At 43.9% G+C, this 103,451-nt stretch overlaps 2 protein-coding genes across 25 annotated transcripts; both read left to right on the top strand.

The window, feature by feature from the left end:
* Positions 1–2,607: 2,607 nt before the first annotated feature.
* Positions 2,608–15,566, top strand: LOC137439501 (spartin). The gene is made up of 10 exons (XM_068135299.2): positions 2,608–2,672; positions 6,070–6,180; positions 8,445–8,648; positions 8,945–9,142; positions 9,233–9,433; positions 9,661–9,766; positions 10,396–10,590; positions 12,842–13,000; positions 13,141–13,231; positions 14,781–15,566. Exons 2-10 carry the CDS (start codon positions 6,070–6,072, stop codon positions 15,055–15,057), a joined length of 1,542 nt encoding a protein of 513 aa, XP_067991400.1. The 5' UTR covers positions 2,608–2,672; the 3' UTR covers positions 15,058–15,566.
* A 14,440-nt stretch (positions 15,567–30,006) lies between these two features.
* Positions 30,007–102,667, top strand: LOC137439499 (meso-2,3-butanediol dehydrogenase). 24 transcript variants are annotated; one of them, XM_068135291.2, is made up of 10 exons: positions 30,179–30,251; positions 41,048–41,161; positions 50,236–50,292; positions 53,138–53,320; positions 53,551–53,729; positions 53,923–54,016; positions 63,511–63,580; positions 67,450–67,486; positions 67,621–67,684; positions 99,173–99,714. In XM_068135291.2, the coding sequence occupies exons 1-10, from the start codon at positions 30,222–30,224 to the stop codon at positions 99,329–99,331; spliced, it is 987 nt and encodes a 328-aa protein (XP_067991392.1). In that variant the 5' UTR covers positions 30,179–30,221; the 3' UTR covers positions 99,332–99,714. The 24 variants fall into 24 exon arrangements, 22 of the variants coding, with proteins under 22 accessions (XP_067991396.1, XP_078624287.1, XP_078624286.1 ...); XM_068135289.2 differs by lacking the exon at positions 41,048–41,161 and adding an exon at positions 49,409–49,787 and having other exon boundaries at positions 30,189–30,251; positions 50,233–50,292; XM_068135290.2 differs by having other exon boundaries at positions 30,195–30,251; positions 50,233–50,292.
* The last annotated feature ends 784 nt before the right edge of the window (positions 102,668–103,451 follow it).

The following is a 103,451-nucleotide window of genomic DNA, read 5'->3' as shown; positions in this document are numbered from 1 at the left end:
ACTTCCCATGGCCAGCTGTACGTGGGCTGCTCTAGGGTTGGAAAACCAAGCAATCTTTATGTCTTGGCACCAAGTAAGAAAACCAGAAATGTTGTATACCAAGAGGTTTTGAGAAATTGAAAATTGACAAAACGCCATGTAGGAAATGTACTGTGATATTGCTCTAAAATATACATGTTCTTTTCATCATATATTTGTATTATTCTTATTCAATCCGGGCGAAGCCGGGTACCTCAGCTAGTTACATATATTTGTGGACCACCCCTACTGCGCAGTCAAGTTGGTGTGAGCCAACTCTTCTGTTTTTGAACGTTTCTTTTTTTTTGATCCAATATGGCTGCCAGACCACCTGAGCGATGACGTCATAAATTTTTATTCTCCAAATAATTGTTGCATAGATCATGCTCAATAAATTTCAAACTGATCAGACTAAGTGTTGTTCCTGTCGAATTATGACGTCATAATTATGGCACCAATGACGTCATCGTTAACAACACCTATTCCCCATATGGAGTTGTTTACAATGAGCTACTGTTACGGATTCGTCACTTCCGTTGTTGTGGTTCTCATCCACTGTAAACATTTTTGGTTGCATGTACTATTATTGTTATCGTTTAAGTGAATTGGAAATAACTGTTTTCAAAAGGTAAAAAAAGCTAGTGTTTTAAAAAGAAACCGGAAACCGGATCGGGAACCGGCAAAGAGGAAGAGGAAGAAAAGGAGAAAAAGGAGGCGGAGCAAGTGAGGTCGGAGAAGGAGCCGAGTTGCTTGGAGGTCTGGAGCAAACGCTGGTGAACGAGGGTCACGAGCGAACTTTGGGGTTTCCTGGGAAAGGGATTCCTGCGACAGAGTTGTTATCGCTGTGACAGATAAACCTGCGTGACAGGTTTTGCGGTTGATTCTGAAGAGAATCATTGGACTGCCGTTACGTCTCGAGAACAGACCTTTGGCCATTTGGCCTCGCGCCTGATTTCGCATCGCTCCAGGGTTTTCACCTCGCTTCAACCATTTCAACGGATCCAGCCGTTAACCTGGTGGGTGTGTGTGTAATGTGGATTTTGAGTGGGAAATTGCAGTTCGCCGATTGGGAGCCGTTGAACGTCCATACCCGAAGGTGTGATTTCCCAGCCGCCTCTTGAGGACACTTTTGCCTATCTTTGGCAGTGTGACTGTCAACCGAGCAGGATTCTGGTCTCGATACAACATCGTTCTGACGATCACTGAAGCGTGGATCGACTTTGGCTTGAAGCTGGGACAGAGACATTGGGAATGTTATTTTCGCTCACTTGGAGCACAGTGAGTTACATTGTACGAAACTGATGGTACCATCATAGGAATGATATATTGGTTGTACAATTGATTAATATTGTTATTGTACTGTTATTCTTGTGTGACCTTAATACAATACTTGTTTGTTGGTAACAATTGGTGTGGGTTTCACCATTGATATTTGACACACAGAATAACACATTTTTCTGCCGTGACTCCTCTCGGGGCTCGGAGGTACACCATGACCGGGATTTGGGGAGGAGCACGTAACACTACGTTAAAAAAATTTCCATGGAGCGGTTTTGGAGATATGGAGGTGCAACGTTTTTGGGTTTTTCCAAGATGGCGCCTGTAACACAAGACCTATGACGTCATGTTTATCATTAAAATATTCTAAAGAAGGAGGTGCTCCTATGGTGAAAATTTTGTGTCCATCAGACCAACAGTTGTTGAAAAAAAAGTAATAAAGATCGGATGGATAAGTGTTGTATTTGTCGAATTATGACGTCATAACGAGGGCACCGATGACATCATCATTAACATATCTTATTCTCCATGGGGAGTCGGTGACAATGAGCCAGGTCTCAATTTTTTCGATGGAGTGGTTTCAGAGATATAGAGGTGCGAAATTTTTCCAAGATGGCGCCAGTACCACGTGACCTATGACGTCATAATAGCGTCGGTACTAGTAATCATTGAAATATTCTACAGGAGGGGGCCTCCTATGGTGAAAATTTTGTGTCAGTCGGACCAAGAATTGCAGAGAAAAAAAATTCCTACTGATCGAATCAAGCGTTGTACTTGTTGAATTATAACGTCATAATTAACGTACCGATTACATCATCATTAACATATCTTATTCCCCATGGTGAGTACTTGACAATGAGCCATGTTTCAGTTTTTTTCCATTGAGTGGTTTGGGAGATATAGAGGTGTAACGTTTTTCCAAGTTGGCGCCTGTACCACGTGACATATGACGTCATAATATTCACTAAAATATTCTACAGGAGGAGGCCCTCCTATGGTGAAAATTTCATGTCAATCGGACCAACGGTTGCCGAGAAAATGAATTTTTAAAATGCAGACTCGGCACACACTTTACTTTTACCGAAATGCAGACACGTACGAACCCAAATGAATGCTTAACCTCGCTTTTCGCTTAGCGAGTGCAGGGTAATAATATAAGTCCAAGAAAATATGGGTTTGTGATACGCGATGAAATAATTAATTCCTGATAAAAAATTTTTTTTAAATCAACACCTATGACGTCATCACGTCAGTAACCACAAGCAAGTTTTCTCCAAGCGGCCCCTGAGGCTCCGCCTCATATCACGCCACGCCCCCTCCTGACGGCGTCCAGTGATTCCGGAGAGCGGCGAGAGGACGTCGCGTCATCGTTTGCGGTAAGAAATCGATCCATATTTGTGTTTCTTGGGTCATTTTCCTTATAATCACCATCGTATTTACGATATTTTATTCCCACAACGTTTTCTGAAACTTCTGCACCGTTTACGCCATTCGGCATTATTTAATTAAAGAAACGTTTTATTATACGTACAGTGAGCGTTCAATACATGAGCCTTTAATACGCTTAACCATCCACGATTACTGAGCGATTGTTTTGCTATTCCCTCTTTAATAACCACGTAACCTTTTAAATATTATTTGTTGTCAAGAGATCGATTTCAGCGGTAAAGGTTTGGTGAACATTTCAGGAAACGCCGTGATTGGTTGATCTTCCCTCCTCGGGAGAATTGAGGGGGGGGGGGGGAGGTTCTAGCGTTATTAAATTTGATTAAAGTACCTGTTTTGATGTTTTTATGAATTAATTCCACCAGGTACCGGAGAAAAAGGTAGCGAATATAGAGTATGACGTCATCATAGTGACCACGTGTTGTGAGGATCATCACTCACACCTCACTGATACGAAGAGTCTCAATCGTGCAAATTAAAGGTCACGTGATTTATGTATTCATGACTGATGCTTACACGTCATCAAGACTGCCGGTCATTGTCCTTTCTCTGGCACAACTATAATTTCGTTCAATATGTTATACCTACACATGGTCACAGTTAATATAAATATTGGGTTGTTGTTTGTTGTTGTTGTGCCCAGGACAGTTCTCTCGAACAAGCAGCCACGGCATGGAGACAACCAATCGATCTCACAGGATCGACCCAGAGATCCCCCACATCCAGGATGGTGTACCCCTGCCTTCACGAAGTCAGGGCCACACAACACAGTTAGAGAGAGAGAGAGAGAGAGACAGAGACAGAGAGAGAGACAGAAAGACAGAGAGACAGACAGACAGAGAAAAAAGATACAGACAACAGGGAAAGGGCCAGTCCATGTGGAGCGATCGGCACTGTGACCATGACCGCCCTGCCCTGACGAATCCAGGCAGCAGGGAAGAATGGGGAAGATTTGGCCCCGACTTGCTTTGGGGGTACAAACACCGCGAAGAGGCATCCCCAATAGTTGTATATTGAATGGTAAAAGGAGGTGGTGGTTAGACCATTGGTCATGTGGCTGTGGGTGGAGGGCTATACGGTTGAACCCCTGAACTATTTCCAAATGAAACGATCTTGTGTCATTGGAATGTGGAGAAACAAAGGAGACCTTTGTATATACAATGGCACATCTTTTTGCAAAGTTGATGTCCGTGTCGTGTAAACGAGAGCACATTCACATTGTGGTGTTTTCCACCATATCAGATTAATTTGGCACGTTCGGACATGTGGAAAGAGCAACATCTGAGGGTCACGCTCTCTCGGGTAAAGCTGGTACACACATTGTGGCAGCTGAGCAGTCTCACGCTGATCCTCTTATAATACGCTTAGCCTGACACCTCCTCACAAGGACTGCGGATTTACCTCTCGTCTGTTCGTGAACCGATTGCTTTCGCCTTCTTGTGAGATTCTACCTTGTTGAATAGTTCATTGGTTTTCAAGTTCAAGCACTGAAAAACAGGAATCGGTGCCCACTTGTACCATGAAAACTCCTTGCACAGGACATTGAGGAGACTTAACGTCCACCAACTCATGCTGACAGACCAGATGTGCAATTTAACGTCCAACCGAGAGACGACGTACACACTGATGCCTCGCCCTGCCTGCAAAATACCAGGATGGCAGTTTGTAGCTGGACCTAGATTCAAACCTAAGCGAGCCAGATCTGTGGCGAATGTGCGTATTTCTGCAATCCTGCTAGCGCTAAATAGTTGTGCCGTTACGCTAGCTCTGGTAATACTACATGGCCTTCCAGAACCATCGAACGATCGGTGAAAACCCACTACGTGGCGACCTCCTCGCACCATGCCCTCCCAACCCAGCAAACGCTCTCGTGTGGCTGGCCATGAGAAACGTTTATGACGGGTCACTATTTGCCTTATCTTATTTTGTTAAATCTTTGTCTGGGTCTAGACTCGTGTTGAAATGTTGCAAAACACGTTTTGTCAAGATGACATCGTGTGTCCTGTATATATGTAAATATGGTTCCTTTACGACACAATTTTTGGGATTTCCGCCCCCCCCTCATCCATGCATGTAATGCAAGAAGAAACATCTTGTGATATTTTTATAACTTAAGATTAAGTCTTGCCAAAGGGGGCAGACACCAGATTATTATTGTTATTATTATTATTATTATTATTATTTTTCACCTATTTTCTCTCTCAATACTGTTACGGATTCGTCACTTCTGTTGTTATGGTTTTCATCCACTGTAAACATTGTTGGTTCCATGTACTATTATTGTTATCGTTTAAGTGAAATAGCGATTACTATTTTCAAAAGGTAAAAAAAGCTAGTGTTTTAAATGAAACCGGAACCGGACGACGAGGAAGAGGAGGAGAAAAGGCGGAGCGAGTGAGTTTGACAAGAAAGCCGAGCTGCTTTGAGGTCTTGAGCGAACGTTGGCAAACGAAAGTCACGAGTGAACTTTGGGTTTCCCGGGAAAGGGATTCCTGCGACAAAGTTGTCATCGCTGTGACAGATAAACCTGCGTGACAGGTTTTGCGGTCGATTCCGAAGAGAATCGTTGGAGTGCCATTACGTCTCGAGAACGGGCCGTTGGCCATTTTGACTCCCGCCCGATTTTCGCATCGCTCCAGGTTTTTCACCTCGCTTTAACCATTTTCACCGCATCCAGACGTTAATCTGGTGTGTGTGTGTAACGTGGCTTTTGAGTGGGAAATCTGCGGTTCGCCGATTGGGAGCCGTAGAACGTCCATACCCGAAGGTGTGATTTCCCAGTCGCCTGGAGGGCATCTTTACGCATCTTTGGCAGCGTGACTGTCACTCAACCGAACGGGATTCTGGTTTCGATACGACATCGTTCTGATGATCACTGAAGCGTGGATCGACTTTGGCTTGATGCCGGGATAGAGACATTGGGAATGTTCTTGTTTCACTCACTTGGAGCACAGTGCGTTACCTTGTACGAACTGATGGTACCATCATAGGAAAATGATATATTGGTTGTACAATTGATTAATATTGTTATTGTACTGTTATTCTTGTGTGACCTTAATACAATACTTGTTTGTTGGTAACAATTGGTGTGGTTTCACCATTGATCTTTGACAAACAGAATAACACATTTTTCTGCCTTGACTCCTCTCGGGGCTCGGAGGTACACCGTGACCGGGGTTTGGGGAGGAGCACGTAACAATACTATCACTGTTACATTTTTATTCACCTAAAGTCCCACTTTTAATGGTTGGAAATCACACGCAGCAGGTTCGACTCGCATTCTAAATGCTGACCCAATCTTCCCTTCCATTCCCTTCCTTCCCCCAGATGGATGGTGCTCAGACGGACACGACTGATCTCACAAGCCGACTTGTGTTGGTTCGACGAGAGTACCGAGCAGCTTACGACGCACTGGCTCAGGCCATCACGGCTGAAGAGGTGAGACGGACATATGATAATACCTGCCACATGGCCAAAAATATGTCATTTAGCAAAATTCAAACTAAATTAGCTTTCATTAACAACATCCTGCACTCCTCCACTATTCCACAAATACCACTTCCACTAACATTCCTTCCAAATTTCCAGTTTTTCCTTCCTGAGTTTCCTTCTGCATCTGTCTTGTCCACCCCATGTGCCCTTCCCTACCCCTCATTCTTCCTCATTTGTCTCAGTCTCCCTCTATTTTTTCTCTCAACCCTGCTTGCCGTTGGTGTTTTCTCTCTTTCTGCCGTCCTAATCAATTCTGTGTCTTTGCTCCTCCACGAGCCTTAACTTTTTTTTTATACAAAAAAACCATGATTGACATGGGATTTTGGAAAGAGCAATCCTTATACACACATCTGCTATAAAACTCCAGTAAAGGAAGATGATCTGAAGGTCACCTGATTGAGTAAAATTGGGTACTGTACTCGGTAATTGGATAACCGTTTTATGGGATTTGGTTATTTATTTATTTTTAGGATTGTTTGGTAATTTTCTGAGGATTTAAAATGTTGTCATTTGTGCCACCCACTCTGATGACATGACATTAATATATTGATCAATTCGCATGAAATTTACTCTTCAATATGGGTATGACAAAGTTTTAAATTCTTGACATTGTGATTTGATGTTAAAATATGGGATTTTTTGGGCTCTATTTTTATTATTCTCAATGAGAAATGTAAGATTACCTTTGGCAACCGTTTTGTCATCAAGCAACATGGCCTCCAGCTTCATGTCACAGGTTTACTTCTCTGTAAACCTATCTTCTTCCTCTTCCCAAATCCCCTCCCCCTCTCTTGTCCCTGACCTTTAGCTGGAGGATGGCACATTGCAGCGAGATAGGAGTAAACATGGTCTTGGGCTTAAGAAATCATCCCAAATGATGGCAAATAGCAAGAAGATATAAGTTAGGATCCAAAAGAGGGACAACGTCCGACAAAATATTATACTTAGGGGAGTGGGGCGAAGGGGGAGGAGGGGGTTCCTAAAATAATGACAAGTAGCAATTAGAACGGCACTCGGTAGAGCGCATACCTCCGCCAGGCTGAACAGTTTACGTTCTGTATCCCAATGATAGGCTGGATCTGAATTCGGACCTGAACCAAAATCGAATCGGCTTGTTCTTGTCACCAAACGAACTCATCCCCCAAGTTTAGTCATAACTCGTCTGTAAATTTTTAAAACATCATGTTATATAATCGCTTTTCACCCGATCTCTCAATGGTGAAGAATCACTTAAAATTTAAATAATTCTCGTATCCGAATCTATATTCAGATATTTTGTATACTGAATCGAGGCTCGTGAAAGAGCTAACATTTATTTCACAAACAAATCAACCAGACAAATAAAATATACAAAAAGAGGGAGCGGAAGACAAGATGGGGAGAGAAGGGGAAGCACACAACCACAACATTTGAGAGCAGGGAGAAGTGTGGGAGGGAGAGGGCTTGGAGGGAGGAGGCGTGGGAAGGGGGGGGGGGGGGAGGTATAAAACACAAGGGGACCGAAATTAGCGGGGGTAGAAAAGATTTCACCAAAATCTAATCTAATCGTCCTTGTCACACACCCAATCATTCCACCAAGTTTCGTCCAAATCCATCCACAACTTTTTGAGATATCCTGCTATGTATCGTGTTTGGCCCCATCTCCCAATGGTGAAGAATCACTTATAAACTTCTAGTAGCCGGATCAAAATCCGGATCTTCACCAAAATCTAATCATTTCGTCCTTGTCACATACACTACCTCACTGCCAAATTTCGTCTGAATTCGTCCACAACCTTTTGAGATATCTTGTTGACAGACAGACAAACACAGACAGACATGGATGAAAACATAACCTCCATCCACCTTCAGTGGCGGAGGTAAAAATATACAAATTTGAACTGCATCTATTTTTTCATCATTAAAGTTGTTTGTTATAGCTTTTACGGATTAATTTACTTATCCTGTTCATATTGGGGTTTGATATTTTCATATTTTCTTGATTGAATTGTGATCGAGCTTTGTAATGACATTCTTGGGGAGGCGTGGAATTGCATACCGGGCTCGGTTATCGGTTATTTGATGATGACAAAGTACAAGTGTGGTTGGATTTAAAAAAAAACTTTGTCCCTTATACTCAACTTTGTGATTGTGATGACTCCTGGCTTGGAAAATGAATCGCTACTTTCATGGAGTGACCTTGGTGTGCGCTCCTCCCTCACTCCTCCTAGGCATGGCAGCCACAGGCTGCACTGGACGCATATAATCGTGGACTTGAGAGGCTGCGCAGGGGCTTGGCGATGTCCCACCCCACGCCTCTCGACCATGATCCCGCCTGGGAAGAAGCTGCTGAGATGCAGTGCAAGATGAGGGACATGGAGACGCAAGTGCTGGAGCAGATTGCAGAGCTGGAGATAAAACTGGACACTATGCCGGTAAGCCGGCCGGACCATCGAGGAGGACTTTTAAAAGGCTGGAGATTAACTTGACATCTTTGAGGAATGCTGTGGTTATGCCTTGTGGTGGTTGCAGTCTTGTGCTTGTCAAAAGACATTGGATATAATTAGCCAGTGATGAGTCATATAGGACTAAGTTAACCTTTTACACACATTTGTGAAAACGTGAAGACTTTCTGAAGGTCACCATGATAAACTCGTTTACGAGTGCCATACTTTACGATCATAGAGCTGCTGCGAGTGAAAATCGCTGCAATCATGTTTGTGGTGAGCAGCATGGTGTGGTGCCAAGTCAGAGCATTGTGATACCTCCCATGGAGGCCGAGGAACTGCAGGTCATCGAGAGTGGTGTGCACCTGTTCCGCGCCACGAGAGACGGTAGGGTCTGGACACCGGCTGTGACTGGTGGGCTGCGGGTTATGCGATTTCAGCAGCCCACAGATGACCCGTTGCTGCCTCCAGCCTTTTTGCAGGTAAATTACATCAAGGAACATTGATGAAGGTAAAATATATCGCGTGTCAGGTGTGCTAACCTTTCGTGTACACTGCTCGGCTGTGGACAGGCTTGCGGTTGGGTGTATCCACTACTCCCAGGCCGTTCACCTGTACTGCGTTTCGCTGACGGTGCATACATATTCCCAGATGAGAGGCCAGGCGAGCCGCCCGGGGTCTGTATGGCGGTGGTTCTATCACCAAGCGTCCCTCTTCAGGATCGAGAGCTGCTCAACGATCTCCTGATGGAGCTTGCCAACCTGAGAATGCAGGTAAGCTCAGAATAACCGACGACAAATTTGCCTGTCAGGAATGTGGACTCCAGTATTGGACTTCTGAATAGGGTACAAGTGTATGTGATGGGGTCAGTAAATGCAATGCATGAATACTGGACTACAGTTGATGATATTGACGATGCTGATGTTGAGATGATTATTTGAACCATTGAATGTCAGTGGTTTGAATCCTTCTGAACATGCGCTTTGGTTTGGCTCCGCAGACAGATGCAGCATCTGTGACGCTAGATCCTTGCCGAGTTCACGGTGACACCGCACAACCCTCTATCCCAAACTGGAGCTTAAATGTTGCCCAAGGAATCAATACAGGTACATCTTGTTTGTTTTTTTTGAGTTACCATTTTTTTGGGAAACAGAGTCAAGGGTCGTGCAAGAGCTAGTACACTGAAGCCAGCCATAACAGGATAAAAGGAACAGTAGAGAGTGGGGGGGGGGGGGAGCAACAGCCGAGTTGAAGGACAAGAAAGAGGGAGACTTGGATAAACAATTGATGTTGGGAGGAATGGAGGGGTGGGAGAGGGTAGGAAAGCTAAAGAACACATGCGGTGGATAAGAATGATACAGAAGGAAGGAATCTCAGGAGGGAGATTGAAAAGGATGTGGAAGTTAATTCCACAGGTTGGGAAAAATAGGAACTGGTAACTCGATGTTTTTCTAGTTGGTAGCTAGTTGGTAACTCGAAATGTTTCATTCATACTTTGCATTGAGCTATCATTGAAGAATTTTTAATGATGGTCGTTAAGAATCATTTCCTTAAGGCTTAAAGTATATTCGGTGTCTGGAAAGCAAGTTTTCTTCTGGCCGAAGGACCTTTTGGAGGTCATCCTCGATCTGTGCCTCACGGATGAAAAAAATGATGATTATAAAGATGAATGTTTCTGTGTGGAGCCTGTGGCATGTGATGCAATCAATATTTGAGTGAGGTGTGTGATGTACAGGTGCAGAATGGCTCACCTGGGGCCTAGGATTGGGTGCACAGGCAATGGGAACTGCCGTACGATGGGGAGGAGAGCAAGTGAGAAAGCGTGTTGAGCCTGCCAGTCGGCCGATTTCAGTCGATCCGAGGGTGGCTACCGGGCTCAACGTTACCCGGCAGGCAGCCGGTGGGGTCGTGAAGGTCAGCGAGGTGGTGGGTGAGTTTGGTATGGGGTGTTCTGTGGCTCTTTAGTTTCTGAAGCAGTGCATCAGTTTAGTCCAAGAGATGTTCAGTGAAGCCTCAAAATAACTGCACATGTCCCTTAATGCAGTGGCCTCCAAAAGTATTCACCCCCTTCCAATAATGCCACATTTAGATGCATTTACGAATTGTATTTGAACAATTTTTCCAAATCAAATTTTTATTCATAGCTGAAGGGATCAAACTAAACATTTACAGTTGAAGGAGGTTACATGCAAGGAATACCTGCAAAAAACATGTACAAATCAAAATTGACTGGTTGCAAAAGTATTCAACCCCTTAGGTCAGTACCTGTTGGAAGCACCTTTTGCAGCAATGACTGCTACGAGTCTTTTGGGGGTGGGGAAGGGGGGTTGATCTCTACCAGCTTTGCACAGTGAGATGGTGACATCTTTGCCCATTCTTCACGTAGAAAATTCTCTAGTTCTGCCAAGTTTGATGGGAATCGTCGATGGACTGCAACGTTCACGTCAGGACTCTGACTGGGCGACTCAAAAGCATTTATTGTCTTCTTATTCAGCCACTCCCATGTGGCTTTAGCTTTGGATCATTGTCCTGCTGAGATGTGAATCTCCGACCCAGATACATATTAATGGCCGACTCAAGCAGGTTTTCATCAAGGATTCTACTGTACTTTGCACCGTCCATTGTCCCTTCTATCCTGACAAGCTTTCCAGTCCCTGCTGATGAAAAGCAGCCCCATAACATGATGCTGCCACCACCATGCTTGACAGTAGGGATGGTGTTGCCTAGGTGATGTGCAGTGTTAAGCTTGCACCAGACATAACGCTTTGAATTTAGACCAAAATGTTAAATTTTTGTCTCATCTGACCACCAAAACTTTCTCCACATATCTGCAGTATCTACGAGAACGGCACTCAGTAGAGAGCATACATACCTCCACCTGGTTGGCCATATCACTCAATGGTGAAGAATCACTTTAAAAAAAAAATTCTCATATCCGAATCCATATTCAGATCTTGTCGATCTTGTCGAAACCAAAATCGAATCGATTCTTCCTTGTCACATACACAACCTGTCCACCAAGTTTTGTCCAAATCCATCCATAACTTTTTGAGATATCCCGCAATATATAGTTTTTGGCCCGATCTCCCAATGGTGAAGAATCACTTTAAAATTCTAGTAGCCAGATCCGAATCCGGATCTTCACCAAAATTTAATCATTTCGTCCTTGTGACATACGCTACATCTCTGCCAAATTTTGTCCGAATCCGTCCACAACTTTTTGTGAGGTTTTGTTCACAAACAAACAAACAAACAGGGGTGAAAACATAACTTCCATCCACCTATGGTGGCGGAGGTAATAAGATGCTTTTTTCCCGCAAATTCCATTCAAGCTTTTAGATGCGTCTTTTCAAGTAATGGTTTCTTTCTTGCCGCCTGTCCATAGAGACCAGATGTGTGAAAGGAAAGTGATATTGTTCATTGATGAACACTGACCCCCATCTTGGACAATAGAGCTTTGCAGATATTTCAAAGTTATTGTTGGATTTACAGTGACGTCCCAAATCAATTTTCTACTTGCCCGGCTGCTGAGTTTGGATGGGTGACCTGATCAGGGTAGATAAGAGTCTTGGTGGTATGATACGTCTTCCATCTCTTAATGATGGATCTCACTGTACTCAAAGGGATAATGAGTGACTTTGAAATCTACTTATAACCCTCTCTTGAATGGTGCTTCTCCACCACTTTGTCTGAATTCTTTGGAAAGCTCCTTGGTCTTCATGTTTTCTTTGTTGGTTGACCGAGTTGCACCTTAAAACTCCTGAGATAAGTGTGGGAGCTTATTTTTTTAAATTAAACCACTGATTTACATACAGGTGAAACATATTGCACTTGTTTTGTAACCTTTCAAACAAATAAATTGCTCCTGAATTTATTTAGGGGTCATTAGGCAAAGAGTTTGAACTTATGCAACTGAAATCATGTCATTTTTCTCTGTTAATCAAACCTAATCACATTTTGTCTGCATTTTTAGCTTTCTTTGAAGTAGTTTGTTAAGACTCTGTATATAGTATTAAGTGTGATTTGAAAGTTTCATGAAACAAGCTTTGGTGGCATTAAAATGTGAGAACTTTGGAGGGGATGAGGGGGTGTGAATACTTTTGCAGGCCTGTGTGTGTGTATCCGTGTGTCCGTCCGTCCTGCCTTGTGTGTTTACTGCACATTCTTCTGTACATTTTCAGTGGGTGCTGTGAGCTCTGCGGTTACCAGAATGGGACACATCCTTGCGCCCCACGTCCACCGCTGCGGCTCTCGTCTTCTCCCACAATCAATTCGGCATTCGGACCAGCACGGCTCTACGGTGGATGGAGCGTTTGTGGTCGCTGCTAGTGGTCTAAAAGGTGACCTCCATGCTCCTTGGCTCATATTAGAGTGAAAACCTGTCAGTCGTAGAATGCCATAGTGGTTGCTCTGAGTTCCACATGATTTATTACAAATTCTGTTTCCTATTTTTCTCCCTGTCTTCTCCTCCATTGAAAAGGCATTACAACTGTTTGGTCGGGCCTCGAGCAGGCAGCAAAGACAGTTTCTAATGCAGTCTCAAACACCACTGCGGACACCGTAGAACACAAGTAATATATGCAGGCCATCATTATAATTTTACTGCCGTTTCCATGCTTGCATGTGTAAGCTGTGATTCACCTCATGGCTGCTTTCCAGGCTGCATGATCCGTTGCTAGCCCTCTTGTTATTCCTTTAACTGTGGGATCATCTCTCAGCAACTCATTTCATGTTTTCCTCGGACGGCCTCAAGCTCTCCTTCCATTCACATTCATATTTATACACCTCTTCATCCAGCTCCCATCCTTTCCACGTGTCCGAACCACCTCAACCTACCCCTACGCATAACCTCACTAATGCTCTCTATGCCTAACCTATCTTGTAATTCCACATTTGGAATTATAAAAAATAATTGCCCAGCTTCCTCCTTCACCTCTTTTATCTATTTCAGTATTTTCGTTTGTTTGTGCCTTTGTACATTATTCTTTCACAGCTGAACCATAGCAACTAGAGGCCCAAATTTTGGGTGGCGATACTTCAGAATCTGGGCAAGTTTTTAATCTACTGGACATTGACCTAGACGTCCATTCTGAGGCCATCAAAGGCCGCTATGAAGTGTATATTGGGATGTGGGATCAGGCCGTGCTGCCACCGGGCCACAGGCAGAAGGTAACCACCAGGAGACCAACAACTCAGCTTTACAATGTCCAACATGTCCTGAAACTATCACCGCGAAAAGCTTACACCATGAGGGCAATAACTCTCGACATTGTCGATGCACAGCATGTGCCGGAACCCCTAGGTAGTTCTCACCCGAACCCCCTGTGCAGCACCAGGTAACAACATGATTGTTATTTTAACATGGTATATGAGGAACGTATCTGTTCCTGAGGTCATCACTGCACTAGAGCTTTATCATTGGTTGCAAGTTGATTTGACTGTGATTTGGCAAATTTAGACAATATACTCGTGGCAGCTTTTGCTTTCACTGAAAGTGGGGGACTTTCTTTGTTCCCCATATGATGAGGTTTTGTTTAACTCATGGAGGAGTGAGAACAATAGCAGGGTTGAGAGACAACATAGATTGACTTCTAAGATGAGGAATGTGAGGAAGAATGGACAAGATGGATACAGAAGCAAAATCTGAGGGAGGTGAACAGGAAAGTTGGAAAGAGGTGGGCTTGAGGGAAGTTAACAAGGGTAGAAGAGATCAAGGTTTTTGATGAGGGGTGATCTGAGATGGTGGTCAACAGCTGTCTTGAAGACCTGGAGGAAAGAATGAGATTGAACAGAATGTGGAGGATTGTTCTACGGGTTGGAGACACATTGCAGATGCAAATAAAATTTCAGATTAGGTAGAAAACTGACAGTTGACACAAGTTTTTTTTTTTTTTTTTTTTTTTAACTTCTTGAAACAAACCAAGTGGAGAACGAATCTGCAAACGTTGGACTCCCCGATTGTGGATTCTAGCTTTTGGGATCTGATTGTAAAATGATGATCGGTACAGTAGAGCTCATTACATGTCGCATTTCCTGACAGATTTGTACGTATTTTACATTGATATCTCTGATTCTATTAGCACAGGTCTTGCATGCCTTCCCCCCATATTCGTGTTACAGGTACGGTGAAGAGGCCGGGCAGGCAACCCGTAATGCCATGGATTCGGCCATTGACCTGGGCACAGCAGTGTACAATGTGAGCCATCTAGGTGTCAAGCAATTGATCAAATGCACTGCGAAAGAGACCGGGCGTGCCGTTATCACTCGGTACCCACTGCCCGAGGACATGTCTGGAAGAACTGCTCAGCAGCAAGTACTCGAGGACGTGCCCACCGACCCGACCACTTCTTCCATTCAGCCTAATGCTGGCACAGCCACGAAAAAAGAAACTGAATGAAATGGAAAGCGATTTTGAAGACGACTTTGGTAGTGAAAAGGCAGGAAGAAAATTGTGCAGAAGAAAAAAAATAAATCTGTGTTCTTCGGGTTTGGGCAGGAGGATTGCTCACCCTGATTGGTGAAGTGTTGTGAAACCTATCAGAAACCCTGAACCGGCCTGTTGGGGGTTTTCCTCGGCTGCCTTGGTGCACTGCATATCCAGGTGTATGATGCTCTTTCTATGCAAGGTGGAGAGATCGAGCTTGCTTATTTACCTCGATGGTAATCTTGATACGTAGCAACCTTTCTTCCGGGATGGGAAAAAAAAAATCACTTGCCTTGCGTCGTGGCTTTGAATACAGAGTTCCTTTAATTTGCATCCATGGGAATGCAATAATCTAGAAAGTGATTCCTTGTTGAGGTCTTTCTGGTTTCTATAATATGTTCAGCATTGAGTTTGTATGCAAAGCTTAAATTCCGAGTGACAAGCAGCCCAATCGTGAATTAAAGTTAAACAGATGTGATTTACATGGTATTTTATTTTCATTTTTCTCTTTCTCTCTCGTGTCACGAGGTCACGAAGGGTTCCGACTTCCGGTTCCTCGGGCGAGTGAAGCGTACTTCGAGCTCTCCACGGCATCGAAGTTTTAGTGTTTTCCCATTCTTGTCTTTGTCAAATTTCCATTGGTTATTTTGCTGTGTACGTGTTATTGTGTGTTTCTGGTTGGTGTTGGTTTGTGGTTCGTGCAAACTTGTGTGTAGTTAATCGTTTTCTGGGTCGTACCTCGTGCGCGGCCTGGCAACTTGGGGCTTCCCTCCCCCCGTCGGTGTTTTGTCGGTTTGGGTTATTTCCTTCGCTGTATTGCTTGTTTCTTTTATTTTATTTTCTCCCCCTCACCTCACCTCCCTAGACAAATAATTCTATATTGATTCTTTCTCTCCTCCCGGACACGTGCTTGTTCGCTCTCCTCCTCGTCTCGGCTTGTGCCCCACCCCCTGTATCTCGTTTTTCTTCCGCCTCTTCTCCTTCTTTCTCAAATCCACGTTCTCGCTTGTAGACTTTTCCCAGATTGTTTTTCATGGTTTTCATGGTTCTGTTTGGATATTGTTGGAATATGTTTAAACCGCAGCCGTGATGCTCACGCCGCCCCCCCCCCCCCCCCCCCGAATTTCCATGTTTTAAACGTTTCCCAGTGTGTACCCTGGTCAGAATAGGTACACCGTATCCCTGCGTGTCGTAAGAGACGACTAAGAGGGTTGGCGTCAGGAAGGGCATCCGGCCATAAAAACATTGCCTCAAAAAGAGAACCATGACAATTACAAGTACATATGGGCAGGGTGCAGCCCGAAGTGGAGATCGGTTTCTGAGGTTTGGGGCATGGAATGTAGGGACAATGACAGGGAGATCAGGAGAAGTGGTGGAAGTATTGGTCAGAAGAAGAGTGGACATATGTTGTGTGCAAGAGACGAGATGGAAGGGAAGTGGTGTGAGAATGGTGAAGGGTAGGCAGGGACAGAAATACAAGTTTGTGCGGCAAGGGTGCCCGGAGGGCGTGAATGGTGTTGGTGTCCTGTTTTCTGAGGAGTTTGTAGACAGTGTGGTGAGTGTGACTAGAGTGAGTGATAGGTTGATGATGGTGAAAATGATGATTGGAAAGCTCTTGGTGAACGTCATCTTGGTGACATATGCTCCGCAGGTTGGTCGAAGCAATGAAGAGAAGGACAAGTTCTGGTGTGCGATAGAGAAGCTGATGGAAAACGTGAAAGATGAGGAAGTTGTTGTGGTGGGAGGAGACCTGATTGGACATGTGGGAAGGAGTATGGATGGTTTTGAGGGAGTTCATGGGGGTTACGGATATGGTGTGAGAAATGGAGAAGGTGAAAGTATTTTGGAGTTTGCTGATGGAGCTGATTTGTTGATTTGTAATACTCAGTTCCAGAAAGAGGATAATAAGCTTGTTACATACACGTCAGGTGGGTCGACGACAACCTTTGACTGATGGTGCGTAGGCGAGATAGGGGGCACCTCCGGGACACAAAGGTGATCCCGGGGGAGGAGGCTGTTTCACAGCACCACTTGGTTGTCTGCGACATAAGGGTGAAAGGTGCGAGGAGAGCTCGGTGGGTGAAGTACCAACCAAGAATGAAGGTGTGGAGGTTGAAAGAGGTGACAGTAAGGGAGGCATTAAAAGAGAGGCTGAGTAGGGTAGAGGATGATGTGGTTGAGCTTGAAAGTGGTTGGATGTCAATGAAAGCTAGTCTGTTGGGAGCCGTTGGTGAGGTATGTGGATGGACAAAAGGACCACCGAGGCACTCGGAAACATGGTGGTGGGATGATGAAGTTGGAAAGAGGATTGACGAGAAGAGGAAGAAGTTCAAGGAGTGGCAGAAGGCGAAGGGTACGGGAGCAGAAACAGCAGAGCATGAAAGTTATAAGGCAGCCAGGAAGGCTGCAAAGAAAGAGGTAGCAAAGGCGCAGGAGGCATGGAGGAAAATGTTCGGAGAACGCTTGGATTCGGAAGAGGGTCAGAAAGCAGTATTCAGGATTGCAAAGCACATAGCGAAAGAGAGGTGTGATGTGATGGGGGTGAGTTGCTTGAAGGATGAAGTGGGACAAATCGTTGTCGACCCAGATGGAATTAAAGGAAGATGGAAAAGATATATGGAAATGCTGTTGAATACAGAGAATGAATGGGATGGCAACATAGAGAGTAACCCAGTTTTAGGACCGGCAGAGAAGATAACTGAGAAGGGAGGAAGCGATAAAAGCAATGAAGAGTGGAAAAGCGGGAGGGCCGACGGGAGTTGTGGGAGATATGTTGAAGGCAGCAGGAAGTTGGGGTGTGAAGAGAATGACAGAGATCTGTAATCTGGTGGTGAAAGAAGGCCGCATTCCAGTGGATTGGGAACTGAGTACCCTCGTCCCTCTATACAAGGGGAAAGGTGACCCTCTGGAGTGTGGCTCGTACTGAGCGATAAAGATATTGGAGCATGGAATGAAGGTATTGGAAAGGGTGTTGGAGAGGAGGATAAGAAAGAAAGTGAAGATCGACGAAATGCAGTTTGGATTTATGCCAGGAAGAGGAACGACAGATGCGCTTTTCATTGTGAGGCAGTTGCAGGTGAAGTACATGGAGAAGAGGAAGAAGTTGTTTTTTGGGTTTGTTGATCTGGAGAAAGCATTCGATAGGGTTCCACGCAAAGTATTGACATGGGCATTGAGGAAGTTAGGAGTGGAGGAATGGTTGATCAGAGTAGTGATGGCAATGTACAAAAGAGCGCGCACAGCTGCAAGGACGAAGGACGGGAACAGTGGTGAGTTTGAGGTGAAGGTGGGAGTGCATCAGGGGTCGGTACTAAGTCCACTACTATTTGTAGCTGTGATGGAGGTGCTGGCTCAGAACGTAAAGGAGGGTTTACCGTGGGAGTTGTTGTATGCAGATGATCTGGTGTTGATTGCGGAAAGTATGGATGGACTGAAGGAAAAGATGAACACGTGGAAGGAATGTATGGAGACAAAAGGTCTGAAGGTGAATATCGGAAAGACGAAGGTGATGGCAAGTGGTAAAGCATGTGGTGAGGTGGAAAGAACTGGGAAGTGGCCGTGTGCTGTGTGCAGGAAGGGTGTCTTAGTGAAATCCATTCAATGTACAATGTGCGCTGAGTGGGTTCATCAAAAATGTAGTGGTCTGAGAGGGTCATTTACCAGTGTGGCAGCTACATTCAAATGTAAGGTGTGCACAGAGGGAGCTGCAGATGGAGGAAATGTTGAGCTGGATCTTGGAGACGGCGTGAAGCTGGAAGGTGTGAAAACATTTTGCTACCTTGGAGACATGCTGAATGGAGAAGGTGGATCAGACTCGGCAACGGTTGCTCGAGTGAGATGTGCATGGAAGAAGTTTCGGGAACTGAGGCGTGCTGATGAGGAGGAGAGTGTCGCTGAAGCTGAAGGGAAAGGTGTATGCTGCATGTATGAGAAGTGTTATGATTTATGGGAGCGAGACAAGGGTAATGAACGTAGAGCAGCAACGAAGGCTGGAAAGGGTGGAAATGCGAATGGTTCGATGGATGTGCGGAGTATCGTTGAGAGAGAGAGGAAGACAAATGATGAATTGCGAAAGATGATGGGAATATTGCCTGTGATTGATGCTGTGAAGAGGAACAGGTTGAGATGGTTTGGTCATGTGTTGAGGAAGGATGAAAGTGACTGGTTGAGAAGAGTGATGGAAATGAATGTAGAAGGAAGTAGAGGACGGCGGAAGACCGAGAAAGACTTGGCTAAAGATGGTGGAAGAAGAAATGCGGGCAAGGGGGTTAACAAGGAGAGATGCAGAAAATAGGGCAAAATGGAGAAGATTGTCATGGGGACCGCAAGGCTAACCCCTGCTCTAGCAGGGAAAATGGCCTTAAAATGCATGTTGTTGTGTTGTTGTCTCTCTCTCGTGTCTCTTTTGTCTACATAGTCGATGCTCGTGGAAGAGCAGATCAGGAAGTAACAGACAAAAACAGGATGCAAAACATGTATGTACAGGGTGGACAAAATGGATATAGAGGGAAAATTAGGAGGAGGGATTGGTGGGGGAAATGGGGGGGGGGGGGGGGGGGGGTAACGAGGGTAGAAAATATCATGGATTGCAGCTGGGGTTGATCTGAGATTTTATTTTTATTTTTTTGTATACAAGGTCGAGGCTCATGTAAGAGCTAACATTGATGACAAAAAAGACAAACTGACACATAAAACATATGATAAAGGGAGCAGGAGAACAAGATGGAGAGCAGGGACATCGGGAGATCTGTGGAAGGGAGAGGGCTTGGGGGGGGGGGAGAGGCATGGGAAGGGGAGGGGGGGGCGGTGGGAGAGGTAAAAAAAAGAACACGTGGACATTGATAGGACTTCCAGGAAAGAAGTCGGTATTTCTAAAAAGTGGATCTGTGGTGAATTTGGTGGTGAACAGCTGTCTTGAAGACGTGGAGGGAAGAATGAGATTGAAGAGAATGCGGAAGTTGATTCCACTGGTGGGGGAAAAAAAGAGGAACAATTGAGTGGAAGTGAACAGTGATCCTGGATTTAGGTCGTTTTTACCAGAAGAGGGTTGATGGCGGACCACGTGTGAGCTCTGCAGAAACCTGGGGACATGTGGGGAACAAAGCATGGAAAGAGCAGAGGATTCAATACCAGAAATGAAGCGGTAGGAGACAAAGAAACCACCGACCTGTCTGTGATGGACCCATAGACTCAGCTTCATCATGGGAGATTCCAATGATCTTTTAGGCCTTGGTTTCCATGGCGTCAAGTTTAGCAAAATGTGGGCCAAGGGAGCCAGCTCAGAGAGGGGATCAGTACTCCATCAAGCTGTGGATGAAGGCCTTGTTGGTGGATAGGAGTTCAGGTGTGCCAAGGAAGGACTTTATACGATGGAGGATGCCCAGTCGGCGGTTGGCTTTGAAGGCCAACTTTGATCATGGCTGATGGTGAGACCCAGGAGTTTGAATGAGTGAACTTCCTCACAAGTATTATTAAGAAAGTAGATGGAGGGGTGGGGGGGGGTAAGGAGGGTGGTTGCTGGATGCTCCTTTCGGAGAGAGTGTGAGATTTGTCAGGAGTGAAAGATATTTCCAAGTGTTTGACGAGCTTTTCATTTTTATGCCTCCGTTGACGAAGTCGCCGGAAGCATTGTGTCTTCTATCTCTCTGTCCAACCGACCGTCGTCCGTCCGTCCGTCCGTGATAGGTTTTCGTTACCACGATAACTTGAGAACGGCTAAAGGGATCTTGGTCAAACTTGGCACAGGTATGTATAATGAGGTAAAGATGAACTCTTTATATTTTGGGGTCAAAGGTCAAAGTCTGTAATAGGTCTATAACTTGAGAACGGCTGAAGGGGTCTAATTCAAACTTAGGACAGGTATTATAATGATTAAAAAATTTACTTGTTAGATTTTGGGGTCAAAGGTCGAATCTATTAGGTCTATAATGCTGATTATAGCTGATTATATTATGATGTAAAGATTAACTGATTAGATTTTGGGGGTGCTGAGGTCAAAGGCCAAATGTAAGAGGTCATGTCAAGTTAAAAATGTGAGAACTTAACAGCTGAAGGGATTGAAATTAGAACTTGGTACAGGTACGTTAATGATGTAAACATAAACTGATTAAACTTTGGAGTAAATAGGTCAAAGGTCACAGGTCATGTCAGGTAAAATGTGCTAACGGGCACAGCTGAATGGATTTAAATCAAATGTGATACAAGTATTAAAATGATGTCATAATGTGGGCGGAGGCATATCAGTCAATGTCGTGACGTCAAAGAGTGCCGTTCTGGTTTTTCAAGATCTGAAGAGAGGGATGAGGATGCAGCCTGCCTGACAGAAGGATGATGGATGTCATCGAATTTTATTTTTTTTATTTTATTTTCTATACAGAGTCGAGGCTCGTGAAAGAGCTAACATTTATCAAACAAACAAATCAAACAAACAAGCAAACAAAGTATATAAAAAGGGGAGCGGTCGACAAGATGGGGAGAGAAGGGGAGGAAGCACACAAACACAACATTTGAGAGCAGGGACATCGGGAGATGTGTGGGAGGGAGAGGGCCTGGGGGGAGGCAGGATAGGTATAAAACGCAAGGACACCAAGGACTTCCAGGAAAAGAAGTCGGCACCTCAAAAAAGTGGATTTGGGGTGAAATTAGCGGGGGGTAGAAAAGATCAAGGTTTTGGATTGGGGAAGATAAAAGATGGTGGTGAACAGCCGTTTTAAAGACCTGGAGGGAGGAGTGGGATTGAAGAGAGTGAGGGAGTTTGTTCCAGAGGCGGGAGAAAAGAGGAGTGAAGGTGAGCAGAGAGTCTTGATTTTGGCAGTTTAACCATAAGAGGGTTGCAGGCAGATCTTGTGCGACCTGTAGGAATATTTGGGGGACAGAGCCCAGAGAGAGCTGGGGGGGCAAGGCTGGAGAGGAGTCGGTAGAAGACGGAAAGCCCACCAACCTGCCTGCGGTGAGTAAGTGAAAGGCCCTCGGAGATAGCATCATCGCGGGAGATTCCAATGATTCTGAACGCTTTGGTTTCAACAGCGTGAAGACGAGCTAGGTGTGAGGCAGGAGCACCGGCCCAGAGGGGAGAGCAGTACTCCATTGAGCTGCGGATGAAAGCCTTGTATGTGGTGAGGAGCTCAGGTGTGCCAATGAAGGACTTCGCACGACGGAGGATGCCCAGTCGGCGACTGGCTTTGCAGGCCAGCTTGGAAATGTGGTTTTCCCAGGAAAGATCATGGCAGATGGTGAGACCCAAAAGCTTGAGTGACAGAAGTTCTTGGAGAGGATTATTCAGCAAGTAGATGGGAAGGTTGTCCAGTCGGTCTTTTCGGAGAGACATCGTAAGAGTGTGAGATTTGTCAGGATTTAAAGACATGTTCCACTTGTTTGCCCAGTCTGTGATTTTGTCCAGCTCTGCAGAGAGTGAGGAGTCTACAGACTGCCGATCTGAGGGATGAGGAATGGAGCGGCAGAGAGTGGAGTCATCAGCAAAGAGATAGAGAGGATTTTCAAGAGAGTCAGAGAGATCATTGATGAAGACCAGAAAAAGCACAGGGCCCAGAACACTGCCTTGGGGAACTTCAGCCTGAACAGGAAGAGGAGACGAGAGAAACCCATTCAGGGCCACACGTTGACGACGACTAGAGAGGAAGTCGGCCAGCCATGCGTGGAGATTTCCATGGATACCAAAGGAGAAAAGTTTGGTGAGCAGAGCGGGGTGCCAGACCGTATCGAAGGCACGTGATATGTCGAGGGAGACGGCTCTAATTTCCTGTTTGGCATTGAGGACCTCCATCCATTGTTGAGACAGCAGAAGCAGCATGTCCAGAGTAGAGTGACCTGGTCTGAAACCAAATTGATCATCAGCAAAAGCATCATTGCATCAGCAATCATCAGCAAATAGATAAAGTGGAGTAATATGCAAATAAGGTGGAGTAATAAGCAAATAAATAAAGTGGAGTCATCAGCAAATATATAAAGTGGAGTCATCAGCAAACAGATAAAGTGGAGTCATCAGCAAATAGATAAAGTGGAGTCATCAGCAAACAGATAAAGTGCAGTCATCAGCAAATAGATTAAGTGGAGTCATCAGCAAATAGATAAAGTGGAGTCATCAGCAAACAGATAAAGTGGAGTCATCAGCAAATAGATAAAGTGGAGTCATCAGCAAACAGATAAAGTGGAGTCATCAGCAAATAGATAAAGTGGAGTCATCAGCAAATAGATAAAGTGGAGTCATCAGCAAACAGATAAAGTGGAGTCATCAGCAAATAGATAAAGTGGAGTCCAGCAAACAGATAAAGTGGAGTCATCAGCAAATAGATAAAGTGGAGTCATCAGCAAATAGATAAAGTGGAGTCATCAGCAAATAGATAAAGTCGTCATCAGCAAATAGATAAAGTGGAGTCTTCAGCAAATAGATAAAGTGGAGTCATCAGCAAATAGACAAAGTGGAGCTTTCAGCAAATAGATAAAGTGGTCATCAGCAAATAGATAAAGTGGAGTCATCAGCAAATAGATACAGTGGAGCCTTCAGCAAATAGATAAAGTGGAGTCATCAGCAAATAGATAAAGTGGAGTGATCAGCAAATAGATAAAGTGCCTGGGACTTCCTGGGAAAACCACATTTCAAATCTGGCCTCCAAAGCCAGTCGCCGACTGGGCATCCTCCGTCGTGCGAAGTCCTTCCTTGGCACACCTGAGCTCCTCACCACATACAAGGCTTTCATCCGCAGCTCCATGGAATACTGCTCTCCCCTCTGGTCTGGTGCTCCTGCCTCACACCTAGCCCGTCTTCACGCTGTTGAAACCAAAGCGTTCAGAATCATTGGAATCTCCCGCGATGAAGCTAACTCCAAGGGCCTTTCACTCACTCACCGCAGGCAGGTTGGTGGTCTTTCCGTCTTCTACCGACTCCTCTCTGGCCTTGCCCCCCCAGCCCTCTCTGGGCTCTGTCCCCCAAATATTCCTACAGGTCGCACAAGATCTGCCTGCAACCCTCTTATGGTTAAACTGCCAAAATCAAGACTTTCCGCTCACCTTCACTCCTTCATTCCTCTTTTCTCCCGCCTCTGGAACAAACTCCCTCACTCTCTTCAATCCCACTCCACCCTCCAGGTCTTTAAAACAGCTGTTCACCACCATCTCTTATCCTCCCCCATCCAAAACCTTGATCTTTTCTACCCCCGCTAATTTCGGTCCCCTTGTGTTTTATACCTCTTCCCCCTCCCACGCCTCCTGCCCCCAAGCCCTCTCCCTCCCACACTTCTCCCTGCTCTCAAACGTTGTGGTTGTGTGCTTCCCCTTCTCTCCCCATCTTGTCTTCCGCTCCCTCTTTTTGTATATTTTGTTTGTCTGGTTGATTTGTTTGTGAAATAAATGTTAGCTCTTTCACGAGCCTCGATTCAGTATACAAAAAAAAAAAAAAGTGGAGTCATCAGCAAATAGATAAAGTGGAGCCTTCAGCAAATAGATAAAGTGGAGTCATCAGCAAATAGATAAAGTGGAGTCATCAGCAAATAGATAAAGTGGAGTCATCAGTAAATAGATAAAGTGGAGCCTTCAGCAAATAAACAAAGTGGTCATCAGCAAATAGATAAAGTGGAGTCATCAGCCAATCGATAAAGTTGAGTCATCAGCAAACAGATAAAGTGGACCTTGGGGGTTCTCCATGCTTGACTGAGAGGAGATGATGAATTGCAAATGAGGATTCATGGAATTTCACAAATTTGTGCTCTTCCCTGACTCACAATGTGAATCTTTGATCGACCCGACCACTTGCCCCGCGAAAGACCTACTCGCCCCGTGATCGACCCACTCGCCCCGTGATCGACCCACTCGCCCCGTGATCGACCCACTCGCCCCGTGATCGACCCACTCGCCCCGTGATCCACCCACTCGCCCCGTGATCGACCCAGTCGCCCCGTGATCGACCCACTCGCCCCGTGATCGACCCACTCGCCCCGTGATAGAACCACTCGCCCCGTGATCGACCCACTCGCCCCGTGATCGACCCACTCGCCCCGTGATCGACCCACTCGCCCCGTGATCGACCCACTCGCCCCGTGATCGACCCTCTCTGTAATTTACTCACGTTGATATAAACGAGATATCAGGCTTTTGTCGGGGTTTTTTTCACACCCAAGGTGAGGTCTCCAGGTGGCGCCTCCACAATGTTTTGAAGTTTTCAATCTGTTTTCGCTTCAGTGAATCCCCGGTGTTTCATTAATCTGTGGCGGACACAAGCAAGAGGACACTAATTCAACGCACCAGCAGGTGGCGCGAACGTCCAGGCGGGGAACTGGAAGGCATGCCCCGCCTATCGACCGATCGGCCACGCCCGGGGACTAGGCGTGGCCCCGGCACATATATGCGGGCTCCAAGCTCGAGCCCGCCCAGTGCTACAGTTTGAGCTTTCCTAATAAAGACTCTTTTGGTTATCCAACGCGTTGTGGCCTACCTTTTTGGCAAGCAAGTTGTGTGCATAGCACCGCACTTCACTGGTGACCCCGATTGGTTCAGCCGTTGCTGTCCACCGAACGCGCCATAGCCAACAACGCCATCACGGTAAAACTCCCGGAGTTTTGGGAAGCACAGGCCGATGTGTGGTTCGTGCAGGCCGAAGCACAATTTCAGCTTCGAGGCATAACGGCGGATGAGACCCGTTACTACCACGTGGTCACCTCCCTTGGGCCCGGCACTGCCGCCCGAGTCATGTCCATCCTGCGGCACCCGCCGGTCGACCACAAGTACGGGGCGCTCAAACGTCTCCTCATCGCCACGTTCGGCCTCACGGAGATCGAACGGGCCGACCGCCTCCTGGACCTTCCGGAACTCGGCGACACACGACCATCCGTGCGGATGGATCATATGCTGTTGTTGCTGGGTGACCAAGCCCCGGATTTCTTATTTCGGGCACTCTTCCTATGCCAGCTACCCGCACAGGTACGCCTCGCGCTGGCCGGTTCCAAAATAAAAGAACCCCGCGCCCTGGCTACAGAGGCCGACAAGTTCTTTGCGGCTTGCGACACGCGGTCGGGTTACGGTGTGGCCGTCGTGGATCCCGAGGCTGATGCTGCTGCGTCCCTCGTGGCCGGTGCCGCGCCCCGCCCAGCACCACCACCGCTGAGAAAACCGCGGCCACCGAAGCCCCCGCCGCCGCAAGCCTGGTGCTCTTACCACGCCAGGTTCGGCCACAAGGCTAGGAAGTGTTGCCCGCCGTGCTCGTTTGACAAGTCGGGAAACTACAAAGCCGGCGCCCTGAGCGTCGGCCATTCCGGCAGCCTCCTCTTTATCACGGACACCTTGTCCGGGCGCCGTTTCCTCTGCGATACAGGAGCGCAGGTAAGCGTCATCCCAGCCTACACGTCCGACAAGTGAACCGCGGGCCGGGGCCCCGCATTGCTTGCCGCCAACGGTACACCCATCCACACATTCGGGAAGCGCTGCCTCTCCCTGCGGTTCAGAGGGCAGCGCTTTCAATGGTCGTTCGTGACCGCCAGCGTGCCGATGGCATTGCTCGGTGCGGACTTCCTATGTGCGAATGGGTTGTTGGTCGACGTAAAGCACAAACAGCTCGTCCAGGCAGAAACCTTTAGCTCGCTCGCTTGTTCGCTGAGCAGCTCATTGAGCGGCTCACTGAGCGGCTCACCGAGCGGCTTGCCAAGCGGCTTGCTGGAGGGTTCCGTCCCGGCGAGTTTAGTTTGCACGCTTCCGGCAGCGGACGACTTTACCCACCTCCTCGCTAGTTTCCCGGCCCTCATGCGGCCCACCTTTTCAGCGGTGGCCGTGAAACATGGGGTGGAGCATCACATCCCCATGGTCGGGCCGCCGGTCTATGCCCGGGCACGCCGACTCGAGCCCACGAAGCTCGCCGTGGCGAAAACGGAGTTCGCCACGCTGGAGCGGCTGGGGATCGTACGGCGCTCCAACAGTGCTTGGGCTTCCCCGCTGCACATCGTGCCAAAGCCCGGCGGGGGATGGCGGCCGTGCAGGGACTAACGCTGGCTCAACGATGCCACCACCCCCGACCGCGACCCGGTCCCGCACATTCAGGACTTTTCCGCCCGGTTGGGCCAACACGACCGTGTTTTCGAAGGTGGACCTCATCCGGGGCTACCATCAGGTCCCCGTCCAACTGGTCGACGTCCCGAAGACGGCCGTCATCACTCCTTTCGGCCTCTTAGAATTTCTGAGGATGCCCTTCGGGTTGAAGAATGCGGCTCAGGTGTTCCAGCGGCTTATGGATAGCGTCTTGCGCGACTTACCTTTCCTGTTCGTCTACTTGGACGACATCCTAGTCGCGAGTGCGTCCCGGGAAGACCACCTGCTCCACCTCCACACGCTGTTCGAACGCCTGGGCCAGCATGGCCTAATCATCAACCCTGCCAAGTGCCGTTTCGGTGTCACAACCATCGACTTCTTGGGGCACCGCATCACCAAGCACGGGGCCGTCCCGCTACCGGCCAAGGTGGAGGCGGTCAGGGATTTCCCGCAGCCCCGCACGGTCAAGGGGCTCCAGGAGTTCCTGGGCATGGTGAACTTTTACCACCGTTTCGTGCCCCACGTCGCCCAGCTCCTCCGCCCCTTGCACGAGGCCCTCCGGGGCAAGCCGGGCAAAGGTGACATCGCATGGTCGGAGCCGATGGCCGCGGCGTTCGCAGGCGCAAAGCTGGCTCTGGCCGATGCCACCATGCTGGTGCACCCGGCGCCCGATGCACCGATCGCCCTCACCACCGACGCGTCGGATTACGCGGTGGGCACGGTGCACGAGCAATGGCTGCGTGGTGCTTGGCAACCGCTGGCGTTTTTCAGCCGGCAGCTTCGCCCGCACGAACGCCGGTACAGCACCTTCGACCGTGAGTTGCTCGGACTCCACCTGGCGGTCCGACACTTCCGCCATCTGCTGGAGGGCCGCCCGTTCACGGCCTTCGTTGACCACAAGGCCCTTGTGTTCGCGATGGCCAAGGTCGCTGAGCCATGGTCGGCACGGCAGCAGCGGCACCTCTCTGCCGTGTCCGAGTACACGACGGACATCCGTCACGTGGCGGGTAAGGACAACCCGGTGGCGGATTGCCTTTCCCGGTCCGCCGTGCACGCTGTCCACCTCGGGGTCGACTATGCCCGGATGGCGGAGGCCCAAACCGCCGACCCTGGCGTCCAGGCCTTGCGGACCGCCGGCACGGGCCTCTGCGTCACCGAGGTGCCGTTCGACGTCGCGGGCACGGCCCTCCGATGCGACGTCTCCCTCAGCCGGCCTCGCCCCATCGTGCCCGCTGGCTGGCAGCGCCCGGTGTTCGACGCCATCCACGGCCTGTCCCACCCTGGCGCGAGGGCATCCCAGAAACTCGTCGGGGCAAAGTTCGTCTAGCATGGCCTCCGGAAGGACGTCCGCGACTGGGCCAGGACGTGCCTCGCGTGCCAGTGCGCAAAGGTCCACCGCCACACTCAGGCACCGTTGGCCCCGTTCACGGTGCCCGAGCGGCGGTTCGACCACGTGCACGTCGACTTGGTGGGACCTCTGCCCCCCTCGCGAGGGTTCACCCACCTCCTCACCATGGTCAACCGCACCACACGGTGGCCGGAGGCCGTCCCATTGGCGGCGACGTCTGCGGCTGAGGTGGCGCAAGCCTTTATTGCCACTTGGGTTGCCCGGTTCGGTGCGCCCTCGGACATCTCGTCCGGCCGCGTCCCCCAGTTCACCTCGGAGCTCTGGGCCGCGGTGGCGCAAGGGCTCGGGGTGAAACTACACCGCACCACGGCCTACCACCCACAGGCCAATGGCCTGTGCGAGCGCTTTCATCGCTCCATGAAGGCCGCGCTCCGGGCCAGCCTCTGCGACGGCGGCTGGGTCGACAGACTCCCCTGGGTCCTGCTGGGCCTCAGGACGGCGCCCAAGGACGACCTGCGCGCATCCTCGGTGGAGCTGGTCTTCGGGCAACCACTGCGGGTACCGGGTGAATTTATCCCCGACTCCACGGCTCCTTGGTCCGCGGCACAACAGCGCTCCGCCCTTCAGGAGACCGCCCGGAGGTTCGCCCCGGTGCCAACGGCACACCACGGTTGCCCGCCTTCCCACGTCACCCCGGGCTTCGCACGGCCAAGTACGTGTTCATCTGGCATGACGCCCACCGGGCACCGCTACGGCCCCCGTACGACGGGCCCTTCCGCGTGTTGGAGACAGGGGACAAATAATTATTCACGGTCGACATCAGCGGTGCCCCGGATCGCATTTCGGTGGACTGCCTCAAGCCGGCCCACCTCGATCCAGACCACCCCCCGCCAGCGGCTCTGCCTCCGCGTCGAGGCCGCCCCCCGGCGGTCGGACCCCCGGCACCCCCGCCAGCAGCTCTTCCTCCGCGTTGAGGCTGCCCCCTGGCGGTCGGACCCCCGGCACCCCCCAGCCCCACCGTCCCGCCACCCCCCAGAACGGCACCCATCGCCAGGGGGCGTTTCGGCCGGGTCATCAGGCTTCCCCGCAAACTCACCCTTCAGGTGCGCGGGAATTCTGGGGGGGCGCGTGTGGCGGACACAAGCAAGAGGACACGAATTCAACGCACCAGCAGGTGGCACGAACGTCCAGGCGGGGAACTGGAAGGCATGCCCCGCCTATCGACCGATCGGCCACGCCCGGGGACGAGGCGTGGCCCCGGCACATAAATGCGGGCTCCAAGCTCGAGCCCGCCCAGTGCTACAGTTTGAGCTTTCCTAATAAAGACTCTTTTGGTTATCCAACGTGTTGTGGCCTACCTCTTTGGCAAGCAAGTTGTGTGTGTAGCACCGCACTTCAAATCTGTAAATTTATTTATTTTAATATCGTTGTTAATTTTGTTATGTATTTATTTGTTGTTATATTTACTTCTTGTATTTCTTGTGTTGTTGTATTTGTTGTTATGTTTCTGTCCGACGGAGTTGACGAATGAGTTAAACTCTCTCGGGGTGAAGAGGAAGGAATCGAGGAATCGAGGAAGCTCTTCAGGTTGTTGTAAGAGGGCGAAGATCTCATTGTAAGAGGGCGAAGATCATTGAAAAAAGCGCCTTTTATTTAAGATGTGAATATTGAAGAGGAAGCTCTGATTCTCGGGAAACGCTTTGTTGTGAATAGGAAGAAGAAGAGTCACCTCAATCGAGGCACTGTAGTCTGTAAACGAATGGCGGTGGTGGGCGCGATGGCTTCTCAGGTTAGTTCAACTGTTTCAGATCCAGTGAACGCGATCTCGTGTTGTTTATTTTTTAAATGATGTAATTCGGTAGTAGCTACTAAGGTTTATTCTAAATAAGGCACTTGACTTTGCAGTCCAGCCATGATTTTTTTTCGCGGTTGTGGGGTGAGGATTCGACGAAGTACGTTTAATTGCTTGAAGAGCTTTAATATATGGGGAAGAATGCACTATGGTGGGGAGAGATGAGAGATCTGGGAGCAGGGGGTAAAATATGATGAGGAGGGAAGATTGATGGGGTGAGGGGAGGCGGTTGCATGGTGGGGGAGGAGGAGGTGGCATGGTGGGGAGGAGGCGGTGGCATGGTGAGGAGGGAGAGGAGGAAGTATGGTGGGGAGGAGGAGGTGATAGTATGGTGGGGAGGAGGCGGTGGCATGGTGAGGAGGGAGAGGAGGAAGTATGGTGCGGAGGAGGAGGTGATAGTATTGTGGGGAGGAGGGGGTGGCATGGTGGGGAGGAGGAGGTGGCATGGTGAGGAGGAGGAGGTGGCATGGTGGGGAGGAGGAGGTCATAGTATGGTGGTGAGGAAGAGGTGGCATGGTGAGGAGGAGGAGGTCATAGTATGGTGGGGAGGAGGAGGTGATAGTATGGTGGTGAGGAGGAGGTGGCATGGTGGGGAGGAGGAGGTGGCATGGTGGGGAGGAGGAGGTCATAGTATGGTGGTGAGGAGGAGGTGGCATGGTGGGGAGGAGGAGGTGGCATGGTGGGGAGGAGGAGGTCATAGTATGGTGGGGAGGAGGAGGTGATGGTATGGTGGTGAGGAGGAGGTGGCATGGTGGGGAGGAGGAGGTGGCATGGTGGGGAGGAGGAGGTGGCATGGTGGGGAGGAGGGGGTGGCATGGTGGGGAGGAGGAGGTGATAGTATGGTGGTGAGGAGGAGGTGGCATGATGGGGAGGAGGAGGTGGCATGGTGGGGAGGAGGAGGTCATAGTATGGTGGGGTGGAGGAGGTGATAGTATGGTTGGGAGGAGGAAGAAGGGAAAGTATGGTGGGGAGGAGGAGTGGGAGTATCGTGGGAAAGAGGGGGAGGGCGAGTATGGTGGAGAGGACAAGGGGGGAATATATGGTGCTGTGGCGGGGGAAATCTGGGAGGAGGAGGAAGGGTAAATGTGGAAGGAGGAAGGAGGAATATGGTGGGGAGGACAAGGGTGGAATATATTGTGGTGAGGACAAGGGGGAATATATTGTGAGGACAAGGGGGAATAAATCGTGCTGAGGAAGGGAAGTGGGTATCTTGGGGGAGGTGGAGGGAGGGTAAATGTGGGAGAAGGAGATAGGGAGGGTAAATTTTATGGGATGAAGGCAAGTCTTGGAGGTAGAGCAGACATGGAGGGTAAGTTTGGGAGGGGGGAGGATAAATCTGGTGATGTACCAAAGTTTTCTCACCAAAGGGGATGTACCAAAGGGGTCTACCGGGAGTCAGTGGGTCCAGGTTTCACCCTTCAAAATAGGTATTTGCTTTCTACTCTAAAACTACACACATGATTTCGATGAATCTTGACCACAACCTTCATTACCTGTGATGGACTAAAGTTTGTTCACAGCATTTTTAAAAATCTGTGGTTTTCCCCCCAAAATAGGTATTTACTTTCTTCTCCCTTACATATTTTGTGGGTCATCCACGCCTACCAGTGTTTCCCTGGTTCTACCAGGTGAGCCCAGAGGGATTTCCCCTATTTTAAAAATTATTTTGGCGAGGGGCCTCAAAAGCTGGAAGTGGCTCAGGCCTTTCTGGACCTCTGAGAGGGCCTGCGCATGACATATTGACATAGAGAGCTTCTTATAAACCTTCACTGGTGCTGCAAATGGGACCCCAAAAAATCATTGAGTGCAACCAGCGATACCAAAAGATGCCACATATATGTTTGTGATCAGTGGGGTCCCAGGAGTGTGAAAATGCATGACGCCACCTGGTATATGATTACATCAATACTAATTTGCATGTATCCAAGATTGACCCAGCGATGTCTGATCTCACTGTGTTCACTATATTTTGACCATAATTCTACTTCTAATGAACATTTTTAGTGATTCCAAAGGCTATGGGGGTTATTTTTGTGTGCTCATTCCGCTGCTGAAATAATAACTCCTCTGGTATTCATTCATATCTGATTACCTCCACCACCAAAGGTGAGCGGAGGTTATATTTTCACCCCTGTCTGTTTGTTTGTCTGCGAACAGGACATCTGAAGAAGTGGATGGATTCAGACGAAATTTGGAGGAGACGTTGGGTATATTTGACAAGGACGAAATGATTCGATTTTGGTGACGATCCGGATCCGGATCCCAGTATTTTTCAAGTGATTTTTCACCATTGAAAGATGTGGCCAAAAACGATATATCGCCCGATATCTCCAAAAGTTGTGTACGAGTTATGACAAAGAATTGTGGTTGAGTTGGTGAGGTGAGAAGAACTAGCCAATTCGATTTTGGTTCAGGTCCGGATACAAAAAGTAAACCGTTCAACCTGGCGGAGGTATGCGCTCTTCCGAGTGCCGTTCTAGTTTACACTGTTATCACCAACAGATGATGTCTTTCTACATCTTGCACCTTCTTTAAAAATCGTCGTTTGGTGTCAAAATGTAATGGTTCTAAAAATGTATTCAACTGAGTATATCAAGTATCGGTTCACATCATATATGTACATAAACTCTCATTTCCATCACTTCAACAACGCATGCGTTAACGCAACGTTCCAAGTCATACATAACTTCCTTTGGAGTACTGATACAGAGTTGGCTTTCGTCATCGGAATCACTTTCCAGGAGGTTTTCAAGTGCAATCAATACGAAGGGATTCACACAACAGTCTTCCATGTCACCTAAGTGTACGGGAAGTACAGCTGCACATTCACAGACTTACATGGATTTATGGCTCTGACATGGACCATTTGTGTCTCGGGTGCTGCAGTCACAGATTAAGCCGTTCGGTAGTTCAACCATCTGGACATTCCATATATCCAAATGGTGTGACTTCATGGATTGGTGTTGGACATTGCCGCCATATCATAATTTGATAAACCGCCTTGATGAGGTGGAGATGGAAACCGTCTTCTGTTGGGGACAATTTATTGGCCTGTACGTTCTTGCTAAGCTTCTCACACCTCAAAGTGTTCACAGTGACTCGGTTTACGCATCCTCGTACATTGTTCCACCAAACCTGGTCCTTTGTCAAGACTCGTGTAGTTCCCAAACTGGAAAGGTCCTGGGCCTTCCGCATCAGTAATCGAAACGCAGTCCGCTTTCCATGTCCAAAGAAGGAGCTTACTGTGTCACATACAGTCATGCAATACACGGAGAGCAATGTGTTTGTTTCTCTGTGTAGTGGTGAGTCTCTTGTATATAGTCGTGTACTCGTATGTACCTAATTCATGTGGTATGTATGTATCGAACTTCATGCCCTGTGAGGAAATATATTTCCTGTGCTGTAATAGCTGACTGATGCTGCACGAAAAATAGGAGAACATCTATGTCGGTAATGCATACCACTATTTTGTCACCACCATGATCTGAGCTGCCAGGGGAATGATGTGGGTATCGGCCTCCTCTTGGTTTGATTGCAAGCTTCGCACTTGTGCAACACAACTTGAAGTGATTCTGATTGTTTTGTAATCTTTTCCACCACTGATGTAGAGTGCTTGCTCTTGGTTTACACTATTGATGTGTTTCCCTCTTTTCCACGATGCTGTCCTTGTTCGGTTATGTTTTAGTCCTCTTTTGGTACCTCTTTTATGAGCCTCGACTTTGTATACAAAAGTAAAAAAAATGTACATTTGGTAATTTGTCAAAAGATAATGTCAAGAAGTTGGAAAGACATAGGAAGACTTTTATATATGATCCACCACGCCGTAACCCGGGTTGCCCCGTGATTTTTAATCATTTTACATAATTAATTAATCTATTTTAGGGGGAGTGTTACCCGGGTTCGTGTGATAGGAAAATCCATTGTGTCACCTTGTTTGATCGGAAAATCCTTTGTGAATGCAAATTTCGCATGTGGAAAAAGTAAGTACACCCTTGGCTCTAATAGGTTGTATTGCCCCCTTTGGCAGAAACAACTTCAAGTAGGCGTTTCTTATAACTGTCTATCAGTCTCTGACATCGACTGGGAGCAATGTTTGCCCACTCCTCCATGCAGAATTCTTTCAGCTGTGCGACGTTTGAGGGGTTTCTTGCATGCACAGCTCGTTTAAAATCCCCCCACAACATCTCGATGGGATTTAGATCCGGGCTTTGACTTGGCCATTCCAGAACCCTCCATTTCTTCCTTTTCCACCATTCCTTGGTGGATTTACTGGTATGTTTAGGGTCATTGTCATGTTGCAAGGTCCACCTTCGATTGAGCTCAAACTTACTGACAGATGGCCTCACATTATCCTCAAGCACCCTCTGGTACAATGACGAATTCATAGTGGATTATATGATGGTGAGCTGGAACAACAACAACAACAACATGCATTTTAAGACCATTTTCCCTGCCAGAACGGGGGTTAGCCTTGCGGTCCCCATGACAATCTTCTCCATCTTGCCCTATTTTCTGCATCTCTCCTTGTTAACCCCCTTGCCCTCATTTCTTCTTCCACCATCTTTAGCCAAGTCTTTCTCGGTCTTCCCCGTCCTCTACTTCCTTCTACATTCATTTCCTTCACTCTTCTCAACCAGTCACTTTCATCCTTCCTCAACACATGACCAAACCATCTCGACCTGTTCCTCTTCACAGCATCAATCACAGGCTCTATTCCCATCATCTTTCGCAATTCATCATTTGTCTTCCTCTCTCTCAACGATACTCCGCACATCCATGGAACCATTCACATTTCCACCCTTTCCAGCCTTCGTTGCTGCTCTACATTCATGACCCATGTCTCGCTCCCATAAATCATAACACTTCTCACACATGCAGCATACACCTTTCCCTTCGGCTTCAACGACACTCCCCACCTCATAAGCACGCCACTCAGTTCCCGAAACTTCTTCCATGCACATCTCTCCAGCAACCGTTGCCGAGTCTGATCCACCTTCTCCATTCAGCATGTCTCTGAGGTAGCAAAATGTTTTCACACCTTCCAGCTTCACTCCGTCTCCAAGATCCAACTCAACATTTCCTCCATCTGCAGCTCCCTCTGTGCACACCTTACATTTGAATGTAGCTGCCACACTGGTTAATGACCCTCTCAGACCGCTACATTTTTGATGAACCCACTCAGCGCACATTGTACATTGAATGGAGTTCACTCCGACACCCTTCCTGCACACAGCACATGGCCACTTCCCAGTTCTTTCCACCTCACCACATACTTTACCACTTGCCATCACCTTCGTCTTTCCTATATTCACTTTCAGACCTTTTGTCTCCATACATTCCTTCCACTTGGTCATCTTTTCCTTCATTCCATCCATACTTTCCGCAATCAACACCAGATCATCTGCATACAACACCTCCCACGGTAAACCCTCCTTTACGTTCTGAGCCAGCACCTCCATCACAGCTACAAATAGTAGTGGACTTAGTACCGACCCCTGATGCACTCCTACCTTCACCTCAAACTCACCACTGTTCCCGTGCTTCGTCCTTACAGCTGTGCGCGCTCTTTTGTACATTGCCATCACTATTCTGATCAACCATTCCTCCACGTCTAACTTCCTCAATGCCCATGTCAATACTTTGCGTGGAACCCTTTCGAATGCTTTCTCCAGATCAACAAACCCAAGAAACAACTTCTTCCTCTTCTCCATGTACTTCTCCTGCAACTGCCTCACAATAAAGAGCGCGTCTGTCGTTTCTCTTCCTGACATAAATCCAAACTGCATTTCGTCGATCTTCACCTTCTTCCTTATCCTCCTCTCCAACACCCTTTCCAATACCTTCATTCCATGCTCCAATAACTTTATCGCTCGGTATGAGCCACACTCCAGAGGATCACCTTTCCCCTTGTATAGAGGGACGAGGGTACTCAGTTCCCAATCCACTGGAATGCGGCCTTCTTTCACCACCAGATTACAGATCTCTGTCATTCTCTTCACACCCCAACTTCCTGCTGCGTTCAACATATCTCCCACAACTCCCGTCGGCCCTCCCGCTTTTCCACTCTTCATTGCTTTTATCGCTTCTTCAACTTCCTTCTCAGTTATCTTCTCTGCCGGTCCTAAAACTGGGTTACTCTCCATGTTGCCATCCCATTCATTCTCTGTATTCAACAGCATTTCCATATATCTTTTCCATCTTCCTTTAATTCCATCTGGGTCCACAACGATTTGTCCCACTTCATCCTTCAAGCAACTCACCCCCATCACATCACACCTCTCTTTCGCTAGCTGCTTTGCAATCCTGAATACCGCTCTCTGATCCTCTTCCGAATCCAAGCGTTCTCCGAACATTTTCCTACATGTCTCCTGCGCCTTTGCTACCTCTTTCTTTGCAGCCTTCTTGGCTGCCTTATAACTTTCATGCTCTGGTTTTTCTGCTCCCGTACCCTTCGCCTTCTGCCACTCCTTGAACTTCTTCCTCTTCTCGTCAATCCTCTTTCCAACTTCATCATCCCACCACCATGTTTCCGAGTGCCTCGGTGGTCCTTTTGTCCATCCACATACCTCACCAACGGCTCCCAACAGACTATCTTTCATTGACATCCAACCACTTTCAAGCTCAACCACATCATCCTCGACCCGACTCAGCCTCTCTTTTAATGCGTCCCTTACTGTCACCTCTTTCAACCTCCACACCTTCATTCTCGGTTGGTTCTTCACCCGCCGAGCTCTCCTCGCACCTTTCACCCTTATGTCGCAGACAACCAAGTGGTGCTGTGAAACAGCCTCCTCCCCCGGGATCACATTTGTGTCCCGGAGGTGCCCCGTATCTCGCCTACGCACCATCAGGTAGTCAACGGTTGTCGTCGACCCACCTGACGTGTATGTAACAAGCTTATTATCCTCTTTCTGGAACTGAGTATTACAAATCAACAAATCAGCTCCATCAGCAAACTCCAAAATCCTTTCACCTTCTCCATTTCTCACACCATATCCGTAACCCCCATGAACTCCCTCAAAACCGTCCATACTCCTTCCCACATGTCCATTTAGGTCTCCTACAACCACAACAACTTCCTCATCTTTCACGTTTTCCATCAGCTTCTCTATCGCACACCAGAACTTGTCCTTCTCTTCATCGCTCCGACCAACCTGCGGAGCATATTCCGAGATGACGTTCACCAAGAGCTTTCCAATTGTCATTTTCACCATCATCAACCTATCACTCACTCTAGTCACACTCACCACACTGTCTACAAACCCCTCAGAAAACAGGACACCAACACCATTCACACCCTCCGGGCACCCTTGCCACACAAACTTGTATTTCTGTCCTGCTTGCCCTTCACCATTCTCACACCACTTCCCTTCCATCTCGTCTCTTGCACACAACATATGTCCACTCTTCTTCTGACCAATACTTCCACCACTTCTCCCTGTCATCTCCCTGTCATCCCTGTCATCAGACCATCTCCCTGTCATTGTCCCTAAATTCCATGTCTCAAACCTCAGAAACCGATCTCCACTTCGGGCTGTACCCTGCCCATATGTAGTTGTAATTGTCATGGTTCTCTTTTTGAGGCAATGTTTTTATGGCCGGATGTCCTTCCTGTCGCCAACCCTCTTTGTCGCCTCTTACGACACAAGTCGGATGCAGCAAAGCTGCCCCAAATCATAATATTTCCACCACCATGCTTTACAGTTGGTTTCAGGTTCTTGTGGTCAAATGCTGTCTTTGGTTTTCGCCAAACATGTCTTCTGGTACTGTGGCCAAACAGCTCTACGTTTGACTCATCTGTCCAGAGCACATTGTTCCAGAAGTGCTGGTCTTTGCCCAGGTGTTCATTGGCAAACTTTAGTCTTGCCCTGATGTTCTTTCTGGACAGCAAAGGTTTCCTCCTGGCACACCTCCCAAGTAGATCAAATTTGTGCAGCCTCTTTCTAATGGTAGACTCGTGCACTTTGACATCAACAGTGACAAGAGCTACCTGTAGGTCCCGTGATGACATTCTGGGGTTCTTCGAGACCTCTTTCAGCATCTTGCGGTCTGCTCTCGGGCTGAACTTGCTGGGGCGGCCTGGCCTGAACAAGTTGGCAGTTGTTTGGCATCTTCTCCACTTGTAGATAATCTTCTGGACAGTCGAATGATTGATTTCACATTGTTTGGGGATCTTTTTAAATCCCTTCCCAGACTCGAAGGCATCTATAACCTTATTTCTGAAGGCCTCAGAGAGCTCTTTTGATCTAGGCATGGTGACGCGGCACACTTCAACAACAAAGAGCACACCAAACTAAATGTCTGAGGTTTAATTCAGACAGGTTCCTCCAAGATCCTCTCTAACGATGTTCTAATCATTTGCACCTGAGCTGGTGCACCTGATTCTAATTTTAGGTATTTGAAGTAGTGATAAATGTAGGGGTGTACTTACTTTTTCCACATGCGAAATTTGCATTTATGTTTATTTAAATTATACAATGGACTACAAAATGTAAATGTTTCATGATATTTGTAATATTATATCACCTTTATCTATCAATATTGTTGAAATGAAGATCAAATAGCTGTATGTTGAAATATGTTGAAAAAGTCAAAACTTTACATGGGGTGTACTTACTTTTTCACATGACTGTATATATATAGATATTTACAGACTTGGCATTTAATATGGAATTTTTTTTGTTCTTGACGGGTTTACTTTCTGAACTCAGTATGTCAATCTGGTGAGTTTCTTTTACCCTTCGGTGATGTCTTTGTTGAAAGAACCATGTCACTGATTGTCTTTTGCAGCAAGAAGTCAATAACAGGATTATATCACAGGTGGCATGACAAAATGTAAGGACATGTACATTTGACGATTGGCTTCACAATCGGGTATATAAGGGTTTTTGCATTCTGTATTAGTGGAAAACAACTGCTGCACGTCTACAAAAGTTATTGCCGCTTCCTCTGGAGATGGTCCGTCAACTTGACAATGCTGTTTGTCATGGAGTGGTGGCTTTATGAAATTCTGGCATGAAACAGCGTGCTATTGCTCGGCAGTATGGCATCACTCAAGGTCAGGTGTCAAAGATCCTGAAACGAAATGCTCAGAGGGGTGTCCCTACTCCAATACCGAGGCCAGGACGTCCACGCAGAACCACAAGGAGGGATAATCACCAGCTGCACCGGTGAGTCTGCAATGGCCGTACCAAGTCAGCTAATCGGCTTAGGGATGAGTGGCAGCAACTGACACATGTGCCTGTATCCAGAAGGCTAGTCAACCAATGACTGGTTCAAGCAGGCTATCGTGCCAGGCGTCCCCTGAGAAAGCCACACCTGACCAGACAACACAGCCAGCGCCGATTGCAGTGGGCCAGAGAGCACCATCAATGGCAGCCAGGACACTGGAATCACGTGACCTTCAGTGACGAGTCTAGATTTCTGGTCTATCGTCAAGATGGCCGCGTCCGAGTGCGCAGACAAGTGCATGAAGCCCACAACGAAGATTGTATAGTGCCAAGAGTCCAAGCTGGAGGTGGTGGGGTGACCGTTTGGGCTGCTTTTCATGCAGGGGGCAAACCTGACCTGGTTGTTCTGAATGGAAACCTGAACCAGTTCAAGTGCAGGGTCATTCTGGAAGAAACATTGCTTCCATTTGCTCGTGCAGCCTTTCGAGGAAACTTTGTCTTCCAAGATGACAATGCACGGCCTCATTGTGCTTGCATGATCCAACACTTTCTTGCTGACCGTGGTGTAGAGCATATGGAGTGGCCTGCCATGTCCCCGGATATGAATCCGATAGAGAACTTGTGGGCAGAATTACCGCGTCAAATTGACAACTTGGACCAGCAGCCTACCTCTGTGCGTGAATTGCAGCAGACTATTGTCACTGCATGGCAAGCGATTCCTGTCCAAACCTTGGCAAATCTTGTGAACAGCATGCCTCGACGTGTACGTGCTCTCCTGAATGCTCTTCGGGGTTACACGAAGTACTGAACTGAAATTTTACTGTCCATAATCCCAATCATAATTTAGCTTTTGTTTTTGTTGAAATTTTTTTTGGCTAATGTGCAAAATAAAGAGATACTTCTGGAAAACGTACAGACGTTTAACACAGTACTGTCCGTGAATTGAGTTCGATATCAGTTTACATCACTTTCAAGGATCAATTTATTTGCTTCGAAATGTCAAATGTGGTTTTTGTTTCTTTTAAAGGTCACATTAACAAAATCTAGAATAATTTCAACGTAATTCCAATGAACTTTTGGTTCTAAGTCATCTTTAAAAGTAAGTTCACCCCCACAAAAAAAATATTCCATATTAAATGCCAAGTCTGTATATATATTTTTTATAGTTGGGCAGGATCTATTTCTGCGTCAATTATATCACCAATCACTAAAACACACAGTCTGGTACAGCATGTTCCGGCTTGTGCAGTTCATGTTTCCTCGTATTTTCAAACGTACAAAGGTAACATTTTAAATGTAGGGGTGTACTTACTTTTCCCACATGCGAAATTTGCATTTATGTTTATTTAAATTATACAATGGACTACAAAATGTAAATGTTTCATGATATTTGTTATATTACATCACCTTTTTCTGTCAATTTTGTTGAAATGAAGATCAAATAGCTGTATGTTGAAATATGTTGAAAAAGTCAAAACTTTACACGGGGTGTACTTACTTTTTCACGTGACTGTATATATATATATATATTTTTTTTTTTTTTTTTCTTTTTTCTTTTTATAGGTGGGCAGGATCTATTTCTGCGTCAATTATCACCAATCACTAAAACACACAGTCTGGTGCAGCATGTTCAGGCTTGTGCAGTTCATGTTTCCTCGTATTTTCAAACGTACAAAGGTAACATTTTCGAGCCGTGGTTCTTACCTTGGGTTCGACCGAACCCCAGGGGTTCAGTGAGCCATTCTCAGGGGTTCGGCGGAGATTCTCCGAAACGCATTGCAATGTTTTTTTGTTTTTTTAAAGTTTTGTATCAATTTTGAATCTATGTGTAATTACGCTTATTAATATTATTATTATTTTGCTATATATGTTACGAACGAATGGAAATGTTATTTGTAATTGTATTCCCATCCCATTCATGGTTTCTCTGGTCTGTGTTTAAGATAAGTTGTTTCACACTGACTGTAGTAAGTTGAATCAATGAGCAACTTGCTAATTATTCTGTTGATGGTGCTTACTTGCTTACTTACTTACTGGATTTTGGACTTTGCAGGTGTTCGAAAATTCCAGTGAATAGCCTCGATTAGCTTGCCGTGTGCCGTGCGTCATTGGTCGCGCCTTACTTTGGAGTTACTGATTAATTGAAAAGTAAGTTGGAAATGTTTGTGGATATGCAGGGCCGGTTCAGAGTTATATTAAAGTCAAAAGTGGATGGTGATTATAAAATATGATTGAATTACTCAGAAAATTAGGTGGAGGTGATATAACTCCTTTGGTTGCAATTCAAAACTAACAATTCACAGTTTCCTATGTAATATTATAATGGGATTTGAGGTGACATAGAGTTGAGTCGATAATAAATCCCGTCATCGTAACTATAAGTTATGTTTTCTTCGTTAAAATTTCTCAGTTTTCAGAGGGGTACTGATTATATTTAAGCATGTTCCTTTTTCAATTTTTGTCATATAATTATTTGCCCGAACTCAATTAAGATCAGTTTGTTGTCCCCCGTCGCACCGTGGAGCGAAAGGGGGACTATGGTTTTCCCGTCCATCCGTGCGGGCGTGCGTGTGTACGTGCATGCGTAAGCGAAGGACCGCATTCGAATTTGGTGTGTGGGTGCAACCCACGTCAAAATCCATGATGGCCACCACCATGTATGTCTGATGCCATGTATGTCTGAACCTTGTGAGCGGAATATCTTGAAAAATAAGCGAAGTACCAACTTCTAATCTGGTGTGTGGGTGTATCTATGCACAAAGAAGAACGCTATTGAAAATTGGGTCGCCACTTCAAAATCCAAGATGGCCGCCACCATATATATGTCTGAACCTTGTGAGCGAAATATCTTGAAAAATAAACGAACTACTAACTTCTAATCTGGTGTGTGGGTGTGTCTAGGCATAAGGAAGAACGCTATTGAAAATTGGGTCGCCACGTCAAAATCCAAGATGGCCGCCTTGCGTTTTCCACTTTATCAACTCGCATCACTTCACCGACGAGGGACCGAGGCGTAACACTTGTTACTTCTTTTTTTTGCAGTATGTCGAGCAAAAAAAGGAAGTGGTCAGAGGATTACTTGCGGTACGGGTTCATGTGTTTGACGGAACGGGACGGAAGTCAGCATCCTCAATGCATGCTTTGCAATGTCAAGTTGAGCAACTCCAGCCTTGCACCAGCAAAACTACGGGAACACTTCAAAAAACTGCACGGCGAGGGGCAGTACAAGGACGCAACGCTGGATGAATTCAAATTGAAGAGAGTCCGATTTGACGCAAGTGCTACCTTGCCCACTCTCGGCTTCGTTCCAATTGACAAACCGATCCTCACCGCATCATATGAAGTTGCATACCTGATCACAAAGCAGGGCAAACCGCACACCGTTGGCAAGACACTCATCAAACCGGCCACGTTGAAGATGGCCAACATCATGCTGGGAAAAGCTGCTGAAAACAAGTTGTCTCTCGTTACACTCTCAAATGACACCATCAGATGCAGAATCGACAACATGAGCGACGACATCCTCGCCCAGGTAGTTGCAGATTTAGTCGCGAGCCCACCGAAATTCAGCCTTCAACTCGACGAGAGCACCGACGTTTCGAATTTGAGCCAGCCCATCTTTTTTTGTGCGTTATGTCAAAGGAGACGAGATCAAGGAAGACCTTCTGTTCTGCAAGCCTCTCACAACAATGACGAAGGCAGCTGACGTGAAGGAGCTTGTGGACGACTTCTTCAGAAGCAACGGCCTCTCGTGGAACATGGTGTCTGCAGTTTGCTCGTACGGCGCTCCAGCCCTGCTGGAATGCAACTCAGGTTTTGGAGCGCTGGTGAAGGCTGATGCACCACACACACATCATCGTCACGCACTGCGTCCTGCACAGACACGCGCTGGCATCAAAAACCCTGCCTCCAAAATTGGCCAATGTTCTGAAAATCGTCGTTGAAACTGTGAATTACGTGCGAAGCCGTGCTATGAATCGTCGCATCTTCAAAGAGCTGTGCAATGAATTCGGCTCTGAATTCGAAGTCCTTCTCTACCACTCTAACGTTCGATGGTTATCACGAAGGAAGGTAGTGAGCCGTGTTTTTGCCTTGCGTGTAGAATTAGCCCTGTTTTTGCGAGAACACCAGCATTGCCATGCAACGCACTTCCAAGAGTCAGAGTTCATCCTCGCCTTGACGTACTTGGCTGACATCTCTGACGCACTCAATCATCTCAATTGCCAGATGCAGGGCGGTGGAGTGAATGTCATCGAATCTGAAGAAAAGCTGAGCGCTTTCCGAAAGAAGTTACTGTTGTGGAGGCGGCAAACAGAGAACGACAACTTCGCGAACTTTTCGCTACTGGACGAGTGCGTGAGTGGGATCAAAGATGAGTCTGAAGTTGGAGGCACTGCTGTACCGGGGGAGCTGAAGCAAGCGGTTGCCACGCACTTGGATGAGCTGGGAAAGCCATTCAACGGCTACTTCCCCGACCAAGAGCAATACCCAGCATGGGTGCGGCAGCCGTTTACTTTCGACCTTGCAACGGTAGATGTCAACGACCAATACCTCGACGACCTCATCGAACTTCAGCAGAGCCAGACTCAACAACAACCCTTCGGCACAACAACGCTCTCAACGTTTTGGTGCCGCCAAATGGAAGGGTATCCTCACATTGCTAAAATTGCCCTTGAGATCCTCACGCCGTTCATTACAACGTATCTCTGCGAGCATGCGTTTTCAAAACTGGTGGACATTAAAACAAAGAAAAGGAGCAGGCTTGCATGCGAAAATGATTTGAAGGTGGCCCTTGCCAAAACAAAACCACGCATTTCCCAGATCGCCTCCCGAAAAGAAGAATAGAAAACGCATTAAGATGCAATTCTTCTTAATTTTTTGTTCAAATTTGAGGGGTTCCGTGAGTGTTCGGTGGGTTTTGTTAGGGTTCGGCGCCTTTAAAAAGGTTAAGAACCACTGTTTTAGAGGAAATGAAATAATTCAAAACTTTGGTCATAAAAGTTGAATAAACAAAGCTCTTCGGACCGGATATGAAACGTGCTGTCCCATTTACATTCTTCTTGATGTAGAAGATCAAGTATTTAAAATACTAGAAATACCAGGGAGTGGGCAGGTGGTGGGGATCTTGTGTATGTGCATACCATGTGGAATATGGTGTGATCATACGTTCGCCTCAGGTATTATTATAATTTTTTTTTTGTATACAACATCTAGGCTCGTGTAAGAGCTAGCATTAATCACAAAAAGACAAACTGACACATAGAACATATTGTTGTGAATTTTAGGGTAGGGCATTTGTAGATCCAGGTACAGTACATTCAGAAAGTATTCAGACCCCTTCACTTTTTTCACATTTTGTTATCTTGCAGCCTTATGCTGAAATCGTTTAAATTCTTTTTTTCCCTCATCAATCTACATTCAATACCACATAATGACAAAGAGAAAACAGGATTTTAGAAAGTTTTGCAAATTTATTAAAAATAAAAAACTGAAATATCACATTTACATAAGTATTCAGACCCTTTGCTAAGACACTTGAAATTTAGCTCAGGTGCCTCACATTTCTCTTGATCACCTTTGAGATGTTTCTACACCTTGATTGGAGTCCACCTGTGGTAAATTCAATTGAATGGACATGATTTGGAAAGGCACACACCTGTCTATATAAGGTCTCACAGCTGACAATGCATATCAGAGAAAAAACCAATCCATGATGTCGAAGGAATTGCCTGCAGAGCTCAGAGACAGGATTGTGTCGAGGCACAGATCTGGGGAAGCCGACAAAAAAATTTCTACTGCATTGAAGGTTCCCAAGAGCACAGTGTTCTCCATAATTCTTAAATGGAAGAAGTTTGGAACAACCAAGACTCTTTCTCGAGCTGGCCGCCCGGCCAAACTGAGCAATCGGGGGAGAAGGGCCTTGGTAAGAGAGGTGACCAAGACCCCGATGGTCACTCTGGCTGAGCTCCAGAGATCCTTTGCGGAGATGGGAGAAACTTACAGAAGGACAACCATCACTGCAACACTCCACCGATCTGGGCTTTATGGCAGAGAGGCCAGACGGAAGCCTCTCCTCAGTGAAAGACACATGAAAGCGCGCTTGGAATCCATCATTGCTTCAGATATGAAATCTTTCCTCTTCTCCAATGGCTTGATCTCTGATCATCAATTTGGTTTCAGACCTGGTCACTCTACTCTGGACATGCTGCTTCTGCTTTCTCAACAATGGATGGAGGTCCTCAATGCCAAACAGGAAATTAGAGCTGTCTCCCTTGACATATCACGTGCCTTCGATACGGTCTGGCACCCCGCTCTGCTCACCAAACTCTCCTCCTTTGGTATCCATGGAAATCTCCACGCATGGCTGGCGGACTTCCTCTCTAATCGTAGTCAACGTGTGGCCCTGAATGGGTTTCTCTCATCTCCTCTTCCTGTTCAGGCTGGAGATCCCCAAGGCAGTGTTCTGGGCCCTGTGCTTTTTCTGGTCTTCATCAATGATCTCTCTTGGACAAATCTTGGACAAGTATGTAAACCCTGGTGTTGGGCTAGCGGCTAGGGTGCCGGCTTAGGATCCTAGGATCTTGGGTTCGAATCCCGGTCGATCGCTGAATTAACGCCAGGGGGGTTGACTCAGCCTGTCATCCTTCCGAGGTCGGCTAATTGAGTACCAGTTCACTGGTAATTCCCTGTTTGTCATTAAAGGCGGCAAAAAGGGTTGGCGTCAGGAAGGGCATCCGGCCGTAAAACATTGCTTCAAAAAGGGGACCAAAAAAAAAAAAACAACAACCACGGTTCCCGAAAAAGGCCAACCCCCGCTTTGCGGGGAAAAATGGCCTCTAAAGGTGTTTTTTTTTTGTTTTTTTTTATCAATTATCTCTCTGACTCTCTTGAAAATCCTCTCTATCTCTTTGCTGATGACTCTACTCTCTGTCGCTCCATTCCCCATCCCTCAGATTGGCAGTCTGCAGCCTCCTCACTCTCTGCAGACCTGGACAAAATCAAGACTGGGTAAACAAGTGGAACATGTCTTTCAATGCTGACAAATCTCACACTCTTACTATGTCTCTCCGAAAAGACCGACTGGACAACCCTCCCATCCACTTTCTGAATAATCCTCTCCAAGACGTTGTCACTCAAGCTTTTGGGTCTCACTATCTGCCATGATCTTTCCTGGGAAAACCACATTTCAAATCTGGCCTCCAAAGCCAGTCGCCGACTGGGCATCCTCTGTCGTGCGAAGTCCTTCCTTGGCACACCTGAGCTCCTCACCACATACAAGGCTTTCATCCGCAGCTCAATGGAATACTGCTCTCCCCTCTGGGCTGGTGCTCCTGCCTCACACCTAGCTCGTCTTCACGCTGTTGAAACCAAAGCGTTCAGAATCATTGGAATCTCCCACGAGGAAGCTAACTCCAAGGGCCTTTCACTCATTCACCGCAGGCAGGTGGGTGGTCTTTCCGTCTTCTACCGACTCCTCTCTGGCCTTGCCCGCCCCCCCCCCCCCCCAGCTCTCTCTGGGCTCTGTCCCCCAAATATTCCTACAGGTCGCACAAGATCTGCCTGCAACACTCTTATGGTTAAACTGCCAAAATCAAGACTCTCTGCTCACCTTCAATCCTTCATTCCTCTTTTCTCCCGCCTCTGGAACAAACTCCATCACTCTCTTCAATCCCACTCCACCCTCCAGGTCTTTAAAACAGCTGTTCACCAGCATCTCTTATCTTCCCCCATCCAAAACCTTGATCTTTTCTACCCCCGCTAATTTCACCCCAAATCCACTTTTTTGAAATACCAACTTCTGTCCTGGAAGTCCTTGGTGTCCTTGTGTTTTATACTTCTCCCACCCCCCGCCCCCCCCCCCCCCCTTCCCATGCCTCCTCACCCCAAGCCCTCTCCCTCCCACACATCTCCCTGCTCTCAAATGTTATGTTTGTGTGCTTCCACTTCTCTCCCCATCTTGTCTTCTGCTCCCTCTTTTTACATATTTTGTTTGTCTGGTTGATTTGTTTGTGAAATAAATGTTGGCTCTTTCATGAGCCTCGATTCAGTATACAAAAAATAATAATAATAATTTTAAAAACCCGCTTGGAGTTTGCAAAAATGCACCCAAAGGATTCTCAGACTGTGAGAAACAAGATTCTGTGGGATCCCAAGCCCGCCACCCTAACCATTAGGCCAACACCAGGTAGGAAGACTTACCCAGTGTGTAACATGAACATATCTCCCCTCAATTTGTACCTTGTATGAGAAACGTGATGTGTTGAAGGTTTAGAGGATAATGGAAGATCCGTAACATCCATTTCATGTTTGTTACTTCCGCCACCGAAGTTTGAAGGAGGTTATGTTTTTAGTTTTAATCATTCAGGTATTCACCTTCTTGCTCCACTTATGTTGTACCGTGGTTTTAGACTATCATTTGTGCCGAATTCAATTCACATGTTCAATGTTGATGCGAAAAGCGTGTGATGCACCCTTTTTGAATATCCTGGGTTGGGGATGAAAATTTTCCTTGTTTCACGTGGACCAAAAAAAATCCAGAATGGCACTCGTGAGAGAGCATACCTCCGCCAGGCTTCACATTTTCCGTTTTGTATTCCACTGATACGTCGGATCTGGATTCGGACCTGCACCAAAATCGAATTGGCTTGTTTCCGTCACCTTCCCAACTCATCCAGCAAGTTTTGTCTGAATCCGTCCATAACCTTTTGAGAGATCATGCCATATATAGATTTTGGCTCCCATCTCTCAATGGTGAAGAATCACTTTAAAAAAAAAAAATTCGGATCCAGATCTTCACCAAAATCTAATAATTTCGTCCTTGTTACACACTTGGCTTGTCAACCAAATTTCGTCCGAATCCGTCCACACTTTTTTGAGATATCCTGTTCACAGACAAAAAGACAGGGGTGAAAACCCAACTTTTGGGGTCGGAGGTAATAATTAAATGAAATGAAATACATTTTGCTTCATGCGTATCACATGCCCAATCCATGTCCACCTCCGAATTTTATTCTATTTCTAAATTCTGGTTTTTTTTATTCTGAAATTTATTATATTTCTGTTTTTTTCCTTTCCAGTGCACCAACATAATTGCCAGAAAGGGTTATTATTATTATTATTATTATTATTATTATTATCGTTTGGAGATTTTGTGAAGTTAATAAATGTGATTCTTCCCAGAAAGTGACTTCATAAAATAAAAAAAAACCACCTTTAGAGGCCATTTTCCCCCCGCAAGCGGGGGTTGGCCTTTTTCGGGAACTGTGGTTGTTGTTGTTTTTCGGTCCCCTTTTTGAAGCAATGTTTTACGGCCGGATGCCCTTCCTGACGCCAACCCTTTTTGCTGCCTTTAACGACAAGCAGGGAATTACCAGTGAACTGGTACTCAATTTGCCGACCTCGGAAGTATGACAGGCTGAGTCAACCCCCCTGGCGTTAATTCAGCGATTGACCGGGATTACGAACCCAGGATCCTAGGATCCTAAGCCGGCACCCTAGCCGCTAGCCCAACACCAGGGATCTGGTGTCTTCATAACTTCATAACTTAAGAAAGTGACTTCATAACCGGTTTTAAATCGGGAATCCTAACTTAAATAAACTTCCTGGATTTTCTCTGGTTTAGACACTTGCTCACACCTCCCCACCCACCAAATCCCTCAGTGTTCAAACCAGGACTATGCAATAGTTGCATTTAACCTTTCCCATGCGAACACATCCCTCTTCGAACAGGGAAACAACGCGCTCGAGGAGCTCCTGTGTCACAAAGTATCGCGAGTTTTGCCGAGATCACGGATACACACCGAGCAGCGTCACAGGCACCCACGTGGGTTAATATTTGTGTTAGGGGAGGCAATCTATCTACCTGGCGATCTTCTGATCATGTTGTCTCGGTCTCCTCATAAATATGAGTGCAACGCGTCGCAGGCAGACTGAAGCACGCATCCCGGATATGGATGGCCAGAGACAGGGTGAAGGATCATCTGTCCTCCTAGTGAGCACGTCCAAGAGGAGAAGGTCTAACCCTGCCCGTGCTCACTCTGGTGCGGCGACGTATCGCACAAGTTTCAAGACGACGTGGACGAGCGAGTGGCCATTCATTACAAGGGGCTCGACGTCGTACCACTACCGGTGCAGCATCTGCAGGGTGGAACGATCGTGCGGCCACCAAGGCAGAAGGGACATCGATCGGCACGTGAACTCGGAAGGCCATGCCAATAAAGCTGATGTCAGGTATAACAAAAACATTCAGAACACCTTCAAGACAGAACCGCAGGTTGACAGTATGATACCACTTGGAGGCAAGGTGAGTGGCCATATGGATGACGCAGCTCTTGAGATTTAATAAAGCATGCTACCGTGACGTAATCATGATGTGTCAGCCATAGATAGGTGTACCTGTGAGTATGTCCAGGGGTACACGCATAGGCATATCCAGGGGTACACCTATCTAGGGTTAATCACTATAGTGTGAATACGTTCATTCATCATTTGCACAAACACATCGTCATATTCTCTTTTCGTTAAACAAAATTGTTCCTCCCAATCACAATAGGTTATTGGACAGTAATGCCAATATTCCTAAACAAACGTTTCATCAACATTTCAAGGATGTCGTAAATTATCCAAACCCTACAACACTCTACACTTAACTCTATTTTAATAGCAAAGCACAAATTAGTTGTAGCTCTGAAGTCTGATTTGCAACTTGTATAATTTGTAACTGATTTATTTCTTTATTTATTTGCCAGCAGATGGACTCTGCTCTTCATCAAGATTTCGACCCTTGCAGCCCAGAAGCCCTCCAAACGGTGGGTCCACACCTTCAGCCGTGAGTCCGCATATTTTTGAAACATGGCTCCATGTTATGCTTTCCCCAGCCTATTAAATTTGGTTATCTCCCATTTTAAATGTGGACCAAACAGGTAAAGGTACGTGATTTATTATTTGCACGACTAATGGTTATGAATATAGGCCAGCATCTCTGATGTTTGATATTTTTTGTTTGAATAGTCATACTTCTCATCTCTGCACTTGACACTGTGACATACCTACTCAATGTAGTGGTGGCTATCTTTATCCATAGTTGATGTATGATGAAAAGTGTATGGTGTTTGTTTGCGAGGGAGAGAGGTTGAAGCCAGCTCAGTAGTGATAGTTTGAGTGAGAAAGAAAGTAAGACCGGCAATTCTGACATTGAGAGTGTAAGAGGGTTCCAGGCACCACTTTAACGCTCCTAAGTCTGAAAGGTAATATGACCCTGAGCGGTTGCTGTCTGCAACCTAGTCATACCCCTGGCGCTCACCTGGTAGAATAAACAGTATACCACAATGACTAAAGGTATGTTAAACCAATTTCAATGGTTGCTTGAAGTCAGCGCAGCATGTGGAATAGGCTGGGCCAAATCAGGGGTGATTCTCAATTTTTCATACTACAAGGTTGGAATTTACCTAAAAGTTGTGGCTGGGTAACAGAAACAAAACCATGAAATGTTTTTTCAAAATTATTGACGTCTTACGGTAAAACAGCCCGTTACCATAGCAACCGTTACAGACGACTCAAAAAATTCTTAAAATCGATGATTTCTCAGGCTGTGTGTGACCCCCAGAGTTGATTCTGGTACCAAAAGATTCAGAATTGAAAGCCAAGGATGATTGGATAGTTTAACAATGTCTGTGACACAATTCAATACAACTTTTATCCCAAAAACTCATTTTCATCTCAAATTTAAGGCATTTGTTTGAGAAAAAAATGAAAATTTTGCTTTTTAATCATAGGATAATCATTAATCAGAGCTATAGTCAAATTAAATGTACTTTAAATTAACTTTTGTCATTGATTAAGCTTTTTTGTCTCAAATTTAAGGTCTGACATTGAACATTGATAACAAAATAAAAAACCTAGTCCCAATTGTAATCAATGGAGGCCAATGACTTCTTAGTCACACCCTCAGTGGATGTTGCCAGTCAATGCAGCTTCTCCCTGACGCCCTTCACAACCCTGTATAGAGCCTGGAGCTGCGCCTCAGATGTGGGGGCCTTGTTAGTGTTCAAATCTGTGGCAAGTCCAAGTGTCCGCTCTGCTGCGTCATTGATAACTGGGAGTTTGGCCACAACTTCCTTGCCATGACGATAGCTGTCTGCGGTGGGCCACTGTGCAACGGGGAGCTTGACAAAACTGGAGTCAATACCCAAGAGTTCAAACATGCTCCAAGAGTCGTAACCAACAAAGTCTTTGAGGGCTTTACTCCCCAATTGCTGTGAGGCTGGCATCTCCTGTATCATGTTATGTGCAGTCCCATGGTACCTGAGCATAGCCCTTCTCATAGTCTGCTTGTCAGATGACGTTCTGTCCGAGAAGAGTGCCAAAGAGACCAATCTCTCTGAGAGGTACCACAAATGGTTTTGTAGCTTCTCTCAGGCCACAGTCACAAAGGACAGAAATTTGGCAGGCCACTTTGTTGGATTCTTTGCGATACTGGCCTCAGCCTTGAGGAGGTTCTTCATCAGGTACAGGTCGTTAGATGGTGCATCTGCAGCACTGGTACATGTCAACCACGCTTTAGTGTAGAAGACTGACATGAATGCAGCGAGACTGGTTATGTCTTCCAGCTCTTCGGGTGTGTAGATATCTCCCAGCTGCCGACGGTCCTGCAAGTCCTTCACTACAAGCTTGACTGCATCCTTTTTGCTAGACTGAAGGTGGCTGGTTTCCTGCAGATGTCTGTGATACCCATGGTACTGGAGAACAACCAGTTCCCCTGTTGGTGGATAAGGGCCAGTGAATCCCTGGTTTCCTGGTAGATTGAAGATGGGGGGACACTTTTAGAAGAGCCACAACACGGTCTTGGCTTTTGTATCCATGCCTAATTGCCTATGTGATGCACTGCAATAAAAAAACAATTATTAATATAATGTTTGAATGAGAAAAGTAAACAAAAACAGCATACTTGCCTGATGAATGGTTACAGTAACAACCGAAAGCAGGCATTAAAATTAATGATTGTAAGCTGCTTTTGTTAACTTTTTTTTATTGAAATTAAGATGGCCAAATTTAAACAACGTTATAACAGTTATAAAAACTGGACAATACAAGGTTGTAAAAGACAATTTGAAGTAAATTTAATTTGATTAATGGTTATCCTATGATTAAAAAGCAAAATTTTCAATTTTTTTCCATAAATATGCTTGAAATTTCAGACAAAAATCAGTTTTTTGGATAAAAGTGGTATTGAATTGTGTCACAGACATTGTTAAGCTATCCAATCATCCTTGGCTTTCAATTCTGCATCTTTTGGTACCAGAATCAACTCTGGGGGTCAAACACAGCTTGAGAAATCGTCAATTTAGGCATTTTTTGAGTCATCTGTAACTGTTGCTATGGTAACGGGCTGTCTGACCGTAAAACGTCAATATTTTTGAATTTTTTTTTCATGATTTTGTTCCTGATACTCACTCACAACTTTTAGGTAAATTACATTGAATTAGGAAAATCACCTCCGATTTGGCCCAGCCTAATATTGTGGAATCATGACCCACTCTTCCCCTGTTCACCTTCAATTCCTTTTATGCCTCTCAATTCTTGCTCCTCCCCCCTAAATCCTTTAACTCTTCCCTTTTGATCTTTCCCCGAACACCTTCCTTTTAATTTCAACAGAAGCCCCATCTGATTGGGTCTCTAATTGATAAGGTGGCGCTGATCACCGGTGCTAGCTCGGGCATTGGGGCCTGCACTGCAGAGCTCATGACACAGCTGGGTGCTAAGCTGGCATTGACTGGACGGAATGCCACAGCCCTGGAAAATGTTGCCAGGCGGTGCCAACAAGTGGCTGATAAAAAGGTGAGGTTGTGCAATGTGCAATTGTTTTGCATGGTCATTGGCCATGATTCAAGTGGTTTGTATTATCCAACAGGAGAGCTGTTGATCCATTTTTTATTTGATCAACATACACCTCACGACTTGGTTTGTTTTTCTCACGTTCTTTTTGGAAGATTGGGAATGTTATTATCCATTCAAATGAAACTGAGAAGCTGTTGTCCTTTTTCTCTTCCTTTTCAATCTTGTCATAGCCCCTTGTAGTAGTTGCAGACCTATGCCAAGAGGGTGAGCTGGAGAAACTAATGGAGCAAGTCCTCAAACACTACGGAAAGCTGGATGTGCTTGTGAATAACGCAGGCATTCTAGAAGTCGGTTCTATCCAAGAAACTTCACTCGAGCAATTGGATCGTGTCATGAACATCAATGTACGGTAAGTGGCACGACCTACTGTACCCACCTCTTCATGTTCGTGCTCTTCTTCTTTTTCTTGATCATCAGACAGTTTTAAAATATTTTAAGTGTTAATGCATAGATGTCGACGTTTTCCTTCCTTTTGTGTTTTTATTTTTCTCCCAGTTTTATGGATGACGAATTTTGATTATTACCTGCTTGCTTTAATACAGGTCAGCATACCAGCTGACACACCTTGCTGTCCCGCATCTCATCACCACCCAGGGGTGCATTGTTAACGTGTCTAGCGTCAATGGACAGCGATCGGTATGAAAACCAGCCTGCTTGGTTCACCTCGACATTGCATGCCCATCTCACTCTTTCCTTAATTAGGTTTACTCTCCATGAAATGGAGAGTAACCTATTATTACTGCTAGAGTTTTTTAGGTTTACTCTCCATGAAATGGAGAGTAACCTATTATTACTGCTAGAGTTTTTCTTATTATTATTCTTCCGCCCTATTTTGCACCTCCGAAAACTTCATAATTAATGTTCTCAGCAACCGCTGGTCGGATTGACAGGAAATTTTCATCAAATGATCGTCTCGGCTCCTAGAATTTTTTAATGCTAATTATGACGTCATAGGTCACGTGGTATGGGCGCCATCTTGTAAAACAAATTCAACTTTTCCCCTCTGTATCTCCGAAACGCCTCAATGGAAAAATTTGAGGAATGGCTCATTCTAAAGAACTCTTCAACGGGAACAAAAGCCATGTGTATCGAGTATATAAAAAATGCTAACGTTAAGAGGTTAGAATTCGTCAAACAAAAATTTTTCTCCCCCGAAAATGGGATTTTTTTCCCAGATGCTTCGTTAAAAAAAACTCAGAATGCAAAAATTTTCGAAGTCATACGTCACATGGTTCGGCCGCCATCTTGTTTTCTGTGAAAAAAACACAAAAAACCATTTTTCTCCGCAACGGCTGAACGGATCGAGCCCAAACTTGGCATGCATATTCGCATACCCATGACGAACAAAAAAGTCAACGAGCACGACATCATCTGACACATGGTTTCAGAGTTATGACGTTTTAAAGCTCAAACTAGAAATGGAATCACCTCCATAATTTGTGGAGATATCGAGTGGAAACTTTACACAAATGTTCCTCATGGGGGTATGTTTCAACGTTACTTGAGACGTTTTGATAAGTCACATGGTTTGGCCGCAATAAATAATGGAAGTTAAATTTTAAAAAGCTTGTAACTCTTCAACCACTGCATGGATCGACTTGAGTTTTTAATGCAATGTAGCTCTCATCAAGCGGAACAAGTGTGCAAACTTTCAAGATGATTGGATGTACGGTCTCGAAGCTATGTCTTTATTGTTGAAAGAAGAAGAAACACACCAATTGTCTTTCCAGAACGTGATCACGATAACGCGATCTCCGGCGGTCATTTGAACCTCAAAAAAAATTATAATTGCAGATTTGTCAATAGATGAGGCATATTAACAAACGAATGAAACAGATTTGCTCAAATTCTGACTATTTTTAACTCGATCGTATTTCACTCAAAGTTGTGAGCGACTGAAGAAGAAGATTCCCTTCCAGGACGTGATCATTATCACACGATCTCCCGCGGTCATTTCAACCTCAAATGAAATTCAAATTGCAGATTTATCAATAGGGGAGACATATTAACAAAGGAATGAAACAGATTTGCTCAAATTCTGATTTTTTTTTAATCGATCGCATTTCACATAAAGTTTGAGGTACGAAAGAAGAAGAAGAATCGTTTAGCTTCTCAGATAAAATAAATAATTCTGTCTGCAATTTCAGCTTAATTTTCTTTTTAAAATGGCTTTTTCTGCAATCAGTGCATGGATTGACATGTGTGGATGTGTGTGTGGGTGTGGGGGGGGGGAGGAGGGATGTGTGTGTGTGGGGGGGGGTTGGTGTGTGCGTGTGTATGTGTGTTAGGGGTGGGGGGGGGGGGGGTGGGGGTATGTGTGTTTGTGTGGGTGTGGTGGGGGGGAGGGTGTATGTGTGTGTGTGTGTGTGTGGATGTGTGTGTGTGTGGGCGTGTGTGTTGGGGGGGGGGGGGGTGGATATGTGTGTATGTGGGGGGGGGGGGTGTATGTGTGGAGGGGTGTGCGTGTGGGGGGGAGGGGGAATATGTGTGTGTGGGTGTGTGTGTGTGTGGGGGGGGGGGGTGTTGGGGTGTGCATATGGTGGGGGGGGGGGGTGTGTGTGTGTGTATGTGTATGTGTCGAGGTGGGGGGTGTGTGTGTGTGGAGGGGTGTGCATGTGGGGGGAGGGGTGTGGGGGTGTTTGTGTGTGTGCATGTGTGTTTGGGTTGGGGGGGGTGGGGGGATGTGTGCGTGTGTTTGTGTTAGGGGTGGGGGGATTTGTGTGTGTGTGTGTTGGGGGTGGGGGGATGTATGCATGTGTTTGTGTGTGTTAGGGTGGTGTGTGTGTGTGTGTGTGTGTGTGTGTGTGTGTGTGTGTGTGTGTGTGTGTGTGTGTGTGTGTGTGTGTGTGTGTGTGTGTGTGTGTGTGTGTGTGTGTGTGTGTTGGGGGTTGGGGTGGGGGGATGTGTGCATGTGTTTGTGTGTGTGTATGTGGGTGGGGGGTAGGGGAATGTGTGTGTGTGGGGATGTGTGTGTGTGTGTGGGGGGGGGGGGGGGGGAGGGGGTTGTGCGTCGGGGGATGTGTGTGGGGGATGTGGCTTGGGGGGTGGGGGTTGGGGGGAGGGGGATGTGCATTTGTCTGGATATGTGTGTGCGTGTGGGGGGAGGGGTGTGTGTGTGTGTGTGTGTGTGTGTGTGTGTGTGTGTGTGTGTGTGTGTGTGTGTGTGTGTGTGGATATGTGTGTGTGTTGGGGGTGGGGTGTGTGTGTGTGTGTAGGGGGGGGGGGATTGGGGTGTGCGTATGGGGGGGGGCATGTGTATGTGTCGAGGTGGGGCGGGGTGTGTGTACGTGTGGAGGGGTGTGCATGTGGGGGGAGGGGTGTGGGGGTGTTTGTGTGTGTGCATGTGTGTTAGGGTTGGGGGGGGTGGGGGGATGTGTGCGTGTTTGTGTTAGGGGTGTGTGTGTGTGTGTGTGTGTGTGTGTGTGTGTGTGTGTGTGTTGGGGGTGGGGGGGATGTATGCGTGTGTTTGTGTGTGTGTTGGGGGTTGGGGGGATGTGTGCATGTGTTTGTGATGTGGGTGGGGGGTAGGGGGAATGTCTGTGTGTGTGGGGATGTGTGTGTGTGTGGGGGGGGGGGGTTGTGTGGTGGGGGATGTGTCTTGGGGGGTGGGGGGAGGGGAATGTGCATTTGTCTGGATGTGTGTGTGTGTGTGTGTGTGTGTGTGTGTGTGTGTGTGTGTGTGTGTGTGTGTGTGTGTGTGTGTGTGTGTGTGTGTGTGTGTGTGTGTGTGTTGGGGGTGGGGGGATGTGTGCGTGTGTTTGTGTGTGTGTTAGGGGTGGGGGGATATGTGTGTGTGTGTGTGTGTGTGGGGGGGGTGGGGGATGTGTGCATGTTTGTGTGTGTATGTGGGTGAGGGGTAGGGGGGAAAATGTGTGTGTGTGTGTGTGTGTGTATGTGTGTGTAGGGGGGAGGGATGTGTGTGTGTGGGAGGGGGTAGGGGGGATGTGTGTGTGTGGGAGGGGGTAGGGGGGATGTGTGTGTGTGTGTGTCGGGGTTGTATCCAAGGGGGTTGTGTCAAAGCATGTCCAATGAAAGTGGGGTTGTATGAAAAGTGGGGTTGTATGAAAAGTGGGGTTGTATCAAAAGTGGGGTTATATCAAAAGTGGGGTTGTATCAAAAGTGGGTGCGAGTAAACCGGTCATCACTGCCAGAAGTTTTCAAGTGGCAGTTCTAGTTTCCTTTTATTTTTTCTATTTTTCATCTCGCATAAGTATATTGTGGCCAATTGAGAATTATTGATCGCTATACATTTTGAACAAATCTTCATCCTTTCCATTTTTTGGGTTTATGATGCAGAATGTGCTTTAGGGAAATGCCTGAGTCTTTCTCTGCAATCCCAGTCCAGGTAATGCTTCATTTGAGATGCAGAATGGCATCATTTTTCCTAAACGTTTTCCTCCTCCGTCAGTGATTGGCCAGTCTCACTCGTGACGTCATCAACAGACTCGCGTCTTCTCCAAATCGCATTCACCCACCTCCCTATGGTTTCAAACCAAGAGGAATGGTTCCCCAATGCCTCTTTTGTTAGGTGATGAACGTGTGTAAGTCTTTCTCAGTAGAACAACAACAAAAAAAGAACTGCCTATCGAGGCCATTTTTCCCCGCAGGGCGGGGGTTGGCCTTTTTTTGGGCACCATGGTCCCCTTTTTGAAGCAATATTTTACGGTCGGATGCCCTTCCTGCCGCCAACCCTATTAGTCACCTCTTGCGACACGCAGGGAATTACCAGTGAGCTGGTACTCAATTTGCCGACCTCGGAAGGATGACAGGTTGAGTCAACCCCCCTGGTGTTAATTCAGTGATCGCCCGGGATTTGAACCCAGGATCCTTGGATCCCAAGCCGGCACCCGAACCGCTAAGCCAACACCAGGCGTTTCTTTCTTTCTCAGCAGAACATGGAATTTTATTATTGTACATACTGTGTGCCAGAATGTGGAAAACTCACTTGCAATGTGCCTCGGGCCAATGTTCAGCTGTAATTGGCAGCAGGAGCTGCACCATGCTGACACCCAGCGAGCAAGGAAGGTTGTTATTACTTTTCGGCACAATGTTTGAAAATATGGACATTTTGACGCAGCAAGGCCAGACACAAAACTTTTGAAATGGTCCTCAGCCACGAAGGGTTCAGTGCAGCACGAGTCGTGCATGAAGCTGAGATGACTAGGTTTGGGTGTATCACAAGCAAGCACAACACACGACTGAGAGAGATTAGAACGGAAGTGTTGCATGAAGTGTTGGTGAGCATTATGCTGAATATGTGAGTTTGATAATAGAGTCGGATCAGTGAATGGTTTCATGTTCGACAGGTAGAAGAAAATCGTGATACGTGATCACTAACGAACAGCCCCTTTTTGACTTACAAAGAGAGACGTTGAGAGGATTGATTGTTATTACTGTTCAACATGTCAGAGTCTGAGAGAGGACGAGCAGAAGCATCAGGAGGTACGAGACATTTCAGAAAATGACCACAAGTGTTCAGTGGGTAGTATTGTGGTGGGCACAACGATCAATAATTCCGCGCACCAGTGGGTGGCGCGAGCGGCCAGGAGTGGAACTGGAATACATGCCCCGCCTTTCGGCCGACCGGCCACACCCGGGGGCAAGGCGTGGCCTCGGGACATATATGCGGGCTCGAAGGTCGAGCCCGCCCAGTGCTGATGTGCGAGCTTGCAATAAAGTACTTTCGTTTGTATCCACGCGTTGTGGCCTACCTCTCTGGCAATCGAGTCGTGTGTGCACAGCACCACACTGGTGACCCCGACTGGTTCAGCCGTTGCTGACCCCCGAACGCGCCATGGCTACCAACGCCAGCAAACTCCCGGAGTTCTGGGAAGCGCAAGCCGACGTCTGGTTTGTCCAAACCGAAGCTCAATTCCAACTCCGGGGCGTCACGGCGGATGAGACCATGTACTACCACGTGGTCACCGCCCTCGGGCCCGGCACTGCCGCCCGCGTCATGTCCATCCTTCGGCGCCCGCCGGGCGACCACAAGTACGCGGCGCTCAAACGTCTCCTCCTCGCCACGTTCGGGCTCACGGAGGTCGAACGCGCCGACCGCCTCCTGGACCTTCCCGCCCTCGGCGACACACGACCGTCCGTTCGGATGGATTTTATGCTGTCCCTTCTTGGAGACCAGCGCCCGGATTTCCTGTTCCGAGCACTTTGCCTCCGCCAGCTACCTGTACAGGGTGCGCCTCGCGCTGGCCGGTTCCAAAATAACGGAACCCCGCGCCCTGGCCGGAGAGGCCGACAAGTTTTTCGCGGCCTGCGACACGCGGTCGGTGTACGGTGCTGCCGTAGTGGATCCCGGTGCGGAGGCTACAGCGCCCCCTGCTCCCTCGTGGCCGCTGCTACGCCCCGCCCACTACCGCCGCTGCCACCACCGCCGCCGGCACGGCCGCCGCGGGGGCCACTGCCGCAAACCTGGTGCTACTATCATGCCAGGTTTGGCCGCAAGACTAGAACGTGCCGCCCGCCGTGTTCTTTTGACGGGTCGGGAAACGACCGGGCCGGTGCTCACTTGCGGCCATGAGCGTCGGCCATTCCAGCAGCCTCCTGTTCATCACGGACACCTCATCCGGTTGTCGTTTTCTTTGCGACACGGGAGCGCAGTTAAGCGTCCTCCCTGCCTCCGCGTCCGACAAGCAAGCTGCGGGCCGGGGCCCCACTTTGCTTGCCGCCAACGGCACACCCATCAGCACATTCGGGTAGCGTTGCCTCTCACTGCGGTTCAGAGGGCAGCGCTTCCAATGGTCGTTCGTCACCGCCAGCGTGCCAATGGCCCTGCTCGGTGCGGACTTCCTTTGTGTGCATGGGCTGTTGGTCGACGTTAAGCGTCGACGTCTCGTCCAGGCCGAGACCTTCAGCTCGCTCGCTTGTTCGCTGAGCGGCTCGTTGAGCAGCTCGCTGAGCGGCTCACCGAGCGGCTTGCCAAGAGGCTTGCTGAAAGGTTCCGTCCCGGCGAGGTTAGTCTGTACGCTTCCGGCAGCGGATTTGTTTACCCGCCTCCTCGCCAGTTTCCCGGCCCTCACGCGGCCCACCTTTTCAGCGGTGGCCGTCAAACACGGGGTGGAGCACCATATCCCCACGGCCGGGCCACCGGTCTACGCCCGGGCATGCCGCCTTGACCCCACGAAGCTCGCCATGGTGAAAGCGGAGTTTGCCACGCTGGAGCGGCTGGGCATCGTACGGCGCTCCAACAGCGCATGGGCTTCTCCTCTGCACATTGTGCCCAAGCCCGGCGGCGGATGGTGGCCGTGCGGTGACTACCGCCGGCTCAATGATGCCACCACCCCCGACCGCTACCCGGTCCCACATATCCAGGACTTTTCCGCCCGGTTGGCAAACACGACCGTTTTCTCCAAGGTGGACCTCATCCGGGGTTACCACCAGGTCCCCGTACAACCGGACGATGTCCCAAAGACGGCCATCATCACCCCTTTCGGCCTCTTTGAGTTCCTGCGGATGCCTTTTGGGTTGAAGAATGCGGCCCAGGCGTTCCAGCGGCTCATGGACAGCGTCTTGCACGACTTACCTTTCATCTACGTCTACCTGGAACGACATCCTAGTCGCGAGCGCGTCCCGGGAGGAGCACCTGCTCCACCTCCGCACGCTCTTCGAACGCCTGGGTCAGCATGGCCTGATCATCAACCCCGCGAAGTGCCGTTTCGGCATCACCGCCATCGACTTCTTGGGGCACCGCATCACCAGGCACGGGGCCGTCCCTTTACCGGCCAAGGTGGAGGCGGTCAGGGGTTTCCCGCGCCCCCGCACGATCAAGGGGCTCCAGGAATTCCTGGGCATGGTAAATTTTTACCACCGCTTCGTGCTTCACGTCACCCAGCTCCTCCGCCCCCTGCACGAGGCCCTCCGGGGCAAGCCGGGCAAAGGTGACATCGCCTGGTCGGAGCCGATGGCCACGGCGTTTGCGGGCGCAAAGCTGGCCCTGGCCAACGCCACCATGCTGGCGCACCCGGCGCCCGATGCACCGATCGCCCTCACCACCGACCCGTCGGACTACGCGGTGGGCGCGGTGCACGAGCAGTGGGTGAGTGGTGTTTGGCAGCCGCTGGCGTTTTTTAACCGGCAGCTTCGCCCGCACGAACGCCGCTACAGCACTTTCGACCGCGAGCTGCTCGGGCTCCACCTGGCGGTCCGACACTTCCGCCATCTGCTCGAGGGCCGCCCGTTCATGGCTTTCGTTGATCACAAGCCCCTCGTGTTCGTGATGGCCAAGGTCGCCGAGCCATGGTCGGCCCGGCAGCAACGTCACCTCTCTGCCGTGTCAGAGTATACGACGGACATCCGTCACGTCGCAGGTAAAGACAACCCGGTGGCGGATTGCCTTTCCCGGTCCGTCGCACACGCGGTCCACCTCGGGATCGACTATGCCTGGATGGCGGAGGACCAGACCGCCGACCCCGACGTCCAGGCCTTGCGGACCGCCGTCACGGGCGTCCGCGTCACTGAGGTGCCGTTCGACGTCGCGGGCACGGCCCTCTTGTGCGACGTCTCCCTCGGCCGGCCTCGCCCCATCGTGCCCGCTGGCTGGCAGCGCCTGGTTTTCGACGCCATCCACGGCCTGTCCCACCCAGGCACGAAGGCCTCCCAGAAGCTCGTCGCGGTGAAGTTCGTCTGGCATGGCCTCAGGAAGAACGTCCGCGACTGGGCCAGGACGTGCCTCGCGTGCCAGCGCGCAAAGGTCCACCGCCACACCCGGGACCCGTTGGCCCCGTTTACGGTGCCCGAGCGTCTGTTCGACCACGTCCACGTCGACTTGGTGGGACCTATGCCCCCCTCGTGGGGGTTCACCCACCTCCTCACCGTGGTGGACCGCACCACCCGGTGGCCGGAGGCCGTGCCATTGGCGGCGACGGCTGCGGCTGACATCGCGCAAGCTTTCATCGCCACGTGGGTTGCCCGGTTTGGTGCCCCCCTCAGACATCTCGTCCGACCGCGGCCCCCAGTTCACCTCGGAGCTCTGGGGAGCGGTGGCGCAAGGGCTCGGCGTCAAACTGCACCGCACCACGGCCTACCACCCCCAGGCCAATGGCCTGTGCGAGCGCTTTCATCGCTCAATGAAGGCCGCACTCCGGGCCAGCCTCCACGACGGCAGCTGGGCTGACAGGCTCCCCTGGGTCCTGCTGGGCCTCAGGACGGCGCCCAAGGACGACCTGCGCGCGTCCTCGGCAGAGCTGGTCTTCGGGCAGCCGCTGCGGGTGCCAGGCGAGTTTATCCACGGCTCATTGGTCCGCGGCGAAACAGCGCTCCACCCTGCAGGAGGCCGCCAGGAGTTTCGCCCCGGTGCCGACGGCACACCACGGTTGCCCGCCCTCCCACGTCGCTCCGGAGCTTTGCAACGGCAGAGTACGTTTTCGTCCGGCACGACGCCCACCGGGCAACGCTGCGGCCCCCGTACGACGGGCCTTTCCACGTGCTGGAGACCGGGGACAAACATTTCACTGTGGACATCGGCGGTGCTCCGGATCGTATCTCCGTGGACCGCCTCAAGCCGGCCCACCTCAATCTTGACCACCCCCCGCAAGCAGCTCTGCCTCCGCGTCGAGGCCACCCCCCGGCGGTCAGACATCAGCCCTGCCGTCCCGCTACCCCCCAGCCCTGCACACATCGCCAGAGGGCGTTTCGGCCGGGTCATCCGGCTTCCCCGCAAGCTCACCCTTCAGGTGCGAGGGAATTCTGGGGGGGTGCGTGTGGCGGGCACAACGATCAATAATTCCGCGCACCAGGCCAGGCGTGGAACTGGCATACTTGCCCCGCCTTTTGGCCGACCGGCCACGCCCGGGGGCAAGGCGTGGCCTGGGGACATATATGCGGGCTCGAAGGTCGAGCCCGCCCAGTGCTGATGTGCGAGCTTGTAATAAAGTACTTTCGTTTGTATCCACGCGTTGTGGCCTACCTCTCTGGCAATCGAGTCGTGTGTGCAGAGCACCACAGTATAAAGGATGCGGAGTGGCAAATATTCAAATGGCAAATTCATTTTTGCAGTTTTTTGATCACGTGCAAATTAAATTATTTTAATCCCTTCAAGCCACAAACTCGTGTGAAAGAATTTTTAAGATTCTAACGTGCAATGCCTTCAACATTAATCTGAATGTATTTGTGTGTTTTAGTTTCCCGGTGTGCTGGCATACTGCATGTCAAAGGCAGCAATTGATCAGTTCACCCGCTGCACCGCTCTGGGTAGGGCATGCACCTTTCTCTCATATCGTGCCGTGTTTCCTTTGCTGCAATGTCACTTCAGCCCGGGGAAATACTTCACCTCGCTAAGTTTGGCTGTTTCACCGAGCCATATCATACCGAGCCAAACCCACAACTGCCATATATCATGGATGAAATCGACAGGACGGTAATTGAGGTTGGCTAACCGCCATGGGAAGCAAGGAAAAGTTGATGTTTCATTTTGCTAAACCTTCATCGGTGCAAAAAGGACCCGGGAGAGAAGCGAGGCTTTGGTTATCGGGTAGGAGCGAGTCAAAGGTGTGAGTAGGTCAGTATATCAACCGTCACCTGTGACTCCGTCTCTTTTGCTCAAACAAAGGGTTAACCCCTGAAACGACAGCTTTACCTTGCTTCCCACGGTGGTTATCATACCTCGATCAACTTCTTGTTGATTTAATGTATTATTCTTCCTGTCTGCCGACGCAGATTGACACCAGCTTTCACCAGCAAAACTAGTTCTTCATTCTGCATATATCTGTGTCTGGCTACCACCCAACATTATGCTGCACATTATGCTATGCCACTGTACGTTACACTGCACTGCATGCTATGCCACCATACATTACGCTGCACCACATGCTATGCCACCATACATTACGCTGCACCACATGCTATGCCACCATACATTACGCTGCACCACATGCTATGCCACCATGCATTACGCTGCACCACATGCTATGCCACCATACATTATGCTGCACCACATGCTATGCCACCATACATTATGCTGCACTGTATGATATGCCACCATACATTATGCTGCACTGTATGATATGCCACCATATATTATGCTGCACCACATGCTATGCCACCATACATTATGCTGCACCACATGCTATGCCACCATACATTACGCTGCACCACATGCTATTCCACCATACATTATGCTGCACCACATGCTATGCCACCATACATTATGCTGCACCGCATGCTATGCCACCACATATTATGCTGCACCACATGCTGTGCCACCATACATTATGCTGCACTGCATGCTATGCCACCATACATTATGCTGCACTGCATGCTATGCCACCATACATTATGCTGCACTGTATGCTATGCCACCATACATTATGCTGCACCACATGCTATGCCACCATACATTACGCTGCACCACATGCTATTCCACCATACATTATGCTGCACCACATGATATGCCACCATACATTATGCTGCACCACATGCTATGCCACCATACATTATGCTGCATTGCATGCTATAAAACCACCGTTTAGAGGCCATTTTTCCCCGCAAAGCGGGGGTTGGCCTTTTCGGGGACCCTGGTAGTTGTTGTTTTTTTGGTCCCCTTTTTGAAGCAATGTTTTACGGCCGGATGCCCTTCCTGACGCCAACCCTTTTTGCCGCCTTCAACGACAAACAGGGAATTACCAGTGAACTGGTACTCAATTAGCCGACCTCGGAAGGATGAAAGGCTGAGTCAACCCCCCTGGCATTAATTCGGCGAGCGACCGAGATTCGAACCCAGGATCCTAGGATCCTAAGCCGGCACCCTAGCCGCAAGCCCAACACCAGGGATCACTCACTCCACTGCATGCTATGCCACCATATATTACGCTGCACCACATGCTATGCCACCATACATTATACTGCACCACATGCTATGCCACCATATATTACGCTGCACCACATGCTATTCCACTGTACATTATACTGCAGCACATGCCATTCCACTGTACATTATACTGCAGCACATGCTATTCCACTGTACATTATGCTGCACCACATGCTATTCCACTGTACATTATACTGCAGCACATGCTATTCCACCATGCATTATGCTGCACCACATGCTATTCCACTGTACATTATCCTGCAGCACGTGCTATTCCACCATGCATTATGCTGCACCACATGCTATTCCACTGTACATTATACTGCAGCACATGCTATTCCACCATGCATTATGCTGCACCACATGCTATGCCACCATACATTATGCTGCACCACATGCTATGCCACCATATATTATGCTGCACTGCATGCTATGCCACCATACATTATGCTGCACTGCATGCTATGCCACCATACATTATGCTGCACTGCATGCTATGCCACCATACATTATTCTGCACCACATGCTATGCCACCATACATTATTCTGCACCACATGCAATGCCACCATACATTATTCTGCACCACGTGCTATGCCACCATACATTATTCTGCACCACATGCTATGCCACCGTACATTACACTGCACCACATTCTATGCCACCACACATTATGCTGTACCACATGCTGTGCCACCATACACTATGCTGCACCATATGTTGTGCCATCATACATTATACTGCCCCACATGCTATTCCACTGTACATTATACTGCAGCACATGCTATTCCATCATGCATTATGCTGCACCACATGCTATTCCACTGTACATTATACTGCACCACATGCTCTTCCATCATGCATTATACTGCACCACATTCTATGCCACCACACATTATGCTGCACAACATGCTATTCCACTGTACATTATACTGCAGCACGTGCTATTCCACTGTACATTATACTGCAGCACATGCTATTCCACTGTACATTATACTGCAGCACATGCGATTCCACCATGCATTATACGGCACCACATGCTATTCCACTGTACATTATGCTGCACAACATGCTATTCCACTGTACATTATACTGCAGCACATGCTATTCCACTGTACATTATACTGCAGCACATGCGATTCCACCATGCATTATGCTGCACCACATGCTATTCCTCTTTACATTATACTGCAGCACATGCTATTCCACTGTACATTATACTGCAGCACATGCTATTCCACCATGCATTATGCTGCACCACATGCTATTCCACTGTACATTATACTGCACCACATGCTCTTCCATCATGCATTATACTGCGCCACATTCTATGCCACCACACATTATGCTGCACAACATGCTATTCCACTGTACATTATGCTGCAGCACATGCTATTCCACTGTACATTATGCTGCAGCACATGCTATTCCACTGTACATTATACTGCACCACATGCTATTCCACCATGCATTATACTGCACCACATTGTATGCCACTGTACATTATTCTGCAGCACATGCTATTCCACCATGCATTATACTGCACCACATGCTATTCCACCATGCATTATGCTGCACCACATGCTATTCCACTATACATTATGCTGCACCACATGCTATTCCACCATGCTTTATGCTGCACCACATGCTATTCCACTATACATTATGCTGCACCACATGCTATTCCACTATACATTATGCTGCACCACATGCTATTCAACCATGCATTATGCTGCACCACATGCTATTCCACGATACATTATGCTGCACCACATGCTATTCCACCATGCATTATGCTGCACCACATGCTATTCCACTATACATTATGCTGCACCACATGCTATTCCACCATGCATTATGCTGCACCACATGCTATTCCACTATACATTATGCTGCACCACATGCTATTCCACCATGCATTATGCTGCACCACATGCTATTCCACTATACATTATGCTGCACCACATGCTATTCCACCATGCATTATGCTGCACCACATGCTATTCCACCATGCATTATGCTGCACCACATGCTATTCCACCATGCATTATGCTGCACCACATGCTATTCCACCATGCATTATGCTGCACCACATGCTATTCCACCATGCATTTTACTGCACTACAACTAATTGTACAGCGTTCCACATGAGCTCACATAAGCAAACAAGGTCTCTGCGATACGTCACTTGATTCTCCACTTAAATTTTGCTCCACCACATCCTACACATTGTAACGTATCGTGTATGTTCCACAGAACTTGCTTCCAAGAAGGTGCGAGTGAATGCTGTTTGGTGAGTTCACATTGTGAAATCTGCACACCATGTCACCTGTTTTCTCTTTCACTTCTCCACTGCTTCCTTTCCGAAACCACAATGTCTTAATTCTTCCACTGTGCCGCTGCCTTCTCGTGATGCGTTTCTTCCAGTCCTGGCGTTATCGTCACTGACATACACAAAAGGGCGGGAATGGATGAGCAGGCCTATTCACAGGTGTGGACTTGCTAAATCTAGATCAACAACATTGCAATTCGGTTCATATCACTACTGAGCGTAACCTAACGTGTTAATTTTGTATTTTTGTACACCGCACCTTTCCTATGCCATCTCCAGGCATTGCAAATCGTCATTGCCGGGCACCGAAGGGGGCTCGGCAGTGACGCACGCTGAAAGGGAGTACTCAGTTTTCACTCTGGTTGTTTGTTTGTTTGTTTTCTTGTTTGTTTGTTTGTCCGGGCGATATCTCAGCCATCCTTTGAGCTAGGAAGCTGAAATTTCGGCACAATAGTGAGCAAGTCCTTTGTCAAAAAGGGTATTTTTTGTTTTTTGATTTATCAATTAATCGAGGAGTTATGTAATTATTATCGATTAATTAAGTACTTATTTAATTAATCAAATTTCATTGTACACCGCACCTTTCCTATGCCGTCTCCAGGCATTGCAAATCGTCATTGCCGGGCACCGAAGGGGGCTCGGCAGTGACGCACGCTGAAAGAGAGTACTCAGTTTTCACTCTCGTCGTTTGTTTTTGTACACCGCTCCTTTCCTATGCCATCTCCAGGCATTGCAAATCGTCATTGACGGGCACCAAAGGGGGCTCGGCAGTGACGCACGCTGAAAGAGAGTACTCAGTTTTCACTCTGGTTTCTTTCTTGTTTGTTTGTTTTCTTGTTTGTTTGTCCGGGCGATATCTCAGCCATCCTTTGAGCTAGGAAGCTGAAATTTCGGCACAGTAGTGAGCAAGTCCTTTGTCAAATACGGTATTTTTTGTTTTTTGAATAATCAATTAATTGAGGAGTTATTTAATTATTAGCGTTTAATTAAGTACTTATTTAATTAATTAAATTTCATTTCTCTTCTGACCATTATTAACTCAGGCACCTTTTGAGTTAGGAAGCTGATATTTGGACATGCCAATGACCAGGTGATTTGGCTGCAAAGGATATTTTTGATTTATTAATTAATCAATTAATCGATTAATTATTTAATTATTCGATTAATGACAAAAAAAATTTTTTTTTAAGTTACAGATTCTGATGAAATAGTGGTAGTTTATGTGTTCTCTCACCAAATTGGTTAATAATTTAATTTTTTTATGATTATTATTTATTTATTTTCATTATTAATCATTTATTTATTTTCTTTCTCATTTGGCCAATATCTCAGGCACCTTTTGAGCTGGGAAGCTAATATTTGGACATGAGTGACCAAGTGATGTGGCTATCAAGGATATTTTTTATTTATTGATTAATCATTTCATCTATTAAGTATTTATTGATTAATCGATTAATTATTTATTGAGTAATCAATTAATTATTTAATTTTTTATAAATGACTTATTTAATTAAATTTCTAAAAGATACATCTTTGGATGAAGCACTACTGGTTTAGTTATGCGATTAGCCAATTGATTATGAAAATATTTTGTGATAATCTTTTATTGATTTTAATTATACAATTAATCAATCAATTAGTGTACACCTCTCCCTCCCAATGCAGCCTCAATGAGCTGCACTGCGGCATTGCCGGGCGCCGGAGGCGCCCCGGCAATGCCGCGCTGCAGCATATTTAATTATTTGGCATGGGGCGGTGTACTTTGAATGTATGTGTACTTGTCTTGCTTTCTTGTTTGTTTGTTTGTTTGTTTGTCCGGACGATATCTCAGCCATCCTTTGAGTTAGGAAGCTGAAATTTCGGCACAATAGTGAGCAAGTCCTTTGTCAAAAACGGTATTTTTTGTTTTTTGATTAATCAATAAATTGAGGAGTTATTTAATTATTAGCGATTAATTAAGTACTTATTTAATTAATCAAATTTCCTTTCTCTTCTGACCATTAACTCAGGCACCTTTTGAGTTAGGAAGCTGATATTTGGACATGCCAATGACCAGGCAATTTGGCTGCAAAGGCTATTTTTGATTTATTAATCAATCAATTAATCGATTAATTATTTAATTATTCAATTAATGACAAAAAAATTTTTTTTTTTAAAGTTACAGATTCTGATGAAATAGTGGTAGTTTATGTGTTCTCTGACCAAATTGATTAATAATTTAATTTTTTTATGATTATGATTTATTTATTTTCATTATTAATCATTTATTTATTTTCTTTCTCATTTGGCCAATATCTCAGGCACCTTTTGAGCTCGGAAGCTAATATTTGGACATGAGTGACCAAGTGATGTGGCTATCAAGGATATTTTTGATTTATTGATCAATCAATTAATCGATTAATTATTTAATTATTCGATTAATTACTAAAAAAAAAATTCAGTTACAGATTCTGATGAAATGGTGGTGGTTTCTGTGTTCTGTGACCGAATTGATTAATAATTAAATTTTTTAATGATTATTATTTATTTATTTTCATTATTAATCATTTATTTATTTTCTTTCTCATTTGGCCAATATCTCAGGCACCTTTTGAGCTGGGAAGCTAATATTTGGACATGACAGTGACCAAGTGATGTGGCTATTGTACACCGCTCCTTTCCTATGCCATCTCCAGGCATTGCAAATCGTCATTGCCGGGCACCGAAGGGGGCTCGGCAGTGACGCACGCTGAAAGAGAGTACTCAGTTTTTACTCTGGTTGTTTGTTTGTTTGTTTTCTGGGTTGTTTTCTTGTTTGTTTTCTTGTTTTCTTGCTTGTTTGTCCGGGCGATATCTCAGCCATCCTTTGAGCGAGGAAGCTGAAATTTCGGCACAGTAGTGAGCAAGTCCTTTGTCAAAAACGGTATTTTTTGTTTTTTGAATAATCAATAAATTGAGGAGTTATTTAATTATTAGCGATTAATTAAGTACTTATTTAATTAATCAAATTTCCTTTCTCTTCTGACCATTAACTCAGGCACCTTTTGAGTTAGGAAGCTGTTATTTGGACATGCCAATGACCAGGTGATTTGGCTGCAAAGGCTATTTTTGATTTATTAATTAATCAATTAATCGATTAATTATTTAATTATTCGATTAATGACAAAAAATGTTTTTTTTAAAGTTACAGATTCTGATGAAATAGTGGTAGTTTATGTGTTCTCTGACCGAATTGATTAATAATTTAATTTTTTTATGATCATTATTTATTTATTTTCATTATTAATCATTTATTTATTTTCTTTCTCATTTGGCCAATATCTCAGGCACCTTTTGAGCTCGGAAGCTAATATTTGGACATGAGTGACCAAGTGATGTGGCTATCAAGGATAGTTTTGATTTATTGATTAATCAATTAATCAATTAATCGATTAATTATTTCATTATTCGATTAATTACTAATTATTATTTTTTCAGTTAGATTCTGATGAAATGGTGGGGGTTTATGTGTTCTGTGACCGAATTGATTAGTAATTTCATTTTTTAATGATTATTATTTATTTATTTTCATTATTAATCATTTATTTATTTTCTTTCTCATTTGGCCAATATCTCAGGCACCTTTTGAGCTGGGAAGCTAATATTTGGACATGACAGTGACCAAGTGATGTGGCTATCAAGGATATTTTTGATTTATTGATTAATCATTTAATCGCTGAATTATTTATTGATTAATTGATTAATTATTTATTGATTAATCAATTAATTATTTAATTTTTTATTCATGACATTTAATTACATTTCTAAAAGATAGGTCTTCGGATGAAGCACTAGTGGTTTAGTTATGCTATTAGCCAATTGATTAAGAAAATATTTTGTGATAATTGTACACCACACCTTTCCTATGCCATCTCCAGGCATTGCGAAACGTCATTACCGGGCACCGAAGGGGGCTCGGCAGTGACGCACGCTGAAAGAGAGTACTCAGTTTTCACTCTGGTTGTTTTTTTTTTTCTTGCTTTCTTGCTTTCTTGTTGTACACCGCACCTTTCCTATGCCATCTCCGGGCATTGCAAATCGTCATTGCCGGGCACCGAAGGGGGCTCGGCAGTGACGCACGCTGAAAGAGAGTACTCAGTTTTCACTCTGGTTGTTTGTTTGTTGTACACCGCTCCTTTCCTATGCCATCTCCAGGCATTGCAAATCGTCATTGCTGGGCACCGAAGGGGGCTCGGCAGTGACACACGCTGAAAGAGAGTACTCAGTTTTCACTCTGGTTTCTTTCTTGTTTTCTTTCTTGCTTTCTTGCTTTCTTGCTTTCTTGTTTGTTTGTCCGGAAGATATCTCAGCCATCCTTTAAGCTAGGAAGCTGAAATTTCGGCACAATAGTGAGCAAGTCCTTTGTCAAAAACGGTATTTTTTGTTTTTTGATTAATCAATTAATTGATGAGTTATTTAATTATTAGCGATTAATTAAGTACTTATTTAATTAATTAAATTTCATTTCTCTTCTGACCATTAACTCAGGCACCTTTTGAGTTAGGAAGCTGTTATTTGGACATGCCAATGACCAGGTGATTTGGCTGCAAAGGATATTTTTGATTTATTAATTAATCAATTAATCGATTAATTATTTAATTATTCGATTAATGACAAAAAAATTTTTTTTTTTTAAGTTACAGATTCTGATGAAATAGTGGTAGTTTGTGTTCTCTGACCAAATTGATTAATAATTTAATTTTTTTATGATTATTATTTATTTATTTTCATTATTAATCATTTATTTATTTTCCTTCTCATTTGGCCAATATCTCAGGCACCTTTTGAGCTGGGAAGCTAATATTTGGACATGAGTGACCAAGTGATGTGGCTATCAAGGATATTTTTGATTTATTGATTAATCATTTCATCTATTAATTATTTATTGATTAATCGATTAATTATTTATTGAGTAATCAATTAATTATTTAATTTTTATAAATGACTTATTTAATTAAATTTCTAAAAGATACATCTTCGGATGAAGCACTAGTGGTTTAGTTATGCGATTAGCCAATTGATTATGAAAATATTTTGTGATAATCTTTTATTGATTTTAATTATACAATTAATCAATCAATTAGTGTACACCTCTCCCTGGTGTTGGGCTAGCGGCTAGGGTGCCGGCTTAGGATCCTAGGATCCTGGGTTCGAATCTCGGTCGATCGCCGAATTAATGCCAGGGGGGTTGACTCAGCCTGTCATCCTTCCGAGGTCGGCTAATTGAGTACCAGTTCACTGGTAATTCCCTGTTTGTCGTTGAAGGCGGCAAAAAGGGTTGGCGTCAGGAAGGGCATCCGGCCGTAAAACATTGCTTCAAAAAGGGGACCAAAAAAAACAACAACTACCACGGTCCCCGAAAAGGCCAACCCCCGCTTTGCGGGGGAAAATGGCCTCTAAACGGTGGTTTTCTCCCTCCCAATGCAGCCTCAATGAGCTGCACTGCGGTATTGCCGGGCGCCAGAGGCGCCCCGGCAATGCCGCGCTGCAGCATATTTAATTATTTGGCATGGGGCGGTGTACTTTGAATGTATGTGTACTTGTTGTACACCGCTCCTTTCCTATGCCATCTCCAGGCATTGCAAATCGTCATTGCCGGGCACCAAAGGGGGCTCGGCAGTGACGCACGCTGAAAGAGAGTACTCAGTTTTCACTCTGGTTTCTTTCTTGTTTTCTTTCTTGCTTTCTTGCTTTCTTGCTTTCTTGTTTGTTTGTCCGGACGATATCTCAGCCATCCTTTAAGCTAGGAAGCTGAAATTTTGACACAATAGTGAGCAAGTCCTTTGTCAAAAACGGTATTTTTTTTTTTGATTAATCAATGAATTGAGGAGTTATTTAATTATTAGCGATTAATTAAGTACTTATTTAATTAATCAAATTTCCTTTCTCTTCTGACCATTAACTCAGGCACCTTTTGAGTTAGGAAGCTGATATTTGGACATGCCAATGACCAGGTGATTTGGCTGCAAAGGCTATTTTTGATTTATTAATTAATCAATTAATCGATTAGTTATTTAATTATTTTATTAATGACAATTTTTTTTATTTTTTTTTAAGTTACAGATTCTGATGAAATGGTGGTAGTTTATGTGTTCTCTGACCGAATTGATTAATAATTTAAAAAATTTATGATTTTTATTTATTTATTTTCATTATTAATTATTTATTTATCTTCTTTCTCATTTGGCCAATATCTCAGGCACCTTTTGAGCTCAGAAGCTAATATTTGGACATGAGTGACCAGGTGATGTGGCTATCAAGGATATTTTTGATTTATTGATTAATCAATTAATCAATGTATCGATTAATTATTTAATTATTCGATTAGTTACTAAAAAAAAATTTTTTCCCCCAGTTACAGATTCTGATGAAATGGTGGTGGTTTATGTGTTCTGTGACCGAATTGATTGATAATTTAATTTTTTAATGATTATTGTACACCGCTCCTTTCCTATGCCATCTCCAGGCATTGCAAATCGTCATTGCCGGGCACCAAAGGGGGCTCGGCAGTGACGCACGCTGAAAGAGAGTACTCAGTTTTCACTCTGGTTTCTTGTTTGTTGTACACCGCTCCTTTCCTATGCCATCTCCAGGCATTGCAAATCGTCATTGCTGGGCACCGAAGGGGGCTCGGCAGTGACGCACGCTGAAAGAGAGTACTCAGTTTTCACTCTGGTTTCTTGTTTGTTTGTTTTCTTGGTTGTTTTCTTGTTTGTTTTCTTTCTTGGTTGTCCGGACGATATCTCAGCCATCCTTTGAGCTAGGAAGCTGAAATTTCGGCACAGTAGTGAGCAAGTCCTTTGTCAAATACGGTATTTTTTGTTTTTTGAATAATCAATTAATTGAGGAGTTATTTAATTATTAGCGTTTAATTAAGTACTTATTTAATTAATTAAATTTCATTTCTCTTCTGACCATTATTAACTCAGGCACCTTTTGAGTTAGGAAGCTGATATTTGGACATGCCAATGACCAGGTGATTTGGCTGCAAAGGATATTTTTGATTTATTAATTAATCAATTAATCGATTAATTATTTAATTATTCGATTAATGACAAAAAAAATTTTTTTTTTAAAGTTACAGATTCTGATGAAATAGTGGTAGTTTATGTGTTCTCTGACCAAATTGATTAATAATTTAATTTTTTTATGATTATTATTTATTTATTTTCATTATTAATCATTTATTTATTTTCTTTCTCATTTGGCCAATATCTCAGGCACCTTTTGAGCTGGGAAGCTAATATTTGGACATGAGTGACCAAGTGATGTGGCTATCAAGGATATTTTTGATTTATTGATTAATCATTTCATCTATTAAGTATTTATTGATTAATCGATTAATTATTTATTTGTTTTCTTTCTTGGTTGTCCGGACGATATCTCAGCCATCCTTTGAGCTAGGAAGCTGAAATTTCGGCACAGTCGTGAGCAAGTCCTTTGTCAAATACGGTATTTTTTGTTTTTTGAATAATCAATTAATTGAGGAGTTATTTAATTATTAGCGTTTAATTAAGTACTTATTTAATTAATTAAATTTCATTTCTCTTCTGACCATTATTAACTCAGGCACCTTTTGAGTTAGGAAGCTGATATTTGGACATGCCAATGACCAGGTGATTTGGCTGCAAAGGATATTTTTGATTTATTAATTAATCAATTAATCGATTAATTATTTAATTATTCGATTAATGACCCAAAAAAATTTTTTTTTTAAGTTACAGATTCTGATGAAATAGTGGTAGTTTATGTGTTCTCTGACCAAATTGATTACCAATTTAATTTTTTTATGATTATTATTTATTTATTTTCATTATTAATCATTTATTTATTTTCTTTCTCATTTGGCCAATATCTCAGGCACCTTTTGAGCTGGGAAGCTAATATTTGGACATAAGTGACCAAGTGATGTGGCTATCAAGGATATTTTTGATTTATTGATTAATCATTTCATCTATTAATTATTTATTGATTAATCGATTAATTATTTATTGAGTAATCAATTAATTATTTAATTTTTTATAAATGACTTATTTAATTAAATTTCTAAAAGATACATCTTCGGATGAAGCACTAGTGGTTTAGTTATGCGATTAGCCAATTGATTATGAAAATATTTTGTGATAATCTTTTATTGATTTTAATTATACAATTAATCAATCAATTAGTGTACACCTCTCCCTCCCAATGCAGCCTCAATGAGCTGCACTGCGGTATTGCCGGGCGCCGGAGGCGCCCCGGCAATGCCGCGCTGCAGCATATTTAATTATTTGGCATGGGGCGGTGTACTTTGAATGTATGTGTACTTGTTGTACACCGCTCCTTTCCTATGCCATCTCCAGGCATTGCAAATCGTCATTGCTGGGCACCGAAGGGGGCTCGGCAGTGACGCACGCTGAAAGAGAGTACTCAGTTTTCACTCTGGTTTCTTGTTTGTTTGTTTTCTTGGTTGTTGTACACCGCTCCTTTCCTATGCCATCTCCAGGCATTGCAAATCGTCATTGCCGGGCACCAAAGGGGGCTCGGCAGTGACGCACGCTGAAAGAGAGTACTCAGTTTTCACTCTGGTTTCTTGTTTGTTTGTTTTCTTGGTTGTTTGTTTGTTTGTTTTCTTTCTTGGTTGTCCGGACGATATCTCAGCCATCCTTTGAGCTAGGAAGCTGAAATTTCGGCACAGTAGTGAGCAAGTCCTTTGTCAAATACGGTATTTTTTGTTTTTTGAATAATCAATTAATTGAGGAGTTATTTAATTATTAGCGTTTAATTAAGTACTTATTTAATTAATTAAATTTCATTTCTCTTCTGACCATTATTAACTCAGGCACCTTTTGAGTTAGGAAGCTGACATTTGGACATGCCAATGACCAGGTGATTTGGCTGCAAAGGATATTTTTGATTTATTAATTAATCAATTAATCGATTAATTATTTAATTATTCGATTAATGACAAAAAAAATTTTTTTTTTAAAGTTACAGATTCTGATGAAATAGTGGTAGTTTATGTGTTCTCTGACCAAATTGATTAATAATTTAATTTTTTTATGATTATTATTTATTTATTTTCATTATTAATCATTTATTTATTTTCTTTCTCATTTGGCCAATATCTCAGGCACCTTTTGAGCTGGAAAGCTAATATTTGGACATGAGTGACCAAGTGATGTGGCTATCAAGGATATTTTTGATTTATTGATTAATCATTTCATCTATTAATTATTTATTGATTAATCGATTAATTTATTTATTGAGTAATCAATTAATTATTTAATTTTTTATAAATGACTTATTTAATTACATTTCTAAAAGATACATCTTCGGATGAAGCACTAGTGGTTTAGTTATGCGATTAGCCAATTGATTATGAAAATATTTTGTGATAATCTTTTATTGATTTTAATTATACAATTAATCAATCAATTAGTGTACACCCCTCCCTCCCAATGCAGCCTTAATGAGCTGCACTGCGGTATTGCCGGGCGCCAGAGGCGCCCCGGCAATGCCGCGCTGCAGCATATTTAATTATTTGGCATGGGGCGGTGTACTTTGAATGTATGTGTACTTGTTTGTTTGTTGTACACCGCTCCTTTCCTATGCCATCTCCAGGCATTGCAAATCGTCATTGCCGGGCACCAAAGGGGGCTCGGCAGTGACGCACGCTGAAAGAGAGTACTCAGTTTTCACTCTGGTTTCTTGTTTTCTTGTTTGTTGTACACCGCTCCTTTCCTATGCCATCTCCAGGCATTGCAAATCGTCATTGCCGGGCACCAAAGGGGGCTCGGCAGTGACGCACGCTGAAAGAGAGTACTCAGTTTTCACTCTGGTTTCTTGTTTGTTTGTTGTACACCGCTCCTTTCCTATGCCACCTCCAGGCATTGCAAATCGTCATTGCCGGGCACCGAAGGGGGCTCGGCAGTGACGCACGCTGAAAGAGAGTCCTCAGTTTTCACTCTGGTTTCTTGTTTGTTTTCTTGGTTGTCCGGACGATATCTCAGCCATCCTTTGAGCTAGGAAGCTGAAATTTCGGCACAGTAGTGAGCAAGTCCTTTGTCAAATACGGTATTTTTTGTTTTTTGAATAATCAATTAATTGAGGAGTTATTTAATTATTAGCGTTTAATTAAGTACTTATTTAATTAATTAAATTTCATTTCTCTTCTGACCATTATTAACTCAGGCACCTTTTGAGTTAGGAAGCTGACATTTGGACATGCCAATGACCAGGTGATTTGGCTGCAAAGGATATTTTTGATTTATTAATTAATCAATTAATCGATTAATTATTTAATTATTCGATTAATGACAAAAAAATTTTTTTTTTTAAAGTTACAGATTCTGATGAAATAGTGGTAGTTTATGTGTTCTCTGACCAAATTGATTAATAATTTAATTTTTTTATGATTATTATTTATTTATTTTCATTATTAATCATTTATTTATTTTCTTTCTCATTTGGCCAATATCTCAGGCACCTTTTGAGCTGGAAAGCTAATATTTGGACATGAGTGACCAAGTGATGTGGCTATCAAGGATATTTTTGATTTATTGATTAATCATTTCATCTATTAATTATTTATTGATTAATCGATTAATTTATTTATTGAGTAATCAATTAATTATTTAATTTTTTATAAATGACTTATTTAATTAAATTTCTAAAAGATACATCTTCGGATGAAGCACTAGTGGTTTAGTTATGCGATTAGCCAATTGATTATGAAAATATTTTGTGATAATCTTTTATTGATTTTAATTATACAATTAATCAATCAATTAGTGTACACCCCTCCCTCCCAATGCAGCCTTAATGAGCTGCACTGCGGTATTGCCGGGCGCCAGAGGCGCCCCGGCAATGCCGCGCTGCAGCATATTTAATTATTTGGCATGGGGCGGTGTACTTTGAATGTATGTGTACTTGTTTGTTTGTTGTACACCGCTCCTTTCCTATGCCATCTCCAGGCATTGCAAATCGTCATTGCCGGGCACCAAAGGGGGCTCGGCAGTGACGCACGCTGAAAGAGAGTACTCAGTTTTCACTCTGGTTTCTTGTTTTCTTGTTTGTTGTACACCGCTCCTTTCCTATGCCATCTCCAGGCATTGCAAATCGTCATTGCCGGGCACCAAAGGGGGCTCGGCAGTGACGCACGCTGAAAGAGAGTACTCAGTTTTCACTCTGGTTTCTTGTTTGTTTGTTGTACACCGCTCCTTTCCTATGCCACCTCCAGGCATTGCAAATCGTCATTGCCGGGCACCGAAGGGGGCTCGGCAGTGACGCACGCTGAAAGAGAGTCCTCAGTTTTCACTCTGGTTTCTTGTTTGTTTTCTTGGTTGTCCGGACGATATCTCAGCCATCCTTTGAGCTAGGAAGCTGAAATTTCGGCACAGTAGTGAGCAAGTCCTTTGTCAAATACGGTATTTTTTGTTTTTTGAATAATCAATTAATTGAGGAGTTATTTAATTATTAGCGTTTAATTAAGTACTTATTTAATTAATTAAATTTCATTTATCTTCTGACCATTATTAACTCAGGCACCTTTTGAGTTAGGAAGCTGATATTTGGACATGCCAATGACCAGGTGATTTGGCTGCAAAGGATATTTTTGATTTATTAATTAATCAATTAATCGATTAATTATTTAATTATTCGATTAATGACCCAAAAAAATTTTTTTTTTAAGTTACAGATTCTGATGAAATAGTGGTAGTTTATGTGTTCTCTGACCAAATTGATTACCAATTTAATTTTTTTATGATTATTATTTATTTATTTTCATTATTAATCATTTATTTATTTTCTTTCTCATTTGGCCAATATCTCAGGCACCTTTTGAGCTGGGAAGCTAATATTTGGACATAAGTGACCAAGTGATGTGGCTATCAAGGATATTTTTGATTTATTGATTAATCATTTCATCTATTAATTATTTATTGATTAATCGATTAATTATTTATTGAGTAATCAATTAATTATTTAATTTTTTATAAATGACTTATTTAATTAAATTTCTAAAAGATACATCTTCGGATGAAGCACTAGTGGTTTAGTTATGCGATTAGCCAATTGATTATGAAAATATTTTGTGATAATCTTTTATTGATTTTAATTATACAATTAATCAATCAATTAGTGTACACCTCTCCCTCCCAATGCAGCCTTAATGAGCTGCACTGCGGTATTGCCGGGCGCCGGAGGCGCCCCGGCAATGCCGCGCTGCAGCATATTTAATTATTTGGCATGGGGCGGTGTACTTTGAATGTATGTGTACTTGTTGTACACCGCTCCTTTCCTATGCCATCTCCAGGCATTGCAAATCGTCATTGCCGGGCACCAAAGGGGGCTCGGCAGTGACGCACGCTGAAAGAGAGTACTCAGTTTTCACTCTGGTTTCTTTCTTGTTTGTTTGTTTTCTTGGTTGTCCGGACGATATCTCAGCCATCCTTTGAGCTAGGAAGCTGAAATTTCGGCACAGTAGTGAGCAAGTCCTTTGTCAAATACGGTATTTTTTGTTTTTTGAATAATCAATTAATTGAGGAGTTATTTAATTATTAGCGTTTAATTAAGTACTTATTTAATTAATTAAATTTCATTTCTCTTCTGACCATTATTAACTCAGGCACCTTTTGAGTTAGGAAGCTGATATTTGGACATGCCAATGACCAGGTGATTTGGCTGCAAAGGATATTTTTGATTTATTAATTAATCAATTAATCGATTAATTATTTAATTATTCGATTAATGACAAAAAAAATTTTTTTTTTAAAGTTACAGATTCTGATGAAATAGTGGTAGTTTATGTGTTCTCTGACCAAATTGATTAATAATTTAATTTTTTTATGATTATTATTTATTTATTTTCATTATTAATCATTTATTTATTTTCTTTCTCATTTGGCCAATATCTCAGGCACCTTTTGAGCTGGGAAGCTAATATTTGGACATGAGTGACCAAGTGATGTGGCTATCAAGGATATTTTTGATTTATTGATTAATCATTTCATCTATTAAGTATTTATTGATTAATCGATTAATTATTTATTGAGTAATCAATTAATTATTTAATTTTTTATAAATGACTTATTTTTGATTTATTGATTAATCATTTCATCTATTAATTATTTATTGATTAATCGATTAATTATTTATTGAGTAATCAATTAATTATTTAATTTTTTATAAATGACTTATTTAATTAAATTTCTAAAAGATACATCTTCGGATGAAGCACTAGTGGTTTAGTTATGCGATTAGCCAATTGATTATGAAAATATTTTGTGATAATCTTTTATTGATTTTAATTATACAATTAATCAATCAATTAGTGTACACCTCTCCCTCCCAATGCAGCCTCAATGAGCTGCACTGCGGTATTGCCGGGCGCCGGAGGCGCCCCGGCAATGCCGCGCTGCAGCATATTTAATTATTTGGCATGGGGCGGTGTACTTTGAATGTATGTGTACTTGTTTGTTTTCTTTCTTGGTTGTCCGGACGATATCTCAGCCATCCTTTGAGCTAGGAAGCTGAAATTTCGGCACAGTAGTGAGCAAGTCCTTTGTCAAATACGGTATTTTTTGTTTTTTGAATAATCAATTAATTGAGGAGTTATTTAATTATTAGCGTTTAATTAAGTACTTATTTAATTAATTAAATTTCATTTCTCTTCTGACCATTATTAACTCAGGCACCTTTTCAGTTAGGAAGCTGATATTTGGACATGCCAATGACCAGGTGATTTGGCTGCAAAGGATATTTTTGATTTATTAATTAATCAATTAATCGATTAATTATTTAATTATTCGATTAATGACAAAAAAATTTTTTTTTTTTAAGTTACAGATTCTGATGAAATAGTGGTAGTTTATGTGTTCTCTGACCAAATTGATTAATAATTTAATTTTTTTATGATTATTATTTATTTATTTTCATTATTAATCATTTATTTATTTTCTTTCTCATTTGGCTAATATCTCAGGCACCTTTTGAGCTGGGAAGCTAATATTTGGACATGAGTGACCAAGTGATGTGGCTATCAAGGATATTTTTGATTTATTGATTAATCATTTCATCTATTAAGTATTTATTGATTAATCGATTAATTATTTATTGAGTAATCAATTAATTATTAATTTTTTTATAAATGACTTATTTAATTAAATTTCTAAAAGATACATCTTCGGATGAAGCACTACTGGTTTAGTTATGCGATTAGCCAATTGATTATGAAAATATTTTGTGATAATCTTTTATTGATTTTAATTATACAATTAATCAATCAATTAGTGTACACCTCTCCCTCCCAATGCAGCCTCAATGAGCTGCACTGCGGTATTGCCGGGCGCCGGAGGCGCCCCGGCAATGCCGCGCTGCAGCATATTTAATTATTTGGCATGGGGCGGTGTACTTTGAATGTATGTGTACTTGTTTGTTTTCTTTCTTGGTTGTCCGGACGATATCTCAGCCATCCTTTGAGCTAGGAAGCTGAAATTTCGGCACAGTAGTGAGCAAGTCCTTTGTCAAATACGGTATTTTTTGTTTTTTGAATAATCAATTAATTGAGGAGTTATTTAATTATTAGCGTTTAATTAAGTACTTATTTAATTAATTAAATTTCATTTATCTTCTGACCATTATTAACTCAGGCACCTTTTGAGTTAGGAAGCTGATATTTGGACATGCCAATGACCAGGTGATTTGGCTGCAAAGGATATTTTTGATTTATTAATTAATCAATTAATCGATTAATTATTTAATTATTCGATTAATGACAAAAAATTTTTTTTTTTTTAAGTTACAGATTCTGATGAAATAGTGGTAGTTTATGTGTTCTCTGACCAAATTGATTAATAATTTAATTTTTTTATGATTATTATTTATTTATTTTCATTATTAATCATTTATTTATTTTCTTTCTCATTTGGCCAATATCTCAGGCACCTTTTGAGCTGGGAAGCTAATATTTGGACATGAGTGACCAAGTGATGTGGCTATCAAGGATATTTTTGATTTATTGATTAATCATTTCATCTATTAATTATTTATTGATTAATCGATTAATTAATTGATTAATGGATCTCGCGAGATCTTGGAGACGGCGGCAGGGATTTTCGAAGCTCCACACGGTCTCCACGTTTTTCGAAGTTAAGTCTGTTCACAATTGTATTTTGTCGAAACTGTATTTATCTTTCGGTGTGTGAAGTTATTGTGTGCAACTTTGGTTGTTTCTCGGTGTTTATCTTTCATAAATTGATCGTCTGTTTGCCGTGTCGCGAGCAAGGCCTTGTACAGTGTGCACTGTACAACCTTGAGGCTTTGTTTTTCTCTCAGTGGTCCGTCGTTTGTGATCCAATAACTTTCGTTCTCTGTATTCCCAGGCTTTTCACCCATAGCCTACTTCCTTGTGTAAATCTCAACTCAAAAAAAAAAAAAAAAAAAAAAAAAAAAAACATTTCCTTCTCTGTTCTCATTCGTTTATTCATTCTTATTCGTTCGTTCGTTCTTCGACCACGTGTTTCTCCCCCATTTCCCCAGATAGTTTTCACTCATTAACCTTCAATGTTTACACTTTCCCCTCAAGTTATGTATTCCGTCATATTTTATAACACCTTTTTCTTCTTCTTCTTTAAAAGGCTGCTTTCGACTTGCTCACCAAATCAATTCATCCCAAAAAAAATATCCATCTCCTATAGTGCCTTTGTTCTACATTCCCTAAACTCTCCTGCACTCCATCCTCCATCCAGCGTCCTTAAACGTATTTTTAACTCGAAGGTCACAAGAAACTCATTTTGCAATAAATGTTCGTTTCCCATAAATCGTACACTTTCAAAAATCCAATCTCACCCCTCCCCTCCAAATCTTCCCCATAACCCCTCCCCTCCAAATCTTCCCCATCACCCCTCCCCTCCAAATCTTCCCCATCACCCATCCCTTTCAAATCTCCCCCCTTGCCCCCTCCCTCCTAAACTACTCCCTCACCCCTCCCCGCCAAGACGCCCCCTCGCCCCTCCCCTCCTAGACTCCTGCCTCACCCCTCCCCTCCAAATCTCCCCCATATCCCATCCCTTTCAAATCCCTCCCCTTGTCCCTTCCCTCCCAAACTCCCCCCTCACCCCTCCCCTTCAAATCTCCCCACCCTCATTGCTTCTCAATTTCCCCCCGCTCACTCCCCCTCCTCAAAGCGTCCTCCCCGCTTCTTCCCCCTTCAAACTCTCACCTCCATCTCCCCCAACCTTCTGCCTCGCTCTTCCCCCTCCTCAAATAACACCTCATTGTGGCTCACCCAATCACCATCAAACCTTTTGTCCGCCCCATCCTTCCCTTTCTCCGAGCTATTCTGAAATCTCTGACACACCTTCAACAGCTCTCCCTACCTCTTCCACCTCTTCCACATCTTACCCTACCCCTCCTCCCCCCTGTTCTGTATCTGATGCTCCCCCTTCCTCTTCATTAACGGTATGGACCTCAAACATCCGGGGCCTTCGTTCAAACTTAACTGATCTCTCCATACAGGTTGCTTCTGTCAAACCAGACGTGATCTGCTTAACAGAAACTTTCCTCCTTTATGATGTCTCTGATTCCATAGTATCTCTCCCGGGCTACTCCCTCCTCCGGTATGATAGACCTGAGCCTCGTCCTGGAGGCGGGGTTGCTATCTTTATCAAAAACTCTCTTCCTCACTCGCCCTGCACTGCACTCTCTCCACCTCACCCCCAGGAATACCTCTGGCTACGGCTTCCCCTTCGCTCCCACCTCTTGTTCATATGTGTGTTGTACCGTCCACCAAACAGTGATGACTCCATCTACATCTCGCTGTCTGATGATATGGACCAACTTCTATCTACTCATCCCAACTCTCTCTTCCTCATATGTGGTGATTTCAACTGTCATCATGCCAGTTGGCTGGGTGTGGGTACCTCTCTCACCAGCCATGGCTCCTCAGCAAAGGACTTCTGCGACTCACTGGGACTGACACAATCTGTCAATTTCCCGACCCGGATCTCCGTCAACGGAACATCTTCTCTTCTGGACTTGGTTATGACTAACTTCCCTGAAAATGTCTGCTGCTCTTCTTCTGCTCCGATCGGATCATCTGATCATGTCCTTGTTAAAGTGGACATCTCTCTGACCATCCTCAGGGAGCCTGCTCAGCGTCGACGAGTCTGGCATTTCACTCAGGCCAACTGGCACGGTCTTCAAGCAGCCATCAATCATCTGGACTGGTCTCCCATCTCTACCACCTCTGACATCAACTCATCCTGGGAATTCTTCCAAAGTAAATTGCTCTCTCTCATGCACAGATTTATCCCATCTCGTCTTCAGTTGTCATACCCTTCCTCCCGTCCATGGTACACGGAATCTTGTGGTGAGGCTGTTGCCCAGAAACAACTTGCCTTCGTCTCCTGGAAAGCAAATCCAACGGAAGGAAATCTCATTTCCTTTCACAAAGCCCGAAACAAGTGTGTGTCCACCCTCAGGAGAGCCAGGAAACAATATCTCTCCGTTCTCAAGACCGAACTCTCTTATCTGTCTCCCTCTTCCAAATCCTGGTGGCGTCTGGTCAAATCCGTTTCTGGTGTTTGTTCCCCCTCCATCCCCTCCCTTACCTCAAACGGCTACACAGCTGACTCCGCACGTGAAAAAGCTGAATGCCTCAACTCTGTGTTTGCCTCTAAATCTTGTGTCCCAAACCCATCCCTCTCTGTACCCACCATACCCAGTCGTACCCTGCTGCTCCTGGACTCCGTGTCCTTTCCTCCTGACAAGGTGGAAAAGTTTCTGTCAACCCTCGACTCTGATTCTGCAACTGGACCCGACGGCATCAGCCCACGGGTCCTAAAATCCTGCTCTGCTGCTCTATCTCACCCTCTCTCTGTTCTCTTCACCCTCTCTTTTGCTCAAGGTCAACTGCCATCTGCTTGGAAATCAGCCAACATCACCGCTTTGCACAAAAAAGGTGCAAAAACAGATCCTAGCAACTACAGACCAATCAGCCTTCTCCCAATTATCAGCAAAGTCATGGAATCCATCATTGCTTCTGATATGAAATCTTTCCTCTTCTCCAATGGCTTGATCTCTGATCATCAATTTGGTTTCAGACCAGGTCACTCTACTCTGGACATGCTGCTTCTGCTGTCTCAACAATGGATGGAGGTCCTCAATGCCAAACAGGAAATTAGAGCTGTCTCCCTCGACATATCACGTGCCTTCGACACGGTCTGGCACCCCGCTCTGCTCACCAAACTCTCCTCCTTTGGTATCCATGGAAATCTCCACGCATGGCTGGCGGACTTCCTCTCTAGTCGTCGTCAACGTGTGGCCCTGAATGGGTTTCTCTCATCTCCTCTTCCTGTTCAGGCTGGAGTTCCCCAAGGCAGTGTTCTGGGCCCCGTGCTTTTTCTGGTCTTCATCAATGATCTCTCTGACTCTCTCGAAAATCCTCTCTATCTCTTTGCTGATGACTCCACTCTCTGCCGCTCCATTCCTCTTCCCTCAGATCGGCAGTCTGCTGCCTCCTCACTCTCTGAAGACCTGGACAAAATCACAGACTGGTCAAACAAGTGGAACATGTCTTTCAATCCTGACAAATCTCACACTCTTACTATGTCTCTCCGAAAAGATCGACTGGACAACCCTCCCATCTACTTTCTCAACAATCCTCTCCAAGAAGTTCTGTCGCTCAAGATTTTGGGTCTCACTATCTGCCATGATCTTTCTTGGGAAAACCACATTTCCAAGCTGGCCTCCAAAGCCAGTCGCCGACTGGGCATCCTCCGTCGTGCGAGGTCCTTCCTCGGCACACCTGAGCTCCTCACCACATACAAGGCTTTCATCCGCAGCTCAATGGAATACTGTTCTCCCCTATGGGCCGGTGCTCCTGCCTCACAACTAGCTCGGCTTCACGCTGTTGAAACCAAAGCTTTCAGAATTATTGGAATCTCCCGCGATGAAGCTATCTCTGAGGGCCTTTCACTCACTCACCGCAGGCAGGTAGGTGGTCTTTCTGTCTTCTACCGACTCCTCTCCGGCCTTGCACCCCCAGCTCTCTCTGTGCTCTGTCCCCCAAATATTCCTACAGGTCGCACAAGATCTGCCAGCAACCCTCTGATGGTTAAACTGCCGAAATCTCGGCTCTCCGCTCACCTTCACTCTTTCATTCCTCTTTTCTCCCGCCTCTGGAACAAACTCCCTCACTCCCTTCAATCCCACTCCTCCCTCCAGGTCTTTAAAACAGCTGTTCACCACCATCTCTTATCTTCCCCCATCCAAAACCTTGATCTTTTCTACCCCCGCTAATTCACCCCAGATCCACCTTGTTTGAAATTCCAACTTCTTTCCTGGAAGTCCTGGCAGTGTCCATATGTTTTATACCTCTCCCACTGCCCCCTTCCCACGCCCCCCCCCCCAAAGCCCTCGCCCTCTCTCAGATCTCTCGATGTCTCCATGTCTCTCGGTCCCTGCTCTCAAATGTCATGTTTGTGTCCTTCCCCCTCTCTCCCCATCTTGTCTACCGCTCCCTATGTTATATGTTTTATGTGTCGGTTTGTCTTTCTGTGTGATTAATGTTCGCTCTTTCACGAGCCTCGATATTGTATACAAAAAAAAAAAAAAAAAAAAAAAAAAAAAAAAAAATTATTTATTGAGTAATCAATTAATTATTTAATTTTTTATAAATGACTTCTTTAATTAAATTTCTAAAAGATACATCTTCGGATGAAGCACTAGTGGTTTAGTTATGCGATTAGCCAATTGATTATGAAAATATTTTGTGATAATCTTTTATTGATTTTAATTATACAATTAATCAATCAATTAGTGTACACCCCTCCCTCCCAATGCAGCCTTAATGAGCTGCACTGCGGTATTGCCGGGCGCCAGAGGCGCCCCGGCAATGCCGCGCTGCAGCATATTTAATTATTTGGCATGGGGCGGTGTACTTTGAATGTATGTGTACTTGTTGTACACCGCTCCTTTCCTATGCCATCTCCAGGCATTGCAAATCGTCATTGCCGGGCACCAAAGGGGGCTCGGCAGTGACGCACGCTGAAAGAGAGTACTCAGTTTTCACTCTGGTTTCTTGTTTTCTTGTTTGTTTGTTTTCTTGGTTGTCCGGGCGATATCTCAGCCATCCTTTGAGCTAGGAAGCTGAAATTTCGGCACAGTAGTGAGCAAGTCCTTTGTCAAATACGGTATTTTTTGTTTTTTGAATAATCAATTAATTGAGGAGTTATTTAATTATTAGCGTTTAATTAAGTACTTATTTAATTAATTAAATTTCATTTCTCTTCTGACCATTATTAACTCAGGCACCTTTTGAGTTAGGAAGCTGATATTTGGACATGCCAATGACCAGGTGATTTGGCTGCAAAGGCTATTTTTGATTTATTAATTAATCAATTAATCGATTAATTATTTAATTATTCGATTAATGACCAAAAAAATTTTTTTTTTTAAGTTACAGATTCTGATGAAATAGTGGTAGTTTATGTGTTCTCTGACCAAATTGATTACTAATTTAATTTTTTTATGATTATTATTTATTTATTTTCATTATTAATCATTTATTTATTTTCTTTCTCATTTGGCCAATATCTCAGGCACCTTTTGAGCTGGGAAGCTAATATTTGGACATGAGTGACCAAGTGATGTGGCTATCAAGGATATTTTTGATTTATTGATTAATCATTTCATCTATTAATTATTTATTGATTAATCGATTAATTATTTATTGAGTAATCAATTAATTATTTAATTTTTTATAAATGACTTATTTAATTAAATTTCTAAAAGATACATCTTCGGATGAAGCACTCGTGGTTTAGTTATGCGATTAGCCAATTGATTATGAAAATATTTTGTGATAATCTTTTATTGATTTTAATTATACAATTAATCAATCAATTAGTGTACACCTCTCCCTCCCAATGCAGCCTCAATGAGCTGCACTGCGGTATTGCCGGGCGCCGGAGGCGCCCCGGCAATGCCGCGCTGCAGCATATTTAATTATTTGGCATGGGGCGGTGTACTTTGAATGTATGTGTACTTGTTTGTTTTCTTTCTTGGTTGTCCGGACGATATCTCAGCCATCCTTTGAGCTAGGAAGCTGAAATTTCGGCACAGTAGTGAGCAAGTCCTTTGTCAAATACGGTATTTTTTGTTTTTTGAATAATCAATTAATTGAGGAGTTATTTAATTATTAGCGTTTAATTAAGTACTTATTTAATTAATTAAATTTCATTTATCTTCTGACCATTATTAACTCAGGCACCTTTTGAGTTAGGAAGCTGATATTTGGACATGCCAATGACCAGGTGATTTGGCTGCAAAGGATATTTTTGATTTATTAATTAATCAATTAATCGATTAATTATTTAATTATTCGATTAATGACAAAAAAAATTTTTTTTTTTAAGTTACAGATTCTGATGAAATAGTGGTAGTTTATGTGTTCTCTGACCAAATTGATTAATAATTTAATTTTTTTATGATTATTATTTATTTATTTTCATTATTAATCATTTATTTATTTTCTTTCTCATTTGGCCAATATCTCAGGCACCTTTTGAGCTGGAAAGCTAATATTTGGACATGAGTGACCAAGTGATGTGGCTATCAAGGATATTTTTGATTTATTGATTAATCATTTCATCTATTAATTATTTATTGATTAATCGATTAATTATTTATTGAGTAATCAATTAATTATTTAATTTTTTATAAATGACTTATTTAATTAAATTTCTAAAAGATACATCTTCGGATGAAGCACTAGTGGTTTAGTTATGCGATTAGCCAATTGATTATGAAAATATTTTGTGATAATCTTTTATTGATTTTAATTATACAATTAATCAATCAATTAGTGTACACCCCTCCCTCCCAATGCAGCCTTAATGAGCTGCACTGCGGTATTGCCGGGCGCCGGAGGCGCCCCGGCAATGCCGCGCTGCAGCATATTTAATTATTTGGCATGGGGCGGTGTACTTTGAATGTATGTGTACTTGTTTGTTTTCTTTCTTGGTTGTCCGGACGATATCTCAGCCATCCTTTGAGCTAGGAAGCTGAAATTTCGGCACAGTAGTGAGCAAGTCCTTTGTCAAATACGGTATTTTTTGTTTTTTGAATAATCAATTAATTGAGGAGTTATTTAATTATTAGCGTTTAATTAAGTACTTATTTAATTAATTAAATTTCATTTATCTTCTGACCATTATTAACTCAGGCACCTTTTGAGTTAGGAAGCTGATATTTGGACATGCCAATGACCAGGTGATTTGGCTGCAAAGGATATTTTTGATTTATTAATTAATCAATTAATCGATTAATTATTTAATTATTCGATTAATGACAAAAAAATTTTTTTTTTTTAAGTTACAGATTCTGATGAAATAGTGGTAGTTTATGTGTTCTCTGACCAAATTGATTAATAATTTAATTTTTTTATGATTATTATTTATTTATTTTCATTATTAATCATTTATTTATTTTCTTTCTCATTTGGCCAATATCTCAGGCACCTTTTGAGCTCGGAAGCTAATATTTGGACATGAGTGACCAAGTGATGTGGCTATCAAGGATAGTTTTGATTTATTGATTAATCATTTCATCTATTAAGTATTTATTGATTAATCGATTAATTATTTATTGAGTAATCAATTAATTATTTAATTTTTTATAAATGACTTATTTAATTAAATTTCTAAAAGATACATCTTCGGATGAAGCACTACTGGTTTAGTTATGCGATTAGCCAATTGATTATGAAAATATTTTGTGATAATCTTTTATTGATTTTAATTATACAATTAATCAATCAATTAGTGTACACCTCTCCCTCCCAATGCAGCCTCAATGAGCTGCACTGCGGTATTGCCGGGCGCCGGAGGCGCCCCGGCAATGCCGCGCTGCAGCATATTTAATTATTTGGCATGGGGCGGTGTACTTTGAATGTATGTGTACTTGTTGTACACCGCTCCTTTCCTATGCCATCTCCAGGCATTGCAAATCGTCATTGCCGGGCACCGAAGGGGGCTCGGCAGTGACGCACGCTGAAAGAGAGTACTCAGTTTTCACTCTGGTTTCTTGTTTGTTTTCTTGTTTTCTTTCTTGTTTGTTGTACACCGCTCCTTTCCTATGCCACCTCCAGGCATTGCAAATCGTCATTGCCGGGCACCGAAGGGGGCTCGGCAGTGACGCACGCTGAAAGAGAGTACTCAGTTTTCACTCTGGTTTCTTGTTTGTTTTCTTGTCCGGACGATATCTCAGCCATCCTTTGAGCTAGGAAGCTGAAATTTCGGCACAGTAGTGAGCAAGTCCTTTGTCAAATACGGTATTTTTTGTTTTTTGAATAATCAATTAATTGAGGAGTTATTTAATTATTAGCGTTTAATTAAGTACTTATTTAATTAATTACATTTCATTTATCTTCTGACCATTATTAACTCAGGCACCTTTTGAGTTAGGAAGCTGATATTTGGACATGCCAATGACCAGGTGATTTGGCTGCAAAGGATATTTTTGATTTATTAATTAATCAATTAATCTATTAATTATTTAATTATTCGATTAATGACAAAAAAAAATTTTTTTTTTAAGTTACAGATTCTGATGAAATAGTGGTAGTTTATGTGTTCTCTGACCAAATTGATTAATAATTTAATTTTTTTATGATTATTATTTATTTATTTTCATTATTAATCATTTATTTATTTTCTTTCTCATTTGGCCAATATCTCAGGCACCTTTTGAGCTGGGAAGCTAATATTTGGACATGAGTGACCAAGTGATGTGGCTATCAAGGATATTTTTGATTTATTGATTAATCATTTCATCTATTAAGTATTTATTGATTAATCGATTAATTATTTATTGAGTAATCAATTAATTATTAAATTTTTTATAAATGACTTATTTAATTAAATTTCTAAAAGATACATCTTCGGATGAAGCACTAGTGGTTTAGTTATGCGATTAGCCAATTGATTATGAAAATATTTTGTGATAATCTTTTATTGATTTTAATTATACAATTAATCAATCAATTAGTGTACACCTCTCCCTCCCAATGCAGCCTCAATGAGCTGCACTGCGGTATTGCCGGGCGCCGGAGGCGCCCCGGCAATGCCGCGCTGCAGCATATTTAATTATTTGGCATGGGGCGGTGTACTTTGAATGTATGTGTACTTGTTTGTTTTCTTTCTTGGTTGTCCGGGCGATATCTCAGCCATCCTTTGAGCTAGGAAGCTGAAATTTCAGCACAGTAGTGAGCAAGTCCTTTGTCAAAAACGGTATTTTTTGTTTTTTGAATAATCAATAAATTGAGGAGTTATTTAATTATTAGCGATTAATTAAGTACTTATTTAATTAATCAAATTTCCTTTCTCTTCTGACCATTATTAACTCAGGCACCTTTTGAGTTAGGAAGCTGATATTTGGACATGCCAATGACCAGGTGATTTGGCTGCAAAGGATATTTTTGATTTATTAATTAATCAATTAATCGATTAATTATTTAATTATTCGATTAATGACAAAAAAATTTTTTTTTTTAAAGTTACAGATTCTGATGAAATAGTGGTAGTTTATGTGTTCTCTGACCAAATTGATTAATAATTTAATTTTTTTATGATTATTATTTATTTATTTTCATTATTAATCATTTATTTATTTTCTTTCTCATTTGGCCAATATCTCAGGCACCTTTTGAGCTGGGAAGCTAATATTTGGACATGAGTGACCAAGTGATGTGGCTATCAAGGATATTTTTGATTTATTGATTAATCATTTCATCTATTAATTATTTATTGATTAATCGATTAATTATTTATTGAGTAATCAATTAATTATTTAATTTTTTATAAGTGACTTATTTAATTAAATTTCTAAAAGATACATCTTCGGATGAAGCACCAGTGGTTTAGTTATGCGATTAGCCAATTGATTATGAAAATATTTTGTGATAATCTTTTATTGATTTTAATTATACAATTAATCAATCAATTAGTGTACACCTCTCCCTCCCAATGCAGCCTCAATGAGCTGCACTGCGGTATTGCCGGGCGCCAGTAGCGCCCCGGCAATGCCGCGCTGCAGCATATTTAATTATTTGGCATGGGGCGGTGTACTTTGAATGTATGTGTACTTGTTTGTTTTCTTTCTTGGTTGTCCGGACGATATCTCAGCCATCCTTTGAGCTAGGAAGCTGAAATTTCGGCACAGTAGTGAGCAAGTCCTTTGTCAAATACGGTATTTTTTGTTTTTTGAATAATCAATTAATTGAGGAGTTATTTAATTATTAGCGTTTAATTAAGTACTTATTTAATTAATTAAATTTCATTTCTCTTCTGACCATTATTAACTCAGGCACCTTTTGAGTTAGGAAGCTGATATTTGGACATGCCAATGACCAGGTGATTTGGCTGCAAAGGATATTTTTGATTTATTAATTAATCAATTAATCGATTAATTATTTAATTATTCGATTAATGACAAAAAAAATTTTTTTTTTAAAGTTACAGATTCTGATGAAATAGTGGTAGTTTATGTGTTCTCTGACCAAATTGATTAATAATTTAATTTTTTTATGATTATTATTTATTTATTTTCATTATTAATCATTTATTTATTTTCTTTCTCATTTGGCCAATATCTCAGGCACCTTTTGAGCTGGAAAGCTAATATTTGGACATGAGTGACCAAGTGATGTGGCTATCAAGGATATTTTTGATTTATTGATTAATCATTTCATCTATTAATTATTTATTGATTAATCGATTAATTATTTATTGAGTAATCAATTAATTATTTAATTTTTTATAAATGACTTATTTAATTAAATTTCTAAAAGATACATCTTCGGATGAAGCACTAGTGGTTTAGTTATGCGATTAGCCAATTGATTATGAAAATATTTTGTGATAATCTTTTATTGATTTTAATTATACAATTAATCAATCAATTAGTGTACACCCCTCCCTCCCAATGCAGCCTTAATGAGCTGCACTGCGGTATTGCCGGGCGCCAGAGGCGCCCCGGCAATGCCGCGCTGCAGCATATTTAATTATTTGGCATGGGGCGGTGTACTTTGAATGTATGTGTACTTGTTGTACACCGCTCCTTTCCTATGCCATCTCCAGGCATTGCAAATCGTCATTGCCGGGCACCAAAGGGGGCTCAGCAGTGACGCACGCTGAAAGAGAGTACTCAGTTTTCACTCTGGTTTCTTGTTTGTTTTCTTGTTTGTTTTCTTGCTTGTTTGTTTTCTTTCTTGGTTGTCCGGACGATATCTCAGCCATCCTTTGAGCTAGGAAGCTGAAATTTCGGCACAGTAGTGAGCAAGTCCTTTGTCAAATACGGTATTTTTTGTTTTTTGAATAATCAATTAATTGAGGAGTTATTTAATTATTAGCGTTTAATTAAGTACTTATTTAATTAATTAAATTTCATTTCTCTTCTGACCATTATTAACTCAGGCACCTTTTGAGTTAGGAAGCTGATATTTGGACATGCCAATGACCAGGTGATTTGGCTGCAAAGGATATTTTTGATTTATTAATTAATCAATTAATCGATTAATTATTTAATTATTCGATTAATGACAAAAAAAATTTTTTTTTTAAAGTTACAGATTCTGATGAAATAGTGGTAGTTTATGTGTTCTCTGACCAAATTGATTAATAATTTAATTTTTTTATGATTATTATTTATTTATTTTCATTATTAATCATTTATTTATTTTCTTTCTCATTTGGCCAATATCTCAGGCACCTTTTGAGCTGGGAAGCTAATATTTGGACATGAGTGACCAAGTGATGTGGCTATCAAGGATATTTTTGATTTATTGATTAATCATTTCATCTATTAAGTATTTATTGATTAATCGATTAATTATTTATTGAGTAATCAATTAATTATTTAATTTTTTATAAATGACTTATTTAATTAAATTTCTAAAAGATACATCTTCGGATGAAGCACTAGTGGTTTAGTTATGCGATTAGCCAATTGATTATGAAAATATTTTGTGATAATCTTTTATTGATTTTAATTATACAATTAATCAATCAATTAGTGTACACCTTTCACTCCCAATGCAGCCTCAATGAGCTGCACTGCGGTATTGCCGGGCGCCGGAGGCGCCCCGGCAATGCCGCGCTGCAGCATATTCAATTATTTGGCATGGGGCGGTGTACTTTGAATGTATTTGTACTTGTTTGTTTTCTTTCTTGGTTGTCCGGACGATATCTCAGCCATCCTTTGAGCTAGGAAGCTGAAATTTCGGCACAGTAGTGAGCAAGTCCTTTGTCAAATACGGTATTTTTTGTTTTTTGAATAATCAATTAATTGAGGAGTTATTTAATTATTAGCGTTTAATTAAGTACTTATTTAATTAATTAAATTTCATTTATCTTCTGACCATTATTAACTCAGGCACCTTTTGAGTTAGGAAGCTGATATTTGGACATGCCAATGACCAGGTGATTTGGCTGCAAAGGATATTTTTGATTTATTAATTAATCAATTAATCGATTAATTATTTAATTATTCGATTAATGACAAAAAAATTTTTTTTTTTTAAGTTACAGATTCTGATGAAATAGTGGTAGTTTATGTGTTCTCTGACCAAATTGATTAATAATTTAATTTTTTTATGATTATTATTTATTTATTTTCATTATTAATCATTTATTTATTTTCTTTCTCATTTGGCCAATATCTCAGGCACCTTTTGAGCTGGGAAGCTAATATTTGGACATGAGTGACCAAGTGATGTGGCTATCAAGGATATTTTTGATTTATTGATTAATCATTTCATCTATTAAGTATTTATTGATTAATCGATTAATTATTTATTGAGTAATCAATTAATTATTTAATTTTTTATAAATGACTTATTTAATTAAATTTCTAAAAGATACATCTTCGGATGAAGCACTACTGGTTTAGTTATGCGATTAGCCAATTGATTATGAAAATATTTTGTGATAATCTTTTATTGATTTTAATTATACAATTAATCAATCAATTAGTGTACACCTCTCCCTCCCAATGCAGCCTCAATGAGCTGCACTGCGGTATTGCCGGGCGCCGGAGGCGCCCCGGCAATGCCGCGCTGCAGCATATTTAATTATTTGGCATGGGGCGGTGTACTTTGAATGTATGTGTACTTGTTATTTATTTATTTTCATTATTAATCATTTATTTATTTTCTTTCTCATTTGGCCAATATCTCAGGCACCTTTTGAGCTGGGAAGCTAATATTTGGACATGACAGTGATCAAGTGATGTGGCTATCAAGGATATTTTTGATTAATTGATTAATCATTTAATCGATTCATTATTTATTGATTAATCGATGAATTACTTATTGATTAATCAATTAATTATTTAATTTTTTATTAATGACTTATTTGATTAAATTTCTAAAAGATACATCTTCGGATGAAGCACGAGTGGTTTTGTTATGGTATTAGCCAATTGATTAAGAAAATATTTTGTGATAATCTTTTATTGATTTTAATTATACAATTAATCAATCAATTAGTGTACACCTCTCCCTCCCAATGCAGCCTCTATGAGCTGCACTGCGGTATTGCCGGGCGCCAGAGGCGACCCGGCAATGCCGCGCTGTAGGATATTTAATTATTTGGCAAGGGGGCGGTGTACTTTGAATGTATGTGTACTTGTTGTACACCGCTCCTTTCCTATGCCATCTCCAGGCATTGCAAATCGTCATTGCTGGGCACCGAAGGGGGCTCGGCAGTGACGCACGCTGAAAGAGAGTACTCAGTTTTCACTCTGGTTGTTGTACACCGCTCCTTTCCTATGCCATCTCCAGGCATTGCAAATCGTCATTGCCGGGCACCAAAGGGGGCTCGGCAGTGACGCACGCTGAAAGAGAGTACTCAGTTTTCACTCTGGTTTCTTTCTTTCTTGTTTGTTTGTTTTCTTTCTTGGTTGTCCGGGCGATATCTCAGCCATCCTTTGAGCTAGGAAGCTGAAATTTTGGCACAATAGTGAGAAAGTGCTTTGTCAAAAACGGTATATTTTTTTTTTGATTAATCAATAAATTGAGGAGTTATTTAATTATTAGCGATTAATTAAGTACTTATTTAATTAATTAAATTTCTTTTCTCTTCTGACCATTAACTCAGGCACCTTTTGAGTTAGGAAGCTGATATTTGGACATGCCAATGACCAGGTGATTTGGCTGCAAAGGATATTTTTGATTTATTAATTAATCAATTTATCGATTAATTATTTAATTATTCGATTAATGACTAAAATTTTTTTTTTTTTTAAGTTACATATTCTGATGAAATGGTGGTAGTTTATGTGTTCTATGACCGAATTGATTAATAATTTAATTTTTTTATGATTATTATTTATTTATTTTCATTATTAATCATTTATTTATTTTCTTTCTCATTTGGCCAATATCTCAGGCACCTTTTGAGCTCGGAAGCTAATATTTGGACATGAGTGACCAAGTGATGTGGCTATCAAGGATATTTTTGATTTATTGATCAATCAATTAATCGATTAATTATTTAATTATTCGATTAATTACTAAAAAAAAAAATCAGTTACAGATTCTGATGAAATGGTGGTGGTTTCTGTGTTCTGTGACCGAATTGATTAATAATTTAATTTTTTAATGATTATTATTTATTTATTTTCATTATTAATCATTTATTTATTTTCTTTCTCATTTGGCCAATATCTCAGGCACCTTTTGAGCTGGGAAGCTAATATTTGGACATGAGTGACCACGTGATGTGGCTATCAAGGATATTTTTGATTTATTGATTAATCATTTCATCTATTAATTATTTATTGATTAATCGATTAATTATTTATTGAGTAATCAATTAATTATTTAATTTTTTATAAATGACTTATTTAATTAAATTTCTAAAAGATACATCTTCGGATGAAGCACTAGTGGTTTAGTTATGCGATTAGCCAATTGATTATGAAAATATTTTGTGATAATCTTTTATTGATTTTAATTATACAATTAATCAATCAATTAGTGTACACCTCTCCCTCCCAATGCAGCCTCAATGAGCTGCACTGCGGTATTGCCGGGCGCCGGAGGCGCCCCGGCAGTGCCGCGCTGCAGCATATTTAATTATTTGGCATGGGGCGGTGTACTTTGAATGTATCTGTACTTGTCTTGTTTGTTTTCTTTCTTGTTTTCTTGGTTTCTTTCTTGTTTTCTTGTTTCTTGGTTGTCCGGACGATATCTCAGCCATCCTTTGAGCTAGGAAGCTGAAATTTCGGCACATTAGTGAGCAAGTCCTTTGTCAAAAACGCTATTTTTTTTTTTTTGATTAATCAATAAATTGAGGAGTTATTTAATTATTAGCGATTAATTAAGTACTTATTTAATTAATCAGATTTCCTTTCTCTTCTGACCATTAACTCAGGCACCTTTTGAGTTAGGAAGCTGATATTTGGACATGCCAATGACCAGGTGATTTGGCTGCAAAGGCTATTTTTGATTTATTAATTAATCAATTAATCAATTAATCGATTAATTATTTAATTAATCGATTAATGACTAAAAAATTTTTTTTTTTTAAGTTACATATTCTGATGAAATGGTGGTGGTTTATGTGTTCTATGACCGAATTGATTAATAATTTAATTTTTTTTATGATTCTTATTTATTTATTTTCATTATTAATCATTTATTTATTTTCTTTCTCATTTGGCCAATATCTCAGGCACCTTTTTTTTTTTCTTTTTTTTTTGTTTACAAGATCGAGGCTCGTGAAAGAGCTAACATTTATCACACAGAAAGACAAACCAACAAACCGACACATAACCGACAAACCGACACCATCCGACCGACAAACCGACATAAAACAAATAACATCGGGAGCGGTAGACAAGATGGGGAGAGAGGGGGAAGGACACAAACACAACATTTGAGAGCAGGAACCGAGAGACATGTAGACATCGAGAGATCTGTGGGAGGGAGAGGGCTTCGGTGGGGAGGCATGGGAAAAGGGGTGGGAGAGGCATAAAACATATGGACACTGCCAGGACTACCAGGAAAGAAGTTGGAATTACAAACAAGGTGGATCTGGGGTGAATTAGTGGGGGTAGAAAAGATCAAGGTTTTGGATGGGGGAAGATAAGAGATGGTGGTGAACAGCTGTTTTAAAGACCTGGAGCGAGGAGTGGGATTGAAGGGAGTGTGGGAGTTTGTTCCACAGGCGGGAGAAAAGAGGAATGAAGGAGTGAAGGTGGGCAGAGAGCCGAGATTTCGGCAGTTTAACCATCACCTTAGCTAATATTTGGACATGAGTGACCAAGTGATGTGGCTATTAAGGATATTTTTGATTTATTGATTAATCAATTAATCAATTGATCGATTAATTATTTAATTATTCGATTAATTACCACAAAAAAAAAATAATTCAGTTGCAGATTCTGATGAAATGGTGGTGGTTTATGTGTTCTGTGACCGAATTGATTAATTGGACCGGAGGCGCCCCGGCAATGCCGCGCTGTAGGATATTTAACTATTTGGCATGGGGGCGGTGTACTTTGAATGTATCTGTACTTGTATTTTATTTTTTTATGTATATATTTTGTTGTAACTTGAGGACACTTGCCACAATTTTGCAGTTCCTGGAACATTGCTGCAAGACTCATGCGCTTGGCCGACCAGGCCAGGTTCTGGAGGTCGCTCAGGCAATCGCCTTCCTCGCCTCCAACTCAGCTTCATTCATTACCGGAGCGACGTTGCCCGTGGATGGCGGACGGCATGCCATGTGTCCACGATGATCACGACAAACACCCATGGCTTAAAATATTTTTTTGACATTGATCCAGAAGTCAGAGTGGAGCAAGTACCCAATGCATGCAGACATTGGTGTAGTTTTATATGTACATGGCAGTCATCACACATGGACAAATGTAGACGGCATTTGAACCTGGGTTCACTCGCATCATGAGCCAGGGGTTCAAATGGGAACGCTATCAGGTCAGCCAAACATAACTGTACAGTTTGAGAAAATAAACACATCTGAGATACCGACTGCACAGTTACTTGAAACTTTCGATGAATTTGACATTACATTTCCACAAATTGATTGTTGCTCCTGAATCCTCCAATTCTTTGTACTGGTGTCTCAATAAAATGTATTGCTTACTTGCTTATTAACCAATCATGACTCTTGGAATATGGAGCTTTTTGTGAACTTTCGCAACTTTTGTTGGTCTTGGGCCTGCGTTCCAATCTTATTCCAGGTAATCTTTATTACTTTCATTTTTCTTGTCGTCGGTACGTCGCCAGGTCTCTATTGGCCACCCAACCTTCTCTTCCTATTCTGGATACTCTTCTTGGTACATCTTGATCTTCCATGTGTAACACGTGACCAATCCATCTCCACCTTCTCATTGCAATCTCTTCCATGATGTGTTCCTGTAGATGAAAGACTCCAGTTCGCTCTTTCTTTGGTGATTTTTTTATGGCGTAGCCCATAGGGCAAAGCCGTCTAGAACAGTGTTTGTCTGTCCGTATGTATGTATGTACAGTCGTGCCCAAAAATATTGGCACCCTTGCACTTTTTTCAAATAACTCTGTTTTCTCTAAAAAAAATAAGGTGAAATTGACAGAAGTATTTGGTCTCCACAATTCTTTATTTCACTGTTAATATTACAGAACCTTTGTTTTTGATTCAGAACTTAATATGTCCTTTTAAATCAGAAAATAAAAATAAATGGCATTGACAAAATTATTGACACCCTCGACTTAATATTTGGTATCACAGCCTTTGGACAAAATAACTGCAGACAAGCGCTTCCTATACCCATGAATGAGCTTCCTCCACCTCTCTACTGGTGGTTTGGCCCACTCTTCTTGTGGAAACTGCTCCAGTTCTCCCAGATTTGAGGGGTGCCTTCTCCCAACTGCTGTTTTCAGATCTCTCCACAGGTGTTCAATGGGATTTCGATCAGGACTCATTGCTGGCCACTTCAGAACAGGCCAGCGTTTTGTCTTGAACCATTCCTGGGTGCTTTTTGAAGTGGGTTTGGGGGTCATTGTCCTGCTGCAAGACCCATGACCTTTGACGGAGACCCAGCTTTCTGACACTGGGTTGAACATTGCGCTCCAAATGCCTTGGTAATCTCCTGATTTCATGATGCCATGCACACATTCAATGTACCCAGTGCCAGAGGCAGCACAGCAACCCCAAAACATCACTGAACCTCCTCCGTGTTTGACTGTAGGGAAGGTGTTCTTTTCTTTGAAGGCTTCATTTTGTTTTCTGTAAACAGAGATGATGCGTTTTACCAAAAAGTTCTAATTTGGTCTTATCTGTCCACAGGACATTCTTCCAGAAGGATTTTGGCATGTTCAGGTGTGTTTTGGCAAACTTCAGTCAGATTTTCTTATGTCTGTCTCAGCAATGGGGTCCTCCTGGGTCTCCGACCACAGAACCCCCTTTAAATCCTTTCATTGAGATGGTGATGGATGGTGCGAGGTTGAAACTGTCATACCTTGTGTCAGAAGATCAGCTTGAATCTGTTTGAAAGTTGATCGAGATTCTTTCTCCACTATTCGAACAATCCTTCGCTGCAATCTTCCATCAAGTTTTCTCTTGTGGCCACGTCCAGGGAGTTTGGCTACAGTGCCATGGGCCTTAAACTTCCTGATAACATCGCGTACGGTGAAATACAGGAACATCAAGGTCTCTGGAGATGGACTTGTAGCTTTGATATTGTCAATACTTGGCTACAATCTTGTGTCTGACCTCCTCAGACAATTCTCTGGTTTTCTTTCTTTTCTCCATGCTCATTGCGGTACACACAGTGACACAAAACAGCAGAATGACTCCTTCTCTCTCTTCAAACTGGTTGAATGAGTTATTTTTATTTTGCAGGTACCTGCAATTTACACAGGTGAGTGCAATTCTAAAGTAAAGGAGAATCACCTGCTTGAAATCCAATTATTTCTAAGAACTTCTAAAAGGTGCCAATAATATTGTCCGGGCCATTTTAGGATATCTGTGTGGAATAAGCGAAGATTTCGTAATTTTTTCAGCTTTTTTTTGTTTTGCTCCACTGCAAACTAAAGTAATACACGTGTGGATAACAAAATGTTTTTCAATTTCAACGATTTTCTGGAAGAAATAGTGCATTATTTGAAAAAAGTGCAAGTGTGCCAATATTTTTGGCCATGACTGTATGTATGTATGTATGTATGTATGCATGCACGTCTTCTCAAACGTACACCAATCAGAGCTGAGGATCTGGTCACATGACAGTGGTGATGTGATGTCATTACGGCGGTACAACTTATGTCTGACCTCAGACAATTCTCTGGTTTTCTTTCTTTTCTCCATTCTCATTGCGGTACACACAGACACAAAACAGCAGTGATTGCGTCACTCACCCCATGATCGCCTCTCTCGCACCGACCGTGGCTGACTCCACACGCCGCCATTTTGATTCCTATGCCGTTAAGATTGAAGACCGGACATATCGTTGAACCTGTCATGTATCACAATCTGCATGCTCTACCTTTACATTTTTCATTCAGTGTGAAACACAAACAAACACGTGAAACACATGAAGTAAAACACGTGAAAATAAGGATCTTTATAAACACTCGATTGTGGCCCACTATTCATTTCTGGTATTGAATCCTCTGCTCTTTCCATGCTTTGTTCCCCACATGTCCCCAGGTGTCTGCAGAGCTCACACGTGGTCCGCCATCAACCCTCTTCTGGCAAAAACTACCTAAATCCAGGATCACTGTTCACTTCCACTCAATGTTCCTCTTCTTTTTTTTCCCCACCAGTGGAATCAACCCGCATTCCCTTCAATCTCATTCTTCCCTCCACGTCTTCAAGACAGCTGTTCACCAGCATCTCAGGTCAATCCCAGCCCCAATCCATGATATTTTCTACCCTCGTTACCCCCCCCCCCCACCCCACCCATTTCCCCCACGAATCCCTCCTCCTAATTTCCCCTCTATATCTATTTTGTCCACCCCATACATACATGTTTTGCATCCTGTTTTTGTCTGTTGCTTCCTGATCTGCTCTTCCACGAGGATCAACTATGTATACAAGAGAGAAAGAGAAAAATGAAAATAAAATACCATGTAAATCACATCTGTTTAACTTTAATTCACGATTGGGCTGCTTGTCACTCGGAATTTAAGCTTTGCATACAAACTCAATGCTGAACATATTATAGAAACCAGAAAGACCTCAACAAGGAATCACTTTCTAGATTATTGCATTCCCATGGATGCAAATTAAAGGAACTCTGTATTCAAAGCCACGACGCAAGTGTTACGTGGTCCCCTCGGTGACTACCGGGTCTCGGTGACCCCCGGACCGTGAGAGGAACTTCGCCAGAAAGTTGTATCACCTATGCGCTTTCGCCACGCAATCCATATGAATTCCACCCAAGAGAAAACTGAGTTTCAATGATATATTTCAAGGTTAATGATACCATACAATTTCAATGCTACAATCAAGGATATTTTCCCCGAGCAATCCACCATCAACAATTCACAATCCACAATCAATCCCCTAGATGATTAAGATGGCCATCTTATATATGTGTGTCCCCTTTTGTACTCACGACCCCCTTTTGGTCTCTGTCCCTCACAATGTCTCTGGGCCCCTCCTGACCAAGATGATGGTCGGCTTCGCCGCACTCGGGCGGTTGAACGAACCCCGGGTGGACGTGTTTCCACCGGGCAGGTATCGTACCAGGAACCACGGCTGCAGCCCCCTCGTGGCCACGCGAAGCGGGTACGGTAAAGCAAGCAAAAGCCCCACGCCGCTTGCAACGCTTGTTAGGCCCCAACGTGCGACCCGTACGCGTCTTTGTAGACGGTGCCAGACGCGGGGTCGGTGCACGGCCCCACGGCAAATTGACGTCT

This window comes from Myxine glutinosa, chromosome 14 (genome assembly GCF_964187855.1).
Source record: "Myxine glutinosa chromosome 14, kmMyxGlut1.1, whole genome shotgun sequence".
In the NCBI taxonomy this organism is placed as follows: Eukaryota; Metazoa; Chordata; class Myxini; order Myxiniformes; family Myxinidae; genus Myxine; species Myxine glutinosa.
This window is presented reverse-complemented; position numbering and strand designations above follow the sequence as displayed.

Bases quoted from the DNA above. Each gene is read 5' to 3' on its own strand.
- LOC137439501 (XM_068135299.2), top strand. From the start codon at position 6,070: ATGGATGGTGCTCAGACGGACACGACTGATCTCACAAGCCGACTTGTG. The intron at 9,434-9,660 runs GTAAGCTCAGAA...TTGGCTCCGCAG, and splicing joins TTGCCAACCTGAGAATGCAG to ACAGATGCAGCATCTGTGAC. The intron at 13,001-13,140 runs GTGACCTCCATG...TCCATTGAAAAG, and splicing joins CGCTGCTAGTGGTCTAAAAG to GCATTACAACTGTTTGGTCG.
- LOC137439499 (XM_068135285.2), top strand. From the start codon at position 49,389: ATGAGTGCAACGCGTCGCAGGCAGACTGAAGCACGCATCCCGGATATG. The intron at 53,321-53,550 runs GTGAGGTTGTGC...ATCTTGTCATAG, and splicing joins AACAAGTGGCTGATAAAAAG to CCCCTTGTAGTAGTTGCAGA. The intron at 67,487-67,620 runs GTGAGTTCACAT...CGTTTCTTCCAG, and splicing joins GTGCGAGTGAATGCTGTTTG to TCCTGGCGTTATCGTCACTG.